The sequence below is a fragment of the Macaca fascicularis genome, chromosome 18 (assembly GCF_037993035.2).
Source record: "Macaca fascicularis isolate 582-1 chromosome 18, T2T-MFA8v1.1".
NCBI lineage: Eukaryota > Metazoa > Chordata > Mammalia > Primates > Cercopithecidae > Macaca > Macaca fascicularis.
Window position 1 is genome coordinate 77,828,816 of NC_088392.1, and position 144,179 is coordinate 77,972,994.

The 144,179-nt window shown below is 41.0% G+C and overlaps 2 protein-coding genes, 1 non-coding gene and 1 pseudogene across 18 annotated transcripts; 1 reads left to right on the forward strand and 3 right to left on the reverse strand.

Moving 5' to 3' along the window:
* Positions 1–280: 280 nt before the first annotated feature.
* Positions 281–62,345, forward strand: RALBP1 (ralA binding protein 1). 10 transcript variants are annotated; one of them, XM_074022926.1, is made up of 12 exons: positions 750–925; positions 2,190–2,779; positions 7,037–7,152; positions 37,863–38,161; positions 41,877–42,335; positions 47,520–47,869; positions 49,900–50,061; positions 50,984–51,115; positions 55,745–55,852; positions 58,314–58,435; positions 58,682–58,805; positions 60,402–62,345. In XM_074022926.1, the coding sequence occupies exons 4-12, from the start codon at positions 37,918–37,920 to the stop codon at positions 60,666–60,668; spliced, it is 1,968 nt and encodes a 655-aa protein (XP_073879027.1). In that variant the 5' UTR covers positions 750–925; positions 2,190–2,779; positions 7,037–7,152; positions 37,863–37,917; the 3' UTR covers positions 60,669–62,345. The 10 variants fall into 10 exon arrangements, with proteins under 10 accessions (XP_073879031.1, XP_045233781.1, XP_073879030.1 ...); XM_074022928.1 differs by lacking the exons at positions 2,190–2,779; positions 41,877–42,335 and adding exons at positions 15,970–16,086; positions 16,373–16,411; XM_065534229.2 differs by lacking the exon at positions 7,037–7,152.
* On the reverse strand, positions 43,154–43,295 carry LOC123570136 (U2 spliceosomal RNA; annotated as a pseudogene).
* A 2,051-nt stretch (positions 62,346–64,396) lies between the features above and the next one.
* On the reverse strand, positions 64,397–138,116 carry PPP4R1 (protein phosphatase 4 regulatory subunit 1). 7 transcript variants are annotated; one of them, XR_012427345.1, is made up of 21 exons: positions 137,550–137,631; positions 137,300–137,344; positions 114,912–114,996; positions 113,359–113,465; positions 107,965–108,107; positions 107,324–107,470; positions 103,384–103,491; positions 103,188–103,253; positions 102,055–102,213; positions 95,747–95,874; positions 88,488–89,014; positions 81,726–81,898; positions 81,275–81,399; positions 80,331–80,426; positions 77,826–78,011; positions 75,461–75,622; positions 70,925–71,025; positions 67,896–68,016; positions 67,673–67,807; positions 66,828–66,969; positions 64,397–65,557 (listed from the first exon to the last, which is right to left on the reverse strand). XR_012427345.1 is itself a non-coding variant. In XM_005587185.5 (20 exons), exons 3-20 carry the CDS (start codon positions 114,968–114,970, stop codon positions 65,394–65,396), a joined length of 2,724 nt encoding a protein of 907 aa, XP_005587242.3. In that variant the 5' UTR covers positions 114,971–114,996; positions 137,300–137,344; positions 138,086–138,116; the 3' UTR covers positions 64,397–65,393. The 7 variants fall into 7 exon arrangements, 5 of the variants coding, with proteins under 5 accessions (XP_005587242.3, XP_065390295.1, XP_045233777.2 ...); XR_012427344.1 differs by having other exon boundaries at positions 114,912–115,047; XM_005587185.5 differs by lacking the exons at positions 81,275–81,399; positions 137,550–137,631 and adding an exon at positions 138,086–138,116.
* A 2,909-nt stretch (positions 138,117–141,025) lies between these two features.
* On the reverse strand, positions 141,026–141,132 carry LOC123570166 (U6 spliceosomal RNA). Its single transcript, XR_006694158.2, has one exon. It is a non-coding gene; the product is annotated as a U6 spliceosomal RNA (small nuclear RNA).
* Between the last annotated feature and the right edge of the window lie 3,047 nt (positions 141,133–144,179).

The following is a 144,179-nucleotide window of genomic DNA, read 5'->3' on the forward strand; positions in this document are numbered from 1 at the left end:
CTCGAAGAAATTCAGTTATCTCTACTGCCAGCCAAACACGGGCTGGGCTGCTCGGTAACTGCTGAGCCGGGGGCGCGCTGGAGCCCCGCAGAAGCCCACACCCGCTTCAGGAATTCCGTGGATGTTCCCGACAGAGGTTTATTCCCGCCTCTCCCTACAGGCCTACGGCGCTCCTTCCTCCAACCCCACACCCAGTCGAAGGCGGGGCAGCAGCCCCACCCAGGGGCAGGCCGGGCGGCCCCCAGGCCGGTTTAACTGGTTGGAACGACGAAAGCACGCTGGCGCAAGGAAAGTTCTCAACTTCGGGAGCTGAGGCGCAGGCTGGCCAGAGCGTGGAGAGGGAAGCTCTCTCCATCCTCTGGGCCGTTGCAGGACATGCCCACGAGACACCTTTGCCAGCACCACACCGGGGTAAGTGTCCGTCCCCGCATCCCGCAAGGCCAGCGACTGCGCAGGCGCCTGCAGAGCACTGGCGCTCGGCGCGTTCTCTCGCCGCCTTCTTTAGTCTCCTCAGCGAGCCTGGGGACGAAGGAGGCGCGGTGCCTCCTGGGTGTTGTAGTTTGCTTCCTTGGCAAAAGGCCTTCTGGCTAGTTGGATGCCGGGGCCTCGGGAACTACGCCTCCCAGCGCGACCCGCGCGAGAGCACAGGGCGCCTGCCCTTGACGGCTTCAGCCGTCTGAGCGGAGAGGAGGATCCGGGAAGCCGGCTGCGGCGGGAGGAGGGAATGCGCGTGCGCGCTAGACCGGCTCGTCCTGTTCCGTCCCAATCATTGTAAACAGGCGGAGGCTGGGCGGGGTGGGAATGGGGCGCCCGAGGCCGGCCTGGGGCGCAGCGCAGGAGGCGGCTCCGGTGGCTGCGGCGGCAGAGTGAGCGCGAGGAGGCGGAGGCTGCGGCGGGGCGGGCGGTCGCGCGGCGGCAGGCACAGGTCAGTCCCAGGGAGCGGTCGCGTGCGAGGGTCGCGGCGATGCCCCTGGAGTGCCCGAGGAGCCCTCTCCCGCGCCGGCCTCGCGCCTGCGTCTGTCAGGCAGCGTGTGGGGCTCGGTGCTCGCAGCCCTCGGGTTTGAAGTTGGGGGCGGGGGGCGTGGCTGCCCCCTCGTCGGTTTCTCCCGGGAAACCTTCGCCCCAGTTTTCACCCCCCTGGCCGTGCGTCCCTCCCACTGGCCGACGGGCCTCCCTTCGTGGCGTCCGCGTTTGTGGTGCTCTCGGGGGCCAGGCGTGGAGAGTTAGGAGTCCCCAGGCCTCGGGGAAGCTCTTGGGGGGCGCCTGGACAGAGGTGAGGGGATCCAGCCCTCACGGTTGGATCGTGCCCGGCATAGTGGCCAGGCTCCGGGGCTTACCCAGGGGACCAGGACAGGCTCCTGGTGTCGCCCGCCGCTGGCACTGAGCAGTGGGCGCCTTTGGTGCTGCGGTCCTTCCTTCAGGTTTCCGTGGGAATGGACGGACAGATCTGGATGGAGTTGAGATTTCTTTTCACAACTCATGTTCAACTATGTGTGTTGCCAAAATGCTCTTAAATGAAGTCAGTTTTCTCCCTCTTTTTAAAAACCTGATCGTTGTGAGAGTGAAACAGGTTTTACGGAATATTTCACACCTGCGTCTTCCCTGAAGTAATTCTGCTGCTTCAACTTTTGGGATTCAGTATTACAAAGCCTTCCTCTTGAGCAAGGCCTAGTACAGTTCTTCAAGGTCCCTAGCATGTTAGTTCGAGGTGTTTTGAACGTGCATGTACAGGAAGTGCAGCCGTTTGGCCGTTGAGTTAGTGCACCATCCAGCCTTGTTAGAAAAGCTTTCGCTGAATTTTTTATTTAGTGGAGTGGTCGTGTCCTAAGGCTGCAGTACTTTGGGGAGTATTGCATCATACTTGGCAGTTATTCACGAAATACTGAATATGTGATAAGGTTTGTTTTGGTGCTCGGCACTTCTAAATGAATAAGTGGGACTGTGAGTAAGAAAGATCACCTCACTTTCTGTTTTTAGAGTTATTTTGGTGATTTGATAACTCCTTTCTGTCTTTGTGAAGGTAATTACTGTTAAGCTGGAGTGGCAGTAGTAGGGGTAGGAAGGTCAGTAGAGTGGTTCCCACTTCTCATTCAAAGTATCTGGTGGATCCAAGTGGAGTAGATTAGTTAACAGTAGCATTGTTTTTTATTTCTTATTTTTTGAGACGGAGTTTCGCTCTTGTTACCCAGGTTGGAGTGCAATGGCATGATCTCAGCTCATCACAACCTCCGCCTCCCAGGTTCAAACGATTCTGCAGCCTCAGCCTCCCGAGGGGATTACAGGCATGCACCATCACGCCTGGCTAATTTTATATTTTTAGTAGAGACAGATTTTCTCCATGTTGGTCAGGCTGGTCTTGAACTCCCGACCTCAGGTGATCTGCCCGCCTAGGCCTCCCAAAGCGCTGGGATTACAGGCGTGCGCCACCGCACCCGCCCAACAGTAGCTTTTGAGAAGTAACTCTTTTTTTTTTTTTTTTTTGAGACGGAGTCTCGCTGTGTCTCCCAGGCTGGAGTGCAGTGGCGTGATCTCACTGCAAGCTCCGCCTCCCGGGTTCACGCCATTCTCCCGCCTCAGCCTCCCAAGTAGCTGAGACTACAGGCGCCCACCACCACGCCCGGCTAGTTTTTTGTATTTTTAGTAGAGACGGGGTTTCACCATGTTAGCCAGGATAGTCTCGATCTCCTGACCTCGTGATCCACCCGCCTCGGCCTCCCAAAGTGCTGGGATTACAGGCTTGAGCCACCGCGCCCGGCGGAGAAGTAACTCTTTAAACAAGGTATCTCGAAACAATGTAATACAATGTAATACAACTTAGTTTGCTATCTCTTCAAAATATTGTTTCTTTTTTTTTTTTTTTTTGAGACGGAGTCTCGCTCTGTCACCCAGGCTGGAGTGCGGTGGCCGGATCTCAGCTCACTGCAAGCTCCGCCTCCCGGGTTCACGCCATTCTCCTGCCTCAGCCTCCCGAGTAGCTGGGACTACCGGCGCCCGCCACCTCGCCCGGCTAGTTTTTTTTTTTGTATTTTTTAGTAGAGACGGGGTTTCACCGTGTTAGCCAGGATGGTCTCGATCTCCTGACCTCGTGATCCGCCCGTCTCGGCCTCCCAAAGTGCTGGGATTACAGGCGTGAGCCACCGCGCCCGGCCCCAAAATATTGTTTCTAATTATAGATCTTATTGGGACTATTTCTCCCCTAATTTAGAATAGGAAAGTGTTATCAGAAAGTGCATAATAACCTTAATTTGCACAGTTATATTTGCATAGTTGTTTGCTTGGCAAGAAGAGATCGGGCCCAGAATTAACCCAAAAGAATATTATTTCTGTTTTGAAAGATCCCTGATAGCAACTTATGTTAGTTTATATAAGAGTATACAAGGAAAAATGCGGATTATTTAGAATACAGGAATTACTATGTAGAAAGTACTGCGACCAGGTGAAGAGGACTTAAAGATACACACGGCAATGTTCCTGCCTTCAGGGGAGTTGAACCTTATCTCTTTCTTTCACTGTCGACTAGTACAAGATTGTTTTGATTGAAGAACGTATGCAGGTACAGTGGATGTACAAAGGAGATAGTGGTCAGTTTCTTAAGGAGATAGTGGCCAGTTTCTTAAAGTGAAGAAAAGGAGAGCTGAAGAAGAGGAAAACTGTAAGGAAGAAAAACTATGTAGAAGGTGATGAAAATAAGAAGTGTACAGGCGTAGAAAGAATGGGCATTTAGGTAGGAGCAGTGTGAGAAAAAGCATGGGAGTCTAAAATTACAGAATAGCATCTGCAAAAATAGCAAGTGTAATACAGGGTGGTGGCAAGACCTGAAACTGGGGAGATAGGCAGAGACCAAATTATGGATCTTGCAGACCATCAAAGTCATTACAATTTTATCTTATAAGCAAATAGGAGTCATTGAGAGGACAAAGAAGAGACCTAAGCTAGCTAAGCCCATTTTTAACCCTCTGCTATATAGGTCAGGCACTGCATTAGGTACTGTATATTTTATGTCCTTAAGCTTAAATAAGGCTTAGTCATGACTGATGCAGAAATTGCGGGGCTGGGGCAGGGGTGGGGAAGGAACTTTTAGAGGGAAAGGTGGACAGAAACGTAGGTGAGAAGGAACATGGAACACTTTTTTTCCAATACAAACACCATCACTCGGTTTTATTGGTTTTGTTATATTAACCTCTGAAGTAGGCGATTATTGGTGTGAACATACATTTTAAAAAACATATGGAGTCAAGAGTACAAGAATGTCAACTCAGTGCAAGTACTGTTGGTGAGCATTATGTCCTGAGGATGAAATCGGAGGACCAACAGGCCCAGGAGGCTTCACAACCAACACCGCCCAAAAGGACAGCAGACCAGGCTTCAGAGCGGAACCGCCTTCTCCATGTAAACTTTTGACGTAAACTTTATGCTTCAGGATGGCCTCTTCTGCTCCGAGAGCCTCTCCTTCCGCGTCCCAAGTTTGGGAATGGCCCGGCGGGGCTCAGGCCCAGGTGGTGGAGGCCCCGGTGTGGCAGCCCCGTGCTGTCCATGATCCCAGGAGTCGAGTTCAGAAGCCCCTGCTGCGGTGGGTTGGCGGCTTCGCCGTAGCCGAGCTAGTCTTCCAATGGAAACTCAGTAAAAAAAGAGTCGGCGCCATCCGCCTGAGCGCGGGTTTCCTCCTGAGCTAGGGGCTCGGCTGCCTCAGGCGCAGAAGGGTGTGCTGCCGGCCTCGGTCAGGGCGAGCAGCTCCCTGGGGGCGCCCGCAGCCGGGGTGTCCTGGGGCGCAGCAGGTGGAAAGGCGCGGGCCAGGGGTGCAGTCAGCACAGAATATGGAAGAGAATGGGAAGTTGTTTTCTGTAACTGTAGCATTAGTTGTGGTGATAAGTAGCAGAAGATGAGGTTGCACAGATCCTCAAAAGTATTGCATGCCGTTCCAAGGACCTTACTATTTCTTCCTGTAGATAATAATAGGGTTTGTGTATTTTAATGAAAAAGGAGACATTATATGATTTTTATTTTATTTTTTTACTTTTTTGAGATAAGGTCTCACTGTGTCACCCAGGCTGAAATGAAGTGGCACTCACCGCCCTCCATCATGGCTCACTGCAGCCTCGACTTCCCGGGCTCCCGCGATCCTCCCACCTCAGCTTCATGAGTAGCTGGGACCACAGGTGAAGGCCACCACACCTGGCTAGTCTTTTTTTTCTTTTTTTTGGTAGAGATGGAGTTTTGCTATGTTGCCCAGGCTGTTCTTAAACTTTGAGCTCAGGCAATCCACCCGCCTTGGCCTCCCAAAGTGCTGGGATTACAAGTGTGAGCCACCGTTCCGGCCAACATTTTTATTTTAGAAAGATCATTCTGGAATTGTAGAGTAAGCATTTGAGAGGGGATGGAGAGAAGGTAAGAATGGATGTAGAAAGACTATTTAGGAGGTTTTTGCAGTAATCGAAGTGAGAAATAAGGGTCCAAACTTAGGCAGTGTTAGAGGGGATATGGAGGAGGAGGGAAATAGAAATATTTAGAAAGTAGAATTCATAGGATTCAGCAACAGTTGGATATGGGGAGTAAGGGGAAAATAGTAGAATAAGATGACTTGGATTTTAACTTGGGTGATTGAATAGACAATGGTAAAATATACTGAGACAGGGAATTCAGGAAGAGAAGCATATTGGAGGAGAAGTAGTATTTTAGCTTCTGAACATATTGAGTGGAAGTTATCTGTGAAACATCCAGGTGGAATCATCTGCTTTGGAATTGTGAATGTGGATTTGGAGTACAATATAACAGGCTATGTTATGAGTGGTATCTGAATTCTTTGATTTAGATAATACCAAATACGAAGAGTTTGTTGACATAAAATAGTTCTGGAAATAGGCCGTGGAGAACATTTAAAGCTAGATAGAAGAAGAGCTGGAAAAGGAATTCCTAAGTGTTTGGAGATGTAGAGAAATAATGAGAAAATGTCATAGAAGCCAAAATGGGATCTGGCACCATCACAACTCACTACAACCTCCACCTCCCGGGCTCAAGCCATCCTCCTACCTCAGCCTCTCAAGCAGCTGGGACTGCAGGCACATACCACCACACCTGGCTAATTTTTGTATTTTTGGTAGGAATGGGGTTTTGCCATGTTGCCCAGGCTGGTCTTGAACTCCTGGGCTCAAGTGATCTGCCTGCCTTGGCCTCCCAAGTGCTAGGATTACAGGTGTGAGCCACTGCATTGGGCTGGGATCATTTTTAAAGGAAGTTATACTTTACAATCAACTCTCAAGAAAAAATATAAATTAATATTTTTTTAAAAAAGGAAAACCTCAGGCACAGTGGCTCACGCCTGTCATCCCAGCACTTTGGGAAGCTGAGATGGGAGGATTGCTTGAGCCAAAGAGTTTGAGACCAGCCTGGACAACATAGGGAGACTAGCGTCTCTGCAAAAAAATTAAAAACAATTAGCTGACTCTGGTGGTGCACACCTGTGGTCCCAGCTACCCAGGAGGCTGAGGTGGGATGATCCCTTGATCGTGGGAGGTTGAGGCTGCCGTGAGCAGTGATTGTGCCACTGCATTGCAGCATGAGTGACAGAGTGGGACCCTGTCCTAAAAAAAAGGAAAACCATACTTTAAATGCTTTGAAAAGTTGAGCGAAACACGTTATTAAGAGTCTATTGATTTGATATTGAGGAGGTTATTCAATTTGATAACTTATGTGAGAACAGTTTTGATAGAATGGTTGGGGGAGGAAGTAGGTTTCATTGAGTTGAGAAGTTGAGGTTAGAGAGTGGAAAAGCATATGTAGATTATTTACATAAATCAATTTTTGCCATGAAGGGGATAATAGAAAGAGGTGGTAGCAGAGGGTGGTAAAGGGTTGAGAGAGATTGTTAACATGGCAAAGACTTGAACCTGCTTTTCTTTTTTAAAACAGCTTTGTTGAAATATAATTAATGTACCCATAAAATTCACCCCTTTTAATTGTACAATTCATTGGTATGTAGGCATGTATTTATTCATTGGTCTGTGTGACTTAATTTTTTTTTTTTTTTTTTTTGAGACAGAGTCATACTCTGTTGCCCATGCCGAGTGCAGTGGTGCAGCCACAGCTCATCGCAGCTTGACTTCCCAGGCTCAGATGATCCTCCCACTTCAGCCTCCTGACTAGCTGGGACTACAGGTGTGTGCCACCATGTCTGGCTAATTTTTTGTATTTTTTTGTAGAGACAGGGTTTTGCCATATTGCCCAGGCTGGTCTCAAACTCCTGGGCTCAAGTGATCCACCTCTCTTGGCTTCCCAAAGTGCTGGGCTTACAGGCATGAGCCACCACGCCCAGCCTCGTTGGTTTTTACTGCAGATGCTTCTCTACTTCTGACACAGTTACATCCTGATAAACCCATAGCAATTTGAAAATATTGTAAGTGGAAAATGCATTTAATGCACCTAACATCATAGCTTAGCCTCGCCTACTGTAAACATTCTCAGAACACTTACATTAACCTACAAAATTCTCTAACACAAAGTTTATTTTATAATAAAGTGTGGAATATCTCATCTAATTTATTGAATACTGAAAGTGAAAAACAGAATGATTATATGGATACTGTTGTAAAGCTGAAAAATCCCAAGGTGAAACATTGTATGTTGGGGACAGTCTGTATATACAGAGTTGTACAGCCATCACCACAGTCAATTTTAGAACATTTTCATTACTTCCCCAAAAAACCTGCTTCCCATTAGCAGTAGTCACTCACTATTTCCCCTGCCCTCATTAATCTCCTTCTGTATCTCTTGATATTTCAGATATTCTGGATATTTCATATAAAGGAAACCATACATGTGATCTTTTGCAACTGCTTTCCCTCACTTAATGTTTTCAAGGTTCATCCATATTGTAGGATATATTAGTACTTCATATTTTTTATTGCAAAACAGTTCTCTCTGTCTGGGTATACCACATTTCATTTATCCATTTATTAGTTGAACATCAAAGTTGTTTCTCCTTTTTGACTATTGTGAATAATGCTGGTGTGAATATTCATGTACAAGTTTTTGTGTGGGCATATGTTTTCATTTCTCTTGTGTATGTGCTGAGGAGCAGAATTACTGGGTGTGATATTATACAATAAGTAATATATATTTGGTCTTTGTCTCTGGTTCCTAGCCCAGAACTTCAAAGATCCTTGGAACTTCCTGAGTAGTAGAGGTAATAGAGCATATTTTGGTATTTGTAATAAGTCTCTTTCAGTCACATCTGAATTTATGCTAATAAAGTGATTCTTGGTAGGCCCCTAGACAAGTTCAGGATGGAAGCTGGTTACCAGAAGAACCAACTATGTGGATTAGAGAGCTGGAACTTGCAGTCCCACCCCTGGATGGGTGAGGTGGTGGTAGTGAGGACTGGGTTTTGAGTTCAGTTACCATGGGACCTCCATAAAATCTTCTAAACAGTGGGTTTCAGAGAGATTCTGGGTTGGTGAATGCATCCTTATGCTGGGAAGGTGTTGCTTCAACTCCATGGGACAGAAACTCTTATACTTGGAACCCATCTCAACCTCACCCTTGTGCCTTTTGATTTGGTTGTTTATTTTTATCCTTTATAATAAACTGATAGGCATAAGTAAAGTGTTCCCCTGAGTTTTAGTGAGCCATTCTTGCAAATTATGGAACATGAGGAGGGGGTTGTGGGAACCCCAGTTTATAGCTGTTTGGTCAGAAGTACAGGTGGCAGTGTGCAGCTTATGGCAGGCGACTGAAGTGAAGGTAGTCTTGTGGAACTGCGCCTGTGGAGTCTGACATAAACTCTGGGCAGTTAGTGTCAGAATTGAATTATAGGGCACTCAGTTGGTGTCTGGGAAGTTGGAAAACTGTATTGGTATGGAAAAACACTTCCACATGTGGTGTCAGAAGTGTTGACAGAAAACAGCTCATGTGGTAACTCTTGTTTAACAGTTTAAGGAACTGCCAAATTATTTCCCAAAGCGACTGCACCATTTTATAATCCAATTCTTCAATTTCTCTACATCTTTGCCAATACTTGCCATTTGCTTTTTAAAATTTTAGCTATCTTGATGTGAAGCGGTGTTATGTTGGGGGTTGGATTTTCATTTTCCTGGTGGCTAAGATGTTGAACATCTTTTCATGTGCTCATTGGCCATTTGTATATTCACTTTGTAGAAATATCTACTGAAGTCCTTTGTCCATTTTTAAATTGTATTGTTTGTTATTGAAATAGTTCTTTGTATGTTTTGTTACTAAATGCTTATCGGATGTATGATTTACAAATACTTCTGTTTTCTGGGTTGTCTTTTCACTTTCTTGATAATATCCTTTTGAAGCATTAAAAGTTTAAATTTTACGGTATAATTTATCTGGTTTTTTTTTTTGTTTGTTACACAGGCTTTTGGTGTCATATCTACATTGCCAAATCCAAGGAATGAAGATTTACTCCATACTTTCTTCTAAGAGTTCTATGGTTTTAGTTCTTATATTCAGTTGTTGGTCCATATTTTTATATGGTGTGAGATAGGGGTCTACCTTTTTTTTTTTTGAGACAAAATCTCTGTCGCTCAGGCTGGAGTGCAGTGGCACAATCTCAGGTTACTGCAACCTCCGCCTCCCAGGTTCAAGCGATTCTCATGCTTCGGCCTGCTGAGTAGCTGGGATTACAGGCGTGTGCTACCACGCCCAGCCAATTTTTGTATTTTTAGTAGAGAGGGGATTTCACCACATTGGCCAGGCTGGTCTCGAACTCCTGGCCTCAAGTGATCCAGCCACCTTGGCCTCCCAAAGTGCTGGGATTACAGGCGTGAGCCTCTGTGCCCTGCCAGAGGGGGTCCACTTTTTTGCATGTGGTAATCTAGTTGTCCCATCCTCATGTGTTGAAGAGATCATTATTTCCTGATTGAGTGGTCCTGACATCCTTGTTGAAAAATCAGTTGACCACAAATGTCTGGGTTTTTCCCCCTGGACTCTTGGTTTGATTCTGTTGGTTGATATAGCTATCCTTATGCCAGGCACCATGTGCTATTTTGATTACTGTAGCTGTGTAGTACATTTTGAAATTGAAATGTGTGAATTCTTCGACTTTGCTGTTTCCAATATTTGTTGGCTATTCAGGGTCCCTTGCAATTCCTTATGAAACTGAGGATCCATTTCTGTAAAAAAAGTCATTGGAATTTTAATAGAGATTGCATTGAATTTGTAAAATACTTTGGGTAGTATTTCTGTTTTAAAAATATTAAGTCTTCCAATCCATTAACATGGGATGTCTTTTCAGTTACTTAGTTTGTCTTTAATTTCTTGTGCAATGTTTGTAGTTATCAGTGTCAAGTCTTTCACTTCCCTGGTTAAATTTATTTCTATTTATTTTTTTTGGATGCTGTTGCAAATGAAATTGTTTTTTAGATTTGTTTTTCACAATGTTTATTGCCTAGTGTTTAGATATACAATTTATTTCCTGTCACCTTATATCGTGTGACTTTGCTGAACTCCTTATTAGTTCCCATAGTTTTCTAGTGTATTTTTTTGAGTTTTGTGTATAAGATCATGCTGTCTGTAAATAGAGATAGTTTTACGTCTTCTTTTCCTATATGGTTATCTTTTATTTATTTATTTTTCCTTCCTAATTGCCCAGGCTAGAACTTCCCATACAATGCTAAATGAAAGTGACAATAACAGACTTCCCTGTCTTGTTCCTTATCTTAGGAGTAAAGCTTCCAGTCTTTTACCATTTAGTATAATGTTAACTGTGGATTTTTCTTTCTTTTTTTTGAGACACGGTCTCATTCTGTCACCCAGGCTGGAGTGCAGTGGTGCAGTTATGGCTCACTGCAGCCTTGACCTCCCAGGCTCTTGTGATACTCCCACTTCAGCCTCCTGAGTAGCTGGGACTACAGGCATGAGCCACTATGCCTGGCTAATTTTTGTATACTTTATAGAGACAGGGTCTCGCTATGTTGCCCAGGCTGGTCTCGAGCTCCTGGGCTCAAGCTTCTGCTTCAGCCTCGCAAAATGCTGGGATTATAGGCATGAGCCACCATGCCCAGCAGCTGTGGGTTTTTCATTGATGCCCTGTATTGGTTTAAGGATGTTCCTTCTGTTCCTAGTTTGTTGAGTACCTTGTTGAGTGTTTGTCAAATGTGTTGCTTAATTATCTACATGTTTTTGAAGTTTTCAATATTTTGTCTGTTACTGATTTTCAGTTTCATTTCGTTGTGATCAGAGAACGTACTTTGTATGATTTTAGTCTTTTACAGTTTATTGAGGCATGTTTTATTCCCTAACATACGGTCTGTCCTGAGACTGTTCCATGTGCACTTGAGATGGATTTGTATTACACTGTCTTTGGGTGGGGTGTTCTATAGTTGTCTGATAGGTCTAGTTGGTTTATAGTGTTGTTCAAGTCTTCTTTTTCATTGTTGATCTTCTCTCTAGTCTATCCATTATTGAAAAGGAAGTATTGGAGTCTCTGTTTATCATTGAACTGCCTCTTTCGCTTCTCAATTCTGTCAGTTTTTGTTTTGTATCTTTTGGAGGCTCTGTTGTTATGTGCAATATATGTTTACAATTGTTGTATCTTGTTGATGGATTTACCTATTTATCATTATATAATATTTAAGAGAGAGTCTATATTGTTTGGTATTAGCATAGACTTTCTTTTATTTTTATCTTTTTTTGAGACGGAGTCTCACTCTGTTGCTTACGCTGGAGTGCAGTGGCACTATCTCGGCTCACCACAACCCTGCCTCCCAGGTTCAAGCGATCCTCCAGCTTCAGCCCCCGTAGTAGCTGGGACTACAGGCATGCGCCACCATGCCTGGCTGATTTTTATATTTTTAGTAGAGACAGAGTTTCGCCATGTTGGCCAGGCTGGTCTCAAACTCCTGACCTCAGGTGATCCACCTGCCTCAGTCTCCCAAAGTGCTGGGATTACCGATGTGAGCCACTGCACCCAGCCTAACAAAGACTTTCTGGCTTCCTTTTGGTTACTGTTTGTGTGGAATATCTTTTTCTTTCTTTTTTCCTTTTTAAACGGAGTCTTGCTCTGTCGCCAGGCTGGAGTGCAGCTGCACGATCTCGGCTCACTATAATCTCCACTTCCCGGGTTCAAGCAATTCTCCTGCCTCAGTCTCCTGAGTAGCTGGGACTACAGGCATGTACCACCATGCCCGGCTAATTTTTGTAGTTTTAGTAGAGACAGGGTTTCACCATGTTGGCCAGGATGGTCTCCATCTCTTGACCTCATAAGCCGCCCGCCTCAGTCCCCCAAAGTGCTGGGATTACAGGTGTGAGCTTCTGTGCCCAGCCTGGAATATCTTTCTATCCTTTTACTTTCAGCTTATTTCTGTCTTCGAATCTAAAGTCTCTATAGACAGTCTACAATTGCATCTTGGTTTTTAAATGTGTCTGCCAATAACTATCTTTTTATTGAGGAGTTTTATTTATTTACATATTACTGATAAGAAAGAATTTCTGCCATATTGCTATTTGTTTTTGATATTTTTTTTTGTTCCTCAGTTCTTCCATTGCTGCCTCCTTTTGTGTTAAATACTTTTCATTGTATCATTTTAATTCCTTTATGTTTCATATGTTATATATGTTCATAGTAGTTGACCTGGGATTACAATTAATATCTTAATTTATAACTATCTAGTTCAGATTAATATCAACGTAATTTTAATAGTGTAGAAAACTTTACTCCTATGTAGTCGTACCCCCTTTATGCTGTTACTGCCACAATTACATCTTTATACATTGTATGCTCATCAACACTGATTTACAATTATTGCTTTATGCAGTTATTTAACTCAGATAGGAGAAAAAAAGAAATACAAACAAAATACATTTATACTCTCTTTAATATTTACCTACATACTTTTTTTTTTTTTTTTTTTTGAGACAAGGTCTTGCTCTGTTGCCTAGGCTGGAGTGCAGTGGCATGATCATGGCTCACTGTAGCCTTGACCTCCTGGGCTCAAGTGATCCACCTTGGCCCCCCAAACTGTTGGGATTATAGGCGTGAGCCATCATGCCTGACTCTAATTACCTTTACTAGTGTTCTTTATTCATGTGGATTTGAGTATCTAGTTAGTGTTATTTCATATCAGCATGATGGACTCCCTTTAGCATATTTTTTTAATAGGGTAGGTCTACTAGCAGTGAGTTCTGTCAGTTTTTCTTAATCTAGGAATGTCTTAATTTTTCTTTTTCTTCTTCTTCTTTTTTTTTTTTTTGAGACAGAGTCTCATCACTCTGTTGCCCAGGCTGGAGTGCAGTGGTGTGTGATCTCAGCTCACTGCAACCTCCACCTCATGGGCCTAAGTGACCCACCTCAGCCTTCTGAGTAGCTGAGACGACACCCAGCTGATTTTTTATTTTTATTTTTTGTAGAGATGGGATTTTGCCATGTTGCTCAGGCTGGTCTTGAACTCCTGGGCTCAAGTGATCTGCCTGCCTCAGCCTCCCATATCTCTCTTAGGTTCTGTTTAAGGGATTCTGTATGTTCACTGATTCTTTGTTCTGCCTGCCCAAATAAGCTATTGAGCCCTTCTAGTGAATTTTCCATCTCAGTTATTGTACTTTTCAATTCCATAATTTCTATTAGATTTTTAAAAACATTCTCTTTATCGATACTCTCTTTTTGGTGAAACCAAATTCTCCTGCTTTCCTTCAGTTTTTAAGACATGGTTTCTTTTAGCTTTAGAACATACTTAAAATAGTTGATTTAAAGTTCTTATGTGGTAAGTCCAGTCAGTGTCTGGGCATCCTTAGGGACAGTTTCTTTTTTTTCCTTTTTTTGTGAGGCAGAGTTTTGCTCTGTAGCCTAGGCTGGAATCCAGTGGCGCAATCTTGGCTCACTGCAACCTCCGCCTCCCAGGTTCAAGCAACTTTGCCGTCTTGGCGTCCCAAAGTTCTGGGATTACAGGCGTGAGCCACGGTGCCTGGCCTGGAACAGTTTCTGTGATTGCCTTTTTTTTTTTTTTTTTTTTTTTTTAAGTGGCTCATTCCTTCTTGTTTTCTTTGCATATGTGTAACTTTTTGATGAAATTGGACATTTTGACTCCATTGCTATATTTCCTAGTTTCTTTACAGATGAATAGGCATCTGGATGAGATATAAATAATATGATTATCTTTTTAGTTAAAAACATTTAAAATTTAGTTTATTTTCAAAAAGATAATACCCATGGTACATAAAGGTTAAACTGTCTCTCCCCCTTTACCCTTTTCTCAGCTGAGATCTCTTTGAAGGGATAAAAACTTAGTACTTCCTTGTATATTCTTCCAGAGATGTTTTATATACATGCAAGTAGTATGTGTGAACATGTAAATATTCTATTCTAAACAGTCATGAGGAAGTAATACGTACAGGAAGGGAATCAGTATTTGCTGACACCTACTGTGTAACAGGCACTGAGCCTGTTTCTTTATATTTGAGGGAAGTTTTTCAAACTGATCGCCTTGAAAGTTTATATAATTATTTTATGAAGCTTTTGCATAAAATGTTATTGAAAACAAAAATACTGGCAGAAGTCATTTGGAATTGCTTCTAGAGTTGGTAGCATGATGTGTTGAACCGTGGCAGTCCATCAACAAGTGAAGGTTAAATTAGTTCAGAAGCACTAAAAATTGAGAACCAGGTATTGTGATAGGTTGAAAATAAAACTGTATACCATTGCCGATGTTTAAAAATGAGGTATACCTGTCAGTTATAAAACTGTTATTGTGTGACTAGAACTCTCCTTATAAGCTTTTTTATATGTATTGACTTTTCATAGTCTGCCAGTATAGGTGCCATCAGAAAAATGTATAATAAGGAACTATTATTGAGAAATAAGGAGAATTGAGGGGGGGATGAAGGAAGAAAGATTTTTAAGGAAAATGCAAAAATTGAAGTAGGACATTAGCAGTTTTCAGTGTTTCCTTCCAAAGTAGAAATACGATATTTTTTTTTAAATTTTTTGGTTTTTTTGAGCTGGAGTCTTGCTCTGTCGTGCAGGCTGGAATGCAGTGGTGTGATCTTGTCTCACTGCAACCTCCACCTTCCGGGTTGAAGCAATTCTCCTGCCTCAGCCTCCCGAGTAGCTGAGACTAGAGCCATGCACTACTACACCTGGCTGATTTTTGTATTTTTAGTAGAGACAGGGTTTCACCATTTAGGCTGGTCTCGAACTCCTGACCTCAGGCAATCTGCCTGCCTCGGCCTCCCAAAGTTCTGGAATTACAGGTGTGAGCCACTGTGCCTGGCTTCAAAATAGGAATATGAATCAAGAACTTAGACTTTCTGCTTGAGAGAATTATGAGAAAAGAAATTGCAGATATAAAGCTGAAGAAAAGCTTACTACGTCCATTTTGTTACCACTACTGAGGTAACAAACAATTGAAAGGCAGTGGGTAAAATTCTAAGTTTTTCAACAAAGTTTAGCATTTTAAGGAAAAACAAACATATTACAACATTAGAGTTTGCTTCTTCAAATATTCCTCAGGTTACTTCTCAAATTAATGTCTTAGAAGCATTATGATTGTATAAAAATTTTTTGTAGTCAACTGAAGCCATAAAAGCATAATTTCCTTCCTTTTGGTCTAAATGATAGAATAGTTTTACATGATGATAACGAGTTATAGAATATAAGTTACAAGACAGGAACAGTCTGCTAATGTGTGTGTGTGGAGAGTGTGTGTGTGTGTGTGTGTGTGTGTGTGTGTATAAACATTTTTTAAACAAATAATGATTGTTACTTTTAACAACTCAATTTTAACTTTTGTTTGTTATCATAGTTTAGTAAATGGTGCTTTTACTTTCTGCTTTTCTTTAATCAAAATAATTCACTATGTAGGTAAAGAGTTTAGTTACTGTGTAACATTTTAATCCCAAATCTTGACTTTTGGCCTATTTTGCCTGCTTAAGATTAGTATTCTACTTCTGTCTCCAGATTTTATTTAATTGCAGGAAATAATGCAGCAGCTGTTGTTAATTCTTTTTTTTCTTTTTTAGGCAGAGTCTCTCTCTGTCACCTGGAGTGCAGCAGCATGATCTTGGCTAACTGCTACCTCAGCCTCCTGGGTTCAAGTGATTCTTATGCCCTAGCCTCTTGAGTCTCTGTGATTACAGGTGTGCACCATCATGCCCAGCAAATTTTTTCTATTTTTAGTAGAGATGGGGTTTCACCATGTTGGCTAGGCTGGTCTCCAACTCCTGGCCTCAAGTGATCCTCCCACCCCGGCCTCCCAAAGTGCTGGGATTACAAATGTGAGCTGCTGTTAATTCTTATGCAGTACCTTTACATCCTAGATAGTAATTTTATTCCTATTTTCCATTTCTTTTCTCTAAAATGTTACCTTGTGATATGGTTTGGCTATGTCTCCATCCAAACCTCATCTTGAATTGTATCTTCCAGAATTCCCACGTGTTTTGAAAAGGAGCGACCCAGAGGGAGGTAATTGAGTCATGGGAGCCCGTCTTTCCCATGCTATTCTCGTGACAGTGAATAAGTCTCATGAGATCTGATGGGTTTATCAGGGATTTCCACTTTGGCTTCTTCCTCATTTTCTCTTGCCACTACCATGTAAAAAGAGCCGTTAGCCTCCCACCATAATTCTGAGGCTTCCCCAGCCATGTGGAACTGTAAGTCCAATTAAACCTCTTTTTGTTCCCAACTTCAGGTATGTCTTTATCAGCAGCATAAAAACGAACCAATACACCTTAACTGAAATCTTCATGGGGTGGTGGTTCTTACTTAACCAAGATAATTGACCACTTTATAACTTTTGAGCAGCTCTCTACATTTAAATGTTTAGAGATCACCTATTAAGGAAACTTCTACTTAGAATTGTCAGCTGAGGATTTTCTCTGACTGTCGTGGGTGATATTGGACCTACTTGTTGTTCTGTATCAGTAGTTAATGTTAATAATTTAAGGTAATTTTTCCCTCAATCTCATTTTTAGGAAATTTTTTTTGAAGAAAATTATAAACATAGACTTTATTAAAATTACAAAAATAGACTTTGTTTTTTTAGAGCTGCGTTTGTGTTATAGTTCACTCCTGGTATGTTTTACATTCCATGTGTTTAGACGAATGAATAATGAACATGTATCCACCACTAAAGTACCAATACAGAGTAGTTTCACTGCCCTGATAATCTTCTGTGTTCCACCTGTTCATTTCTTCCTCCTCCCTAAATCCTGACTGCTATTAATCTTTTTATTATCTCTGTAGTTTTGCTTTTTGCAGAATGTCATATGGCCTTTTTAATTTGAGACAGGGTCTCACTTTGTCGCGCAGGTTGGGGTGAAGTGCTGTGATCTCAGCTCACTGCTGAGCCTCTACCTGCTAGGCTCAGGTGATCCTCCCATCTCAGCCTCCCAAGTAGCTGGGACTAGAGCTGTGCACTGCCACACCCAGTTAATTTTTTCTTTTTTTTTGGGTAGAGATGGGGTTTTGCCATGTTGCCCAGGCTGTTCTCTGACTGCTGTACTTAAGCAATCTGCCCACCTTGACCTCCAAAAGTGCTGGGATTGCAGTTGTCAGCCACTGTGCTCAACTTCTTTTACTTAGTAATATGTGTTTACATTTCTTCTGTATCTTTTCATGACTTGATAGCTCATCTCTTTTTAGCACTAAATAATATTCCATTATCTTGATGTACCACAGTTTATCCATTGCTGCCTTTTTTGGGGGGATTTATAAATATACCTGCTATAAACATCTATGTGCAGGTTTTTGCATGTACATAAGTTCTCAATTCACTTAGGTAAATAATACCAAGGAGTGCTATTGATGGATCATATAGGAAGCGTATGTTTAGTTTTGTAAGAAACTGCCACGCTGTCTTCCAAAGTGACTGTGCCATATTGCATTCCCATCAGCTATGGATAAGAGTTCCTGTTGCTGTATATCCTTGCCAGCATTTGGTGGTAGTAGTGTTTTGGATTTTGCCATAATAATGGTATGTGGTAGTATCACATTGTTTTAATTTGTAGTTCTCCAGTGACATGTCGTGCTGAGCATCGTCTCATGTGCTTATTTGCCGTTTGCATATCTTCGGTGAGGTGTCTGTTCAGGTCTTTTGCCTATTTAAAAAATTGAATTGTTTTCTTACTGTTTAAAGAGGTGTGTGTTTTTTTTTTTTTTTTTTTTTGTGACAAAGTCTCGCTCTTGTCCCCCAGGCTGGAGTGCAATGGCACTATCTCGGCTCACTGCAACCTCTGCCTCCCGGGTTCAAGCGATTCTCCTGCCTCAGCCTCCCGAGTAGCTGGGACTACAGGCGCCTGCCACCACACCCGGCTAATTTTTGTATTTTTAGTAGAGACAGGGGTTTCATGTTGGCCAGGCTGGTGTCGAACTCCTGACCTCAGGTGATCCGCCTGCCTTGGCTTCCCAAAGTGCTGGAATTACAGGCATGAGCCACCGCGCCCAGCCTAAAGAGGTCTGTGTATATTTTTGGGTAATAGTACTTTATTGGATATATTTTCTATAAGTATTTTATTTCAGTGTGGCTTGTCTTTTCATTCTTTCAGTCTTAGGACTCTTAATTTTTATGTTCACTCTCTCTCTTTTTTTTTTTTTTCCAGAGCATTAACTAAAGAAACTAAATTGTATATCCTGTAGATTTTGCAGTTTGATCTGTGTGATATCATGAGATATATAGATCTGTTTATCTATCTGTCCATATATGTTTTCATCCAGAATTCCTGGCTCATTACTCCCCGGAGCCCATGCTATTTCTTAAGTGACTTAAATAATAAGCATATCTTTTGTTAAAGTATTTTGCCTTTTGTCTTTGGTTCCTGAAGAAGCTTTGAAACAACTTCTGAGCAATAAAGGCGAAAGACAGTCTTTTGTTATGATGTTGGAGTACTTTAGATCTCAGAAGTAGGCCTCGGAAGACACCTTTCTCTCTGGCCTTCTCCTGGTCTTTGTTTACTTGCTTGTTTTTCTCCCCAAGGCAGGCCATAGAAACTAAAAACATGTTCTAATCTTCCCCCAGCTTTCTGTCCTGGAGCTGGCCATAAAGAAATTCTCTGACTTACATTGTCTGATTTTAGGTCATAAGGCCCCCATGTCAGAATGGATCTTGTCCCATACCATGGAGGAAGGAATGCGGCACAGAGAGGCCAAGAAGAATCTGAACCAGATAGGCCTTACCGGGTTTCCCCACTTGGTCTATTAGTATTAGATTATTAGATTATACCCTTTTTGTTCAGTCGCATTTCTGCATGGTTGTCCATGCTTCAACATGCCTATCCAATGAAGTTTCCATCAAAAATTTAAGAAGATGGGGTTGCGAGAGCTTTTTGACAGAACAGGTAGAAGTTCCTGGAGGTTAGTGTAGCCAGAGAGGACACGGAAGCTCTACACTCCTTCCTACATGCCTTGCCCTGTGCATCTCTTCATCTATACCCTTTGTGTACCCTTTATAATAAATTGAACATAAGTGTAAACCTAAGTCTTTCCCTAGGTTCTGTGAGCTGCTCTGGCAAATTAATCAAACCCAAGGTAGGGGTGATGGGAACCCTGATTTATAGCTGGTCCTATCAGAAGTGTTACTGGAAAGATGTCCTGATCCAGAACCAAGGATAGGGTTCTTGGACCTCACACAAGAAGGAATTTGAGGAGAGTCCATAAAGTGAAAGCATTAGTTTATTAAGAAAGTAAAGAAACAAACGAATTGCTACTCCATAGGCAGAGCAGCGGCATGGGCTGCTCGACTGAATATACTTATAGTTATTTCCTGATTCTATGCTCAAAAAGGGGTAGATTATTCGTGAATTTTCCGGAAAAGGGGTGGGTAATTCCTGGAACTGAGGGTTCATCCCCCTTTTAGACCATATAGGGTAACTTCCTAATGTTGCCATGGAGTTTGTAAGCTGTCATGGTGCTGGTGGAAGTGTCTTTTAGCATGCTAATGCATTATAATTAGAATATAGTGAGCAGTGAGGACCAGCAGAGGTCATGTTCATCGCCATCTTGCTTTCGGTGGGATTTGGCCGGCTTCTTTACCACATCCTGTTTTATCTGCAAGGTCTTTGTGACCCATATCTTGTGTTGACCTCCTATCTCATCCTGTAAGGATGCCTAATCTCCTGAGAATGCAGCCCAGTCAGTCTCAGCCTTATTTTACCCAGCCCCTATTCGAGATGGAGTTGCTCTGGTTCAAAACCTCTGGCGGAAGCACAGGTAAAACAGCCTAGGACTTGCAATTGGCATCAGAATTTGGAGGCGGGCAGCCTTGGGGACTGAGCCGTCAACCTGTGGAATCTGATGCTATGGATGGTGTCAGAATTGAATTGGAGAACACCCAGCTGGTGTCCACTGCAATGTTGATTGCTTGCTTGGTGTGCGGAGTAAACCCCTACACGTCGTGGTATAAGAGCCAAGAAAAAACTGTTTTTCTACATAATCAGATTGTTTTATTTGTTTATTTTTCAGGGATAGTGTATGCATCCATCAAGGAGCTCTGCTCTTTTATCTCTTGATCTCTTTTTTTGGTGTTACTAGCAACTGTTGATGATCATTGCCAGTATCCATTTTTATTTGTCTATAAAGTGGTGTAAACCAAAAATAAAATTCTAAGTCCCCCAACTGACTGATGGACCCCTGTCTAGGTTAAGGGAGTTCCAATCTAAACCTGAAAAACTAGTTCAGGCCATGAAGGGAATGGGAGGTTGGGCATGCATCATTATACCTTCCTCCCCTTGGAATTCAGACATAACTGACTGGCATTCACGTGAAAACAGAGATCTTAAGACTGACAAAACAGACTTTGTAGCAATAAGATACCAAATTCCAATCTGACTCTAGTATAGCATCACATGACAGATGGCAGGCCCTGAAAGAAATCAAGGTATTTCACCTCAAAATATATTTATTAGACATATTTTGAAATGGCCCTGCAAAGCTGTCTCTTGTGGGGAAAATCTGCATTCTCTAGAGAATCTCCTTTCCTTTGCAGATCTTTTCCCTGATCCAGGAGCAGATTAACTAGAGTCTGGCACCTTTTTAGGTCTGTTAAGAGCTCTGAAACCTGCTTCCTGAGGTTTCATCTGCATGATAAAAATCTTGGTCTCCACAACCCCTTATCTTAACCCAGATGCTCCTTTCTATTGAGTCTAGATCTTTAGGTAATAACAACTCTTTCAACCAATTGCCAATCAGATAATCTTTGAATCCACCTAGGACCTGGAAGCCCTGGCTTCAAGTTGTCCTTTATTTTCAACCGAACCAGCGTACACTTTACATGTATTGATTGATGTCTGCCTTTAACTTCTGTCCCCCTGAAATATATAAAATCAAGCTGTAAAACAGCCACCTTGGGCACATTTCTCAGGACCTCCTGGGGCTGTGTCATGAGTCATAGTGTCAGAGGTGTTTGAACCAGAACATCTCTATCTTGAATAGGGGCTAGGTAAAATGAGGCTGAGACCTACTGGGTTGCATTCCCAGGAGGTCAGGCATTCTAAGTCACGGGATGAGACAGGAGGTCAACACAAGATACAGGTTATAAAACTGGTCGTGGTAAAGAAGCCAGCCATATCCCACCAAAATCAAGATGTCAACGGAAGTAATCCCTGGTCATCCTGGCTACTCATTATATGCTAATTATGATACATTAGCATGCTAAAAGACACTCCCATCCGTGCTATGACAGTTTACAAATGCCATGCCAATGTCAGGAAGTTACCCCATGTGGTCTAAAAGGAGGAGGAATCCTCAAATTCTGGGAAATGCCCACCCCTTTCGTGGAAAACTCATGAATAATCCACCCCTTGTTTAGCATATAATCAAGAAATAAGTACCCTTAGTACAGCAGCCCAGGCTACTACTCTGCCTGTGGAGTAGCCATTCTTTATTCCTTTACTTTCTTAATAAACGTGCTTTCATTTTGCACTATGGACTCACCCTGAATTCATTTTTGTGCGAGATCCAAGAACTTGCTCTTGGGATCTGGTTTGGGACCCCTTTCGAGTAGCAGTGGTCCTTGCATCTGGCTCAGAATAAATCTCTTAAAGTATTTTATAGAGTTTAACTCCTTGTTGATAATTGTAATATTCTTTTTTTTTTGAGATAGGGTCTGTCACCCAGGCTGGAGTACAGTGGTATGATCTCAGTTCACTACATTCTCGACCTTCTGGGCTCAAGTGATCTGCCCACCTCTGCCTCCCGAGTAGCTAGGATCACAGGTGCACACCACCACGTCCAGTTAATTTTTTGCATTTTTGATCGAGACAGGGCTTCGCCATGTTGCCCAGACTGGTCCCAAACTCCTGGGCTCAAGCAGTCTGCCTGCTTCGACCTCCCAAAGTGTTGGGATTACAGGCGTGAGCCACTGTGCTTGGCCTCCGATATTCTTTCATTTCTTCTTTACTGACTAGCCGTAAGATTTTGATAAAGATAAACTTGGCAGCATTAATACGTCACTTAGTAAATTTAGGATAAATGCTCCATTTCTCCCCAACTTTATTAATCAGCTATTCAAAAAATGAGATGTTTCTCTAGATCCTCCAAAGGTGACCAGTGCATTTTTATTTTTTAGTATAATTATGCACTCATGGATTTAAATATAATTGATGCATTTTAGCTCATTGCAGTTGTTAATTTTATCGGTACTCATATTGTCCCATCTTTGGCCAGTGGGAGCTTATTCAAGGACTTCTGAGTCCTTTCAATTCCAAGCATCTTTCGTGATTTACTACTTTCTTTTGTGACTGATGTTTCTGTCTTATCTTGTGCATATTCTGTTCTTAGAGCTCAAATCTACTTAACAGGAACACTTGAAAGTTTCCTTTATTATGTTGTAGGTTCACACAACTTAATATGTATTTACATCTCAACAACTAAAAAGAGAAAAACAGTTTTTCTCTACTCTCTCACAGCACTCTTACACCAGAAGGGTGTAGGGATTTCCCATATCAAACAGTGATCCAATTCTTGGCAGACACTAGGTATTCTACAGCTTAACTTAATGCTGGCGCTGCACTAATCTGAAATTAATGCAGACCCCACAGGTTAAGGGCTCAGTCTTACAAGACTGTCCCCCACTTTAGATATCAATCACAAGTAGTGGGTCCCCAGGTTACCCACAACCATATCCAATTTGGCTCCAAATTGGACATTCCCAAGACCCCCTCTTCAGGTTTGAGAAGTTGCATGAATGGCTCATAGAAGCAGGTAAACACTTTACTTACTATTACTGGTCTATTACAAATGATTTTTTTATTTTTTTATTTTTAAGATTTTTAAAATAGAGACATGGTTTTGCTGTGTTGCCCAGGCTGGCCTCAAACTCCTGGCCTCAAGCAGTCCGCCCGTCTGGTATTACAGGCATGAGCCAGCATGCCCATATTTCTTAGTAGATCACAGTATCACAACAAGTTAACAGCTGTTTGAAAAAATTATACATGTAAGTTGAAAGAGGAAATAATATTTTTATTTCACTCCTACATAAGTAAAATTACTAATGATTTGTGTGTGCCTGTAGGACAGTGTACAACTTGTAATACCTTGCAGTTATATTGGACATCACTACCCTCATTTCTTGTTCCATGATGATTTTTACATGGCACTTTTCGTTTTTCTTTTTTTGTCACATGACCCCAGAAAACTCGGTTTCACAAGATACATTGTCAAGAGGAAAGCAGTGCTATCTAATGTTGAAACTGAACTACTTTTAGCTAGTATTTTGTGCTGTTTCTGAAAGATGTCCAGTATTGCTGTTCCCCTCAAATTTATGATGTCCCAAAACTCCCCTCTGAGTTTGCTTGCGGTGCCCCTGGGTGCTTCATTGCACTCTTTGGGAATCTTGGCTAAATACTGTTATCCAGGTCTTATTGTAACCAATGTGTGAATTTCATTTTTATTAAATAAATGTGTTGGTCCCCCCATCACCCCAGTTAAGTTCTAATTTAAGATTTACTTGAGGCCGGGCACAGTGTCTCACGCCTGTAATCCCCAGGAGTCCTAGGTGGGTGGATCACCTGAGGTCAGGAGTTCGAGACCAGCCTGGCCAACATGGTGAAACCCCATCTCTACTAAAAATACAATTAGCCAGGCGTGGTGGCAGGCACCTGTAATCCCAGCTACTCGGGTGTCTGAGGCAGGAGAATCGCTTGAACCCGGGAGGCGGAGGTTGTAGTGAGCTGAGATCACACCACTGCTCTCCAGCCTGGGTGACAGAGTGAGACTCCGTCTCAAAAAATAATAATAAAGGCAAGAGTCCAAAGTGGGTTTTTCCCTCTGATACTTAATATATGTACAGTTATGTGTCACATAATGTTTCAGTCAAAGGTAGACTGCATATACAGAGGTGGTTGCATAAGATTATAATACCATAACTGTACTTTTTTCTGTGTGGAAGTAGTTTAGATACCAGTGTGTTACAGTTGCTGACAGTATTTATCACAGTTACATGCTGTCCAGGTTTGTAGCCTAGGAGCAGTAGGCCACACCATATAGCCTAGGTGTGCAGTAGGCTCTACCATCCAGGTGGAAATAATTTGTTAATTTTTCTACTTTCTTGTCATTATCCCTTTTAAAAACTTCAGTTTTTTTTTTTTTTGACAGGGTCTTGTGCTGTTGCCCAGGCTGGTGCCATCATAGCTCACTATGGCCCTCGACCTTCTGGGCTCAAGTAATTCTTCTGCTTCAGCCTCCTGAGTAGCTGGGACTATAGACACATGGCACCACACTCAGCTGATTTTTTTTTTTTTGAGATGGAGTCTTGCTCTGTCACCAGGCTGGAATGCAGTGGAGTGATCTCATTTCACTGCAACCTCTGTCTCCCAGGTTCAAGTGATTCTCCTGCCTCAGCCTCACAGGTGGCTGGGACTACAGGCGCCTGCCACCACGCCTGGCTAATTTTTATATTTTTAGTAGAGATGGGGTTTCACCATGTTGGCCAGGATGGTCTCGATCTCTTAACCTCGTGATCTTCCCGTCTCGGCCTTCCGAAGTGCTGGGATTACCACCGTGCCTGGCCCACACTTGGCTAATTTTTTATTTTCTGTAGAGACAGGGTTCCACTGTGTTGCCAAGGCTGATCTTGAATTCCTGGGCTCAAGCAGTTCTTCCGCCTTGGCCTCCCAAAGTGTTAGGATTATAGGCGCTAGCTACTGCACCTGGTCCATTAATCCTTTAAGAGTTGTTATCAGCATGAAAAGGGCATTCATACATTCATATTCATTATAATGAATTTGAGAATTTCACATTTTCTAAACTGATTATACCTGCATATCTTGTCTGAAGCATGTCAGTAGGGCAGAAGCTAAAATAAAGATTAAGTCTCATGGTATAGAAGAAGGGTACAGAAAATAACCCAAATAAAGAATAAAATCTGGATTAAAATACAAGCCTAAACAAAGTTAATAGATATGAAAGGATTAATTATACAGCTACTAAATTGGATAATAATTGCTTTGTGGAATGTGTATGAGAAATTATTTTTGAGCCTGTATATGTGAATAGTTTGCATTTAATGGGTCCTGGTCATAAACCTCAAACATGTTATCATGTGAAGAATTTCACTGTTGATATAAAATCTTTTAAACTTTATCTGCTCAGTCTGAAGGATTATTTCTGTCCCATTTCAGCTTATAAATGTAAAAAAGAGAATGTGCTCCCCATATCTAATGAGCTGCTGGTAGACTACACTTCACACATGTTAACTGTTGCTGGAGAGATTGAACCTGTCCAGCGTTACACACTAGAAGAGGACCCTAGGAAGCTGGAGAGGACCTAGGAAGCTGGTGTCTGATTTCCTCTGGACTTCACCCTATGTGCCTCTTCCTTTGCTCTTGTTTTCTATTCTTTCTCTATGATAGATCTTAGCTGTGAGTGCAAACTATATGCTGAGTTATGTGAATCCTTCTAGCAAATCACCAGTCCTGGGGGTGCAGCCCCAACACAGTAATAAATGACTTAAAAAGAAAAACACTGTTCCCTGCCTCATCCTTGCACCTCTCTCAGTCTTAGTTTTTTTTTTTTTCTTTTAGGTGTTTCTTTTGCTATTTATTTCCTTTTTTCTCATAAAAAAACTGCTATTTCTTGAGATGCCAGTTTTTGACATTATCTATTAACTAGGTATTACGACAGATGAGGGTTTAGGTTTCTTATACCCTTGCCCCAGTTCCCTGCCTTCAGTCCTCCAAAATGACCACTTCACAGTGTTTGATTCAGTCAGTATTAGTGTTATCACGATAACTAGATAAATATTGTATAATACTGAACAGTGGACTACAGATTCTTTTTCTCATCTAACTTTTCTTTCTCTTAGAGTTGATGGTTGTTTCTTATTTTTATCTGCTTTGTTTACTGTTTTATTTGTTTGTTTTCAGATAGGGTCTTGATCTGTTGCCCAGGATGGAACGTAGTGGTGAGGTCATGGCTCACCACAGCCTCGATCTCCTGGATTCAAGCAGTCCTCCCACCTCAGCCTCCCAAGTTGCTGGGACCACAGGCAGGTACCACCATGCCCAGCTAATTAAATCTTTTGTAGAGATAGGGGTCTTGCTACATTGCTCAGGCTGGTCTCAAACTCCTGGGCTCAAGCAATCCTCTCTCTTCGGCCTCCCAAAGTGCTGGGATTAGCAGTGTGAGCCACCATCCCAGCCTATTCTTATGACAGATTTATCCCCAAAGCTCCAGTGACTCTTTAACATGTTTTATTGTTGTTTTCCACGTGGTCAGATGTATCTGATTTCCATCATTCCTTGAACTCTTCTTCGTCATGCTTCACTGTGGATTAGTTGATCACAGATTTGCTTTTATGGGGACTTCCCTTTGCTGCATTCTAGGGTTGAATCTCAATCAAGTCTTCCTACTGTTTATTTACTGCCTTGTTTTTGTAGGAATTATTGAGAAAGTATATTATTGAGATTGTAAATTATTGGGAAAATAAATTTCTTGAGACTGTTAGTCTGAAAATGGCATTATTTGTTGTGGGAAGTAAGGGACCCCGAACAGAGGGAACGACTGGAGTCGTGGTAGAGGAACATAAATTGTGAAGATTTCATGGACATTTATCAGTTCCCAAATAATACTTTTATAATTTCTTATGCCTGTCTTACTTTAATCTCTTAATCCTGTTGTCTTCATAAGCTGAGGATGTACATCACCTCAGGACCACTGTGATAATTGTGTTAACTGTACAAATTGATTGTAAAACATGTGTGTTTGAACCATATGAAATCAGTGCACCTTGAAAAAGAACAGAATAACAGTGATTTTTAGGGAACAAGGCAAGACAACCATAATGTCTGACTACCTGCAGAGTCAGGCAAAAAGAGCCATATTTTTCTTTTTGCAGAGAGCCTATAAACGGACGTGAAAGTGGGGAAGATATCGCTAAATTCTTTTCTTAGCAAGGAATATTGATATTAATATTCTGGGAAAGGAATTCATTCCTGAGGGGAGGTCTATAAATGACTGATCTGGGAATGTCTGTTCTATGTGGTTGAGATAAGGACTGAGATACGCCCTGGTCTCCTGCTGTACCCTCAGGCTTAGTAGGATTGGGAAACTCCATCCTGGTAAATTTTTGGTCAGACCGGTTCTCTGCTCTTGAACCCTGTTTTCTGTTAAGATGTTTGTCAAGACAATATGTGCACCGCTGAACACAGATCCTTATCAGGAGTTCTGATTTTGCCCTTGTCTTGTTTCCTCAGAAGCATGTGATCTTTGTTCTGCCTTTTGCCCTTTGAAGCATGTGATCTTTGTGACCTACTCCCTGTTCGTACACCCCTCCCCTTTTGAAATCCTTAATAAAAACTTGCTGGTTTTGAGGCTCAGGTGGACATCACTGTCCTATTGATATGTGATGTCACCCCCGGCAGCCCAGCTGTAAAATTCCTCTCTTTGTACTCTTTCTCTGTATTTGTCAGCCGGCCAACACTTATGGAAAATAGAACCTACATTGAAATATTGGAGGCAAGTTCTCTTAATATTTATTTTAACTATACACTTGAATGATTGTTGGAACTAATTTTCATTCAGTGTTTGAAGATACTTCTTTAATGTCCTTAAGCTTCCAGTGTTTCTGTTGGCAAATTGGTCCTGATCCTGTGAATATAAGCTGTTTCCCTGGCTCCCTCGCCCACAGGACACTTTTTGGTATCATCTTTTTGGTATCATCTTTTTATCCCCAGTGCTCTGAAATTTCATGAGATGCATTGTCACAGTTCTCTTCATTTATTATGAGGGGTGCTCAGTGGTCCTCTCAGAGGACACTCTTGTCTTTAAATTCTGGGACAATTTATTTCCTTATTGTGGGAAGAACAAGAATGTGTTGTGTCTGCAAACAATGCTTACAAAATATAACATTTCCAAATAATATGTTAATACTGGTTAGTGTTAAGTATATAAGGTACTGATAAGTCAATATTTGAATTCCCTTAATTCTAGATTAGAGAATTTTAATTTACATATTATTTTTTAAAACTATAAATGTGAAGAAAGGTTGCTTTTAGTGAACTTAAGCCTGATACTTATTAATAAAGAACATTTATAAAATACTGAATCTGTTTAACTTGTAAACTAGTTAAGCAAGTTACTGTTTTTCTGGAATAGGCCTTTTTATGTTTAGATAGTACCAAGTTTAATAAACTAGTGGACTTATTCTTGAAAGCTAATTTCAGGAGACATTAGTTTTCTTAATTTCTTTATCTTTATTTATATTGCTTTGTTCTCTTGCATGCGTGACTGATTCTTACTGTGTGTGCTGATTAATATTGGCATATGGGCAGAAAATACTACTTTAAGAACAATGTATAACCTAGTCCTTCAGAGAAGTGAATGTTTGTTTGTTTGTTTGTGTTTTTGAGACGGAGTCTCGCTCTGTTGCCCAGGCTGGAGTGTGGAGCGCAGTGGCGCGATCTTGGCTCACTGCACGCTCTGCCTCCCAGGTTCATGCCATTCTCCTTCCTCAGCCTCCCGAGTAGCTGGGACTACAGGCATGTGCCACCACACCCAGCTAATTTTTTGTGTGTTTTTAGTAGAGACAGGGTTTCACTGTGTTAGCCAGGATGGTCTGGATCTCCTGACCTCGTGATCCGCCTGCCTTGGCCTCCGAAAGTGCTGGGATTACAGGCGTGAGCCACTGCACCCGGCCTGAGAAGTGAATGTTTTTAAACTATTGTTTAGTTAAATTCGAGTCTAGTTTTGTGAACTTTTTTGTTTGTTTTATCTCAGTACTGTCATAACTGTACTTCTTACTTGAAAAGGTACGATTGTTTTTGGTTCTAAAGTAAAATTCTAGATATGTGGTTTTTGCTTTATACTTTGAACACTTTTTGCTATTGCAGAAGTAATTTTTTTTAATCTTCAGTTCTCTCTAGAGAGATACTGTCTTTTACATGGGAACCAGCCACATGCTTTCATTTTGGAATGATTGGAAATAGTGATAACTGGGTGTGAATGTAAGCTGTTTCCCCAGCTCCCTCACCCACACGACACTTGGTATCTTTTTATCCCCTGTGCTCTGAAATTTCATGAGGTCAGGTCCATATTTGAAAAGGAAAGTCCTTTTTCTTTTTTGTTTTTTTTTTGAGACAGGGTCTCTCTCTGTCACCCAGGCTGGAGTACAGTGTCGCCATCTCGGCTCGCTGCAACCTCCGCCTCCTGGGTTCAAGTGATTCTTGTGCCTCAGCCTTCCAAGTAGCTGGGATTACAGGCATGCACCACCATGCCTGGCTAATTTTTGTGTGTTTAGTAGAGATGGGGTTTCACCATGTTGTCCAGGCTGGTCTTGAACTCCTGGCCTCAAGCAGTCCACCTGCCTTTGCTTTCCAAAGCACTAGGATTACAGGCGTGAGCCACTGTGTCTGGCCAACGTCCATGTTTTTTAATGGCTCATGATCACATCTCTGTAAGACATTCACGGCCCTTTATTTTCCTTCTCAGAGTTTTTATTGAAATATAATTTAGGCCAGGTGCGGTGACTCAAGCCTGTAATCCCAGCACTTTGGGAGGCCAAGGCGGGCGGATCATGAGGTCAGAAGTTCGAGACCAGTCTGGCCAACATGGTGAAACCCTGTCTCTACTAAAAATACACAAAAATTAGCCAGATGTGGTGGTGGGCACCTGTAATCCCAGCTACTCAGGAGGCTGAGGCAGGAGAATCGCGTGAACCCGGGAGGCGGACGTTGCAGTGAGCCAAGATCATGCCACTGCACTCCAGCCTGGGTGACAGACTGAGACTCCATCTCAAAAAAAAAAAAAAAAAAAGAAATATAATTTATATTTAGTGAAATGTACACTTTGATAAGTCTTAAATGTATACATACTTATAGCCCACACGTCTGTTACAATGTAGATAGGAACATGGCCATCAACACAGAATATTCTCTCTTGCTGCTTCGTATTCAACCCCTGCCTCATCTCCCCACCCTCATAGCAACAGTTCTAAATTCTTTTGACACCTAGGTGACTACCTGTTCTAGAACTTACTATAAATACAGTCATACATTATGTATTCTATTGTGTTCTTGTGCAGTTTTATGAAATTATCTGTTTTGTTGTACATATGGATTATTTATTTATTACTAAAAATGCTGAATAGTATTCCCTTATATGAATCCAATCTTCTGTTTGTTGGCAATGTGGGTGTTTCTAGTTTTTAGCTGTTACAAATCAAGTTACTCTGATGATAAGCAGGGTTTTTTTTGTGAATATTTGTTTTCATTTCTCTTGGGTAAATAAGGAGTGAAATTGCTAGGTCATATAGAAGGATATGCTTAAGTAAAGATACTGCCAGTTTTCCAAGTCTCAGTGTGTGAGATTTGTGGGTGCCCTATATCCTTACCAGTGTTAGGGATTGTTGTTCTTTTTAAATTTTAGCCGTTCTAGATGATGTCTATTGATGGCTCATTTTGATTTTAATTTGCATTTGATATTTTTTTCTTGGGCTTACTAACCATCCGTATGTCAAAATGAAATAAAATATAGAGATAAATCTCTACATTTAAAACATTTTATTTGGTAAGCAGGAATTGCAATTCAGGGCATACTCACACAGACCTGATGGTCTTTGCTGTGTCCCATGAACAAAGATAAGGTTGGGGGTTTTATTTTTAAAAAGAGAGCTATTTTATATTGCTTTGTGAGAAAGTTCATCAGCACTAGTAAGGTTTGGGGGACTGGCAAGCTCTGAGTGGTGAGTGACGGTGGGTAAAGCCAGTCTTAGAGTGGCAGCTGGTTGCTTAGGTAGTGATTAGATAAAACTGGTTTCAGGTTACAGCAGGCAGTTTCAGCAGCCAGGCTGGCAGAGAATGACATTCTTGGAGCAATGGTGTGTGCCCAGAGTGCTTTTTCCTCTTGGCTTCTTGACTCAGTTTTATTTGGGTATGACCAGTGACCCAGTTCATATGATCAATTTTCATATTGTATTTTCCTTTGTAAACTGTTTTTTCAACTCTGCCCATTTTTGTTATGGGTTTTTAATCTTTTTATTATTCTAAATAAAATCCTTTGTGAAACACACACACACACACACACACACACACACACACACACAAATGTAGTCTTCAAGTCTTTGGCTTGACTGTTCATTTTATCTTTTTTTCTTTCTCTTTCCCTACGAAACAAGGCCTCTCGCTGTCACCCAGGCTGAAGTGCACTGTGGTCACGGCGCACTGCAGCTTACCTCCTGGGCTCAAGTGATCCTCTCGCCTTAGCCTCCCAAATTGCTGGGATTACAGGCATGAGCCACTGTGGTTGGCCTATTTCTTTTCTTAATAGTGTCTTTTGATGAGCAGAAGTCCAATTAGTCAGTTTTTTATTTTATAGTTAGTTCTTTCTGGTAGTGTCTGGGAAGTTTTTACCCTCTCAAAGCCCTCAAAAATATGTTTTTAGAAGTTGTATAGTTTTTAGCCATTAAGTTTTAGATCTGTAATTTATCATGAATTATATTTTGTACATGATATGACATAGAGAGTTGAGCTTCATTTTTTCCCATATGCTTATCCAGCACTATTTGTTGAAAAAGATTGTCCCCTCATTGAATTCCTCTGCAACCTTTGTTGAAAATCAATTAACTATACACATGTGCATTTCTTTTTGGAATTTCTGTTTGTTCCTCTGATCTATTGTCTGTTCTTACTGCAACACCTTACTGTCCTGAATACTGTAGCTGTTTTTGTTCTTGTTTTTGTCTATGCCTGTTGGCATTTCTGGATTTCCCAGCTTCTATCATTCCAAGTCTGTGGTGTGAGATAGAAGAAAACTCTGGGAACCCACCACCATGTTCCTCCTATCCTGAGGTACTGAACCGGTCTGCCTCCTTCTGTCTACCTTTCAGAGTCTTTTTCTTCTTCTTCTTTTTCTTCTTCCTCTTTCTCTTCTTCTTCTTCCTTCTTTTTCTTCCTTCCTTCTTCTCCTTCTCCTCCTCCTCCTCCTCCTCCTCCTCCTCCTTCTTCCTTCTTCTTCTTTCTTCTTTCTTCTTCTTTTTAATCTGATCTGGGAATTTTAGTTGTACTTACCAGGAAGAATAAGGATAACTAATCTTTATTCAAATTTTCAGTAATTTACACCAGGTATCCTCTTGCCTCAGAAATAAGAATTTTGGATTTTTGTTGTTTATTTTCTTACCTTTGAATATTTATACTTAATTAAATTTTATTATGGACCATTTGAAGCCTCTCTCTTCTGCCCTTTTCTTCAGTGAAGTTTGGGCTTGCTATAGCTCCCCAGTGGTCAAACAATATGTCCTATTGCAAACACGTTGTTCTTCCTTTCTTACTAAACCATCCTGCACTCAGACGCTCACTCCTTCATGTCTGCCTTTAGTGGCTCCACTTATCTTCAACTCTAGATGAATTAAGTTGTCGTAGTCTGTTTGGACTTCTATAACAAAATACCATAAAGTGGGTAGCTTATAAACAACAGAAATGTATTGCTTTTAGTTGCAGGCTGGAATGTCCAAGATCAAGATGCTGACAGATTTGGTGTCTGCTGAGGGCCCACTTTCTGGTTCATAGATGGGGCCTTCTTGCTGTGTCCTCGAGTGGTGGATGGAGATGGTGAACTCATAAAAAGGAGGAGAGAGTGTCCTCATAAGAGGACACTAATCCCATTAATGAGGACTCCACCCTCACAACCTAGTCACCTCCCAAAGGCCCTCCCTCCTAATACCATCACCCTGGCGATTAAGTTTCAATATATGAATTTTGAGGGGACACATTCAGTCCGTAGCACAACAAGTCAATAAATATTTCTTTGGAGTAGCTTTTGTGAGATAATCTATTAAATACTTCATGAACAAAACTGTCTTCTTGTCTTTATCAGTCTAGTATGGAAACAAAAATAATTGTGTACCAGGAGAACGTGGAAACATAGGTATAACTTAACCAATATTGTAGGAGTGAATGATCAAAAGCCATCTGGCATTTTGCTGCTGGTATTCCTGCCCTTACTCCTCTCTTAGCGCCAGTTTTGTCACTTTCTGGCTTTGGAATTGGTAATGACTCCCACACCAGGTCTGAACTCCTCAGCATGGCATTCAGTTGTCTGAGCCCACCGTATCTTTTAATGTCTTTTCCATTGCTTCTTAGCAAGAACTGCCCGGGTCAGGCTGGTCTTCTCCCATTCTCGTAAGTCCCAAATGTTCCTGTGTGTCTTTAACCACACTGTTCCTCCTGGCATAAATGTATTTATTCCCTTTTGTGTGTGTATATATGAAGGGGGGTTCAGTGAAAAAAAAAAGTGTTTTGAGTCAAACAGATCCCAGTTTTATCTTTTGCTATGTGATTTAGGGTAAGCTATTTAAGCTCTCTGAGCCTTACTTTCTCTGTTTGTAAACATGGAAAAATACTGCTTTTCTTATGGAGTTAGCTAAATTACTGCATGTGAAACCCAGAAGGCACAGGAACTCAAATAAAATGTCGACTCCCTTTCTTTATTTCCTGAATTAGAACTTAAGGCTCAGGGCAAGATTCATTTCTTCTAATATTTGTCTCATCAACAACAAATATGTTGAGAACAGAAAAGATACCAATTAGTTTATTAAATAAACATTTGACTACTTAGTGTGTGCCATAGGTAGTGTGAAATGTTGGAGCTCACCGTTAGCGAGGTGAACACATGCATATGTAATTGAAATACAGTATGGTAAGCGCTGTGAAGAGGTATGTTCAGGATGTTCTCGGACACAGAAAAGGAGTATTTGTGGCTTATACTAGATGGGGTGGGTCACCAGGAGGATTCTTGGAGAAGTGTTGCTGGTGCTTGATTTTTTTAAACAGCTTTATTGAGGTAGAACTCATGTAAGATCCACCCACTCGAAGTGTATAATTTAATGATTTTTAGCCAGTTTATGGGTTTCTGCAACCATCACCATAATCCAAAATTAGGATGTTTCCATCATCTACAAAATCGTGCTCAATTGCAGGCCTAGTGTTAAAGGATGAATATGAATTAGCCACACAAAAATACTGAGAGGAAGGCTGGATTCCTGGGAGAGAATGAGCAAAGACAGAGAAGTATACAACATGGTATCCGTGTGGGTGATAAATCTATGAGCATTTTTTTTTTCTGGAGTGTAAAGCTGTGCTCCTGCCCCACAAGTTGTGTTTTAGCTTCCATGGACTTGAGCTCAGTTTCCTCATCTCTAATGTGTAATTACTGTTACCTTGTTGAACTCTAGGTCCTTTTAAACTCTCAACTCTTAGATTGTCAAAACTTCAATTAATGGGAAAAGAGAATGCACTTTAAAAAACTATAGTCAAGGCCAGGCGTGGTGGCTCACGCCTGTAATCTCAGCACTTTGGGAGGCCGAGGTGGGCGGATCACAAGGTCAGGAGATCGAGACCATCCTGGTTAACACGGTGAAATCCTGTCTCTCCTAAAAATACAAAAAAAAAATTAGCCTGGCATGGTGGCAGGCACCTATAGTCCCAGCTACTTGGGAGGCTGGGGCAGGAGAATGGCGTGAACCCAGGAGGCGGAGCTTGTAGTGAGCCGAGATCCCGCCATTGTACTCCAGCCTGGGTGACAGAGTGCGTTCTGAAACAAACAAACAAACAAAAAACAACGATAGCCAAGGCCAGGCATGGTGGCTCACACCTGTAAGCCCAGCACTTTGTGAGGCCAAGGCTGGTGGATCACCTGAGGTCAGGAGTTCAAGACCAGCCATGGCCAACATGGTGAAACACCGTCTCTACTAAAAATACAAAAATTAGCCAGGTGTGGTGAGGCACACATGTAATCCCAGTTACTTGGGAGGCTGAGGCAGGAGAATCACATGAACCCAGGAGACAGGTTTAGTGACTCAAGAGTGCGCCACTGCACTCCCGCCTGGGCAACAAGAACGAGACTTGCATCTCAAAAAAACAAAAACAAAAATCATAAAAAGATAGCCAAAAGTCAGGGCCCATTAAGATAACAGAATTATACTGATGCTTATTGATCCTTCAATGAAAACTTTTTTTTGTTTTTAATTTTTTTTTCTGATTCTACAAGCAATAGTGCATATTGGGTAGAAAATTTATAAAAAGCAGAAAGACAAAAAGGGAGTTTAGATCACTCATAATCTTACAATTCAGAGATAATTGTTATTAATATCCTGTTATTTTATGCATATATTTACATATTTGATATGCTGTAAATAAAATTGCTTTTTCCTCACATCATTAAATATTGTCAAAAGCATGATTTTTAATGCTGCATAATTTTTACAGGATCAAAAAATAGCTTGTTCTTTTTTTTTTTTATTTTGAGACAGGGTCTCACTCTGTGACCCAGGCTGGAGTGCAGTGGTGCGATCTCAGCTCACTGTAACCTCCGTCTCCTGAACTCAAGTGATCCTCCCACCTCAGCCTCCCAAGTGGCTAGGCCTATAGGCATCTATCACCACACCCAGCTAATTTTTTGTATTGTGTTTTTAGAGACAAAGTTTTGCCGTGTTGCTCAGGCTAGTCTCAGATTCCTGGGCTCGAGTGGTCCACCCACCTTGGCAGCCCAGAGTGCTGGTATTATAGGCATGAGCTACCGTGCCAGGCCGCTTTTCATTTTTTTAAGTGATAGAAGTAATATATAGACATGGCAAGGTTCAAACTATATAGAAAGGATACAATGGAAAGAATAATGTCTACCCTTATGACGCTTCCAAGAGTTAATAGTAATTAACCGTTTCTGATATGTTTTCAGAAACTCTGTGTGTGTGTGTGTGTGTGTGTGTGTGTGTGTGTGTGTGTGTGTGTGTGTGAGAGAGAGAGACAGAGAGAGACTTTATAGCCTATTATTTGGATAAACCATAATTTAATCAGTATTCTAGTGATAGCATTTTAAATTATTTTGTTTTTTGTTTTTACAGTACTGCAGTGAATATTTTCTTGCATATATCTTTGCATTTTTGTGAAAGTATGTCTGAAGGATAATTTCCTAAAAGCGGAATTCCTGGATCAAAAGAATAGATTTAAAATTGTAATAGCTACGATAAGATTACTTTTCAAAAAGGATCGTGTTACACTTCTACCATTAGTAGGTGTTCTCGTGAGTCTTGTTTCCTCTATCCTTACCATCATAATGGATCTTATATGTGCCATTTTGTTCTTTGCCATTCTCATATTAGAAAAGTGATAGTTCATTGTTTAAAAAATTATAATTGAAGTTGAACATTGTTTCCACTCATTTTTTAGCCACTTTTCTGTGAACTGCCTGTTCACATCCTTTGTCTGGTTCTCTTAATTTGTTGCTATTTTCATTAATTTAAGAATTCTTTGCTTTTTAGAAATTAGCTCTCCCAATTTGCAACTTTCTTTTTCTTTTCTACATTTGCTTGCTTTTGACTTTGTTTATGGTCAGAATTGTCACTTATGGCTTATGGATTTTTTTAATTGTGAAGTTAACCTTTAAGTGAGTGCAAAGAGAGGCCGGGCACAGTGGCTCACACCTGTAATCCCAGCACGTTGAGAGGCCGAGGCAGGTGACTCACCCGAGGCCAGGAGTTCGAGACCAGCCTAACCAATATGGTGAAACCCTGTTTCTACTGAAAATACAAAAAATTAGCTGGGTGTGGTGGCAGGTACCTATAATCCCAGCTACTCAGGAGGCTGAGGCAGGAGAATCACTTGAACCTGGAAGGTGGAGGTTGCAGTGAGCCAAGATCGCGCCATTGCATTCCAGCCTGGGCAACAAGAGCGAAACTTCAAACTCCATCTCAAAAAATAAATAAATAAATAAAGTGAGCGCAAAGAGAAAAAGTGATTCTGATAGTATTTCAAATGAATGTCATAATGACATTAAAGAGGAATAAGAATTAATCCAAGTAACTTTTAAACGCAGTACTTTGACTATGTACCTACCATCTAAAGAAGGGAAAAAGTGCGAACAAATTTTGAACTCCTCTTACATTTGCCCTTTGTAGCATCTGTTGTAGTAAAACTATTTTGCATGTATTTTAGGATTGACTAAATGAGGGTTCCTTCATTTCTTTTAGCATAACTGCAGTACAGAAATATAGTTATTATTGATACATGAGCTGTATATATAATTGCATGCATCATAGAATCATAGTGGTCTGTAATTATGTGAATCATTAAATATATAACTTTAATTATAAAATTTAATTACGATATGAACTGTTCACGTGTAGTTATAAAGATATCTTTGTAACTTATTTATAGTTGTTTAGTCCTAAAGTAAAATACTAAGATTTTATGTTGGGTAGCAGTCAAAATGAAGTACTTTAGAATGATGAGGTTTTTTTTCTTTTCTTTTTTTTTTTTTTTAAGGAATTCCGTATTCCTTTAAAGGACTTTGGGAACTCTACCTCTGATTTTCATTATTTTACAAGGGGGTTGTGAAGAAAATACTTTTGATTTGTAAATGCTGTGCTGTGTATTTGTGGTGTTTTTGTTCCCTGGTGTGAGGTGACTCTGCTCATGTTTTTCTCTTGGTGCAGGTGTAATGGATAGGTAACAGAGAAGACCTCCTCCCTTCCTAGTCAGGGCATCAGCATGACCGAGTGCTTCCTGCCCCCCACCAGCAGCCCCAGTGAACACCGCAGGGTGGAGCATGGCAGCGGGCTTACCCGGACCCCCAGCTCTGAAGAGATCAGCCCTACTAAGTTTCCTGGACTGTACCGCACTGGCGAGCCTTCACCTCCCCACGACATCCTCCATGAGCCTCCTGATATAGTGTCTGATGATGAGAAAGATCATGGGAAGAAAAAAGGGAAATTTAAGAAAAAGGAAAAGAGGAGTAAGTGCCATTTTTTCCTATGCTTTAGATATTTTTATTTTATTTTATTGTACTATTATTTTTTGAGACAGAGTCTTGCTCTGTTGCCCAGGTTGGAGTGCAGCGGCACAATGTCAGCTCACTGCAACCTCCGCCTCCCAGTTCAAGCAATTCGCATGTCTTAGTCTCCGGAGTAGCTGGGACTACAGGCGTGCGCCACCATGCCCAGCTAAGTTTTGTGTTTTTAGTAGAGAGGATTTTGCCATGTTGGCCAGACTGGTCTTGAACTCCTGACCTTAAGTGATCCACCCACCTTGGCCTCCCAAAGTGCTGGGATTACAGGCGTGAGCCACCGTGCCTGGCTTAGATATATTTTAAATAAACTTCCACTCTAATTACATGTACCAGCTGTCTTCTGCAAGCATGTCAAGGCAGAGACTCTTGTTTGATTTTTCTGTTCTTTATTTTTCAGGGTCTCAGTTTTTGTATATTAGAATTGTATTTTGGGGACTTAATCTCACAAATAAAAATACTGAGTTTCCAGAAATGGCAAAGTTTTCTACTGGATATTTCCTGAAGTAATAATTCAAAATAATGTCTAGAAAGTAGATATTGAGCTGGGCACAGTGGCTGACGCCTATAATCCCAGCACTTGGGGAGGCTGAGATGGGAGGATTGCTTGAAGTCAGAAGTTCAAGAGCCTGAGCAACAAAGCCACACCCCTCTCTACCAAAAATTTAAACAATTAGCTGAGCATGGTGGTGTGTGCCTGTAGTCACAGCTACTTAGGAGGCTGGGAGGTCAAGGCTGCAGTGAGCTATGCTTGCACCACTGTAGTCCAGCCTGGGTGACAGAGTGAGACTCTGTCCTCTCCCCCACCGAAGGCCCCCCCCAAAACAGATTGATACTGGAATTTTGCCCTTAAAGCATCTTACTTTTCTTGGGTCAGTCATGTCCGCTATTTGGGGTACACTTTATTGGAACCTTCATTAAAGTAGTTATTTATCTTAAGCAAATACCATGATGCATTCCATTTGAGGGCCTATTCAGTAGGGAGGATGAGTCATTTGAGCGTAACTTTTTAGTATGTTAAAAGCAAATAAAGTGAGTTATTTTAAGTATTCCTTATTTTGGACTTCATGATATTTTAAATTGATTTGTTTTTGAAGGATTACACAGAGCACACAAATTATATACAACTTGATGAGTGGATATGCTTATGTAACCACTGCAAGGATCTGGAAATAAAGCATTATCAATTTTTTTTTGTTGCCTCTTTAAAGGGAATCACCTACCCCTCCCATAAGTAAACTTCTTTTATTGTTGATTGGTGCTCCTGATTTTAAACTTATGTATACTTCTATTTGTATCTAGTTTCTTTTGCCCAATATTACATGTTAAAAGTAAAACTTTAGACAAACTAAATTTAATGGATTTTTTTTTTTTTTTTTGAGACAGTCTTGCTCTGTTGCTCAGGCTGTAGTGTGCAGTGGTGCGATCACGGGTCACTGCAACCTCTGCCTCCCAGGTTCAAGTGATTCTTCTGCCTCAGCCTCCCAAGTAGCTGGGATTACAGGCACCCGCCACCATGCCTGGCTAATTTTTATATTTTTAGTAGAGGCAGGGTTTCACCATGTTAGCGAGGCTGGTCTCAAACTCTTGACCTCAAGTGATCCGCCCACCTCAGCCTCCCAAAGTGCTGGAATTACAGGCATGAGCCACCCCACCTGGCCAGTTTAACAGAGTTTAATTGAGCAAAGAACGATTAGGGAATCCAGTAGCCCCTAAAGCAGAATAGGTTTAGAGTGACTGGTGCTGCCACAGGGTCACATTTATGGACAGAAAATGTAAAGTGACACACAGGAAACAGAAGTGAGGTGCATAAACAGCCGGATTGGTTATAGCATGGCATTGGCCTTATTTGAGCAGTTTGAACAGTTGCCTCCGTGATTGGCCGAAACTCTGTAATTGGTACAAGAGTAGATTACAGTCTGGGGTACACTTTATTGGAACCTTCAATAAAGTAGTTACTTATCTTAAGTAAATACCATCATACATTCTATTTGAGGGCCTATTCAGTAGGGAGAATGAGTCATTTGAGCATAGCTTTTTAGTATGTTAAAAGCAAATAAAGTAAGTTATTTTAAGTATTCCTTATTTTGGACTTCATGATATTTTAAGTTGATTTGTTTTTGAAGGATTACACAGTTAGGTTACAGTTCATAATGTACGGAGAAACCTTTAGGCCAAACTTAAAATACGTGAGGAGGCAGCTTTAACTTAACATGTTTGTTAGATTAATTCATGTTATTCCATGTGTCAGTAACTTGTTCATCTTTGCACTAGACATTGTTCCATTGCATTATGTGTTAGAGTTATTAATCTGTTCTGCTGCTGCTTGCTTGGGTGGTTTTCCGTTTCTGACTGTTATGAATAGTGCTTCTGTGGTGTACATGTTTTTGTATTTCTGTGATGTGTGTGCCTGGGAGTGGAATTGCTCTTTTGTAGGCCATGTGTATTTCAGCTTCAGTAGATCCCTGCAAAACAATTCCCCAGAATGCTTGTACCAGTTTACCTTCTCACCAGCAATGTATGAACATTCCACTTGCGAAAGCATCTTTGTATTTTGTCCTTAAGATTCTTGCCATTCTGGTTGGTGTGGGGTACGTGGTATTTTAGTTAGAGGGCAACTTAGGAAATAGCTGTTATCTTTTATATAATAGCTTGCAAGGTAGCTAGCTAAGGAAAATAATTAGGAGAGTTACAGATATTAAAAAAACAACAAAACCAAACTATGACAACTGTGACATGGTTGGTAAAGCAATTGGGCACATTTGTCAGTGTGTGAAAACCAGAGCTTTCTGATGCAGGGAATTTGGCCACCATCTAAAGATGAGGGAATTTCCCAGTTCAATCCTCTACTTAAATGAGTCTGCAGTTCCTGCTGCAGTCTCCATAAAGAACTTAGCAGCTGGTGACAGGAGAGTGAAATGTGATAGAGGAATAACTGAAGCACATCAACAGGAGTGAAGTTCGTCCTGCTTTGAGATTGCCTAAAGTGACAGGCACCACTTAGTTGGAAAAGCTAGAGTAGGTAGAGTGAACACAGGTTGAGTATCCCTATTCCGAAAATCTAAAATGCTACAAAATCTGAATCTTTTGAGCACTGGCACGACACTCAGAGGAAATGCTCATTGGAGCATTTTGGATTTCAGATTTTTAGGTTAGAGATGCTGAACTGGTATAATGCAAATATCCAGAAAAATCTGAAATTTGTAACACTTCTGGTCTCAAGTATTTCAGATAAGGAATACTCAACCTGTAGGATGTTAGAGGACATGACTCACATGACGAAAGCATTCTCGCTGTATTTTAGAAAAGGATTCATTCCATTAGCCCTTTATGTAGAGCCTTTCAGGTGTATCTCTGATGTTTGGTTTGCCAGAATTCTACTTACACACACATATAAAACCTATTTCCCCTCCTAATACTGTAAGGATAACTTGTATCTCTTTGTCCCCCCTCTTGTGGTCAAGAGATGTCACTGCAACATCATTTTCACTAAGAAGAAACCCATTTCTTTGCTGGGAAGTGCCCAGGAGGAATTGGCCAAGAAGTGAAAAGCTAGATAGCTGGTGCCAGGCGGCACCGTTTTTTGGTTCTGTTTTTAGAAAGTATATGGACAGTTTGACATTAAACAAACATATAACTTACACTGTCTCCGTGTCTTTGGCAGCTGAAGGCTATGCAGCCTTTCAGGAAGATAGCTCTGGAGATGAGGCAGAAAGTCCTTCTAAAATGAAGAGGTCCAAGGGTATCCATGTTTTCAAGAAGCCCAGCTTTTCTAAAAAGAAGGAAAAGGATTTTAAAATAAAAGAGAAACCCAAAGAAGAAAAGCATAAAGAAGAAAAGCACAAAGAAGAAAAACATAAAGAGAAGAAGTCAAAAGACTTGACAGCAGCTGATGTTGTTAAACAGTGGAAGGAAAAGAAGAAAAAGAAAAAGCCAATTCAGGAGCCAGAGGTGCCTCAGATTGATGTTCCAAATCTCAAACCCATTTTTGGAATTCCTTTGGCTGATGCAGTAGAGAGGACCATGATGTATGATGGCATTCGGCTGCCAGCCGTTTTCCGTGAATGTATAGATTACGTAGAGAAGTATGGCATGAAGTGTGAAGGCATCTACAGAGTATCAGGTACTGGGAATGTGCACTTCACTTGGTGGTTTTTAATAATTAACTTCACTTTCATTTTTCAAAGGAAGAAAAAATATTGTGAGGACAATTTGGCCTGGATCCTAAGCTTTATTCATTTCCTCGATCCTCCCAGTTGCACAGAAATCCACCCCTCTCCCCAGCCTTTCTTTGGTGTTCCAGCATTTGGTTTTTTATGTTTCCTTCCATTAGGAGGATTTCACGTTAGTTGTTCGTAGCTCGCAGCAGCCAGGAGTAAAACGAAGTGAAGTAAACTGGTAGCATTGCTTAACAGGGCTGCATGCAGACTCTTTTTTTTTTTTTTTCTTTTGTTTGTTTGTATTTTCGAGACAGAATCTCGCTCTGTCACCCAGGCTGGAGTGCAGTGGCATGATCTCAGCTCACTGCAACCTCCGCCTCCTGGGTTCAAGTGATTCTCCTGCCTCAGCCTCCCGAGTAGCTGGGATTATAGGCATGTACCACCACACCCAGCTAATTTTTGTATTTTTAGTAGAGACAAGGTTTCACCATATTGGTCAGGCTGGTCTTAAATCCCTGACCGCAGATGATCTGCCCTCCTTGGCCTCCCAAAGTGCTGGGATTATAGGTGTGAGCCACCACTCCCAGGCGCCTGCTTTTTTTTTTTTTTTTCTTCTTTCCTCTGTAAGCAGAGGCTCAGTGATACAAGGGTCATCAGCAAGAAAAGGAAAGTTAACACTGTGAAGGAATCTTCTTGGCCAAGAGTCACGTTTATGGACACAGTCATATAATGCATTTCCTTAGCTCAGCTAAGAGGTGTGAAATGGTTTTGGTTTTTGTTTTCTTGGTGCACGGTTCATAGAGGTACTGCAATACCCGGTCAATACATGGAGTGGTCCAAGCGAGCTTCTGCTCCGTCTCCCTGCTCCAGAAATCTTGGAACAGATACTACACCTGACTTTAGCTAAAAGACCAAGACGTGGTCAGTGTTTAGGCCCTATATGTGAATGCTTTGGTCAGCTACATGCCACTATTACATATATTAGCAACACTGATTTTCTATTTATCTTTATTCCACATGTATACAAATTAAATTTCATATTTGGCAAGAGTGTGTTTTGATTGGGTATCTAAATCAAGCAATATGTATAGTTTTAAAAGTAAAAAAGATTTCTTACAAAGCAGTGTGATAGGATGAAAGCCCTGACGTGTAGCAGCATGTGTGTTCCAAATTATTACATTGCCATTATTCAGTTTCTTGGTACATCACCAGTTTCTGTTTAGAGACTTATTTTATAAAATTAATTGTTGACTGAGGCAGGAGGATCACTTGAGCCCAGGAGTTTGAGGCTGCAGTGAGCCATGGTCGTACCACTGCACTCCAGCCAGGGCGAGAGTGAGACCTTGTCTCAAAAATAATAATAATACTTGTTGGTCACATGTATTTTCATGATGAGTTGTTAAGTCATACACATGTAGAATAGATAGATTAAACTTAGTTTTTTCATTTAATTGGTTCGTATGCAATTCTAGAAGGTAGATTTGATATTTAAGTTTTGCTGAGAAAGGGCAGTTTTTTTGTTTTTTTTTTTTGTGTGTGAGACGGAGTCTCTCTCTGTCGCCCAGGCTGGAGTGCAGTGGCTCCATCTCCACTCACTGAAAGCTCCGCCTCCCAGGTTCCAGCCATTCTCCTGCCTCAGTCTCCCGTATAGCTGGGACTACAGGCGCCCACCACCGCGCCCGGCTAATTTTTGTATTTTTTTTTTTTTTAGTAGAGACGGGGTTTCACCGTGTTAGCCAGGATAGTCTCGATCTCCTGACCTCGTGATCCGCCCGTCTCGGCCTCCCAAAGTGCTGGGATTACAGGCGTGAGCCACCGCGCCCGGCCTTGGGCAGATATTTTTGATAATTGGGAAAACCGTTACATAATCCACTAGATTACATGCCATTGTTTAAGAGTATTTTGACTAAAATGTTATTTTTTTATAGAAAATGAAATAAATTAGGCATTGAATTTGAGTTTATAACTCCTTAGTATTATATAAACATATTTAAACTAATTGATTTTTAAGAATAATTGGCTAGGTGCAGTAGCTCATGCCTGTAGTCCCGGCACTTTGGGAAGCTGAGGCAGGCAGATTGTGAGGTCAGGAGATTGAGACCATCCTGGCCAACATGGTGAAACCCTGTCTCTACTAAAATACAAAAAATTAGCCAGGCGTGGGGGCGTGCGCCTGTAGTCCCAGCTACTTGGGAGGCTGAGGCAGGGGAATAGCTTGAACCCAAGAGGTGGAGGTTACAATGAGCCAAGATCATGGCACTGCACTCTAGCCTGGAGACAGAGCAAGACTCCATCTCAAAAAAAAAAAAAGAATAATATACCGAATTGATTCTTTAAACATTTAAACATTAATAATGTAAGTTGCTTCTCTCACATGGTCTTAGTAGCCATGAATTAGTTTTGTTTTAGGTAAAAGTTTCTCTGAAAATTTTCTACAGCTTTGTTCAAAGGATTCTTTTTGTCTCTGACCTACTTTTTAATGTCTGCATTTTTTTGGAAATTCAGTCATAGAACTCCTCTTCTCTGTGTGTAAAGCATTCAGATTGAGCTGCTGCCCATATTGCAACAGCTGGGGGCTGAGCTCCTGCTCTGTTGAGTTCTGGGTTTATTCTCTAACCTGTGGCAGAGTGCTGTAGTCAGCCCAACTTATACTACTGTCATGGACAGTGCTGCTAATAACACTGCTTTTTGCTAGAGATGTTAGTTCTCACTTATTCATTTTAAGACCTTTTGCTGGAAGTTTTAGTTCTTGCTTATCTAATTTTAAACGAATATGAAAGACAATTTAAGTGATTTTATACATTTTAATTTACTCATCTACATTTTCTTGTATTTTTTGCATTAAAGTGTACCCGTATGCTCTGTCTTTCTGTGGAACACTTTATTTGTAGTGTCCAATTTTTAAAAGAAAAACATTTTGATAACAGTTTTGGAATAATGGCAAACCAAACACACATTCTAATTGTCTACTTGTACAGTTTGTTGGGTAGGTACTGCAGGGGGGAGAATTAAATATACATGAGGAAGAGAAAAAATCTTTGCCAAGAATTTCAGTTATTATCACTTATGGTTTACCCATATTGTCATTAAAAGTAAGAAAATGGGAGTTATTTTCTAATTTTCTGTCACAAAATAAAGATTATCTAAAAATAATAGTGTTATTTTTGTATTTTGTTATTGATTTTATTTTGTCAATACTGGGTAAGTTACAGATTTATCATAATGTCATTAAAAGATTTTCACAAAGGATAAAGAATGCCAAAGTCCAGATGTAAGCACCATATTCACCCTCAAGTGCTGTCCAGCTTAGATGGCATTTACCCATAGGAACTGTCAGCGTTAATTTGTAGTTTGTTTCACATAATTGGCTGAAAGTGTTAAGTATTAAAAACAACAAAAAACTACTTTGTGTTCTTCTGAGCAATCACTGTCACTAAATTACGTCCCTTAATACAGATCGTACTAAAGACTTAAAATCTCATGTAATGTTTGAAAATCGTTTGCTTTAGTTTCCTTTTGTTCAATAAGCAAAACAATTTGATCTTAGCAACCTAAACCTTTTTTTGTTCCAGCTCTGTTCAGATTAAGGTTATGCTTAAAGAATCCAAACTTTAAAGTAGAAATTAGTTGGGGATTATTTAATGGAGAATATTTTCAAAGTGGTTTTTTGGGTAGCTCATTCACCCTTTGCAGTTATAGTACAATATTTACACATAAAAAAGTAATTTACCCACAACTTTTTGGAACATATTTAGGTATGCTAAGCTGCAGTTTTTGTTGTCAGGCTTGTGAATTGTTAGAAAAAGCAGTTGGCTGCCTATGTAGAGCAGGACTTACACTTGGAATGTAGTTTAATTTTTGTCTGACTTTTTACCTTTTTAAAATTTTTTTCCCTTGAGACAGAGTCTTGCTTTTCGCCCAGGCTGGAATACAATAGTGTGATCTCAGCTCACTGCAACCTCCACCTCCTGGGTTCAAGCAGTTCTCCTGCCTCAGCCTCCTGAGTAGCTGGGAGTACAGGCACCCGCCACCACGCCTGGTTAATTTTTGTATTTTTAGTAGAGACAGGGTTTCACCATGTTGGCCAGGCTGGTCTTGAACTCCCTACCTCAGGTGATCCACCTGCCTCTGCCTCCCAAAGTGCTGGGATTACAGGTGTGAGCCACCATGTGATGTTTTTACGTTGAAAACAAATTCCTGAATTGATGGGCATATTTGCTTAATATATCCGTGGTTGCTTTGACTTTTGTTCTGACTGTTGAGCTTTTCAATTATCATTTTACTTTTGGTTAAATTCACTTTTGAAGTTAGTTTTTTGTTTTTTTGGGTTTCTTTGTTTTTTTTTTTTTAGGTAGAGTCTTGCTCTGCCACCCAAACTGGAGTGCAGTGGCGTGATCTCGGCTCACTGCAACCTCTGCCTCCCAGGTTCAAGTGATTCTCCTGCCTCAGCCTCCCAAGTAGCTGGGACTACAGGCACCCACCACCACGCCTGGCTAATTTTTATATTTTTAGTAGAGACAGGGTTTCACCATGTTAGCCAGGCTGGTCTTGGACTCCTGACCTCAAGTAATCCTCCTGCCTTGGCCTCCCAAAGTGCTGGGATTACAGGTGTGATCCACAGCACCTGGCCTATTTTTAATTAATTTTTTAATTTTTTGAGACAGTGTCTTACTCTGTTGCCCAGGCTGGAATACAGTGGTGCAATTATGGCTCACTGCAGCCTCAACCTCCCAGGCTCAATTGTTCATCCCAACTCAGCCTCCCAAAGAACTTGGACTACAGGTGCACGCCACCGTGCACGGCTAATTTTTGTATTTTTTGTAGAGACGGGTTTTGACCATGTTGTCCAGCTAGTCTCGAACTCCTGGGCTCAAGTGATCTGCCTGCCTCAGCCTTCCAAAGTGCTGGGATTACATGTGTGACCCACTGTGCCCAGCCAGTGTAGTCTTACATGTTGGTGTTTAGAGAGAAATTGTACGACCTTTGGGCAGATAAATATTTCATAACAAGAGGTTTGTTATTGGTCAGGTTGCTGTTCTCAGATCTGCAGATCTGCCTAGCAAGGGTGGGTGTAATGGTAAAGAAAGCTTGTATGTTTGATTTTCTTTTCTCCGTATCTTCTCTCTTCTGAATTTGAATGTTTTAAGGAATTAAATCAAAGGTGGATGAGCTAAAAGCAGCCTATGACCGGGAGGAGTCTACAAACTTGGAAGAATATGAGCCTAACACTGTAGCCAGTTTGCTGAAGCAGTATTTGCGAGACCTTCCAGAGAATTTGCTTACCAAAGAGCTTATGCCCAGATTTGAAGAGGCTTGTGGGAGGACCACGGAGACTGAGAAAGTGCAGGAATTCCAGCGTTTACTCAAAGAACTGCCAGAATGTAACTATCTTCTGATTTCTTGGCTCATTGTGCACATGGACCATGTCATCGCAAAGGAACTGGAAACAAAAATGAATATACAGAACATTTCTATAGTGCTCAGCCCAACCGTGCAGGTACATGGTCTTCTCTACACGCATACCCTCTGGTCCTGACACTGCGGGACTGGGGTAATTTTCTGTTGCTCAGTCACATGTAAAGCAGTGAACCTGAGAAGACAGGTGATGGATTAGCTTGAATACAGGTCTTTTCCTTTCATAGTTTGGACAGTGTTGGTGTAAAAGATAATGCATATACTTGCCCTTTAGCTTGTAGTGATGTAATTTGAATGTGGTACAGTCTTTGATGTGGGTTTATAAACAAGGTCTGATGACAAGGATCCTTCATTAGTGGAGGAGGAGCCCATGGCATCTACAGTTACAGAGTTCATGTGTAGAATTTGAGAGATGCCAGTTATTTCATCAGTAGCGTTATTGCTTCATTATATCACAGACACACATCAAACTCAGGCACAAAGGGACCTAACGTTAATTCGTTTGGTTGAAGATGTAGCCTGAGGATTTCAGTGTGTTAATTGGTATCTTTTTACGACATATATACTTGACTTTCCTTTATTGCTGCTCAGTTGGTGCTGTCATAGAGTATATGTTTTCTTTTAATTAGAGTTAATGATATTTTACTCAGGCCAATAAAAAGGGAGATGATAAGTTATATTTATTATCTTAAGCCCTGTTTTTGGCCAGTAGTCTGAGTCACCGTAAATCACTGTCACTGTTATTAGAGTGTTTTTTTATTTACTAAAGAGTCTTTCAGTCAGGCAGTGGCTCACACCTTTAATGCGAGCACTTCAGGAGCATGGCAGGAGGATAGCTAGAGGCCAGGAGTGCAGCCTACGCAACATAGCAAGACCCCGTCTCTACAAAAAAATAAAAAATTAGCTGGGTGTGGTAGCATGTATGTATAGTCCTAGTTACTTGGCAGACTGAGGTAGGAGGATTGCTTGAGCCCAGCAGTGAGCTATGATCATCCCACTCTACTCCTCTCTGAGTGACAGAGCAAAATTCTATCTCTAAAAAATACTCTTCTGTTATTCATTGGTTACACTTTGAAAGCAAAATGTTTCTCAGATTTTAGTTTGATCATTCATATTAGGATTTCAGGATCTGGTAAATATTACATTGATACTTAATATTACTATAATATAATAGAGATGGTTGTATCATAGAAGAGTCAAGTGTGTTGTAAGAGTAAGTTTTAGGTAGGAAGTAATTTCTTGTAGTAGCTTTTCAGCCAACCTAATGCCCTGGTCTCCTAGCATGTGAACATCCACACTTAAATGCTGGCTGTGTCCAGGTATTTGTTTCTGGAGTGAGGGCTTTCAACCTCAACCCAGTTTTACTGCTGTGGTGCTCTCACTTCCCTCACGGTCCTCATTCAGCCCATTGTAGCTGTTAAAATATCTCAAAGTAAGTTCAAAATAAAGAACATAAGATGTTTTAGCTGGGCATGGTGGCTCATGCCTGTAATCGCAGCACTTTGGGAAGCTGAGGTGGGTAGATCATTTGAGGTCAGTAGTTCGAGACCAGCCTGGCCAACATGGTGAAACCCCATCTCTACTGAAAATACAAAAAAATCAATCAGGCGTGGTGGCGCACACCTGTAATCCCAGCTTACCAGAGAGGCTGAGGCAGGAAAATCGCTTGAACCCATGAGGTGGAGCTTGCAGTGAGCTGAGATTGTGCCACAGTACTCTAGCCTGGGCTACAGAGCGAGACTCCATCTCAAAACAAAAAAACAAAACAATACTCAAAAAAACATAAGGTGTTTTAATCAGTTAATACTGTAGTGATAGAAAAAAAAAACAAATGAATGGGCATCAGCTTCTCTATCCTTTTCTTGGTTTTTTTTTTTCCTCTTCAATTCTTTCTGGTGCTTGAATACATGATTTAACTCATATTTTATGAGTCTTCTTCTTAAATTGACCATTTTCTTCTTAAATTGACCATTAACTAGCAAAGACTGTGTTGTCAGTACTGGGTAGAATTTTCTTTATGTGTCCAGGATTAAAGGATATATTATGTTAGACACAAATAACTGAAATAGAATGATAATTTTAATGGTTTTCTTGTAAATCTTTTTTTCTTAGATTAGCAATCGAGTCCTGTATGTGTTTTTCACACATGTGCAAGAACTCTTTGGAAATGTGGTACTAAAGCAAGTGACGAAACCTCTGCGATGGTCTAACATGGCCACGATGCCCACACTGCCAGAGACCCAGGCGGGCATCAAGGAGGAGATCAGGAGACAGGTGTGTGCACCCTGCCTGCCACAGCCTGCGTCTGCATTGGCCATTGTGGAGTCCAGTGGTGATGGGCTCTTGTTTCCTGAGCACTTTCTGTGTGTCTGGAGCTATGTGAGGCACACTGAAGTCAGAAATTCCCATCTGGTACTGTTTCATGCTGAATAAGTCGGAATACCATGGTGGAAAGAGCATAGTTTTTGGAATCAAAAGACCTGGCTTTAAATTCTTGCTCTGCTCTCAGTTATAACTGATTTTAGGCGAATTCTTAACCACCTTAAGCGCTGGTGTTCTTGCTTTAAAATGGGCCCTCTTAAAGGATTGGTGTGAAGATTTTGCCACAAATGAGACAATACATGAAACAGGCCAGGCACGCTGTAAATAGTCTAAAAATGTTTGCTTTTTCTGGACAAGGTTGCTGTCATCAGCCATATTTTATAGATAAGAATATTAAAATTTGGGGAAGTTAAGTAACATGATTATTTATTATAGACCCAAGAGTTGAGCCCAAATCCTGGGCGTTTTTACTATGTTATTTTGATGGAAGTAACCATGCCGTGTTTGTGTGGGTGTGTGTAATCAAGACTAAATAAGAAAGTTAATTACATTTGATTATTTATTTGCATGCACTTTATCAAACCCCTGCTTGCTTTTCCTCCCTTGTGTCTGCCGTGAGCTCCCAGTTCTTACTAGTTAATGATGATGACATTGGAGATGGGGATGTTAAGTATTATTGAACCAATACAAATTAGCGAATAATTCATTGGCAAAACAGTAAGAATGATTTTTCAATCATATCAGTGCCATTATTTTACTCTAATGAAATAAAGGATAATTGAAAAATAGTTGATTCTTCATCTTTAGAAATTGCATGTGTTGTTTAAGATAAGAGGATATGGAATGCAACTTAGTGTGTGGCATTGCTTTCTAGGAGTTTCTTTTGAATTGTTTACATCGAGATCTGCAGGGCGGGATAAAGGATTTGTCTAAAGAAGAAAGATTATGGGAAGTACAAAGAATTTTGACAGCCCTCAAAAGAAAACTCAGAGAAGCTAAAAGACAGGTGGGTTACTAGTTTGATACCTAATGTTTATAATAGAACGTGTTGGAGTCTTTTATGTCCTTTATGTGCTCTTTGAAGTATTTTCTTTCTTTCCTTTTTCTTTTGATATTGACCAGGCTGGTCTCAAACTCTTGGCCTCAAGTAATCCTCCCACCTCGGCCTCCCCCAAAGTGCTGGGATTACAGGCATGAGCCACCACGCCCAGCCCAAGTTCTTTCTTTTAAGAATATTATAGATAATGTCACTTGAAGTGAACTTCTCTGGTGGGAAATTTATTCACTAAAATGTTTCTAGTCCTGTATTATTGATATTGCAGCCTGGTGTCAGTCACATGTTTCAATGTAATCTAGAACGTTTTTTTAATTTTTTTTGAGACAGGATCTCGCTCTGTCACCCAGGCTGGAGTGCAATGGCATGATAATGGTTCACTGTAGCCTCGACCTCCTGGGCTCAAGGGATCCTCCTACCTCAGCGTTCTGAGTACTGAGTAGGTGGGCCTACAGGTGTGTGCCACCATGCTCAGCTGATTTTTTATTGCTTGTAGAAATGGGGTCTTGTTATGTTGCCCAGGCTGGTCTCAAACTTCTGGGCTCAAGCAGTCCTCCCACCTCCCAAAGTGCTGGGATTATAGGCATAAGCCACCATGCCTGGCCTAGAAAGTTTTGTTTTAATTAAAAATGAATTTACTAAAAAATGTGTCATTTCCTGCTCGGTTATACCTGTAAACAAGGCTTTCTGCAGATGAGAAGCAGGCTGGATGGTGACACACCTTCGGGGACTGCTGGAATTTGAGGCATTTAGTATCAGCTCTTTGGAAATGTAGTGATGAGGGTTGCCTGGAAGGTCCTGAAGATCAGGAGAGATTCTATTTATGTAATAAGAAGAAGAGGGGCATGCAGTACCTGATGAGTTTAGGGTACACCAGTCAGACTTTTGAGTTCCCTCTTGTTTAGTGTGTGTTGCTTGGTTCTGGGACTGTGAGTGGACCAGCCACAGCAACAGTAAAATCCCAGATCTCTGGATCACCTTAAAATCCACATTGCAGATCCACTGCAGCATCTAAACAGCACATCCAAGGATCATTAGTTAGCCCTTGCCTGAATTGGGGAACATGATAGTAGGTCTCTGTTGTGGTTGTGTTAAAAAGACAAAGGCAACCTGAGTCCTTCTGTTTCTTTGAGGTTAGAGATTTGTATTCATGTGGAGGATAGCTTTGTGAGACGGGCGCATTCGTGGAACTTTTCCACGGCACTCCGGGGTATGGAATCTAGCGGAAGCCCTCTGCGTGTTTTCCTTCTTTCCCTAGCTCACCAGGTTCTCTCTCTCTTGCTTCCTTTACCTGTTTTTTGTTGTTGTTGTTGCTGTTAAAAATTTCCCTTCATGTCTCAGCCTAGAATTAGGTATTAGAGACGGACCACTCAGGCTTCAGGGGCAAATTGTAATTGTTAATCATACGGCATTGCCAGTCAGCCTTTAAATGAAGAGTCCCCTGACTGACCTAGGACAGGGCTGATGGAGGTTTGGCTTTCGTTTATCTTGCTTCTACATCTCGCTCAGATAAAGGAATCATGATATAGCAGCCAGAGCCAATATAAGAAGGGATGGATTAACTTTGCTTTACCGATTTTCCCGATGCTGTGTTTTCACGCCAGCTCATTAATTCACAAAGTGCACAAAAGATTCCACAAAAGTCTAATGTATTTTTATGTATTAGCAATGCACAATTAGATACTGAAACTAAAAAAAAAAAAAGAGACCTAAATAAATGGAGAGATAAATCATGCATGTGGTACAGAAGATTCAATGTCGTTAAGATGTTAGATTTTCCCAAATTTCAACTTTGAGGAACAAATGACTTTTAAAGAAAGAAGTAACTTATATTAACAGACTAAAAACAAGAGAAACCCACAACATCATATCAGTAGATGCAGAAAAAGATTTGGTAGAATTCAGTACTTATTCATGATAAAACTCCCAGCAGATAACTTTCTCATCCTGATGAAGTACATCTACAAAGAATCTACAGTTATCATACTTAATAGTGAAAGACTAAATGCTTACCCTAAGATTGGTGTACACTGCAGGGATTTCTGCTCTTACCACCTCTATTCAGCATCGTACTGGATGTTCTAGCCAGTGCAGTAAAGCAAGAAAAAAGACATGCATATTGGAGAGAAATAAATTTTTATTCTTGGATAACATGATTATCTGCCGAGACCAGCGCAGTCGGGGAGACCCTAACCCAGCGGCAGTAGAGGAATTAAAGACACACACACAGAAATATAGAGGTGTGGAGTGGGAAATCAGGGGTCTCACAGCCTTCAGAGCTGAGAGCCTCGAACAGAGATTTACCCACGTATTTATTGACAGCAAGCCAGTGATAAGCATTGTTTCTATAGATTATAGATTAACTACAAGTATTCCTTATGGGAAATAAAGGGATGGTCCGAAGTAAAGGGATGGGCTCTGGCTAGTTATCTGCAGCAGGAGCATGTTCTTAAGGCACAGATCGCTCATGCTATTGTTTGTGGTTCAGGAACCCCTTTAAGCGATTTTCCGCCCTGGGTGGGCCAGGTGTTCCTTGCCCTCATTCCAGTAAACCCACAACCTTCAGCGAGGGCATCGTGTCCATTACGAACTGTCACAGTGCTGCAGAGATTTTGTTTATGGCCACTTTTGGGGCCAGTTTATGGCCAGATTGTGGGGGCCTATCCCCAACAATTATCTACATATAAAATCCTAAGGAATCTACAGAAAAAGAACTAATCAGTGAGTTTAGCAAGGTTGTAGGTTACAAGATCAGATACACAAATGTCTACTGTATATCTATATATTAGAAATGCACAACTGGATATTAAACCTCAAAAAAAAAAAAACCTAAATAAATGGAGAGAGACATCATGCATGTGGAACAGAAGATTCAATATCGTTAAGATGTTAGGTTTTCCCAAACTGATCCGTGGGTCCAGTCCCAATCAAAATCCAGACAGATGGTATTTGTGAAAATGAATAAGCTCTTCTAAAATGTATGTGGAAATACAAATGACCTAGAATAGGTAAACAGTTTTGAAGAAGAACATAACCGGAAGATTGGAGGACTCATACTACCTGATTTCAAGACTTGCTACAAAGCTGCAGTTAATTGAGACCATAGGTATTGGATACGGATACACATACAGAATAGAAAGTTCAGAAGTCGACCTACACATATATGGGCAATTACTTTTTAATGAAGATACTAAAATAATTCAGTGGGGAAGGGATATTCTTTTCAACAAATAGCACGGGAACAGATGCAAAGAAAAGAAAAACTTTACCCATACAACATATGCAAAAAATAGCTTGAAATGAATCATAAACTAACACTAAAAAAGCTTCCAGAAGAAAAAAAAAACAGGAAAAGATCTTACTGACCTTGGCTTAGGCAGTAATTTCCTAAATAGGACACAAAACCTATTATAAACTATAAAAGAAAAATTTGATAAATTGAATTTCATCAAAAATTTAAAAACATGATCTTCAAAAGGTATTAAGAAAATAAATATCCAAGCCAGAAGCTGTGACAAAATATTTGCAAAAAGCTTGTGTCTGATAAAGGATGTGAATTTTTTTTTAAAAGATGTTTACAGTTTAATAAGAAAGCAACCAATTTTTAAAAGGCAAAAATTTGAACAAATACTTTACCAAAGATCATATATAGATGACAAATAAGCACATGCAAAGACTCTCACCATCATCAGTCATTAAGGAAATACAGATTAAAAGTACTCTGAGATAACAGCATACATCAGCTAGAATAGGTTGCTCTTGGTAATGCAAAATGGTGTAGCCATTTTGAAAAACAGCTTGGCAGTTTCTTATAAAGTTAAACATACTGTTACTTACCATAGCACCCAGCCTTCCCACTCCTAGGTATTTATCTAAGAGAAGAAAGCATTTGCCCTCACAAGGCACGTGCGAAATGTTCCTAACAGCTCCAGTTACAATAGCTTACAACTAGAAGCAACCCCAATGTCCATCAGTTGGTGAATGGATAAACAAATCGGCGTACATTTATTCCATGGCATATTGCTCAGCAACTGCTGATACAGACAACCAAGTAAATGAATCTTAAAAGCATTGTGCTAAGTGAAAGAAGCCAGATAATCACATTACTTACTGATTGATTCCATTATGAAACTCAAGGAAAGGAAAAACTGCAGCGATGGAGACCAGGACAGGGGCTGCCAGATGTCGGCGGATGGTGGAGGAGCCCAAGGGCACTTTGGCGATGGAAATGTTCTAGAGCATGATGGTGGTGCTGGTTCCTTATGTTTGTGAACACTAAATTCTGTGCTCAAGATTTACACTCCTGACCACATGCTCCTAAGTATTACATAGGTAATTTCTGTGGAAGAGTACCAGAAATGGCAAGTACATTCACCAGAATTGAATATTTTTGACAGTGCAGGCACAGACTAAGATTTCCATGTTATATTCCAAGCCCAGTTACCAAATGCCCATCCAGCTAGATGGTTCATCTGACTGTTACTGTTTCCATTCTAGGAAATGAGAAGGAAACGTGTGAATTTGTTGAATCTGTGTTACACATAGGCTGAGCAGTTCTTTTTTATTTGTCCCACTTGACAGGAGTGTGAAACCAAGATTGCACAAGAGATAGCCAGTCTTTCAAAAGAGGATGTTTCCAAAGAAGAGATGAATGAAAATGAAGAAGTTATAAATATTCTCCTGGCTCAGGTAACCTAAAATCTTTTTCTATTTTTCTTTTTTGTTTTTGAGACGAAGTCTCACTGTTGTCCCCCAGGCTGGAGTGCGTCGAAGCGGGTCTCAGCTCACTGCAGCCTCCGCCCCCCGGGTTCAAGCGGTTCTCCTGCCTTGGCCCCCCAAGTAGCTGGGATCACAGGCACCTGCCACCACGCCCAGCTAATTTTTGTGTTTTTAGTGGAGACGGGGTTTCACCATGTTGGCCAGGCTGGTCTAGAACTCCTGACCTCAGGTGACCCACCAGCCTCAGCCTCCCAAAGTGCTGGGATTACAGGCGTGAGCCACTGCGCCCGGCCTGCAAGGCTCTTAATGGTCATTTAAACATAACTTGAGAAGCTCTAGTACAGATGTGAATATTTTAACCAAAATTATAAAGTGATTTTGAGGGCCTGTGTCTGTTTTATTTGTCCCTTCCTTTATGTTGTGTTTGTTAAAATGTTCGGTTATGGCGAAAGAAACGACCTTATATTCACTAATGTCTCCTTGCTGGGCATTGTTCTAGATGCTTAATCTCATTTGGTCTACACACAGGTCTGAATTATCGGCCTTTTCCCTCATTTCCAGATTAGTGGTACTTGTTCCATATTAATGAGATCAGACTTTTAAAAATATTTTAAAAACCGTTGTTCCTAACATTACAAAGTCTGGGATCCTTGAAATGTTAGGTACAGATTTTTTCTAATAGTTGTTGCTAATAACACCTTTTAGATATTTTGATTTTATTCTTTGCAGGTTAAAGTCAATTGTTGGAGGCAAATTGTCTTATCAGTCCTTCACTGATTTAACAGATATCCCCTTTTGTGCCTCCTGTATTCCAGGCATAGAGCTGAAGATGAGCTCATTTCTTTCTGTATTTCTCAAGTCTGCCTCACTTTGTTCTGGAAATTGCCAGAGTTTAACCAGAAAGGAATGAAGTTCTAGGCTCTGACAACATTGTGTCTGGGGTTCCAGAAACTCATGTGGTTTCCCTAAAGCCCAATAGGTTTCAGTCCTTCTCTGTCACCTCTGACACATGTGTTGTTTGCCTCACAGAGCACACAACTGTTTTCCCTGAGGAGAGGATGAAGTCCCAGGTTATGCCTTTGTTTCAGGGTTCTTCGGTCTGGTGTTGGTTGGAATGTTAGCTTTAGTAGGTGTGGAGAGGTACAGGAAGTCCCAGGTTATGCCTTTGTTTCAGGGTTCTTCGGTCTGGTGTGGGTTGGAAGGTTAGCTTTAGTAGGTGTGCAGAGGCACGGGAAAGACATCTGTGTGTTCAGAAGCATTTGGGCAGTGCTGTGCCCTTCGCTTCCAGGGGAGAGGTTCCCAGCGCCGTTGGTGTTTGTGGGTGGTTCATTTTGGCACGTGACCATGGTGAGTAGTTACCTTCTCAGCACCTGCTCGTCTGGAAAGAACGTCTGTCCCCAGCTTCTCATCCCCACAGCCACCTTCCGCTACTCTCCTAAGTTCTGTCTGCCTTGCTGCTTTTCTCTAGGTCGGAGGGGCTCGCTAGATCTTGGGCAGATAGTGATTTTTTCCCCATTCTTTTAATAAGACTGATGATCTTACAATCTTAGAAATGGATATTCTGGTAAAGCAGAATATTATTTAAATACCTTTGGGCCAGGCACGGTGGCTCACGTCTGTAATCCTAGCACTTTGGGAGGCTGAGGCGGGCGGATCACCTGAGGTCAGGAGTTCGAGACCAGCCTGGCCAACATGGCGAAACCTTGTCTGTACTAAAAATACAAAAATTAGCCAAGCGTGATGGCAGGCGCCTGTAGTCCCAGCTACTCAGTGGCTGAGGCGGGAGAATCACTTGAACCCGGGAGGCGAAGGTTGGAGTGAGCCTAGATTGCGCCACTGCACTCCAGCCTGGGTGACAGAGTGAGACTCTGTCTCAAAAAAAAAAAAAAAAAACAAAAAAACCTGAGGACTTTACAGAGGATGGTGGCTTATGGAAAGGTTGAAAACTTTGTGATGGTCTTCCCTTCACACTGATCTGCCTTAAAGGTGACACTGACGCCAGCCAGACATCTCTTGGATCCTTCTTTTCCTAGTGACCCCATCAGAGGTCACCATGGCCCTACATATGTCTGCTTTCCTGAGACATGGGGAGGCATTAAGAGTGGGAAGCCAAAGCCAGTTTCATCCCTCAAGCCCTGGCTCCTCCCTGTGTGGTGGCCTCACAGGGGCCTTCGCAGGAGGAGGATATGGGGTTCCTGTGTGGCATTTTGTTATTGAGAAAAATCTAGTCATTTCCCCAAAATAACTTTACCTTTTCTCCAAGAAGCCGTTTCTTGACCCTAATGAGATAGGATGTCTTTGGTTGTGCAGGACATAACTTGTGTTCAGCACTCAGTGGGGCTCAAGAATTCAGGGCAACATGGGAGACCCCAAACAAGTGACATTTCCTGGGCTGAAACTCTGCGGTGTTCACCAGTGATCATTGTTTCAGGAGAATGAGATCCTGACTGAACAGGAGGAGCTCCTGGCCATGGAGCAGTTTCTGCGCCGGCAGATTGCCTCAGAAAAAGAAGAGATAGAACGCCTCAGAGCTGAGATTGCCGAAATTCAGAGGTAAAGGAAAGCCAAGGTTTTGAAGCTTCTGAGACTGTTTCTTTAAATATAACCATAATTGTTTTAGCTGTCAGACTTTCCTACAAAAGAATAAGGCATGTGAAGTTAATCATCTTTAAGTGTCTTATTTATTAGGTCTTAAGAATGGTGTTATATTGAGTAGAGTCATGAAAACGTCGTAAATATAAAAGGAGGTCACAGACCAGCACGCCCAGTAGCATCTTCCTTTGTCTCTCGCCTTTGCAGTCGCCAGCAGCATGGCCGAAGTGAGACTGAGGAGTACTCCTCCGAGAGCGAGAGCGAGAGTGAGGATGAGGAGGAGCTGCAGATCATTCTGGAAGACTTACAGAGACAGAACGAAGAGCTGGAAGTGAGTTTTGGGGGAAATAGGCAAAACGCGTACTAACTTTTAGAAAGTTGTAGAGACCACATATTTCCCCTCAGAATTGTCCTTCTTTTTCTCGGTCACCAGCTGGAAGGCTGAGTAGAGAAGAATTTAGGGGGACATCTCACCGAGAGTCTGTAGGACATTAGTCTGTAGCTAAGTGCTGGCCAAGCAGATGGCACCTGTGTGTCTTCCTCAGGCTGTGAAGTGGCGTTCTGTGACTTTAGTATGACACGTAGAACCTTCTCCAACCGATGTAAAGGCAGGCCTCACCTGACTGTGCCAACCTGAGCAGCTTTGAATGACCTAGTCTCTGTTCCCAGAGAAGGTGAACAGGAAAATCGGCGCTAGTGATGGAAGGAACAGTCTCCCGAGTCTCCCTGTGGGTGAAGCAAGACAGTTTCTCTTGTCCTTAGCCCGAGAAGCAGCAGGTGAGGGGAATCGGTGCTAAGAAACCAGGAGAGGCTGCACAGTGAAGAGAAGGCGGCAGAGAGAAAGGTCTAGATCACAATTTCCCTTCTTACCCCAAATAAAAGATTGTGTCCAGATATTTTGCCTAAGGATTGAGAGAAGACATCCTTTTCATAGAAAGGAATCTAAGGACAGAGGGACAGCTCTGTGTCCCTCATTTGGGTTGGCTCAGTGGCTGGTGCGAACCAGAACTACCCCCTGCATAGAAAAGCAGAATTCCACACACAGCCACTGACTCTGAGTAGGAAAACAGAATCCAGAAGTATTGTACTTGGAGTGTAGGCTGAATTGCTGTAATAAAGAGAATAACATAGTGGTCTAAACAAGATGGTGTCTCTTGTGTGGCAGGTGGTCCAGCCCATCATCCTCCACACCAGTTTTTTCCACGCGGGGTGGACTAAGTTAGCAGGGAAGGGAGAAGGCATGCCCAGTGGCCAAGGACAGGGTGCACGCGTGGCACTCGGTGCTTGTGCTTATGTCTACGCCCCTTTTGCAGAGCCTAGTCCATGCCACACCCAAGCAAGGGAAGCTGGCACCCGCCACAGAGTGGAGGCCATGGCGGGCAGGGCCGCTGCTATTCCGCGGTACCTAAACTCTGCCGAGTATGTCCAGATGATTTAGAATTGATAGTAATTTTCTATAGTTTGATTGAGTAGGACATTTCAGAATTACAGTAATGCCATTCACAAAAGACAAAGGATATTCACCTTTGAAACAAATCTAGTTTTTTATCTGATCTCTAACTCCCCTTTCTAATTGCTGCTAAAATTACTTTTATTTTCTCAAGGGCTGTTCAGAAGCCAGTTCGAAGTTATGAGTTGTCTATTTTAAACACTAGGACACTGAATTATTAAAATGACGGGTTTCGGTTGGCACATGGATGTGTCTCCCTCCAGTAACCAGGAGCGAGGTTTCCAGCCTCACATTCTGAGGAGTCACGTGGCCCTCACTGTGCACTGTGCATTCTCCCTGTGTGTGTCTTCTGTTTCACAACCCACTGACTTAAAACCAGGTTCCTCTGTAGGACGCCCTTGCTAACTGCGCTCTGCTCCTGAGAAATCGTCCTCTGACTTCCTTAAGTGGTAACTGCCCTTTCTGTCATTCCCCAAGATAAAGAACAATCATTTGAATCAAGCAATTCATGAGGAGCGCGAGGCGATCATCGAGCTGCGAGTGCAGCTGCGGCTGCTCCAGATGCAGCGGGCCAAGGCCGAGCAGCAGGCACAGGAGGACCAGGAGCCTGAGTGGCGCGGGGGTGCCGTCCAGCCGCCCAGAGACGGCGTCCTCGAGCCGAAAGCAGCTAAAGAGCAGCCAAAGGCAGGCAAGGAGCCGGCGAAGCCATCGCCCAGCAGGGACAGGAAGGAGACGTCCATCTGAGCAGCCTGCGCGGCCGTCTGGAGTCCGCGAGACTGAAAGGACCCGTGCATCTTACTGTAACCCGGGGGCCAGGCCGGCTCTCCCGCTGTACATTCTGTAAAGGTGTCTTCTCTTCTCAGACTCTTCCTCTGTCACACGTCTGACTCCTTCGCGTCAGGCTCAGGTTCCATGGGAGGACGAAGCAGTGGACACATTGTGGGCTTTAGGGACAGATGAGTTTTCCAGATAGTGTCAGCTTATTTGAAGATTAATTTTTTTTGTTAACTTAAAATAACTATTTTAACCCTTGAGTGGCTTCTTTTTAAACCAAAAATCGTCTTTCTTTGCTTTTTTATCACAGCAGAATCAGGATCTCTTTCTCATTCAAGGGGGGAACCACACCAGGTCAGCGCTGCGCCTGCTGTGGCCGCCGCGAGCCACGCCCTCCGGGATCTCTGGTACCGTCACTCTTGCTTGTGCCTTCCACACCTTCTCGGTGCAGATCCCTATGGGGGAGCTGCCTCACGTTCTCTGACTGGTCAGAGCAGCGCCTGGTGGGTGTTCCCTGGTCCACCCTCCTAACTGTCTCCTGCAGTTGTAAACCGCAGTCCATAAGCCCGAGTCACCAGGACGGCCTATCTGGCCACAGACGGGCTGCCTGTGGAGCCCGCCCACCTGCCCTGGGCAGCGCAGGCCTGCGGGGAGGAGGCCGCCCGTTCCCGCGGGTTCCTCACTGCGGGGACCAGCAAAGGCCTTCTCACTGGGTTGGTCAAAGGTAGTCACCTTGGCCTGGTGCATCCACAGAGGATGTTGCTCAAACCAGAAATCTTTTAAACGACTGACCTTCCTTAAAAACTGAATGACTCTGATTGCTTGCTTGGGCTAGAATGTACACGTCTCCTTGCCTGAATAAGCCATATATATGCTCTTAAACAAAAGTTTGAAATTATCCATATCGTCTCAGTGAACCTACTGGTGGACTGACTCCCAATTGACAAGATTGAGCAATAGAAAAAAATTCCTTTCCTTTGAATGGTAACTGTGATTCGCCCCACCCTATTTTCTTGTCTCTGGTCCATCCAATGAGACATGAGACGGATGCTCTGATGCTCTGAGGCTTCTGGGAGGCTGGGCCCTGGAGGCACGTGCTGCAGGTGCACTCTGTCAGAGTGAATAGCACCGTGAGACAGGCCAGGCTCGTGGCTCGGAAGACAAACCCCACACACACTCAAGGGGACGAAAACAAACCCCACACGAGGGCTCTCTCCTCCTCCTAGGTAGTATTTATTTTCAGCACCTGTTTGATGCAGTTTTTAATCCTCTACCTATTGCACTGTTGTGACTCGTTGGCCATTATTTGATTTTTGTACGGAAAAAAGCTTTGTTATAGAAATCAGCATACTATTTTTTTAAATCTGGAGAGAAGATATTCTGGTGACTGAAAGTATGGTCGGGTGTCAGATATAAATGTGCAAATGCCTTCTTGCTGTCCTGTCGGTCTCAGTACATTCACTTTGTAGCTGCTGGCAATATCGAAGGTTCCTTTTTTGTTTGTGTAAACTCTAATTTCTATCAAGGTGTCATGGATTTTTAAAATTAGTATTTCATTACAAATGTCTCAGCATTGGTTAACTAATTTTTGCCAGGACCATTATTGATCAAGCAAATAAATGCAACAGCCATTTGGGAAAAAGAAAAGCTTCTAGTGTTTTTGTATCCATTCTTTCTGTGAGGAGATTGAGTACTCTGCCGCTGGTGAGGAGGTGGCTGAGGCACTTCTTCAAGGCCAAGGGGGGACACAGTGTTTTGTTTTCAGCTCACCTCTTTGAGCTGTACCCCTCACCTCTGCAGACACGGGGAGAACCCCGGACCCCTGGCATGCATGCTGGCTGCGGCGCACCTCCCTTCCACGAGCCCACGCTGCTGCAGAGGGAGCCTATGTGTGTTTGCAAAACCCAGCGGACTGGGTTGGGTCTGCGGACTGAGCAGCTCCTGGCCCCGGTGGGAACTGCATACAAGTCCGCTGGCCTGGCTTGGCCCCAGGCATTGCCATTTACAGACATTTGCATTTCACACGGTAAATGAGGACTCAGCACAGCCAACCATAATTAGCATGTCTGGGATAGACTGGTCTAGAATAAAAATGAAGTTTCCATTGCTTTTTTTTGCTTTAAAAATTCCACAATTAAAGTATCTGTCATTGAAAGCTTAGACAAACAGCTGACTTCTCTGTCTTCTGTTTTGTGTAGTTAAATCTATAATGTTACATTCATATAGCTAAATTCTCCTTGATGGAAAGTCTCAGACGCCCGGATGAGGTACATTTAGCATTGGGAATCTGGAGGTACTGAGGCGTGAGGCCTGAGGTCACCTCCCGAGATGGGCTCTAGTGCAGCGTGGTCTTTTTTTTTTCACTGCAGCTGTTTCTGTGAAGAGCACACTGCTTGTTATGTGTTAGGAAATCTTAAGAACAAACACACCTTCTGTGTCCAGCCAGGCGGAGAAAGATGCAGCCTTGGCATTCTGGAGCTCTCCACGGAGACAACGCGCCCAATTCCATGTCTGCAGCCTCAGCCCTGGCCCATGATTCTCACAAGGGATAGAAGGAAAAGCCAGAGTCAGTTAGCAGGCAAAGCCTTCAGTGTAAGATCCTACAGCTTTTAGGGAAGGTGGGCAGTGCCCCTGGAATGTTCTAGACTACAGCCCAGGAGACCCAGGAGATGTGATAGCAAGCCTGGGCAGAGGAGGGGGCAGAAAGGCCCTTAAATGCCACATATAGGGGCTTTTTTGTGGAGCAGGGACAGTGCCAAATTCAAGTTCTTTACCCCCAAATATACCATGTTAGCATAGCCACTGCTTTAAAAAAAATGCTGCTACTAGTGTATGATTCTAATGCAGTTTACAGAACTGAAATACTGGGGGCCAAAAGTATGTAATAGCAGACAATCTGCAGCTCACACATGAGGCTGTATCAAGGGGCCAGGTCCTCCTCCAGTTTCTGCTCTGATGCTTTCAGAGGCCTTCGGAGACCACCCCACACCCTCCACAGCTACTCCCCAGCCCTGCCCCCATGACCCACTTCACATATTACCTATGCATTTATCTATTTATTTGAACATCCTTCCCAGTGAAATCTGTTCACACTTATATCCGCAGTGTGTAAATATCTGGGTTATAATGTGAGAGGCAGCAGCCAAAGGCTTATTTGTAATAGTGTAGACAGGAAGCAGCCCATGTATTCTCAAATCCCACACTGAAGTTCAAAGGAACTTATTTTGACTTACTGAGGAGTCCCCCCGCCCCCCCCGGCTAACTAAATAAAACCAAAACTCACAGAAGCACCAGGGGACTCAGGCCAAGGTTTTCAAACCAGGCTTACAGGAACATCGCACATTTATACACGCAGCACTTTACAAAACCACCTTCACAGAGGACCTCATTTGCCTGCAAAACAACCTTGTGAGAAACAGGGTAGGTTTTACTAATTCCCATTTTACTGATGAAGAAATCGAGGCTCAGAGATGCTTGACTGTGTCTCAGGAGCTTCAAGACAACCCCCCCCACTGCACACCCACTGTCTTCGGGCGGTGGGGGGGGGTGTCCAAGCTGTGCCAGACACTCGGCACCCACCTGCCCTTAGGGCTGTAGGCAGGGGCAGGAGGAGCACCCAAGAGGCACCTGCTGCCGCCAAGAGCAAGACCCAACCCCGGGGACACAGGCAGATTCCAGAGAAACTAATAAACTAGTTAAAAGACAAGTATTTTAATCTAGTTTCCCCACTTTAAACTAAATCATTAATACAGGTCACAAATTGCATTTATTGGTAGACATCTAGAAAACAATCAAAAGTGTATATATCTCTCTCTATAGATCTTATTAATAAATTTTATTTGGACAAGAGAACTTGTGCCACAACAGTTTAAACAGCATGATTAAAGACTGCAGCACTCCCAAGAGTGGTCACAGGTATGTACAGTATGTGAAGAAGTTGCACCTCTGAGCTGATCATGATCAAGTTAAAAACACCAGACATACATTATACGTCTAATAAATTTCCTTCAGGTCATGACCAGCATGAAGAAATCAGACACAGACACTCAGCAACCATTCTGTAAATGTGGCAGCAATATGCTGCGCTTAAGAGTTAAAGTCAATCCTACTTTTGTGTTAGCATCAAGCCCTCAGGGGAAGTAAAAAACCCTCCTTTCCCATTTACACACATCAGAAATGATTCACACACAGGGCTGGGCTGGACAGCTGGTCACACAGCCCAGCAAGTCCTTGTGCCTGGGAGAGAAGAGTCAGGGCTGATACTGAAGGTCTCTTTCACATCTGGGCAAACGTGTGCCTTCAGGCTGTAAGAATTTCATTTGTCGGCTGTTAAATAAAACCAGGAGAAAGCAATGCAGGTCTCTGGGAATCTCATCCCTTCCATAAGGAAAATGCTCTGCCAATTCAAGTTTCATTCAGTCAGGAAGACGGAAGGATTTAAGGCTTCGGTGACAATTATAATCCTCTGAGAAATTATTTCCCCTTAAAGTCAAGATAAGATAATAGTGTTTACTGTACTTTCTCTTGACTCTTAAAATCCCTGGCATTGGGTATAGGCAACTTGCACCTGCAGTGAAGCCTGCAGGAGAGGGAAGTCGCTCCTCCCCCGAAAGCTATCCCAGGTCACATACGTGCGGAACGCCCACTGAACCTCGGCTCCCACGGAAGCAGGAGAGACACCGAGATTCAAGCCTTCTAGTAGGTTGAGGACGCTGTGCTCATGGCATCTTCAGAGATTTTGGTACTGGCAGGGTGGATGCTTGCAAAATACTTGACATCGCTGTCCCGGTCCATCTGAAGAGCCATGATGGTCTGCTCCACAGCCTCCTGGTGGCAGCTGGCAGAGGCCAAGAAATAGTCTGGAAATGACACGTGCACAGGACAGATGAAACCAGTCCAACGGAACATTTCAGAGTTCCGTCAAGTACGAGTATAAACAGTTAAACTGGGTATTTCTACAAGTACAAACAGAAGCCACACTGAAACATAAACAGTAATCCAACCTGATTTGTTATAGGAAGAAAAAGTGCCACAATAAAAAGAGTTATGAGATTTATCTTGTTTTTATAAGACTAAATCTCATGATATTCAATGACAGCTAAGGAATAATTAAATTATTAAATAAATAAATAAATAAATGAAAACATCACACTTCTTAGCTATTAAGTAGCAGTAAAAGAAAAACGCTTCCAAACACCAACTACAAAAAAAAAAAAAAAAGGAGGAAAAAAAGCAGCAATATTCATTTATCCTTATTCTTTGACGTCTACTACAAATTTCTTTCTGTGCTTCATTCATCCATGCAACTATATTGGTGAGGTGTTTGGGTGGCAGGCGGGGTGGGGGTCGATTAAATAAAATAAACCACCTTTAATCTTGAAGAGATTATAATTTCCAACAAAACAAATACTACGGGGCATCTGTCTCTTGCTTAATGAAGAGAAGGAGGGAGAGCAAACACAGGTACCAGCCTCCATACTGAAGACTGCAAGATTGCAAGTGGCATGCTGCCAGCCAATGGTTTGCACATAAAGAGAACGAATACCCAATTTTAAAAACTAAGTTTTAGGTCAGGCACGGTGGGTCATGCCTGTAATCCCAGCACTTTGGGAGGCTGAGGCAGGCAGATCACATGAGGTCAGGAGTTCGAGACCAGCCTGGCCAACATGGCCAACATGGTGAAACCCCGTCTCTACTAAAAAGATAAAAAGTTAGCTGGGTGTGGTGGCAGGCACCTGTAATCCCAGCTACTGGGGAGGCTGAGGCAGAAGAGTTGCTTGAACATGGGAGGCAGAGGGTGCAGTGAGCTGAGATCGCACCACTGCACTCAAGTCTGGGTGACAGAATGAGACTCAGTCTCAAAAAATCAAGCAAACAAAAAAGCTAAGTTTTAAATGATAAAAATGATCCATGCCTACGATAAACTCCAACTTGAACAGTAGAGGGCTAAAAAACTCCTTTCATCTTCCATGCCCTCTTGGGAGAACCACCAGAACAACTAAAATATTTCCTTCCACCAGATTATTTTCTCTGAGCAGACAATACTTCTGCTTTGGTATCTGTTGATCAGCGCAGTCGACAGACCTCCCTCTCTACTCACACGCTTCTCCTAGTAGAGTCACTACCTACCTTTTTCTAGCAGAGTTTGCCTTAAGGTCTTTGCAAGCAGCACTCGCACGTTAGGAACCCTGTCATTTGCTAAGGTCAGCAGATGCGGCATCAGATGCACAGCAAACTGGTCCATGGGAAGGCAGTCATCCTCAATGACAGTCTGGGGAAAAGAAACAGCTGCTCTAGGCTTCTCTGTCAATGCAGCCAAAAACTCGTCTGCTGGCCAACAAAATCTCTGAGTGACCACAGGCACAAATTTTACTTACTGCTTTTTAACCAAAATTCCAGGTACTTGGGAACTCAAAAAAAAAATTACATAATTAACTGCCCACATGGACAGACAGGTTTTAAACTGTTCTACGGAGACCTAGAGCGTTCATTCACACTTTCATTTCACACCTGTGCTCTGGGTCCCAGGCATGAGCACCCTCTAGTGGGAACCGTGGTATGGTATATGTGTGCACAGTATGTGTGTGGTGTGGTACATGTATGTATGCCTGTATAATATGCAGTGAGGAACACGCATGTATGTGCACTGTCAAATGTACACATGCACACGTCTGAATGTGTGTAGAGCAGAACACGCACATTCCAGGCATGTGGTGTGTGGTGTGGAACATGCATGTACAGCAGGCACGTGGGGTGTGTGTGGTGCGTGCCAGTGAAGAAGGGGCTTGGCTGGCTGGGAGGGAGAGGCCAGCAGATGCCCAACAATGGGGACAGGTGATCCTAGAAACAGCCAGGCTACCGTAAGGTTCTGTTTCTTAAGAATAAGGAAGAGGATGAGAGAGAGGTAGGAAGTCAAAGAAGACATTCTTCTAGGAGAAAAACTCACAAACAGGTAAGCCCAGGGCCTCGCTTACCTGGCAGACAAAGACAAAGGCTTGCCGACCAGACCACTTGGGACATCTGCCAAAGTTCTCCACAAGTTCATTGATGAGGTCCACTCCGAACGTTGGTGGTGTTGCCGCGTGCAGCTTCTTCACCATCTCGCTGACCTGGGAGGGTGAGTGTGAAGTGAGGAACAGCTTCCAATCTAGGATCTTAGAGTTTACTGGTCTAAAATTTTAAAAGTTCAATACATACCAACTTGTAGGAAATCCAACGAACAGAAGAAACCTTGTCTGCACACAGATTCAGAGCAATGGGACGTAAATAGTCATAAACATCTCTGGGACTATATAACTCTAGAAGTAAAATCAGCTGTCTACAAAAAGGAATTACAAAAAGATAATGTTTAAAAATCGGCGAGACAAATGAAAACAGGTTCTCATTTAAATAATCTGCAATACTGGATTACGGAGCACCTGTCTCAAACACATGCAAAGAGGAGCGACTAAGCGGACCTCTCCTGTCCAGTTACCTCCAGTCTCTGCATCTGGAAACGCACTTACATGCTATTCAAGTTCCGTAGAGTGTAAGGAAAACAAAAGCCGTAGAGCTCTGCATCCATGGGAACTGAGAGAGCAAAGCACTTCCTAGTATGTTCAACTGGAACATGGCCCACACTGATCCATGGTTACAGTGTGGAACGTGCTGAGAAGCTTCCATCTACAATCAAGTTTCTCAGTAAGAAGTTCCCGCAGGGGCAGGTAGTCTGCTGTGTACCTGTCGGGGCTCTGAGGAGCCTTCCTGGAAGGGACTCGCTAGGGATAACAGAGGGAGGGTGTCCTCCAGCGACCTTCCCATCACATCTGAGGGGCCCTGAGACTTTCATGACATCCACCAAGCTAACCTGAAGGCTTCAATGATGCCCTTGAAGAAATACCTTGGATGTGAGACTTTTGCCTTTCAGATTTTATGTTCGAGATGATTTACATTTCTAATAAGCAGGAAGTCAACTGTAACATGAACGTAGATTATGCAGTCATGACAATGCACCTGTGCATACAAACATACAACCTCAAACAGACACACGTACTTTTTGACAAAGTTCAAAATCAGAATTCCAAATAGGACATCAGTTTCTGCTTAGAATACAGAAAACTGCAAGAATGTCACTGACCCTACAGTAGAAAAAGCTATATAAACTTCAAGATCTTTTCTTGAGCCCATCAGAGAGCTGGGGTTGCAAAGCACCCAAACAGCCTAACTTTCCCCCTCAGCAGAGCCCAGAGGGACAGGGCACCTGCCAGCACATAACAGGGTGGGGAGAAATCAGCTCGAATTGTAGCCAGCTGCCCAGGGCCAGATGGTGGCTGGCACGAGCATGGAGTGGCTCAAGCAAAGCCATATGTGCCCGACACAGGGAGCTCACATCCCCAGGCAACCTTCTGACCTTCTGACTTCCACAGGGTGCCTGCCTCCCATGGGTGCTTCAAGAAAGACAGTCAGGAGAAACAGGAGCGATGTCTCATAGCAGGCAGAAGCGGCTGACGGACAGCCACGAATCACCAAGCACTCTACTGGGCCCTTCACTCACACAAAGCAAAAGGCTTAACCTGCTGGTGGAGGGGCCCAAAGCCTGTCTACCCTGTGGGCCAGCAAAAACGCTGCAACTGGGGGAGAGGAGAACTAACGCTCCTTATTCTAGGAGGAGCTGCAGGAAGTCCTGCCCGAGACCAAGCACAGACAGGAGGCCCCACCCATTACACAGGGGTGCAGGTATAGCTCAAGCCTGGGTGGAATACTCGCACTACAAGACCACTGGTGCCCCAGCTCCCACCCTCAGCAAACGGCAACGGTAGTGGCAGCCCACAGTGAGGAAAACTGAAGCCCCAAATACACTGAAGGTAACCACAGCAATGACAAAACGCAAGCCCAGCTTGATCCTGACTAGCTGGACTCACATCCCGGCACTACATGGCGGAAGAGGAGGCGTGCATTTCGAGTCAGAAGTGGGAAAGCCAGAACTCAATGGAGAGGCATTTTTAATACACTGAAAGACAAACTGTCAGCCCCACATCCCATACTCAGCAAAGACGTCATCTGAAAATACACGTGAGGTGTATGATCCGGAATATATAAATAGCTCTTACAACTCAACAACACAACTTAAGATAAACAACCCAATTTAAAAATGTGCAAGAGACTTGGATAGACATTTCTCCACAAAATATACACAAATGGTTAACAGGCTTATGAAAAAGTGTTCAACATCATTAGTCATTAGGGAAATGTGAATCATACCACAACGAGGTGCTGTTCCACACCCATCAGAACAGCTATCAATGATAAGCGAGTGATGGATATGCTAATTGCCCTTATCTAACCACTATCCAATATGTATTGCAACATCATTACATACCTTATAAATATGCACAATTATTATTTGGCCAATTTAGAAATATTTTTAAAATTTAATAGGAAAATAGGTGTTAGTGAGGACATACAGAAATTGGAACTCCCATACGTTGCTGATGGGAATGTAAAATGGTACAGCTGTTGTAGAAAAGTGTGGCAGTTCCTCAATGAATTAAACACAGAATTACCATATGGCCTTGCAAATCCACCTCAAAATAACTGAAAACAGATTTCAAGGATTAAATCTTGTACATAAACGTTCCTAGCAGCACTATTCACAAAAGACCACACACCCAACCCAAATGTTCCTCAACAGATGAATGCACTAAATGAATGTGGTATATCCATACAATGGAATATTTACTCAACCACAAAAAGGGAGGCAAGTTCAGCTAGAGGATACAATATGGAGGGACAACTGAAAGCATTGTTAGATGAAGAAACCAAGCACAAAAGGCCACATGTGGTATGATTCCACTTGCATGACATGTCCACAATAGGCAAATCCATAGATAGTAAGTAGATGCTTATTGGACATGCATTTTTCTTTTCAGGAGGTTAACATTTTAGAACTAGAGGGAATGGTTCCACAACATTGTGAATGTACTAAATGTCATCAATAGCAAATTTGGCTATGTGTATTTCACCATGATAAAAATAATATAAAAATGAACTAAAGACATTTTCAGGAAAAAAAAAAAAAAAGTTGAGGAAATTCACTGACAGTAAGACATGTATTACAGGAAGCGTTAAAGGGCTAGAACACCACATAGAAACTTGGATCTACACAAAGTAATGAAACTGAGAGAAGGTAAAAATGAAGTAAATATATACCCCTCCAAAATATAATCTAATAAACTGTTAGAACTTACTCAGCCAGTTCAGCTCGAAACCGCCAATTTCTACTATTATCTGTCACCAAAAACTCCTGAAGTTGATAAAGATACTCTCTTCTTTTGTCAATATGAAGAAGCTAAAGTAACAAAATAAAAATATTTACCAGGACAAGGTACAGACATTATTTCTTTTATTAGAGTGTGTAAAAACAGACTGTAAGCAATATGGTTAATTCTTCTGAAAAGGAAATGTAGTAGTTGTATTTAAATGTTTTAAATTTGGTATTAAGTTTATTTTTCCTTGAATAACACCATTTGCCTTCAGGAATCACCATCTTGTCTGGCAATCTTTATTCCTTGTGTCTATCAATGAGCCACACTAAACCCCACAGTACGCCGGGCACAGCTTGATTACAGGACTTGCCCCCCTTTATTCATATGACATCCTTGTTGCCATGGCCCCACTTAAGGCAGTAATTATGCTCTTAACCACGTGTGTAAGCCCTGCATGTGGCACTGTGACAGCACAGAGCAGGCATTCAGTATTTGTTGAGAGAAAAAAAATAAAGAAATGTATCCCAATAGCTGCTCTATAAATATTTAAAGGGGGAAAAACCAACCTAACTGTACATCAGATGGAAACCAATCACAGGGAAAAAAGCCAAAGTGTGAACTGAGTGACCACACATCTTCAAGAGACAGTCTAAGGACAGAATGTGCTACGAAGTCCTGAATATTATGTAGCTGATTTGATGTGGGAATTATTATTGGTGGAGTAACTCTGAAACTATTTCATTTATGTTGTGGAACTGAGCAAACTTTTTTTTTTTTTTGAGACAGTCTCACTCTATCATTCAGGTTGGAGTGCAGTGGTGTGATCTTGGCTCACTGCAACCTTCGCCTCCCAGGTTCAAGCGATTCTCCTGCCTCAGCCTCCCGAGTGGCTGGGACTATGGGCACCCGCCACCACGCCCAGCCTATTTTTTGTATCTTTAGTAGAGACGGGGTTTCACCGTGTTAGCCAGGGTAGTCTCCATCTCCTGACCTCAAGTGATCTGCCTGCCTTGGCCTCCCAAAGTGCTGAGATTACAGGCCACTGCGCCCAGCCACAACTAAGTATTATACATTAATGTTGTTAAGAACAGACTTTTTACCAGGAGTAAAAAGAAAAAAATATATAAAGTGAAGAAAAGAGAGGAAACAGTATTGAAATGGAAGTAGTTCTTAACAATATGAAGTTAGTAATTAAAAAAAAAAAAAAAAAGTACACACCTCCTAGCTACTATCTCCTGAAAAGACCTAAAAGAAATGACAGCCCAGGAGCAATAAGCACTTCCAGTGCCTGGATCTCAGTTTCTAAGGACCATTCTCCACTAAAAAGGACCACCGTTCCTTGGAGAAATAGCTGACTCCAGGCTGGGACAGGGAAAGGGAAAGTTGAAACTGCAAGTGTTGATACGCTTAAAAATAAAAGGACAAATCAAAGGACACAAGAGGCAGCTTTAAGGGGTCCCCACTAGTCAAATTTGATGCTCAAAACAAACGACAGAAATGGATTCCATTACGTTGAATTTTTTAAATCCTAGAGTCCACACCAATACTAAAACAACTTTTGAAACCGGGGAGGGAGAGAAGGCACAGGTTATTTTACACAGGAATGTTACTTAATAAAAACAGAAGGAAGGCCGGGCGCGGTGGCTCAAGCCTGTAATCCCAGCACTTTGGGAGGCCAAGGTGGGTGGATCACGAGGTCAGGAGATCGAGACCATCCTGGCTAACACGTGAAACCCCGTCTCTACTAAAAAAATACAAAAAAAAAAATTAGCCGGGAGCGGTGGCGGGAGCCTGTAGTCCCAGCTACTCGGGAGGCTGAGGCAGGAGAATGGCGTGAACCCGGGAGGTGGAGCTTGCAGTGAGCTGAGATCCGGCCACTGCACTCCAGCCTGGGGGACAGAGCGAGACTCCGTCTCAAAAAAAAAAAAAAAAAAAACCAGAAGGAATGGCCGAGCATAGTGGCTCATACCTGTAATCCCAGAACTTTGGGAGGCTAAGTCGGGGCAGATCACTTGAGCCCAGGAGTTCAAGACCAGCCTGGACAACACAGCGAAACCCCGTCTCTACAAAAGATACAAAACTCAGCTGGGTGTGATAGTGCGCCTGTGGCCTCAGCTACTCAGGAGGCTGAGGTGGGAGGATCATCTGAGCTGGGAGAGGTGGAGGCTGCAGTGAGCCATGATCGCACCATTACACTCCAGCCTCGGCAACAGAGTGAGACCCTGTCTCAAAATAAGTTAATTAATTTAAAAAAAACAGAATTATGAAAATAGAAAATCACTCTTTCACAACCAACACAGTTAACTGATTCAGGTAAGAACCATGTACAGATGCCTGGCTATGAGAGCACTGGTGAAGGACTCTAGAGAAAAAGATACTCAGAGTTCTAAAGTATCACCTCACCAATTCTCTATTAACCACAAAAGGTGAAAGGTCATTTTATAATGGAATTGTCAGCCTTCTCGTCACAAATGATGGGAAGAGCCAACATCACATTAGCCCTGATGTGACACATTCAGAAAAATGCATGAAAACCTACACAGGTTAACATGTCTGCAAAAAAACCCTGCTTACCCAGAATCAAATTGTGTAAATTCAAATTGAGGGTAATTCTGTAAAACAACTGGTTTGGACTCCTCAAAAATGCCAGTGACACCTAGATTTAAGAGGACTAAAGAAACATAACATTTAAATTTAATATGCACTTTATGGGATTCAAAATTGAGCAGAGAAAAACTAAAAAGGACAATACTGGGACAATTAGAAAAATTTCAGGCCAGGCGTGGTGGCTCACGCCTGTAATCCCAGCACTTTGGGAGGCTGAGGCGGGCGGATCATGAGGTCAGATCAAGACCATCCTGGTTAACATGGTGAAACCCCATCGCTACTAAAAAAACAAAACAAAACAAAACAAAACAAAACAAAACAAAACAAAAAAACCAGCCAGGTGTGGTGGCACACACCTGTAGTCCCAGCTACTCGGGAGGCTGAGGCAGGAGAATCACTTGAACCTGGGAGGCGGAGGTTGCAGTGAGCCAAGATCATGCCACTGCACTCCAGCCTGGTGACAGAGCAAGAATCTGTCTCCAAAAAAAAAAAAAAGAAAAAAAGAAAAAGAAAAGAAAGAAAAATTTCAATATGATCTACATAAAATATAGGTCTCAATGTTCTTGTTTTTTACTTTTTTGAGATGGAGTCTTGCTCTGTACCCCAGGCTGCAGTGCCTACGATCTTAGCTCACTGCAACCTCCATCTCCCAGGCTCAAGCGATTCTCCTGCCTCAGCCTCCTGAGTGGCTGAGACTACAGGTGCCTACCACCACGCCCAGCTAATTTTTTGTATTTTAGTAGAGACAGCGCTTCACTATGTTGGCCAGGCTGGTCTCGACCTCCTGACCTCAAGTGATCTGCCTGCCTCGGCCTCCCAAAGTGCTGGGATTACAGGCGTGAGCCACTGTGCCCGGTCTCAATGTTTTTTAAAAGGGAGGACTCCAATTACTTCTATCACTCAAGCCTTAGAATTATCAGAGTCAATTTCAAGGCTAAAGTCTAAGAAAAACAACAGTACTCCAGGATTAAACAATTTGTAAAAAATCAAGGCTATTCACTTTGGAGATAACAGCTCTTAAAGTAGTGAGGGCTAAACGTAAATTCTCGGACTCCTGGAATACCACATAAAGCCTCCAAACTTAATACACAGCTGACCTTCAACAACAGGGGTGTGAACTGCATCAGTCCACTTACACGGAATTGTCTGTCCCAACCAAGTGAGGATTGAAAATACAGTATTCCTGGATGCAAAGCCGGAGTACATGGAGGGCAGACTTTTCCTACACGCAGGTTCCACAGGACTGGAGTACTGCATGGATTTGAGTATGCATGGGGGACCTGGAACCATTCCTCCTGCACATACTGAGGGATGACTGCAGCTAATGGTTTTTTGTTTTTTTTTTTTTAAACATGTATTTCATTCAATAATTTTGAAAAATAAAAAGGTACAAACGCCTGTAAACTATCATCAGGCCAGGCGCGGTGGCTCAAGCCTGTAATCCCAGCACTTTGGGAGGCTGAGACGGGCGGATCACGAGGTCAGGAGATCGAGACCATCCTGGCTAACCCAGTGAAATCCCGTCTCTACTAAAAAATACAAAAAACTAGCCGGGCGAGGTGGCGGGCGCCTGTAGTCCCAGCTACTCGGGAGGCTGAGGCAGGAGAATGGCGTAAACCCGGGAGGCGGAGCTTGCAGTGAGCTGAGATCCTGCCACTGCACTCCAGCCTGGGCAACAGAGTGAGACTCCATCTCAAAAAAAAAACAACACTATCATCTAATACTGTTTTAAAAGTGAAAGTATAATTATGGAACTATTTCTTTTTTAAGTCACATCTTAACATAAACTTATGGCTATACTTTCTTACATAGGAACACACAGAAACCTCTCTTGGTGCTAGCAGAAGATAAAAGATTTAGATTTACAGCAGAATTTTGTTGTGCTTTTCTGCAAAAGAATTTAAAAGTTACCTTCAGAAAATCATGCAAGTGTTTAAGGACACCTATCCTGACTTCATCGAGGTCTTTTAAAAATCCATTAAAAATTGGAACCAGATCTGCAGCTGTCAACTGATCTCCAAGAATAACTGCAAGCTCGTGGATGGAGAATGCTAGAGTTCGTCGAACTTTCCACTGCAGAAATGAAAACACATTAGTAAGCTGACCACAAAGTACTCAGTACTTCAACCTTTAGGCAATATACGAAGGCTAATTTATATATGAATGTCACTAATCTCAAAACACTAAATCAGAATAGTAATAACAGATACTAATTTTAAATGCCTAAATTATGCATTGAAAAGTATAACAGCCGGGCGCGGTGGCTCACGCCTGTAATCCCAGCACTTTGGGAGGCCGAGGCGGGCGGATCACAAGGTCAGGAGATCGAGACCACGGTGAAACCCCGTCTCTACTAAAAATACAAAAAATTAGCCGGGCGCGGTGGCGGGCGCCTGTAGTCCCAGCTACTCAGGAGGCTGAGGCAGGAGAATGGCGTAAACCCAGGAGGCGGAGCTTGCAGTGAGCCGAGATCGCGCCACTGCACTCCAGCCTGGGCGACAGAGCGAGAATCCGTCTCAAAAAAAAAAAAAAAAAAAAGAAAAGTATAACAAAAAAATCTTAAATCCCTGCCTAGTATGTATTATCTTCCTTTCACTCATGAGGAAAAAATGCTCAGAAATCATTAAGTTTTTGTAGTTCTCTGAATGTCGGACCCTGACTCTGACCGTGCGAAAAGAACATGCTCTGTTATTACTCTCACGCTCTTCCATACATAATTTCCTGTAACACTAAATACATGCTAGAACACGCTGATGAGCTGAGGCTGCACATGGACCAAAGGCTCTCTAGCACCCTCCCCAGTTTACTGTCCCCCTTCAGATTCCGGTACAGTCACACCTTGGATTAAGAAAAACAAAACAGAACAATAAAATTTGTTCTTAAGGAATTGGCAATTTAAGAAATATAAGACTAGGGAAATCTGCATACAGCCTTGGAAAAGAAACCCTCAACAGAAATGTGTTGCATTTATAATAATTTTAAGTTAAAAACATCCTTTTCTCCATGTTGCCTTAATTTTTCACACAGTAACTTAAAACTTTACCTAAAGAGAAACAGTTTAGAGCAAACATTTTATTTCCTTTCCCTTCCACCCAGAATCCACTCTTGAAATCAAATTTTACACCTAAGTTCAACAGATGAAGGCAGAGATGTTCTCATGGAAGAGGGGGGCAGCAGAGAGAAAGAACTGCTAGTCCAGACTCTGAGCCGTCAGAGTCACCCAGGTGCCCCTGGAGATTCATCCCACGGGAACCCTACAGTTCTGTGGAATAAAGACTGAAAACACGAATACACAGGACAAAGCACTCTATGGAAATTGGGCCTTTGTGGTTCCATGACCAGATGCAGCACTGAAGAAGTGTATGAACACAGATAAATTCGCTTCTCCTGGGCCCGGCTTTCCTAACCTCATAGGTCAAAGGAGGAACTTGACCTATCAAGATTACTTCCCACTTAGAACTTGCTGAGTCAACACCACTGATTCCCTGAAAAATATAATAATTACTAAGAAGTTTAAGGAAAAGTCATCACATTTCAGTATAAATTAGCCTAATGAGACTGCTTTTTTTTTTTAATAACTGAGAGATCAACTTCACTGAAGGAACGGGTGTGTTCAAAGAGGGGCAAACTTTGTTTATATAGAAATCAGCCTGGCAGGGGAGGTTAGGTCATCAAGCCTGGGAAGAGGTCACACGAAAGTCACAGATGTCCAGACAAAATGACCTGAAGCAAAGGTTTACCTTGTGTGTTCTGTTGAAAGGGGGTGGGGGTGGTGTGTGGGGACGAGGAGAGAGCAAGAACCACAGAACTTCTCCTGTCTGTACTGCAATGCTCAAGGCACGCGGGGCCCAGAACTTCACACTCGCTAGTAATACTACAGTTCTACTACAGTTTAAACAAATATTTTGAGCTCTAGTGTGAAAAATCAAATAAGCATTTATAATACTATTTCTAGGTGAAAAATTAAATCCTATATTCTCAACAATTAATTTACAGATAAACTCTAGATAATAACACATTTTAAGTTAGGAATGTAGGCATGGTGAATGTGCTAACAATTTCTAATGCTTTAGATAAAAATGAAGCCACCAAATTGTGGGACTCTGACAGTGCAAAAAAAACATGCTCTGTTATTACTCTTAAGCTCTTCCATACATAATTTCCTATAACACTAAGAACATGCTAGAACACGAACAGAAATTCTTTAGGTTATGAAAAGGAAAGCACTGTGCCTTCCACGTGCACGTTCTGCTAATTCTTTAACTGCTTTACTCACCTGCATGTCTGAGGCCAGAGTCTCATACGTCTCTCTCAGGCAGTGCCAATTCTGTCTTCCGAGTGTCAAGGCCACACCGGGGAGGCTGTATGCACAGTGCTTAGCAATTTCCGTGTCAACCGTCTGTGCACGAGAAGGGTCAGTCATAGATAAATACTGATCTAACAACGCCTGAGGTACAACATCCTAATGGAGAAAGAGAAACCACAGTGACTGAGCAGTTGAGATGCATTTTGAGCAGTTTAGACATAAATTGGGCAAAATTATTTTTAAATATATAGATTTTAACATAGCATCTCAAATAGTTGAGAAATACCAATGTCAAATTTTCAGGTATCTAATAACTAAGAGATACAAAAAACATGCTAAGGGAAACATATATGAACAAATAAAAGCAAAAGCAACTCTAGGAGAATAATGAGTAACATCTCAGTTCAAAGGAAAATTAGAATTAATTACTAAATTAAAAAGATGTATTAAAATAACACCAGCACCTTTAAATGTAGGCAGAGATGACAATGTTTGTTATAACCCAGCAAATGCAGAATAACAGGTGCTCTGCATGATTTGCAACATGTTCATTAAAAAAGCAAAAATCAGCCAGGCACAGTGGCTCACACCTGTAATTCCGGCACTTTGAGAAGCCAAGGAGGGTGGATCACTTGAGCCCAGCCTGGGCAACATGGTGAAACCCTGTCTCTACAAAAAATTTAAAAAATCAGCCAGGTATGGTGGCTCACACCTGTAGTTCCAGCTACTCGGGAAGCTGAGGTGGGACGATCACTTGAGCCCAGGGAAGTGGAAGCTGCAGTGAGCCGTGAGAGCTCCACTGTACTCCAGCCTGGGCCATAGAGTGAGACTGTCTCAAAACAAAAATAAAAACTTGTCTTCTTTAGATGAAAATTTAAGCAATTATTCACACAAAATTGAAGTGCACATGTCTAATTATTTGCATATATGTGAGGAAAAGAAGAACATATTTGCAATCTTGCTTAGGTGTGTATAATATAGCTGTGGAAGGATATAAAAGAAAGGTAAAAATGGTTGTATCTCAGGAAGCAAAATGGACAAGTGGAGAAGAAAAACTGAGATGGGAATGTCAATAAATGCCTGTTAAGTATCTTGAATTTTGAGCTACATAAACTACCCATATACACAGAATGAAAATGGAAATAAACTCATTAAAATGAGATTTGAAATACTGAAAATGTCTATAAGTGGGGAAAAGCATGTTTCAAAACACTATTGTTTTGAATACTGATTTCATTTTTAATAAATAAAAATTGGCTACATGTGGTGGTGCACATCTGTAGTCCCAGCTAGCAGGGGGGCTGAGGCAGAAGGGTCAATTGCTTGAGCCCAGGAGTTCGAGGCTGCAATGAGCTGTGATCTCGCCACTGCACTCCAGCCTGGGTGACAGAGCTGAGATCCCATCTCTAACAACAACAACAACAAAATAAATACATCATTTGATCTGGGAAATCTACTTCTAACAATAATCATATAGTCCTAAGGCCAGGCGCGGTGGCTCATGCCTGTAATCGCAGCACTTTAGGAGGCCAAGGTGGGTGGATCACTTGAGGTCAGGAGTTCGTGACCAGCCTGGCCAACATGGCGAAACACTGTCTCTACTAAAAATACAAAAAAACTAGCTGGGCCTGGTGGCTCGCAACTGTAGTCCCAGCTGCTTGGGAGGCTGAGGCAGGAGAACTGTTTGAACTCAGGAGGCGGAGGTTGCAGTAAGCTGAGATGGTGCCACTGCACTCTAGCCTGGGTGACAAGAGTGAGACTCCATCTCTAATAATAATAATAATAAAGTCCTAGAAGCAAACAACACATCTAGACAGTCACAGTGAATGTAGCACTTCTTATAGCATCAAAGTGAAACTACAAGTAGCATCTCCCACAGAGCCTTCTTACAATGGAGACCACAGGTGTGGCATGTACACTGGGCTGTGCTGCTGTGAAGGTGAGGGAGTCCTAGTGTGTTTACAGGAGAGATCACCAGGTCAGATTCTTAGAAAAGAGCAAGGCAAGGCATAGCTATCACATTCCAATGATTCCGTGAGCACAGTTTTCCTGCAGCTTGTTACTGACGGCACTTCAAAATTTTCATATTTTTTCATATTTTCATCTCTGAAATCGAGCTGTATTTTATAATTATTGGCAATGTGAACAAGAGGAAATACCTAGGTAGGATGGGATGACCACAGTTGTCTTGAATGATAAAAAGGGGCACATGTGTATGTTTATGTGCCCATGAAAATACATGAAGGAAGATAATGAGGTGTGTGACTGTGGTCACTCTGAATGAAGAATGGGATCACATAGGTAGGAAAGGGAAGATTTGTGCTTACACGTTCCTCTCTCTACTATTTCAATTTCCTTATAGAAAATATGACACACTAGTCATAATTTTTAGAACACTCATCATAAAGAAGGGGCAAATTAGGTCAGAAATGGGCTCTAAAAGAGGAATTAGGAACACATTTTTTGGTCACTTACTTGTACTTTAGTTCTCCTTTCCTCATCAGGGCTAAAACTGCTATTGTTGCTCAAGTCTGAATCGTTGTGAATATAGTGAAGAGTGGAGTCCATATTCTGTCAGGAAAAAATAACTACTTAAAGAACTGTCCCGGCTGCACATCTTCATTTAAGCTATCTTACACTAAGTTACTTACCTACAAGACTGCCAAAAGTAATAAACACATACATGCCTCATGTTTTTAAAAGCTTATAGCCATACCTAAGAACTTTCCCTACTTTAAACCTAACTTGCTGAATAGCTTGTCAAATGTGTGAAAAACAACTCCAGAAAAAATGAGAGTAATTAAAAACAATATTTGAAAGTAATTTTGAAATGGTCCGAACAGCTCAAATTAGCTTATTTATGAAATAGTACTGAGAGGATTCTTTTGATCCATTGTTTTAGAGACCATGGAGTGTCATATGCAGTTTTTCTTCTATTTCTATTCTTGGCTGTTAATATCTATTTTCACAAATTATGTATATGTTAACAGCCAAAAACAGTAACAACAACAACAACATAAACACCTTCTAAGATGCAGATATATTAATACTATTCAAATCTCCAATAAATAGTCAGGGTTTCAATCCAAAGCAGTGGTATCATACAGACTTCTAACTATACCACATGCCATCTAACAGGAATCAAAACAGAAATGCACTAAAGCTCTAAGAACCCTCTTGCCGTCCCCAGTGTGTGCAGGTACTCTTTCCTGAGCTTCTCATTCAAGCCACTATGATCTGTGACCATGCGATTCTGGCAATCGGTGGTGCATTCCTTCTCCCCATTTATATAAATAATGGCTAAGTAGCACTGACACCAAATAATGCTGGCTTGATGGAGATGCAGCAGGAAATTAGGGAAGGATCACAGAGAACAGCTATAAGTACAAAGTGAAGATGATGCTAGGATCAGTACCCACCCTCACACTCCAGAGTCCAGATAATGTCACTGGCCCTCCGCAACATGGCCTCAAGTCCCGATCTTCTGCTCAGAATACTGTGTTGCTCGCTGCAGTGAAATGGTCCGATCAGAAACAAAGCACCTCTCCAAAAAGAAAAGGGAAGAGTTAATTATTCTTGATAAAGAGCTTTGTTTCCAGTAAGACTATTTCACTGCAGTGAGCTACATTAACATTGAGTCTACTAAATGGTCATATAGACAGAAGTGGGATTTACTTTTCCAGGCATTTCATATGACACTGATGTCACGAGGACAGGATGTGATGAAAACAATTACTTTATGCAAAAGGAAGAGCTAAAAAATCAGCAACAAACAGAACATACAAACTAAAAGTGATCAGCTACAACTATTCCCCAACGAAAGACTTCTGATTCAAACTACTCTCACTTGGTAAATACTGAGTTTGTTACCTCAACAGCATCGCTGATTAAAGGCACAGAATCTTCTTGATTTATTTTACAATTTGGTAGCTCATTTATACCCAGTTCATCTTGCAAATCACTTCTCTTTTCTACACTGATGGTCTCTTCATGTACATCCAGGCTGGAAGCTCGCAGTGCAGCGGACAGCACTTCCACTTGTGCTACAGGCAAAATAAGGAAACGGACAAAGTGAGAACCACAATTGCAATATCCTTACAAGGCTGTTCTCCATTTGCATTGTACGTTATCAATAAAATGTATACTTTTTTGACACTGCAATCAAAAAGCTGGAAAAAAATTTCTACTGTGGTAAATCATTAGTCCTTCAAGAGAAAAAGTAGAAAACTAATATGCTTTCATGAGATTAAAAATGTTTATCTGCTACTGTACATTATTCTGCGTTAGTATGAAAAGAGAAATGCTATCTAGTTGCTGGAGCTGCCTCCAGCTTATTAAAAGGAGTCAATTTCAGTAGAAGTTAACTATGTTTTGGTAGTGCATGAATCAAACTGACAAGTCTTACTTACTAAGCTATTTTAGCAGAAGAGCAGTCACACAAACCCTGCCAACATAAAACAATGGTAATTACAAAGATTCTTGTCACAGTTAATTTAAACATCTCATATCTTATTACTGCTTATTTCTCTCTAATTCTTTTTGAAAATGAGAATTGTATCTTCTCCAAAACACAACAATCCCAAATGAGCACTGTCTTGCTTACAGCAAACCAAAAGGACAACTTACCAGGCAGGGGTTCAAAAATCTGGCAACTAGCATTGCCTACGTTTTGGGTTGCACCTTACTTACAAAGGTGATTCGAAATTAAGATAAGGCATTCTTCCTGCTCCCCAGATAAATCAGAAATTTAGCAAAAAATATTGCTTAGCATTTATTCCAAGTAACAATCCACTTCGATGTTCAAAATATGAACATTTTAAACAAAACAATCAGTAACTTTTATTAAGATAATCTATTAAGATGCAGCATTTATAAAATTTCTCATCTAAGTATATTAAGTGTCTGACAATAGACATGCAAGAAACATACAGGATGAGGTTCTAGTCCATTAGGTCATTACTTGCTAACTTAAGAAAACTGAACGTGTTCACTCACAAAAAGTTGCGGTGGAATATTTTCATTATCTTCAGAATTTCGGCTGCAATTTTCACCAACCCTTTTAATCACTTCAGCCACTCCCTTTTGGGATCACTCCCAAGCCAAACCAAAACAGTACTCAAAAACAGATTGTACAAGAAACAAACGTTAAAACGTTTTGTCCCATATAAAGTGCATGGTGTGTCGGTGTGTGCGTGTATCATCCCCCATCCATTCTGTTCACTGGAAAGTGCAGGCACACCCTGTTTTATTGCACTTTGTAGATACTACACTTTTCCTTTTTTTTTTCTTTAAAGAGGTGAGGTCCCACTATTTTGCCCAGGTTGGAGTTACCTGCAGAAAGCTATTCACAAGGCATGATCATAGCTCACTGAAGCACTGAACCCCTGGGCTCAAGCAATCTTTCAGCCTCGGCCTCCTGAGTGGTTGGGACTACAGGCACACTCCACCATGCCGGGCTTGATACTGTACTTTTTATAAACTGAAGGTCTGTGGCAAGCTTACATTTAGCAAGTTTATCAGTGCTATTTTTCCAACAGCATGTGTTTACTCTGTGCCTCTGTACTGCATGTTGTTAATTCTTGTACTATGTCCATCTTTTTCATTATTGTTATATCTGATATAACAGATATATATATGGTGATCTGTGATCCGTGGTCTTTGATATTACTATTGTAATTGTTTCGGGAGGTACAAGACAGACAAGACAGCAAACTTAAATGATAAATGTGTGTGTTCTTACAGCTCTACCGACTTTGTCTACCCATCTCTCTCCCTATCCCTATCCCCTGAGACTCAACAATATTAAAATTGGGCCAATTAATAAATAACCCAACAGTAGCCCCTAAGAGTTCAAGTGAAAGGAAGAGTAACACATCTCTCACTTTAAATCCAAAGCTAGAAATGATTAAGCTTAGTGAGGAAGGCATGTCAAAAGCCAAGAAAGCCCAAAAGCTAGGCCACTTGCATCAGTTAGCCAATTTATAAACGCAGACGGAAAAGTTCTTGAAGGACATTAAAAGTGCTACTCCACACACACGAAGAAGGAACAACAACTTCATTGCTGATATGCAGAAAGTTTGAGTGGTCTGGAAAGAAATCAAATCAGCCACAATGTTCTCTTAAGCCAAAATCTAATTCAGAGCAAGGCCCTAACTGGCTTCAATTCTGTAAAGGCTGAGAGAGTTTAGGAAGCTGAGAAGAAAAGCTGAAAGTTAGCAGAGGTTGCTTCATGAAGTTCAAGGAATGGAGCCATCTCCATAACACAGAAGTGCAAGGTGAAGCAGCCAGTGCTTAGGTAAAGCTGCAGCAAGTTATTCAGAAGATCTAGCTAAAATTTCTTAAGCCACTAAGGTAGCTACACCAAACAACAGATTTTTTTTTTTTTTTTTTTTGAGATGGGAGTCTTGCTCTGTCACCCAGGCTGGAGTACAGTGGTACAATCTTGGCTTACTGCCACCCCTGCCTCCTGGGTTCAAGCAATTCTCCTGCCTCAGCCTCCCTAGTAGCTGGAATTACAGGCATGCACCACCATGCCCAGCTAATTTTTGTATTTTTCGTAGAGACAGGGTTTCACCATATTGGCTAGGCTGGTCTCGAACTCCTAATCTCAGATGATCCACTCACCTCGGCCTCCCAAAGTTTTGGGATTACAGGCATAAGCCACCGCGCCCGGCCCAGATTTTCAACACAGATAAAACAGTCTTCTATTGGAAGAAAATGCCATCTAGAACTTTCCTAGCTAAAGAGAAGTCAATGCCTGGCTTCAAAGCTCCAAAGGCCAAGGTGACTCTTGTTAGGGACTAATGTGGCTGGTGACTTTAAGTTAAAACCAGGCCAGGAGTGGTGGCTCATACCTGTAATCCCAGCACTTTCGGGAGGCTGAGGTGGGTGGATTACCTGAGGTCAAGAGTGCGAGACCAGCCTGGCCAGCTTGGTGAAACCCCATCATACAAAAAAAAAAAAAAAAATTAGCCAGGCATGGTGGTGCGTGCCTGTAGTCCCAGCTACTTGGGAGGCTGAGGGAGGAGAATTGCTTGAACCTGGGGGACAGAGGTTACAGTGAGTTGAGATTGCATCACTGCACTCCAGCCTGGGTGACGGAGTGAGGCGCTGTCAAAAAAAAAAAAAAAAGCTAAAACCAATGCTCATTTACTATTCCAAAAATCCTGGGGCTCTTAAGAATTAAGCTCAATCTACTCTGCCTGTGCCCTGTCACTGGAAAAGTAAAGCCTGGATGAGAGCAGATCTGTTTACAGCAAGGTTTGCCGAGTATTTTAAGCCGACTGTTGAGACCTACAGCTTAGAAAAATATTCCTTTCAAATGATTACAGCTCATTGACAATACACCTGGTCACCCAAGAACTCTGATAGAGGCGTACAAGGAGACAATGTTGTTTTCATGCCTGCTATCACAAAACCCATTCTGCAGCCCAAAGATCAAGAGGTAATTTCAACTTTCAAGTCTTATTATTTCAGGAATACATTCTGTAAAGTTATAGCTGCCATAAATAGTGATTTCTCTGATGGATCTGGACAAAGTAAACTGTAAACCTTCTGGAAAGGATTCACCACCCCAGATGCCATTAGGAACATTCACGATTCATGGGAGGAGGTCAAAATATCAACATAAAAGGAGTATGGAAGAAGGTAATTTCAACCCTTATAAATGACTTTGAAGGGTTCAAGACTTCAGTGGAGGAAGTAACTGTAGATAGGGTAAAAATAGCAAGAGAACTAAAATTAGGAGTGGAGCTTGAAAATGTGACTGAAATGCTACAATCTCATAATCAAACGTTTTTTGTTGTTTTAATTTTTAGAGACAGAGTCTTCTTATGTTGTCCAGGCTGGAGTACAGTGGCTACTTATAGGCACAATCATAACCACTACAACCTTGAACTCCTGGTCTCAAGCAATTCTCCTGTCCTCAGCTGGGATCACAGGCACATGGTCACTATATCCGGCTCTCCTGACCAAACTTGAACAAATGCCTCTTAGGATGAGCAAAGAAAGTGGTTTCTCAAGATGGAATCTCCTCCTAGTGATGATGCTGTGAACATTGTTGAAATGACAACGAAAGATTTAGAGTATTACATAAACCTATTGATAAAAGAGTGGTGGTGTTCGAGAAGACTGAGTCTAATTTTTACAGAAGATGTCTCCTGCAGGTAATATGCCAACAAACACCATTGCTAGCTACGGATAACTCTTTCACGAAAGGAAGAGTCCACTGACATAGTAAGCTTCCATGCTGTTTTATTTTCAGAAATTGCCACAGCCACCCCAGCCTTCAGCAATCACTGCCCTGACCAGTCAGCAGCCATCAACATTGAAGCAAGACTCTCCACCAGCAATGAGACTACAACTTGTGTAAGGCTCAGATGATCATCAGCATTTTTTAGTAATTTTTCAATGAAGGTGTGTACATTTTTTTTTTTTTTTAGACAAAATGCTATCACACGCTTACTACAGTATAGTATAAACACAACTTTTATAAAATTCTGAGACCGGGTCTTACTCTGTCACCCAGGCTGGAATGTAGTAGTGCGATCATAGCTACTGAAATCTTAAAACTCCTAGGCTCAATTCTCCCACCTCAGCCTTTCGAGTGGCTGGGACTACAGGTGTGTGCAACCATGCCCAGCTACTATTCAAAATCTTTTTAGAGATAAGGGTCTTGCTATGTTGCCCAAACTGGTCTCCAACTCTTGGCCTTAAGCTGCCCTTCTGCCTCGGCCTCCCAGATAGCTGGGATTACAGCTATTACAGTGAAAGCCATTGCACTTGACTGTAAACATAACTCTTTATGCACTGAGAAACCACAAAATTTGTATGACTCTACTGCAATATTTGCTTTTTTGCAGTGGTTTGGAACTGAACCAGCAATATCTCCAAGGTATGCCTGTTATTTCTATTGAACTCTCTCAACTGCAGCTAGTAAATTTACAGTACAAAGAGTATTAGGTATCTTCTGAAACACAAAGTCATATCAAGAAACTTATATGCATGTACATGTAAATCTTTTTAAAAAGCAACCTATGCATATTTCTTTTCACTTATTTACTGAAAGAAAAATTTAGAGCAATTCTTTCAATATTTCAATTAATATTTAAGTGACTAGTCTATGTCAGAGAACTAGCAGGTACTATAATACAATGAGAGCTCCCAGAACCGGCTTAAGGACAACTGGTAATATTTTTTTCATATATGGTTTAAGAAAAATAAAATAAGTTGAGTATGGTGGTTCACACCTGTAATCCCAGCATGTTGGGAGGCCAAGGCAGGCGGACTGCCTGAGGTCAGGAGTTCAAGACCAGCCTGGCCAACATGGTGAAACCAGTCTCTACTAAAAATACAAAAATTAGCTGGGCGTGGTGGCACCACCTGTAGTCCCAGCTACTTGGGAGGCTGAGGCCGGAGAATCACTTGCACCCGGGAGGCAGTGGACGCAGTGAGCCGATGGCACTACTACACTACAGCCTGGCGACAGAGTGAGACTGTGTCTCAAAAAAAAAAAAAAAAGAAAAAAAAGTAGCTGGGTGCAGTGGCACGTGCCTGTAATCCCAGCTACTCAGGAAGCTGAGGCAGGAGAACTGCTTGCACCCAGGAGGTGGAGGTTATTGTGAGCCAAGATTGAGTGCCACTGAACTCCAGCCTGGGCGATAGAGCAAGACTCCATAGCAAAAAAAAAAAAAAAAAAAAAATCGGAGTCACTGAAGTTCGATAAACTTTAATAAACTTAAGTTGGTAAATAATAAAATTTAAACAGAAAGGTGAAAGCTGTAAAGACATTAAACACTCATCAAGTGTTGACTATGCCTGCTGTGAACATTCTATAGTCTCTTCCTCCCCCACCCCCGAGACGGAGTCTTGCTGTCGCCCAGGCTGCAGTGCAGTGGCGCAATGAACATTCTACAGTCTTTCCATAAAAGAATGACTGCGTCTACTGCTATCTTATAAAAAGGTAGTGAGTCTCTGTGCAAAATAGTTAAGGCAGAGCCCAAACTTTAAAACTGTAAAGCACTGTTTGAGTGACTGAAAATTTCAAAGAGAGTGATTTATCAACAAATAAAATTACAGTAAGGAATGCAATGATGAGCCTATTATAAATAAAAAATTTCCTGAAAATCAGATTAATTGTATTTATCAAGAGAATTTAGAAATACATGATAATGATGGTCATACTACCTTTTTCTTTTTTTAAATAGACAGGATCTTACTTTGTTGCCCAGGCTGGAGAACTATCAGAGCATGATCCTTTGACACCATTTGAACTCATGAGGTCGAGGCTGCACAATTACAGTTCAGTGCAGCCTCAACCTCCTAAGCTCAAACACTCTCCCACCTCAGTTTCCCAAGTTGCTAGGATTACAGGCATGTGCCACCATGCCTGGCTAATTTTTCATTTTTTGTAGAGATGGGGTCTTACTATGTTGCCCAGTCTGGTCTCGACCTCCTGTTCTCAAGTGATTCTCCTGCCTCAACCTCTCAACGTGCTGGTGTTACAGGTATGAGTCACTTTGCCCCGTCCATAATACATCATTAAATGGCAATTTTTTCTGAAATGAAATGTTTAAGATAGACACTAATATTTTTAATCAATTTCAGAATAAAGAACTTGACTGACTTCCATACCTTTAACATCTGGATCATCAATGTGGGGCTCTAGATTTTCTATCATTTCTTCCAGTTCCTTTCTGGTGGCCATGGTGATGTTTGGAGAACTGGGCACAGGGCCTTCAGATGCTTCCTCTGGTCCCTCTGGGCTGGGTTTTCCCCCAGAGTTCTGTTCAAGCTCTATGTCTAGATCTATTTCAGGAAGAGGAGTCCTCCAGAAATGGAAGGAGTTATACAATTCCTGATCTAAGAGAGCTGAATCTTGTGAACTGGTGTCAACCTCTGGTCGCAACATAGATTTGTAGTTACCAGGTTTTTTATCATTCTCATTACTAGCTGCTTCCTGGTGAGATTCTGAGGACAAAGTACAAAGTAAAGAGCTGTCCAGTGGAACACTAATTTCACCTAGAGGCTTCCCGGATGCCTCAGCAGCATGGTCTTCCAACGTGTTTTCCAGTATGACACTGGAATTACTAACACTGAGATCTGAAGGAGTATCCTCTGGCCTGACTTGTATATCCTCTGGGGCTTCTTGATCTCTGGTCCTTTTATTGTTTTATTTGGTGAAAAAAAAAAACAAGATGAAAGGATAATTACTTTAAAAAAAACTGATGAAAGATATTACATATAGCATTTAGACAAGTTAAACATTAAAAATTATGGATTATCTGCACAAATTGAGTTTATGTATATTATTTATAATGCTTCTTTCTCCATCAGCTGTTCTGTGTTCAAAGATGTAAATACCTGTTAAGTGTAAGTCTAGATAGTCAAGCAATGTGTATTAGTTAGAGAAGGTAACATTTAAGAATCCTGGGATTCTATAATACCATGCTAATTTCAATAATAAATAACTAAAGTAGTGGAAACAGAAATTCGTAAAATCATTTTAAGATACATAACAATATTTAAATTATTTTATTTTTAGGATTACTTGTATTGCCTCTCTACTCCAATGACATATTGAAAAGCTGAGACCTAAAGCCTATTTGCTTACATTACACAAGGAAAATTTAAAAAAAAAATTTAATATAGTAGTAGGAAAGATACTTATTTGCTATCTCACAAAATATATTAAAATCTGCTTGAATGTAAATATTATTTCCGTTTCTTCTAAAATACTCCTCTCTACTCCCCAAGGTTTTCCTAAAATGAGGTCATAACTTAATTGATAAGGACAGAGGGTACAAATTCATTAAAGCCCACTGATTACTGCCATCTATGATCTAAACTACGACTGTAAGTGTTATTACTTGATTCAATTAAATTTAACAAGCATTTACTGAGCACCTACTAAGAGCCAGGAAATGAAATCAGTATTGAGGATTCAAATGTGAATGAGATGTAGCTCTTGCTCTTGAGATTACAATTAGAGGCAAACAGAAAAAGTGAACATATATCAGCAAATTGCTGCTAGACAGGGCGGTAAGCACAGATGCATGCACACTGAACACAGGAGGAGATGGGAGTGAAGATTAAAAGGCCTTCAAGAAAATGACATGAGTTGTGCTCAGAAGAACCAATACATGTTTATGGGGCTAAGGGGAAGAAAAAAGCATCCAAAGGAGAAACAGTACATGCAAAGGCCGGAGTGGCACACAAGGTGCGACGCATTCAGGAATCAGCAATGAGGAAATGATCGATGACAAGGATGAAAGATACCACAGGAAACACTGTATTCCAGACCAGCAGACCTCCGGAGTTCATCCTGGACCACAGGAAATCATGTAGAAGTTAAGGAAACTGTTGATAGATCTGTTGTTTTAGAAAGACCATTCTGGAGGAAGTGTAGAAAATGAGAGGTAAGACAGGTGGCAGGAATTACAGATGCGCAGGTGAAAAGTGATGATGTTCTGATGGAGGTAGTATCTTCAGGACTACAGAACAACACATTCAAACAGCAGCAAAAACCAACAGGACTTTTCCACTTATTGCATGCTGCAGGTAACAAATAACAGTTTCACAAGAAAGCTAACGGGTTCAGGTTGAGATAGGCTGAGTTAGCTATCCATGTTGGGTTCTAGGTGGTGATATCTATGAGAAAGAGGTAAAGACTGAGACAGAGGTGGAGGTCATCAACTCAGATGTGTGGGGCTGACACATGCGGAGGCAGCAAATATTAATAAAGAATAACACAACAATTGCACAGAATAACAAAGAGTGAAGGCATTCTCCCTGTATAAAAGCATAACGAGCGTATTTTTAGGCTGAGGAAAACAGGTTAAAAGAGATGAAGGAACTGGAGACGCAGAGATTGATGGAATAACTGATAAAGCAATGTCTTTCTGAGAAGAGGAAAGAATATGGGCTTCAAAAACACAGAGGAACAGATTAAACAGGTGAGGAGACATTGCTTCCAAAAAAACATGAAAGGGAAATAAGGATGGCTGAATATGTAAGTAAATTCGTAAGATGAATACAGAAAAAAGCATCTGTGTGCCTTTAAATACACATAAAAAAGATGCTTAACGGGAGAATTAAAAGGACTGTGCAAAAGGAGGGTGATGTTAATACCTATGTGGGCTCCCAGTTCAACAGTCACCATCTACATTCTCATGAAATTAGGAAGTTCCCTCTCATCATAATGCTCACTGTTTTAAAAACCATATTTTCACCAACAGGTGATTATTTTTTAAAATACTGATGAACAAAAACATATTTGTTAAGTCATCTGAAAACATAACACATTGTGACTGCATTTTAAATTCTGGTATTTTTATTCTATTCTTGTAACTACAATATATATAGTATGCATATATAATACAATTATTTACAAGTGTGAGGAAACCAGACTTTAAGTTCTTACTCTCACACTGGCACTACATTAATATAAAACTCTGAGCCTTTTAATGACTTCTAGGATTCCTCACTTATTCCTTATTCATAAAAATGAGGAGTTGACCTAGATAACCTGTAAGATGGTTTTCTCTCTCCCAAAGGAGCTCCTGAAACTAGTGCTATTATGTAAAATAAATGTGTCTTCTATATGTCTATGAATTACGTATTTCCCATTTTGTCCATTATTAAAAAAAACATAATTTTCCCTTTTGTTATAAAGAACATTAGTGGGCCAACTGGTAAAATTCAATAAAGGCTACAGATTAGCTAACAGTATTGTATCAATGTTAATTTCCTAATTTTGGTAACTGGACTACAGTTACATATTAACATCTGTGTTTTAAGGAAACACATACTATTTTAAAAAGGTAAAAAGAATATCATGTCTAAAACGTATTCTCATAGAGTTCAGAAAAAAGAATACAGCAAATATGGTAAAACAGTATTTGGAAAATCTAGATGGATATATGAAATTCTTTGTGATATTCTTGCAAAATTTCTGAAATCATTCAAACTAAAATTTTAAATTTATAATAAGATACTGTTCAGAAAGGGGGAAGAGAAGAGCAAATGGATAAAACTTGTAAGACCTCATATGTACTATCTAATAAATATAATGAACTTCTGTTTTTGTTTATTCTTTTTTTAAGAGACAGGGTCTCACTCTGTAGCCCAGGCTGGTGTAAAGTGGTATGATCATAGCTCACTGCAGCCTCAAACTCCTGGGCTAAAGCGATCCTCCTGCCTCAGCCTCCCAAAGTGATGGAATTACAGGGGCTTGAAGTTCCTTGATCACTATCTCACCTTGGTGTTAAAATTAAATTTTAATATTCTCAGCTGCAAAAATGAACGGAGAATGACTGGTCAAATAACTGTTTGTCTGATAAATGTAAACTTGTTAGTTTGTCCAAAGTTAAAACTCTTAGAATGAAACTAGAAGACAAAGTTTTCCCTAGTACAGTATTAAATTCTGGATAGAACTATAGCATGCATGGCTTCAAAAATGTCAAAAGTGTAAATTCTCTAAATTCGAATTTTTCCTGGTAAAGTATAATAGTCAATGCAAAATCAAGCTGTCCAATGCTAAAATTCTGATATTCCTAATTGTCAGACTTTGAAAAGCTATTGTGCAAGACAAATGTTTTTTGAAAACTGAAGCCCTTTGTGACTCTGTATAATGAGAATTACCCTGTCTCCTAAGAGACGTAGGTATCAAGAGCACCAGAGGACAGTCCAGAAACTACCTACTTAAGGAGGAATCTAAGTGTCTTTTTGTGCCTACATAAGTTTGCAATTAATATCCTCAGAGTTCCTTACTAGAGACTATGGGCCTAGAAAATTAATTACAGGTATTTCAAGGAGAAAATGACTTGTAGAACATCCGGCTAAAGAGGCATTGTATCCTGAGATAAAAGCAAACACACTCCAGGATACACCTTCCAAGTACGTGAATTAATTCAACGTATTCAATGCTAATTAATTCAATGCTAATCAATTAGCATTCATGAAATATTTCCAAATTTGTGCTAAGATTTTTTTTCATATAGTTAGCATTAAGCTAAACTGGAAAACCCCAGCAAAAGTGGTTTAGTTACTTCAGATTCTTGAGGTCAAATCCATATTTTCCTAGAATAATTCATTCAGGATTAATATGTGCACCAAAGGGCAAGTCCCAGCAGAGACAATGGGAGGAGCTGGATGCCACAATGCATGGCTGGGAGGCTACTGATGATAGATGCCAATATGTAGCCAAAAGGATAGGATTAAAATAGTGCTCACAGCGCTACTGATGCGAAGACAAAAGCTCTGTACTTGCTGGACAAGTCAGTGAGTCTAAGACAGGACTTTGTTAAACGAGGGTATGGATGGAACAAGAAGCTTCCCAGACAGCAGCAAGTATAAAAACAGGGAGAATTAAGAGAACATGGTGCATTCAGAAAACAATGTGATAAGGAATGCTTATTTTACATACTACATACTTTCAAAATGCAGATTTGAGTATTTCAACTCTGTTTCTGTGAAGCAGGCTTTATCAGCACTTTCTTTTTTTTTTTTTTTTTTTTTTTTTTTGAGACAGAGTCTCGCTCTGTCACCCAGGCTGGAGTGCAGTGGCCGGATCTCAGCTCACTGCAAGCTCCGCCTCCTGGATTTACGCCATTCTCCTGCCTCAGCCTCCCGAGTAGCTGGGACTACAGGCGCCCACCACCTCGCCCGGCTAGTTTTTTGTATTTTTTAGTAGAGACGGGGTTTCACCGGGTTAGCCAGGATGGTCTCGATCTCCTGACCTCGTGATCCGCCCGTCTCGGCCTCCCAAAGTGCTGGGATTACACGCTTGAACCACCGCGCCCGGCCTATCAGCACTTTCAAAGAAGCATTAATAGCCTGATCCAGGGTGAGTGAAAGATCTGATGTGTAAGTCAGATGTTTGGAATCAATACATGCTTCAAACAGTAATGAAGTGATAGTAAACATTTCTAGGGTCAGATGAAACACTATACAATAAACAGTGGTGGAAATATGTTGCCAAAAACTTTCTTACTTTGTAAGACATTTGTTTGAAAAACCTGAATCTAAGAAACTGAGAGAACTTTGAGGACAGGAACTAAGTTCTATCTTTCCACTTAAAGCTTCTGGTTCATAGTAGGTGCTCAGTTAACTTTTGCATAATCAATCAATCAATCTTAACACCACAACAGTTTAAGACAGCTTAAGACAAATACCAGTGTGCTATCTAAGGGAGGGCAAACAAACTAATGGTTCTGAGATTTAATAATATACAGTACTACTTCTTTATAAAGATAGAATGTCAAAATGTGCAAAAGCTTTTACAATGTAAAAGCTTTTACATAACTCCTTCCTTAGCCAGGAATGCTCTCTTCCCCCCACCATATCATTAACGTAATTTAATAAGCTCTAATAATATTACTGAAGATCAGCAATACAAGTAGTATTGCCTGGACATTAAGACATACCTTATTACAATGGAAGAAGAATCAAGAAATTAAACTACCTTTAAATAGCTCTTGCAATAATGCTACACACCAGTAGACAGCAAACATGGCCTTGATAGGCACACTGTTTAGGTCAGTGAAGTTTTACTGGAACACAGCCAAGCTTGTCCATTTATGTAATGTCTATGGCTGCTTATACACTGCAAAGGCCGAGTGAGTAGTTGTGAAAGAGAAGAAAGTTTATCAACTCGTCCTATATAATTCTCTGTAAATTTATAGTTTGACTTACTAGACCCATTTCAGATTTTAAAACAAAAGTTATGTAACAGTCTTCAGTATACACAAGTAATTTGTTTAAGTATGCTGATTTCAAAAATGAAAAATAGATAACATTCCCCACCCACCATCATCACTTTTGTCAAACTCCTTGCAGCACCTGTTTTCAAAAAAAACTGACAGACTTTGCTTGCTAGGAAGACAGGTTTGAGTGATTTTCTTCCTTTACAAAAAACAGTACCTCAGGTTTGTTTGGCTATTCAGCAGGACAGTAGGAGAACGGGCAAAAAGGTAAAACAAGGCAGCAGAGAAGAAAGAAGAACTGCCAAATCAAAACACCAAGAAAGCAAATAGCACAGTATCAAGACCTACAGAAGAAAATGTCCATTAGCATCATGACAAGGGAGGGTAAAGATACTACGGTAACTCAAGCATTATAGCAGGGACTGTTTCAAAAACTTGTACAAGTGCATAACTGTAAAAGTTTGTGTACATTTCCCACATACTAATAAGTTAGGCTTGAATTAATTTTTCCCCTAAATATATATTATAATAAATTCTAAAAATTTAAATTTAATAGAAAATTTTTGATGCAAAAACATTTAAAAATAAAAATCCCAGTTGACTCTTTAAGCTTTATTTAAAACTCTGGTTTCCCTATGAGACTGATATACTTAAAACTGATATACTGGCTAATAAATATACTAAATTGGTGTTAATCATTCCAATGCTTTCTCCTTAAACTGACAGATTACAATCACCATTGACAGAGAATCCAAGATGCACAACTAAATTATTTGACAGAAAAGGACAATAAAACCTATTCCTAAATTAAGTTTTACTCCTTAAAAAACAAAAAACAAAATATTACACAGTGTATAACAATTACCCTGTATATTGTAGATATCAATGAATGACTGACTAGGTAAATAATGTATTAAATAAACGTTTTTTTAGAAAGTCATAATCTATCATTTAGTTTCCTATGTGCCAGGCAACTACCTAATTGTGTTACATGCATCTACTCATTCGATATGTAACCAAAGAGATACTTAACAAACAAATGCAGTTAAAAAAAAGCTCTATAAAAATATTCACCAATTTTTATACTCAAGAGAAACAGCAAACTATCAAAAAATAACATTTGTTGCAGAATAGTGGAAATAATGTTTAAAAGCAGTACAATTAGAAAACAAAGTTTTAAAATTATACCTATTTTTGTTTTCTACTGACATCTCTTCTGAACTTTTGCTTTCTTCTTTAAAATACTGGCCCGAGCTAGATGGATTAGCAAAAGTAGATATGAAAGGCCCCAGAGACTGAAAAGCTGCTTGGCGAACCTAGGAAGAGAAAAAGGACAATTTAATAAAGGAATCGTTTTTAAAAAGAATTATACACACACACACATTATATATATTTAATAATCTACTTTCAAATGCCAACGTATGTTTAGGATAATAATAAAGCTTTTCTAAAGGAAGCCCAAATTCAGAACTTTAGCTAGGATTGAAAAATTCTTACAAGCTAAGCTATTTTCTCTGGCTGGGCGCAGTGGCTCATGCCTGTAATTCCAGCACTTTGGGAGGCCGAGCTGGGCAGATCGCTTGAGTCCAGCAGTTTGAGACCAGCCTGGGCAACATGGCGAAATCCAGTCTCTACAAAAAATACCAAAGTTATCAGGGCATGGTGGCGCATGTCTGTGGTCCCAGCTACTCGGCAGGGCCTGAGGTGGAAGAAGCAGGTGAACCCGTGAGGCTACGTCTGTAGTGGGCCGTGATCACACCACTGCACTCCAGCCTGGGTGACAGAGCAAGACTGTCTTAAAAAAGCCCCCAAACACCACACACATCAAACAAACAAACAAATCCCTATTGGTTCTTTTTTACTTTCAATTATTTTTATCCTCTCTTGAATGTCTGAACCATGATAATCTAAGTATGAGATACTATAAAACATTTGCATAGAACAAAACTAAAGAAAGTCCTGCTGTGTTCTCAAGAACAAAAAGAATAAGGAAAACCAAGAGTGCCACAAAGAACATAAAAATCAATAAAGTCAACAAAATGTGATAAATATATTTAATGTTTTCAGGTAGGAAAGACTTTAATTTGTTCACTACAAGGAAGCAAGACAGATGTACCAGAAATATAATGTTAACTTAAAATATATGTCACAAAGATCTCAAAGCATAAACTATTGTTCTCGATGACTGTCTCATTTGGGGGTGATAAAAAAGTTATAGAATTTCACTTCATGTCATATTTTTGAAAATGAGAGGTTTTATGGAAGGAAGGATGGATGGACACAATCAGACAAAGGCAATAACAATGGGAAAACTGGTATGTTACTAAAACCTTGACTTTGCCACACACCAATTTCCCTGAAGTTTAGCATTCCTTTTCCTTTGAGGCAGGTCTCGCTCTGTTGTGGAGGCTGGAAAACAATGGTGCTGCCATGGCTCACTGCAGCCTCAAAATCCTTGGCTTAAGTGATCCTCCAACCTCAGCCTCATGAATAGTTGGGGCCTATAGGCATGTGCCACTACATCCAGTTAGTTTTTCTTTTTTTTTTCTTGCAGAGACAGGGTCTTGCTATGCTGCCCAGACTGGTCTTGAACTCCTAGCCTCAAGCAATCCTCCCACCTCTGCCTCCCAAAGTGTTAGGATCATAGGTGTGAGTCACTGCTCCTGGCTAGCATTCCTTTTCTTAAAAAAAAAAAAAAAAAGCATAATACCTTTCTCAAGTTTAAGATAATTATATAGTAAGCATGATTTTTACAAAAGCAAATAAATGTAAAGCATATCTATTATTAGTATTTACTTACTCTTGGAGAAGCATATATAAGAAATGACTCAATTGGTTTTTTAAAAAGGCTAGAATTATATACATGAGAGAGAAAAGAATAGCTCATATGTGTGTAAACTAAGGGTTTTTCTCCTCTTCGTAAGTCACCAAATATTACTTCCATAAAAGGATAAAAGGTCACTTCTAACACTGTATGCATGAATTTAATCTTCTTTGAATATTGTTAAATCTCTGAGCTTGTTCCCAATAAAGGACATAGCTTAATTTATCTAAATCATTAGTTTACCTTGTTGTTAGATTAGAATGAAAAAAGTTTAATGTGGAGGACAAATACACCTTAGAGTGTCTAGTAAGAGTTAATTAAATCCTACTATTAATCTACCTTCTTGATTTCACAAAAACAGAAACTGGAATCCAAATAAAATGACTTCTTCAATGTTACCCTATAGTTACAATGAAATCAGGACTAAAGTCCAATTTTAACTCTCCAACACACCCCACTGCATGTAATTGAGTAATTTTCCAACACTATAAAAATATTTCTACTTGGCCGGGCGCGGTGACTCAAGCCTGTAATCCCAGCACTTTGGGAGGCCGAGACGGGCGGATCACGAGGTCAGGAGATCGAGACCATCCTGGCGAACATGGTGAAACCCCGTCTCTACTAAAAAAATACAAAAAACTAGCCGGGCGAGGCGGCAGGCGCCTGTAGTCCCACCTACTCGGGAGGCTGAGGCAGGAGAATGGCGTAAACCCGGGGGGCGGAGCTTGCAGTGAGCTGAGATCCGGCCACTGCACTCCAGCCCGGGCGACAGAGCCAGACTCCGTCTCAAAAAAAAAAAAAAAAAAATTTCTACTTTCAGCTATTCCTCAAAATAAACTGACTTTAAGCTACTGCTTTTACTACTTTCAATGACTTTAATAAACAACTAATGATTTTAAACAAAGGTTCTGGAAACCACTAAAAAACCCATAAGTCACTCAAAGAATAAATATTAAAGAATTTCAGAAATAAAATTAACTTTTAATCCAATTTTAACTTTTGAGAAGAGATAATACAGTAGATTATAACCTTCCCCAAATGGCTTAACATTGTTCAGACAAAAGACTATCTTGTCTTTTTTTTGCAACTAAATAGGCATAGTTTTTACGCGCGCATATGCGTGTGTGTGTGTGTGTGTGTAAAATAGGCATAAGATACATATTTTTCTCAGATAGGTGCAGCATATAGAGTCTGCCCTCTGTATCCACAGGTTCTGTGAGTTCAACTAATTGCACATTGAAAACATAGATCCATGATGGTTGTGTCTGTACGGAACAAGTACAGACTTTTTCCTTGTCATTATTCCCTAAATAATACAGAATAACAATTACTTACATAGCATTTATGCTGTATTAGATATAAGTAATCTAGAGATGATTTAAAGTGTACAGGAGGATGTGCATAGGTTACATGCAAATACTATGCCATTTTATATCAGAGACTTTTGAGTATCCTCAGATTTTGGTATCCACAAGTGGTCCTGGAACCAATCCTCCATGGATACCAAAGAACAGCTGTACATCTCTAAAATGACTGACACATCCATATTCTCAAATTAATAGGAACTACTGCATGTTACCAATCCAAACAATGACCAAATACATAGCTTCACCAAGAAAACTTTAAGTAAGCTATGCTAATCTTTTCTAACAAGCCGATACAGGATATGACAAAAACATTAACATAATATCAAGGCTTAAGAGTCTTGCCCTCTACGTCAATTTTGTTTTGGGAATGAATATGCAAAGGTCCTGAGACTGATCTCTGCCATGACTGTGTGAGGTGCTCAGCTGACCCACTTCCTGGTGAAGTGAAAATTATAAAACAATAATTCAAAGCCCCTGGAAAAGACCCTAGGAGCAAGCAGCAAATGAAGGGATATCAATTCCAGAAAACTGACAAAATGTCGTATACATCCTAAAAAAGCTGAGACTCTTTTTTTTTTTTTCTTTTTTGAGACAGAGTCTCGCTCTGTCGCCCAGGCTGGAGTGCAGGGGCGCGATCTTGGCTCACTGCAAGCTCCGCCTCTCTGGTTTACGCCATTCTCCTGTCTCAGCCTCCAGAGTAGCTGGGACTACAGGTGCCCGCCACCACGCCCGGCTAATTTTTTGTATTTTTAGTAGAGACGGGGTTTCACCGTGTTAGCCAGGATGGTCTCCATCTCCTGACCTCGTGATCCACCCTCCTCAGCCTTCCAAAGTGCTGGGATTACAGGCGTGAGCCACCGCGCCCGGCCGACCATTTCCTCCTTATACTACCTCCAGTGAGGTGAGGTGTGAGACTGCAGTGTGCTGTAGCCAAGCACACTGGGGTCTGCTCTCCCGCAGCTCCTGGGCACAGGCTGCTTTGCTCCAGCTACCTGATGCTGAGGCCCAGTCCTGAGTGACAGCAGCTGAGGGGTGAGGCTCCTTTGGGTGTGGCACACTGAAAAGGCTGGGGCCCCAAAAGCCACTGGTCCAGCTCACAGGGTGGTGAGTCCTCACCAGGAGAAAGAAGCCAATGGAACCTCAGGCTGCTGCCCTTCCATACCCACCAAGCCCCTGTCATACCAGCGTGACTGTGGGCAGACCCAAAGCTGTACCTCCTAGAATGGGGAAACAGTCTTCACCCAAGCATTCCAGCCAGTCACTAAACAAGCAAATAATGGTAACAAGCCCCATGGGGGAGCAAGGACAACCAGTATCAACGTTACTACATATATTATCTAAAACGTTCAACTCTCAACAAAACATTACAAGGCAGGCAAAAAAAAAAAAAAAAAAAAATTCCATACATTAGGGGGATAAAAGAGATAGGCAACAGAAACTGATTGTGACAGCAGATTTCAGACTTAAAAAAAGACTTCAAAGTAGCTATTATAAACATGTTCAGAGAACCAAAGGAAATGATGATTACAGAAGTAATGGGAGGTATGGGGACAGTGCTGCATCAACTAGAGTATAACATCAATAAAGAGAAATTATAAAAAAGAACCAGATGGAAATTCTACAGCTGAAAAGTGCAATGACTAAAATAAAGTCAATACATGAGCTCAACAGTAGATCTGACCTGGCAGAACAAAGAATTGATCTACTGAAGATAGATCAATAGAGATTATGCAAGCCAAAGAATAGAGAGGAGAAAAAATGAGGAAAAATGAAAAGGGCCTCAAAGAAATGTAGGCCACCGTTAAGCACATTAACATATATACAATAGGAATATTACAGGGAGAGAAGAGAAAGAAAAATATTTGAAGAAATATTGGCTCAAAATTTTTCAAATGTATAGAAAAACGTAACTTACATAACTAGGAAGTTCAATCAACTCAACTCCAAGTAGTATAAACTAAAAGAGCTGCACATACGGATACATCACAGTAAAAATTCTGAAAGTCAAAGGCAAGGAGAAAAATCCAGAAAGCAACAAGAGAAAAATGACACATCCCTTACAAGGGAACCCCAATATGATTAACAGCTGACTTCTCGCAGAAACAGAAGAGGTCAGAGGCAGTGGCATAACACACCCAATCTCACGTTAAGCAAAGCTGTCTTTCAAAATCAAAGGTGAAATAAAGACATTCAAAGATAAATGAAAACAGTTGTTTGCAGAACTACATTAACAAGAAATTCTAAAATTAAGTTTTTCAGGTTGAAAGCCATTTACCCCAGATGATAATTCAAAGAAGGAAGGAAGACCTCTAATCCATAACCTAACCTTCCGCCTAAAGAAGCAAACTAAAAGCAAGCAGAAGTGAGAATAAAGATTAAAATGGAAATTAATGAATAATAGAAAAATAGAGAAAACCAATGAAACCAAAAGTTGGTTCTTTAAAAAGCTCAACAAAACGGACAAACCTTTAGCAGACTGGCCAAGAAACAGAGACAAGACTCCAATTACTCAAATAGGAAATGAAAGAAGAGGCATTACTACTGACATTACAGAAATTAAAAGATGATAAAGGAATCCTACGTATAATCATATACCAACAAAATTAAGTAACTGAGATGAAATGTACAAAATTCCTAGAAAGATACAAACTATGAAAACTGACTCAAGAAAAAAACACCCAACAGACCTATAACAAGTGAAGAGATTGAATTAGGAATTTTAAAACTATCGGCAAAGAAAAGCCCAGGCCCAGACGGCTTCACCACTGAACTCAACCAAACATTTAAGGAATAATCAATACCAATTCTCCAAAAACTCTCCTCAAAAATAGTAGAAGAGGGAACATTTCCTAACACATTTTATAAGACCATTATTACTCTGACAAAACCAGACAAAGGCACCATAAGAAAACTACAGACTAATATCTCTCATGATAAGGACACAAAAATCCTCAACCAAATACTGACAAACTGAATCCAGCAACATATAAAAAGAGTTATACACTATGACCAAGTGGGACTTACTCCAAAGACGCAAGTGGTTTACCATCTAAAAATTAATTAACATAATACAACATGCCAATTAAATAAAAATCAACAGGACTTAAAGTTGTAAACAAACTTTTGTCCTGTTACAAAAAAAACATAAAAACTGTTAATATAGGAGTCTTTCTACTGTCTATTCCTAAAAGTATAAAAAATAATGTATCTTAAATTATAAGTTATTTCTTATGAGGTCAACATTATGTTTGCTTTAAAACGGACACAAATGTATTATTTTATAAAAGTGATAATCAAAACCCTACCCAACGTGAAGGATCACTGATCAAATTAATAAAAAGTGCTGATAATTTGGTCCGTCGGATTTCTTGACATGTTGCACATGAAACTGCCATGAAGCATTCAGCACAAGCCTTTCGGACTCCCCATACATTATCAGAACAAAGCTGGAAAAATCTGGGCAGCTATGTGAAAAGGAAAGAGTTTTGTTAGTTGGATAAAGATAGCAGATTTCATTAGTTACTTCGTTTTCATTTTCTGCTTTGTTTTTTTTGTCTGTTTGTTTGTTTTGAGACAGAGTCTCACTCTTTTGCCCAGGCTGGAGTGAGGTGGTGCCATCTCGGCTCACTGCAAACTCCGCCTCCCGGGTTTAAGCGATACTCCTGCCTCAGCCTCCCAAGTAGCTGGGATTACAGGCGTGTGCCACCACGCCCAGCTAATTTTTGTATTTTTAGTAGAAATGAGGTTTCGCCATGTTGGCCAGGCTGTTCGCGAACTCCTGACCTCAGGTGATCCACCCACTTTGGCCTCCCAAAGTGCTAGGATTACAGGTGTGAGCCACCACGCCTGGCCTCAGTATTTTAAATACTGGATTGTCTTAAAAAGTAGGATCTATTCGTATTTATACTCAACAATTTTCAATAAATCACATCTAATTTATAACTCAACTGGCTATGCAAAAGCACTCTCAACAATCATAGCTTAATGTTATACAAGCGCTTGCCCCTGAACTTAATTATTTTGCATAAGAGATGGCTTCAGAAACTTTTTAGGTATGGTGCCTTATACATCAAGTATATGCATCTTGTGTACTACTTGAAACTAACTTGCTATACATTTAATATGCCATCAACATTCTTGAGGGTTGCAATAAAATTAAAGATTCAATTGAACAAGAATTGATTTGCTTAACAGAAATGGAAGAGGTAAAAACAGATCAATGGTTCTGAAACATATCTATATTTTTAATAAATATCAAAAATATAATTCAAACGCCCAGATTACAGATATTTAAACTCCTAAATTCAAAGTTATTATCTTTCTGGTTTATATTCAAGGAACTGTGTTAATAAAACTTTGGAGTAAATGTGTGCATTTCAAACTTTATGTACTACTTTGTAACACACACTGTTTACTCCTTTGTATCTGCAATGCTTACCAACATTTCTTCAGTAGCTTGCTGGCCAACTACACTGCAAATATCTCCAAAATTGGCAGCACAGACCTGACAACAAAAGCATCATTGACATTTCAAAATATTACACATAGGCTTCTTCTAAGATAATCTTTTAAATGTCATGTATCAGTACATTAACCACTAGCACTATGTTTTTAAACAGAAGAAAAAAAAATACCTTTCGAACGTGAAACATTCTGCAATCGCAGCACATCTCACAAAACCTAGGGAGGATAAGACGCTCTGTAATGTCCTTCCCAACCATGGGAGCCATTTTGCACATTATCTAAAATAAGTAAGAACAAACACACAACTGAAAATATCAAGTAAGGCTCTTTCGGTTAAATTTAAAAACTTAATAAAAGTATATAATTTAAGGAAACAAAATATGATATGGCATCATTATACTATATACATCACAGAAAGTATTCATAGCCAATTATTAATTTCATCTTATCTAAGCAGGAAACAAAGACAGATATTAACCACAATCAATAAAAACAACCAATAAATACTTCATGCCCAGTAAACCCACGGAAAATCCTAACAATTTCATTTTTGTCCAGTTTCCATCTTATTACTACTTCATCATTTTGCCTGGTAATTTTAAAAGCAAAACAAACAAAAATCTACATTTTCCCAATTAAAAAAATTAGTGACTGTTCAAGGGGAAAATTATCCCCAGGAAAGATCTAGATTTAGCATATCTGTATTGCTAAGAAAATAATTCAGTCCTTGCCTTGAAAAGCACCCAGTGAACTAAAGGTCATACATATCAGAACCATGTTCTGGTTTTGCAAAGCTTCAGTTCCAGGGAAAGCATGGACACAGTTCTGATATAGGCATGTTTCAGTTAAAAGCAGACAAAGTGAGGATTAACTTTATTTGAAAACTGGCCCTCTATTTAGATACATTGCTCCCGCAGTTAACACAGAAAGAAATGGGATAGCCTGTCGTCATTTAACAATTCTATCAATTGCTAGACTGTACAAACAGGACAAAATAAAGAAGTAAAAGAGATACATAAAGATTGTAAAGAGAGAAAATTCTCTCTATTCAAATATGACATGGTTGTCTATATAGAAAATCAGAAGGAATCTACAAAGAAGCCACCAGAATAAATAAGTATGTTTAGGAAGGTTGTAGGCTATAAATTAGACTACAAAAATCTATTCTATTTCTACAAATTAGCAATGAACTGGAAAATTTAAAAACAGTATCATTCACAGAAGTACTTTTAAAAAAATATGAAATTGAATGAAATATACTCAAGAACTTTCTGCTGAAAACTATAAAAGATTAAAGATACAAATCAAAGACCTAAATAAATAGATCTACTGTGTTCAGAGACTGTAAAACTGGCAATTCTCTCCAAATTGATCTACAGATTCAACACTATCTCCACGAAAATCCCATCATCATCAGAACTGGAGACAAGGCCTACATCTCCTAAATCCCAAAGTCAGTTTTGTTTTTTGAATAAGCATCTCCATGCTCTAGTTAACAATTCAAAGTTATGCTGTATATCACTGATGTAGCATAACTAAATTTATTTAAAAGTGAATTATTTTATTAAAAAATTAGTTTTTATTAAGAAATAATTATAACTTTTCTATCAAGATAGAGAAAATATGGAAGCCAAGGAATATAAAACATGACCAAGGCCAGGCGCGGTGGCTCAAGCCTGTAATCCCAGCACTTTGGGAGGCCGACACGGGCGGATCATGAGGTCAGGAGATCGAGACCATCCTGGCTAACACGGTGAAACCCCGTCTCTGCTAAAAAATACAAAAAACTAGCCGGGCGCGGTGGTGGGCGCCTGTAGTCCCAACTACTTGGGAGGCTGAGGCAGGAGAATGGCGTGAACCCGGGAGGCGGAGCTTGCAGTGAGCTGAGATCCGGCCACTGCACTCCAGCCTGGGCGGCAGAGCCAGACTCTGTCTCAAAAAAAAAAAAAAAAAAAGACCAAAAAACAAACACAACTGTAAGAGAATCATGAGATTCCTACTACCACTGGATATAGTTTTTAAATTTTTTATTATAATGTTTTACTAATTTCACATTGCATCGAGAATGATAATACAGCAAGTTAAACGGCTCAATATAAAACAAAAATTAGGCCAAGACGAAAACTGACTTCCTTCATTGAAAAAATCTTCAAGTAAAAAAAGAAATAGTGATGTTTTGAAACTAGGAAGAAGCGGTGGTTATACAACTTTGTGAACATATTCAATGCCACTAACACTTTAAAATGATTTTATGTCATGTAAGTTTCACTTCAATAAAAACATTACTGAAAAAGTAAATTTATTATTAACTGGTAACTGAGTATCTAAAAATAATAGATTCAAGAAATTCTTCAAGGGAAAGAGACTAGAAAGATCATCTAATTCATCCCACTAATGATAATCCAGAAGCACTACATATAGTGTAATTTTTTAAAAATATCAACAAAGATGTAACCATATTATTTTAGGTTTAAGGAGTGAACTCTTACTATCCAAATAGATTTGAATAAATTTACCATCAGAATTACTACTATCCGAACTCAGGAACCACAGATGTGAATCACAACAGATACTACTCCATTCTAATTCATGCCCTCTCATGGCCTTCAAGTAATCAGAATATTTGCAAACTAAGTAAAAAAAACCCAGAATCTTCCTATTACATTTGACTTTATGATGTGCATAATGGCTTAACAATCTGTATATTCTTCTGATAACCATCAATGATGTCCTATTTCCCGGGAAATGTACTTGCCTGACCATCCTTCCCACAAAGACCGTACCTGTCAGAGCAGGAGCCAAGTATTATTTTATTTCCACTGTGCTGACAGTGCCTAGAAAAGTGCTCAATACCTGCTGAAGGGGTTCAAGTGTTTCTTCGTTCAATACAGGGTTTTTAAAATTTTAACTGCACTGATAAAATAACCATTTCAGTTTTCCATTTTGACATAATAATTTACAATTATTTATTGTTTTCTTATTGTTTGCAGAAGGTACATTTTCCTTTGTAAGCATTTATGTCCCTTTCTAGCCCTGATTATATTTCAAATTTAATGATTTGTGGCAACTTTAACAGAAAAATGTTAAACAAGGTAAAGCAGCCTTTTCTTTTTTTTTTTTTTTTTTTTTTTTTGAGACGCAGTGTTGCTCTGTCGCCCAGGCTGGAGTGCAGTGGCCGGATCTCAGCTCACTGCAAGCTCCGCCTCCCGGGTCTACGCCATTCTCCTGCCTCAGCCTCCCGAGTAGCTGGGACTACAGGCGCCCGCCACCTCACCCGGCTAGTTTTTTTTGTATTTTTTAGTAGAGACGGGGTTTCACCGTATTAGCCAGGCTGGTCTCGATCTCCTGACCTTGTGATCCGCCCGTCTCGGCCTCCCAAAGTGCTGGGATTACAGGCTTGAGCCACCGCGCCCGGCCCTTTTTTTTTTTTTTTTTTTTTTTTAGACAGAGTCTTGTTCTGTCAACCAGGCTGGAATGCAGTGGAATGATCTCCGCTCACTGTAACCTCTGCCTCCCAGGTTCAAATAATTCTCGTGCCTCTGCCTCCAGAGTAGCTGGGATTACAGGCATGTGCCGCTACACCCTGCTAATTTTTTTTGTATTTTTAGTAGAGATGGGGTTTTGCCATGTTGGCCAGGCTGATCTCAAACCCCTGGTCTCAAGTGATCCTCCCACTTTGGCCTCCCAAAGTGCTGGGATTACAGGAGTCAGCCACTGCACCCAGCCCAGCCTAATTTTTTTTTTTCCTTGAGGCAGAGTCTTGCTCTGTCACCCAGGCTGGAGTGCAGTGGCCTGATCTTGGCTTACTACAACCTCCACCTCCTCCCAGGTTCAAATGATTCTCCTGCCTCAGTCTCCCAAGTAACAGGGACTACAAGTGCACACCACCATGCCTGGGTAATTTTTGTATTTTTTTAGTAGAGCCAGGTGTCACCATGTTGCCCAGGCTGGTCTCAAACTCCTGATCTCAAGTGATCCACTCACCTCAGCCTCCCAAAGTGCTGGGATTATTAAAGGCATGAGCCACCGCGCCCGACCCCAGCCTAACTTTTAATAAGCACCTCTTATCAGCCACATTTTGCATAAACGGAAAAATGCCATTTGACTTACAGCCACAGCTTCTGTTTTCACGTCATCATTGCTATCTGGGGCTGTCAGCTCTATGAGGACAGGGCACACTTTGGTCTCCACATCAAATCGTTCAATGAGCTCCTGCTCCAGCAGAGCCAACAAAGCTGCTTGACTTGTTTTCCTCACCTAGGAGAAAAATAACAACACAGACAAAGTACATATGCGACACAACAAAATTCTACCACTTGACTTTTAAAACAAAGATTTCTCACCTCAAAGGGACCCATAACTGGCAAAACTCTGCAAATAAATGTTTGTGTTTATTTTCTTCAACTATTACAAAGACTACAGAACTTGGTAGATTGTGTTGTAACAGAGGAAGTGGACAGAGCCATCCTGGTAAAAGGTGCCTCACAAAGTAACAAACATTTTGAGGGACCCCTAGGAGGTTACCAAGTGACAGTGCAGTTAACTAGGCATTGTCTATAATGGCATTAAAGGGATCTACTAGATTTGTCAGACTCTAAACACACCTTGTCTAAGATAAATGTTCATTTTTGAAAAACAGTAACCGAGTTAAAGAGGAAAAAAACATTCCAAAGAGAACACTTAGGCTAGGCTATTCTCCATATATTACACTACGCAAATTTCTTTTAAGAACATATAAATGGTACTCTTACCTGATTATTCTGATCTGCAAGATATCTAACCACAATAGGTAGTAAGAATTTGGAAAAAGCGTATGGTATTGAAGGCCGGTTTTCTTGACAAAACAGTGCGATGTGAGGCACCTGTTCCATCAGCTCCGCTCTCACAGTTGGTTCTATTGAGATAACAGCAATGTGAGCAAACATGTTCTCCTGCAGCAACAAAACCTTTATCTGGACTTGAGGATACTTAGGAAGGCTTTGGATTTTCATCTTCAAAATATAAAGGACTTGGGACAACATCCTTTAATTCTGCAATCCTTTTCAGAATCATACACAGATCAATCCCATGAGTGAAAGGAGGACCTTATCTTCACCCCAAGCTTCTGTTGTTCACAGTATGCACTGAGTATCTAACCATTTCTTAACAATAAATTTATTCATCACCTACACTGTGCCACACTGTGCGAGGGGTTAAATATCCTATCTGATATTTACATCAATACTGTGATACATACATAGTATTATCGATAAATTCCACTATTTAAGAACCTACTAGGACAAGTCATAAAAACTAGCTCCTAATCTCAACTTAGTCAATAAATGAAAGATACATAATTAGACTTAACTAAGACTAAAAATGGGTAAATGAAAATTAAAGGTGACAAGTATTTTTTAAAAACCTGAAAAGACCCAAGTGCATATGGCAAATTTAAATGTGAGAAATATGGCATTTCAAATCTCTGGGCTTCAAAAAGATGAAATGTCTAAGAAGCAGCAGTAGGAAAATCAGCTAGTTAGCACGGAACGAAAGTACCTACTGCACATCATACATAAAGATCAAAAGTACTAAAAGATAATATTAAATGTTCAATCTTGAGACGGGAAGACAAAACCCAAAAATCAACCATAAGACCAACTAATTTTACTTTATAAAAACTTTATTATAGGCTGGGTGTGCCTATAATCCCAGCACTTTGAGAGGCCGAGGCGGGCAGATCACTTGAGGTCAGGAGTTCGAGACCAGTCTGGCCAACATGGTGAATCCCGTCTCTACTAAAAATACAAAAATTAGCCAGGGGTGGTGGCACATGCCTCTAATCCCAGCTATTCCAGAGGCTGAGACAGTAGAATCACTTGAACCCGGGAGGTGGAGGTTGCAGTGAGCCAAGATAGCGCCACTGCACTCCACTCTGGGCGACAGAGCAAGACTCTGTCTCAAAAACAAACAAATGAAAAAACTTTATTATAGATAACAGATACCATATTCAGTTAAAAGGGAAAACAGCCTGGGAGCATATTCATGTATAACAGAGTATTAGGAAGTCAACTACACAAAGAACACACTGTTCAAATAAATAATAAGAAAGACAATAACGATACAAGTAGGCAATTCATAGAAGACATGCAAGTGACTGAAATACAGACAGACATGATGGATTATCAGTAACAAGTCACTGTATTGGACCTAACTAGAACTTTGGTGCCCATTATCATTATGCATTATTAAAATTACATTAAATACGTATGAATGTGTCTACTAGGATTTCAGATCTCAACAGAGAAACTGACATAGCTTTAAATAGAAAATATGGTATTTTACAAAGTTCAGAATCTTATCAACAAACCAATATCTGGAATTTCTATTATACTGTTGTACCACGTGAAGTTGGCCAGATATGAACAAAATAGAGTGTTTCTGTTTTGAAGAAAAAAAGTAAACATACAGGCCTCTGCTATTCTCACGGATCCTGAATTTTCTAAGTTAACACTGACAATTGCTTATATTTTTGAAGCAAAAGAAGGACATAAGTTATGGTTTCAGTTAAAAATGAAATAAGCAACTTTTCTTTCCTCAAAGCCCTGCTTAGGCAAATAGACTAATGGGGCGGGGGGGGGGGGGGGGGGAAGCCCAGAAACAGACACATGCATGTATAGACAACTGATTTATTACAAGGTGAACTGGGAAAGATGGCCTTCTCAATAAAGGGTATTGTGTCAACTGGCTCCTCATATTAAAAAAAAAAAAAAAAAAAAGAAACTTGTCCTCCACTTCATATCATGCACATGAACAAATTCCAGGTGGAATACAGATCTGAATGTCAAGGCAAAAAACAATAAGGCTTCTCTGTGTTAGAGAATACAGGAAAAGATATTTATTATGACTTTGAGATTGGAGAAAATCTCTAAGAAGACAAAAGCAGCACAACCCATAAAGGAAAAGCACTTCTCTTCTTTAAGAAGCATCACTATGAGCGCAAACACAAGGCACAGAGTGAAAAAGATATCTTCAATACACATCAACAACATAGGGCTCATATGCAGAATGAATTCCTGTAAATCTGTAAGAAAACGACTGCCAATTTTTTAAAGGGGGAAGAGACTTAGACATTTCAAAAAAGAAGCCGGGCATGGTGGCTCATGTCTGTAATCCCGGCACTTTGGGAGGCTGAGTTGGGTGGATCACGTGAGGTCAGAAATTCAAGACCAGCCTGGCCAACATGGAGAAATCCCATCTCTACTAAAAATACAAAAATTAGGTGGGCGTGGTAGTGCATGCCTATAATCCCAGCCACTCGAGAAGCTGAGGCAGAAGAATCACTTGAACCCAGGAGGAGGAGGTTGTAGTGAGTCCAGGTCGTGCCACCGCATTCCAGCCTGGATGACAGAGTGAGACTCCATCTCAAAAAAAAAAAAAAAAAAAGGATACCCAAATAGCCAGTAAGTATATAACCAGGTATGAACTTCACTGGCTATTGAGGAAATGTAAATTACAACCACAATGAGAAACCACTACACATCCATCCATTCCAGGGGAAAATAATAAAAGCAGTTGGTAAATTTTGGGGAATAAAAAAATCAAGATAAAAGCTAATGAAAGGTAAGGCAGAAGACTGAAAGGTTCTCAGCTGCTTATTTGTCTAAACAAAGGATACATATTTCATTCACTTCAGAGCTATATTATTCAATAGTCTTTATCTTACCCAGATATCACAATAAGCCCAGTCCTACAAATTAGAAACCTCAGGGTGAAATCCTCTCTCTTCCTCACTCTATCCGGAGGTTAGCCTTGGAATCCCTCCCAGCACTTCAATTTCTATCCAACAATTCATCCTTATAACAATTAACTGGCTGGTCACGGTGGCTCATGCCTGTAATCTCAGCACTTTGGGAGGTTGAGGCAGGTGGATTACTTGAGGTTAGAGAAGTTCCAGACCATCCTGGCCAACATGGTGAAACCCCTTCTCTACTAAAAATACAAAAATTAACTGGGTGTAGTGGTGCATGCCTGTAATCCCAGTTACTCGGGAGGCTGAGGCAGGAGAATTGCTTGAACCTGGGAGGCAGGGGTGGTTGCAGTGAGTGGAGATCACGCCACTCTGCTCTAGCTTGGGCGACAGAGCAAGACTGTCTCAAAAACAAAAACACCCAATTAATTGGTATAGTCTTCCAATTAGTCTTCTTGTCACCCATCTTTTTCACCATATCAGTTCATACTGCTACACCACACTGTTCTAAATCACAAAACAGGTAAAGTCATCAGCATGGTTTGTTATAAACCTTTACAATCTAGCCCTCACCTACCTTATTTAACAGCCTAATTTTTCTAACCTGGAAACTCAGCAGGTTAGTCTCATTGTCAGGTTGGCCTCATTGTTGACCAAACGGGCCACCTTCTTGAACTCCTCTGTCTTTTCCTCTCCTGGGTGCGCCCTTTCCCCTCTCTATACCTCATGATTCTATCAAATCCAACGTAAACGTCACTCACTTTCTGAAGCCTGCCCCGATCCTTCCCACTGTAATGTACTGTTTATATGTTGGCTGCATTCACTAAACTGTTAATTTGACGACAGAAATCCTTGTTCACCTTAATGACTGCTCTAGCATTTAATCTAGAACCTGGTATAGAGTAGGTACTGTTTGATGTATACTGAATGAATAGAATTATGTCAATAGAGACATTTACTATGAACTTACCAATGTGAGAACATATTTTAAAATACACACACACACCCCCACACACTTACCAAAAAAAACTCTAGAGCTGGTAAACAGATAAAGGAAAACACAAATCCATCCTTAAAATATCTGTCTTTACTAAGGAATAAAACCATAATAGGCTTAACAGTGCCATGAATTTACATTAAATTGTTAGTTAACTTAAATCAAATTTAAAAAATAAGTAAAAATTATACTTGATGAGACCCCTCCTAAAACCATTTTAGAGCAAGCATATACATAAGCAATTATGTACACAAAGGTAGACTATTGCTCAGTTAAGCCTATAAATGTTGTACCCACCCTGTAAGAATATTAGGAACATTTAAGGCTTATGTAAACATTTAACATATTCCCATTAAAATGAACTGTTCATCAAAAGATGAGTTTGTCTAAAAATTAAAAGATGGGGCTTGCTGAGATGCCAAAAAGTCTGTCAGAGATGGAAAATATACTTTAATAAAGATAACAGATTTAAGGAAAAAAGTTTTAGAATTTATTTTTGGATTGTTTCTAAAATCAAGTATAAAAATATGCTTAATATTACCTTAAAATAGTTTCATGTGTTAAGTATATTTTACTACAACAAAAGACATATTTGTAAAAACTCTAACATCACCATTTTCTAAGCTTCACATCAAGTTTACCTCTTTCTTAAGCAGACTTTCTCATTTTCACTTTGGAGATAAACCAGGTGTAGTTTTACAAATGGTTAACCAACATTTTTTGAAAGTGAGAAACCACACAGAAAGCAAGCTTTCTATATTTGCCTAAAACAATTTATAGGCCGGGCGCGGTGGCTCAAGCCTGTAATCCCAGCACTTTGGGAGGCCGAGACGGGCAGATCACGAGGTCAGGAGTTCGAGACCATCCTGGCTAACACGGTGAAACCCCGTCTCTACTAAAAAATACAAAAAACTAGCCGGGCGAGGTGGCGGGCGCCTGTAGTCCCAGCTACTCGGGAGGCTGAGGCAGGAGAATGGCGTAAAAACCCGGGAGGCAGAGCTTGCAGTGAGCTGAGATGCGGCCACTGCACTCCAGCCTGGGCGACACAGCGAGACTCCGTCTCAAAAAAAAAAAAAAAAAAAAAACAATTTATAGCCTTCTCCATCTCTTTTAATGTATTCAAAATTATTCTAGATATTATTAATCCTAAAATATTAATATACATGATGCAAAACAATATTTTTAGACTTGTTTTGATGAGAAATTTCTAAAATTAAACTAAATGAGACTACTGTAAAATGTCCAGGTCTCAGTAACACATTTTACTTTTGTTGTCATGGATGGCTTTGATAATTACTTAGGAAAGATTTTAAAGCCATCTCATATCACATTAATTTTTTCATTAGTTTTTAGAAACACAAATTTGGTCAAAGAAACCTTTCTAGAACAGAGTAAATTCACTTTCTCCACATGAACATATACCTGAATCATCGGCCAATCTGCTAATTCTTTCCAAAACAGCGATACAATCTCTTTCATCATCGCAGACTTCCCTCAAGGTATCCAGCAAACTCCGGGCCACCATTTGTCTACACAGAAAAACAAGATTACGTATGTTCAATGGCATCAACAGCTAATATCCAGAATTTTATTTTTTTGAGACAGGGCCTCATTCCTGTTGCCCAGGCTGGAGTGTAATGGTGCGACCACGGCTAACTGCAGCACTGACTTCCCTGGCTCAGGTAATCCTCCCACCTCAGCCTCCTGAGTAGCTGAGACTACAGGCATGCACCACCACACCTGGCTAATTTTTAAATATCTTTAGTAGAGATGGGGTTTCACCATGTTGCCCAGGCTGCTCTCAAACTCCCGTGCTCAAGCAATCCACCTGCCTTGGCCTCCCAAAGTGCTGGGATTACAGGCATGAGTCACTGCGCCTGGCCGGTATCTAGAATTTTAAAAGACAAAATCTACACATTTTTAAAGAAATTTTTTTCAGGCCGGGCGCGGTGGCTCAAGCCTGTAATCCCAGCACTTTGGGAGGCCGAGACGGGCGGATCACGAGGTCAGGAGATCGAGACCATCCTGGCTAACACGGTGAAACCCCGTCTCTACTAAAAAATACAAAAAACTAGCCGGGCGAGGTGGCGGGCGCCTGTAGTCCCAGCTACTCGGGAGGCTGAGGCAGGAGAATGGCGTAAACCCGGGAGGTGGGGCTTGCGGTGAGCTGAGATCCGGCCACTGTACTCCAGCCTGGGCGACACAGCGAGACTCCGTCTCAAAAAAAAAAAAAAAAAAAAGAAATTTTTTTCTTATTACATTATTAAAACATATATTAGGTCTATAATTTTCTAAGTGGCAAATGGCAGTATTGATTTTATTTTAACAAGATGAGACTGAATATTTACAACATTTTTTTAAATCTTTATCTAACTGATTGGGCAAAAAGTCACCAAAAATTCATTTCAGTTGTCTTTCAATTATTATAATGAAAAAACACATTCATTATACAAAATGCTATCCTTACATATTTTTAACAGTATGAGTTTTGCATAGCTATACCCAAAAAATCTGAACAGACTTTTTGATTTCCCAGAAAAGTGTGATGTAAGTGGTCTGGGATCGTGGCCGGACAAACACAATGCAGCAGGAAGAGTGCTGGCTCTTGGTCACTGCCATGTGACCCAATGACCTTGAGCATCACCTGTCACACAGCAGGTATACAACATCATGTGTTGAAGGAATAACGTACTTTCCAATAAGCAATTTATATGAATACCAAAATTATGTCCAGTGGCAGAAAAGCAATGGTAATTAATGGTAATTTTTTTGCAAAGAAAGCATGTTGTATGCTTACTAGGATCAAAGAATAAACAAGTACAAAACTGCTCATGCTATGATTACGAATAAAACTTGGTGACTCAGATTGTGCCTGTTAATAATACCTCCTTTAAAATGGATACTTTCATTTTCCCTACTGAGGTTAGTAAAACCACCCTTCCACTTCCACTTTAACAAAAAGAATATGCACATACCTGTTAAATACGTTCTCACTTGCAGCATACTTGTCCAATCTCCCCAGGGGCGTCAACATTTCATCTTGTGAGACAAAGTCCAGGGCTGAAGGTATAATAATCACATCAGACTCTGAGCTGTAGTCATCCACACCAACTATCAGAGATATCAGAAATACTCCTTATAACACTTTGAAACTAAAATGTACCCCTTGCCTGTCTGAAGCAGTAAAAATCTGTTTCTGGAATGGTACAAAAAAAAAAATCATAAGAGACTCTCAGAATCAATCCAGAAGCCACAAATAACTAAAAGATACCTCCCTTTCCTTTTTCTACAGATATGTTCTACTTGGCTCTATAATGACAAAGTTCTACTTGGCTCTAAAAGCACAAGGGTCAGAGGCTACAGAAACTCAGTATGCAGGAAACAGTGATCAGAGTCTTGAGAACATGTTCAATCAAGACACTAACAACTTGTGAATAGACACACAAAAAGTCTAGCACCGATATAGTTAATCCTGCAATGTAGAAGATAAAGCTAATGAAACTGGTATCTAACTTCACTTAATAGAGGAAAGCTAAAAACACTAGTATATTTATATTCATTAAACAAATATTTATTAAATACATTTGTGCCAAGTACTAGGGTAGTTGCTGGGGAGACAATAATGAAAATACTAATGTTTCTGCTTTCAAAGAGCTAATATTCTACATAAAACAATCTACTTTAAAATGATCATTGTAATAAAAGTATGTATTAATACAAACTAGAAGGCCAGACACCCATTCAAGCTGCAGGAGAAGGAAGAAAAGACCAAGAAAGAATGGCTAAAAACCAACCAAAAGATAATTATTTCAAAGGAACCAAGCAATGAGTGAAGGTATGATTAAACAGCATCTACTACCAAAGGAGTCAAGGAAGAACTGAAAGGTGCCCACTGAATTGGGTACTTTTGTGCCATGCTGTATGACAAGGGCGATTTTCCATTGTATGAAAGCTGAGAGGCCAAACCTGACTGAAGAGGTAGAGGAAAATATAAGAAAGTGAAGACAAGGAATACAAAATATACTTTCCAGAATTGTGGTTGTGAAATAGTAAACTGGATTAGATTACTAGCCAGGGCATTCAAGCAAAATAAAGATTATTTATTTTGTTTTGTTCCTAATGTTTAAAAGAAGACAAAGATTTGCACATGGTTATATAATGAATAGTAAATAGTCAACAAATAAACATAAATTGAAGTTTTAGCAATAAGAAAATATTACTGATGGAAACACCATGAGGTTGGAAAGGATGGGATCCAGAGCTAAATAAGAACTCTTCAACTGCTACAGTTCAGGGCCTTTCTCAAGGCCCTAAGAGTTTTCCAAGAAATTTTCTTATTATTTCCTGGCACTTCCTATTCTATCCCCTGCATTACTTGATTTACTTTCTCAACAGTGCCTGTCAACATCTGGTAATATTAGTTGTTTTACTTATTGTCTGTCTCTCTAGAGTAAGTTATTGGCTCCATGAGGACAGGAATTTTTATCCCATACACTGCTTCATCTCCAGGATATTTCCAGGCACAAAGTAAGCATTTAAGTATTTTTGAAACCAAAAAATCTGTTCATCACTCACAATGAGATTCTGTCTTTGCTCCTTTAGCTCTTTTCTTAGGAGAGAAAAAGAAAACCACCTAAGAAACTCCTCCCAAATGTTGCTATACGAGTGACCGAAAAGATTCATCATTTCCTAATGAAATGTTATTGCTATTAGGGCATTTTAAAATGCTGGTTTTTAAATTAAATGTGTATATACCATGGGACCATCTTACAGAACTGACTACTTTAAACAGATAACATCGTTTTTACTCCCAATAGAACATTATCAAAAAGGGACCACAAAACACAGCACAGTCCCTTTTGTTAAAAACAAAACAACTTCTGTATTTAAAGAACACTTAAACATGGTCTTCCACTTTTGAAAAGGATGGATTAACAAGAACCAACTTAATCCTCACACCTTAAATGGTAAATAAATAAATAAATAAAATGACAGAGCCAGGTATGCCGACAGTGTCTGTAGTCCCAGCTACTTAGGAGGCTGAAGCAGGAGGATTGCTTGAGCACAGGAGGTCGACACTGTAGTGTTCTATAACTGCATCTGTGAATAGCCACTGCACTCTAACCCCTGAGAAACACAGTGAGACCCCCATCTCTTAAAAAAAAAGATAAAACATATGAAGTCATGGTATCAGACACTGACAAAAGACAGTACTGGACAGTGATCTCTGAGAAAGAGAGGACAAATGAAATGAGCCCTATATTCTTCCAGTTAACTTCCTGGAAATAATTTCCAGAGCACTAGGAGGGTCCAAATATAATCTCAGCAGACTCCTCGAATTGAGGAGACAGAGTTGAGAATTCAGGGAGGCCAAGGGAGCTAGAATTGGCAGAGGAGGAGTATCAGAGAGGAGGGACCTTCACAGAGAAAGAACCTCAGAAAGCTACAGGTCCCTTTGAGTCTTTGAGTGAGTATTCAAACAGTTTATGTGTGTGAGGAAACTACTCCGTATTCTGGGAAAAATAAATAACTACCTGAAATGATCAAGTGAACAAATCCTCGATTATCACAAAGGACAAGGACTAGTTTATGTCTCCACCAATAAAAATTTTAAAAATTCTATAATAAATGAGGCAAAACGCCTAAGAAGTGGCAAACAATTCTCCTGGTTTTGCCTAACAAAGTTTAACAGGCTTCAAAAGAAACAAACTATATCCAAAAAACTGTGTCACAGAACAAAACTCAAGTATGTAAATGAATATAAAAATAGCTGGCACTCAACAAGGTAAACTCCACAACGTCTAGCATCCAATAAAAAATTACTAGGCACACAAAAGGCAGGAAAATACAAACCATGAGGCAAAAAATTCTACAACAGAAACAGACCCAGAACAAAGAATATAGAATTAGTAGATAAGGATATTGAAAGTTATTTTAATTATATTCCATACATTTAAGAAGGCAGAAAAAAAGAGCATGTTAAGAAGAGACACGGGGCCGGGCGCAGTGGCTCAAGCCTGTAATCCCAGCACTTTGGGAGGCCGACACCGGTGGATCACGAAGTCAGGAGATCGAGACCATCCTGGCTAACACCGTGAAACCCCGTCTCTACTAAAAAATACAAAAAACTAGCCGGGCGAGGTGGCGGGCGCCTGTAGTCCCAGCTACTTGGGAGGCTGAGGCAGGAGAATGGCGTAAACCCGGAAGGCGGAGCTTGCAGTGAGCCGAGATCCGGCCACTGCACTCCAGCCCGGGCGACAGAGCGACACTCCGTCTCAAAAAAAAAAAAAAAGAAGAGACACGGAAGATGATATGAAAGACCTAAATTGATCTTTTAGAGATGAAAAAAAGATATGAAAAATACACGGGATGGGATCAAGAGCAGATTAAACACTACAAAGGAAAAAATGTGTTACCTTGAAGAAAAAGCGTAAGAAAAATATCCCAAATGAAACAAAAAATATGGGGGAGGAAGAAAATTAAGCATCAATCAATTGTAGGAAAACTCCCAGCATCCAAATATATGTGCAAATGGAGTCCCCAAAGAAGAATGGGAGATATAAAATATATCTGAAGAAGTAACGGACAAAATTTTCCCAAATTTGGTAAAAACTATCAATCTACAGATAGATTCAAGGGGTTCAATGAAACTCATGAGCAAGAAACATGAAGAAAAGTATACCAAGGCACAATATAATCAAATTGCTTAAAGCTAGTGATAGAAACTTTTGGGCAGCCAGAGAAAAACTCAAGTTATATACAGAAAAACAAAAATAAGAATGATAGCAGACTTTTCCATCTAAAATACAAGTCAGAAGACAGTAACATCTTTAAAGTACATAAAGAAAAATATCTACAACTCCACACCTAAGAAGTAGAAATCTTCCAAATATGAAGCTGAAATAAAGATTCTTTCAGCCATACAAAGACTGCTATCATCAACAGCAGACACGCACTATAGGAAATACTAAAGCAAATCATTCAAGCAAAAGTAAAATTACACCAAATGAGAATCTGGATCTATACAAAAGAATAAAGGGCATCAGAAACAATTAATATAGGGCCGGGCACAGTGGCTCACGCCTGTGATCCTATCACTTTGAGAGGCCGAGGCGGATGGATCACCTGAGCTCAGGAGTTCAAAATCAGCCTGGGCACTATGGTAAAACTGTGCCTCTAAAAAAAATACAAAAATTAGCTGGGCATGGTGGCATGCACCTGTAGTCCCAGCTACTTAGGGGGCTGAGGCAAGAGGACTGCTTGAACCTGGGAGGTCAAAGCTGCAGTGACCTGAGATGGCGCCACTGCACTCCAGTCTGGAGGACAAAGCAAGACCCTGTCTCCAGAAAAAAAAGAAAGAACAAAAAGTTAATATGGGATAAATAAAAAATTTCTTATTTTTCAAGTATCTAAAAAATAACTGCTTAAATAAAACTATGTACTAAAAAATAAATGGATAAATATATATTGTGGGGTTCACAACACATGCAGAAGTATAATATATGACTACAATAGCACACAGGCAAGAAAAGGGTATACTGTTACAAAGCTCTTACGCTGTGTGTGAAGAGATACATATTACTTGAAGTTGACTGTGGAAAAGTAAAAATGCATATTAATTACAAACTCTAAAGCAATCATTATTTAAAAAGAAACACACATACACCAAAGACATACAACTACTAATCCAGTACACCCCATAAGTAATCTAAAAGAACACACAAAAAGAGAATAAAGGGAACAAGAAGAGATGAGACAAACAAATGAGAAACAGCAAGATAAAGAGATTTGAACACAACCATATCAGCAACTACATTAAGTGCAAATGGTCTAAATAGCCCAACTAAGGCAGAGACTGTCAAATTGGATTACAAACAATACCTAACCATGAACATAACTATACAGAGCAGAAATATTTTATACAGCTTATTCTAGTCTACAATTCATAGCAAAATACCTTATTAATTATAAATCAGAGCTGTAAAAGCCACTCAGCCACTCTCATCTGGCCAGTTTTCTCCTTTATAAGACTGTTAAGCTAGCATAACCTTGAAACACCTTTATAAAGGCTCTAGAATTCTATGACTATGACCAAACTGTTTCATCAGTCTCACACTTGTTAATCTTAAAGATAAACAATAAAATTGATTCTGGCCCATAAAAAGCAGAGGGCAGTAGGAAAAAAAACTCCTACAGCTGTGACTGCCAAACATAATTATGTTCAAGACAAGCTTGGAGCACTTACCTAAAATGCAGATACCTAGATCCCACACTCAGATACTTATTTAGTTTGGAGTAAGGCTCAGGAGCATTTATTTTTAGATAAATAACTCCACTAATTTAAATGCAGACTGTTAAACAACCATACTTAAGAAGCATACTCCTAGAAGGTAACAAAATCATATTCTGCTTCAAATGTTTTGCTACCACTCTATCATGATTAGACTTCCATACAAAGTCTAATCACTTCCATACAAAGGGAGCGTTCCACTCTGGTACAGACACTAGTGACAAATGTTCACTTATATTTGGCACCCCCCCCCCCAAAAAATAACAATCCTAGGAGCAATCTCTGAAACATATTAGAAGGTATAGGTATAAAGATAATGGAGAAACTAAAATGGAGTACTAAAAAATACTCAGTTAACCCAAAATAAAGTCTGGAAAGGAGTAACAGAGGAAAAAACCATGAGTCAAACAGAAAATAAATAGCAGAATCACAGACCTAAATGCAACTAGATCAATAATTACATTAAATATAAATGGACTAAAATATCTCATTTAAAAGGCAAAGATTGTCAGACCATCAGAAATATAGTCTGTCTACCAGAGATACATTTCTAAAGACAAAATTTCAACCATCAGGTTGAAAATAATTTTTTTAAAAGATATAACACAAAATAGTGAGCATAAGAAAGCAGGAGGCCAGGTGTGGTGGCTCATGCCGATAATCCCAGCACTTTGGAAGGCTGAAGCAGGTGGACTGCTTGAGCTCAGGAGTTTGAGACGAGAACAGCCTGGGCAACATGGTGAAACCCCATCTCTATAAAAGATACAAAAATATTAGCTGGGGGTGGTGGTGCACACCTGTGGTCCCTGCTACTTGGGTGCTTGAAGTGGGGGGATCACTTAAGTATGGGAGGCAGACGTTTCAGTAAGCTGAGATAGCTCCACTGCATTCCAGCCTGGGTGACAGAGTGAGACTGTCTCAAAAAAAGAAAAAAGAAAAAAAGCTGGAGTAGCTATATTATTATGAGACAAAATAGATCAAAGACAAGAAGTATTACTAGAAATGGAGATATTAGTACTTTAAGACTCTTGAATTCTTTTTTTTTTTTTTTTTTTTTGAGACGGAGTCTCGCTCTGTCGCCCAGGCTGGAGTGCAGTGGCGCAATCTCGGCTCACTGCAAGCTCCGCCTCCCGGGTTCACGCCATTCTCCTGCCTCAGCCTCCCGAGTAGCTGGGACTACAGGTGCCCACAACCACGCCCGGCTAATTTTTTGTATTTTTAGTAGAGACGGGGTTTCACCGTGGTCTCGATCTCCTGACCTTGTGATCCGCCCGCCTCGGCCTCCCAAAGTGCTGGGATTACAGGCGTGAGCCACCGCGCCCGGCCTGACTCTTGAATTCTTAAGTAGCTCTGCATAACTAAACTCTATGGATTCTTGAACACTATAATGGCAGCAATAGCCCTATACTGCTCCACGGCTTTTAAAATTCAGCCTCTTTCACTGATGAAGTAAAAAAACCATTAAAAAACCATCATCTTTTAATGCTATTTGAATTTTTTAAATGACCAAAAAGCATATAATACAGTGTGTTCAAATCAGGTTGTTGTTGTTACTGTTGTCTTTTTTGGAGGAAAAAAAAAAAAAGCATATACTGGCCGGGCACAGTGGCTCATGCCTGTAATCCCAGCACTGTGGGAGGCTGAGGCAGGTGGATCGCTTAGAGGTTAGGAGTTCAAGACCAGCCAGGCCAACCTGGTGAAACCCCGTCTCTACTAAAAATACAAAAAAATTAGTTGGGCATGGTGGTGCATGCCTGAAATTCCAGCTACTTGGGAGGCTGAATCACAAGAATCACTTGAACCTGGGAGGTAGAGGTTGCAGTGAGCCAAGATGGCACCGCTGCACTCTAACCTGGGTGACAGAATGACACTCTGTCTCCAAAATAAAAAAAATAATAAACTTTTTAAAAAGCATATATTAACAATGACTACTCTGAAATGCTTTTTCTAATTATATCTGTTCTCCCAAAATTCCAATACTCCTTCTTTCCCTATAAACTTACTGTCTTAATAGCTATCATTGCTAGCTGAAGGGGAGCCAGGATAAAAAGTTAAAGGGAAGATCCCTTGTAAGCTCAAGACAGATTGCCAATAAATAATTAAATAGGTATTTTTCATTTTGCAAAACCTAATATTTAATTATAAAGTAAAAGATTCCATGAAAAAGTTATGTGGCACATCTTTTAATTGAAAATTGGGTTTTTGGTTAATCTTAACAGAATAGAATTCTAAAAGAATAGAATTCTTTTTTATTTTTTTTGACACAGAGTCTTGCTCTGTTGCCCAGGCTGGAGTGCAGTGGTGCTATCTCGGCTCACCGCAACCTCCGCCTCCCAGGTATAAGCAATTCTCATGCCTCAGCCTCTTGAGCAGCTGGAATTACAGGCAGGCGCCACAACACCTGGCTAATTCTTGTATTTTTAGAAGAGACAGGGTTTCACCATGTTGCCCAGGTTGGTCTTGAACTCCTGGCCTCAAGTGATCCACCCGCCTTGGCCTCCCGAAGTGCTGGGATTATCGGCGTGAGCCACTGCGCCTGGCCAAAAGAATAGAATTCTTAATAGGAATAGAAAATCTAGGATATAAACTAAGGCCCTATACTTAAAGCTTTGGTTCATCTTATCTCCAAGACCCTTTGAAAACTGCTGCTACACATAAACTAGGCTCAATAGAACCTTCTAGTTCCAAATCACGAAAGGAATCAAATATGTTACGATACAAATAAAGAGAACATCAGGAATGAAGATGACAAGGGAAAGAAACAATAAAACAACGACAATCCTTGTTACCTATAGAACTGAATATCTTTTTGTATAGACATGAGATTATGTAACAGGACAAAACAACTGTCATAGTTCCAGAAGTATCCTCTCTCTATACTACCTGCAGTTCCCTGAATCTAACATAAAAATCCAAAGTAGCAGAAGAGAAATTCCAATTTTTCGCTTTTTTAAATTTAAGAAAAAGTGCCTAAAATATAATAGTTTAAAAGTTGCGCCTTTCCTTTGGCCATGCACAGTGGCTCACGCCTGTAATCCCAGCACTTTGGGAGGCCAAGGTGGGCTGATAATTTGAGGTCAGAAGTTTCACACCAGCCTGGCCGACATGGTGAAATCCCATCTCTACTAAAAATACAAAAATCAGCTGGGCTGAAGCAGGAGAAGCGCTTCAAACCAGGATGAGGAGGTTGCAGTGAGCCAAAATCACGCCACTGCACTCCAACCTGGGTGACGTACCGAGACACTGTCTCAAAAAAAAAAAAAAAAAGGTTGGGCCCACCATAAAATTGTACATAGTCATAGCCAAATTGTGTGAAAAGAACAGAAGATTTTTATCATAAGAGAGATCTGGATTCAAATCCCGTTTTGTCACTTATTATATTTATCTATAAAATAACGGTTAAGACTTTTAAGACACAGTGATAACTGCAACAGTGTCAGGCAAATAAGCAAATGTTCCCTCCCACTTTGCATTTCAGTTTGTTTCTAGAAACAGAAAATCTGCCCGTAGTTTCCAAGTATTTTTGTTTTCATTGATTTCATTCAACCAGTAAGTAGGAAAACCATGTGTTTTTAATTGTTTTCATTCAACCAGTTAGTAGTCTTAATATAAACAGGACAGCACATACACTATCTAATGTCAGGCACTGAACAAGGAATATACTATAAAAACTAGACAAAAAATTGTGCATGTATGTACATATATGGGTATACATTGTATGTATGTGTGTGCATATATAAACATACTCTACTAAGAAAAAATACATAGTATAAGACTGTATACAAACAAAATATGTTGTTAACTATTATACTTCTAAGTCTGCCCTGATAAGTAAGAGAAGGCTTCGAAGTCAAGCCAATTCTTGGAAAATACACTGGAATTTGCCAAGCAGGACAAAGGGCAGGAGGAGGGCATTCTAAGCAGAAAATTCCAAAGATAGGGAGTCAAAGAAAACTATTTCATGTCTCCAGAATTACAAGTAATTTGGTGTAGCTGGGGCATAAGGTTGATACAGAAGCAAGGCAGGAGTAGGGAAACACGACCTACCCAAATCGACTCTGCCTTCTAATTTTTAAAGAGTTAACATTAATACATTTTGCAAAATCCTCTTACTTGGCTAGAGAAATCACATTACTACTTTATAATTCAGAATGACATCTGAGATTTTTCCAAGCAACAACTTGACTCATTTCAACAGTTATCGCAGAACAACAGACAACTCCAGGCAACGTATATACTCACTCAACTATGCTACAATAAAATCTGACTAAACTTATCAATTATTAAGATCTGTTTTTTAAATTAAGAAGCAAAGATCATGTTATCACTTCCAAGCGAAATGACCTGTTTTTACACAGCATTCTAACAGAACTTCAGGCCTCATTTCCTAGCACTCTTCTTTCAATGATCCTACCACTCTTAGTTGTCAAAGAGCAAGAGGGGGAAGGAAGGAATACACAGAAGCCCTAACCTTCTCAAGAGTACCATACAGTCATCTCTTGGTATTTGCAGGGAATTGGTTCCAGGACCAACCCCCAAATGAATACCAAAATCCAAGGATGTTCAAGCCCTGACATAGGATGTTGTAGAATTTGCATATAATCTATATACAGGTTCCTTTGTATCTTAAACCATCTCTAGATTACTTAACAACGTAAATGCTATGTAAATAGTTGGTTATACGGCATTTTTTATTTGTATTTTTAAAATTGTTCTCCTGTTTTCTATTTTTAAAAATATTTCAATTCACAGTTGGTTGAATCCTCAGATGTGGAATCTTGAATGTGGAAGACCAACTGTATTCTCCACCTGCATCAATACTGTAAGTATGCCTCTTTTCTATTCCTTGTTAAATATGCTCAAATATACTACAAATTCAAGCTAATTTCATGGTCACTCAATAAGAATTTTGAATCTACAATTCTTATCAAACCTTACAATCCTCGGAAGATGTCTCAAATCTCTATTTATTAAAAGTTCCTGAAACCATCTTCAAAAAACCCAACTTCCATTCCTACCTTATTATCACCACACATGCATTTACTCTGTTCTGCCAAGTCGGGACAGGGGTGGGAAGTGTCAGCAACCAAGAGAATAAAAGCAAGAAACAGTCTCGATAGTGCACTTGACCACCATACATCCAATTCAGTGAGCATACACACGCTTCAGAGTGTGAGAGAGAGATGGAGAAGTGCTATTCCCTCAGCTGGTCTCAGTCCCCAGAGGATTCTCAAAAAGTCATGCTGCTATGGTCTGAAGACACAGATTTTTCCAACGACATGGCTCTTAAAGTCCAACCACCTCACCCAGGACTCAACCACAGCAACAATAATGTTACAATGGTGAAGGTGAATGTCTCCATGGAAACTGTACTTTACGATCCATAGAAAGGTACTGAAGAACCAGTCTCACTACATGGGGCTTTTCCTTTCATGGTGAATCTAGAACCTAAGCTTGCTATCCCTAAAATGGCTTTTTTCCATCAAACTTCTTAAAGGTACAGTTCCCCCTTGATAGCCTTCACCAAGACAAATAAAATGTCTTCTCTTTCACTCTGTGACTCTCTTCTCAAAGATCAGCAATCCTTCTCAGACCAACTGCTCTTACTTCTCTACAGCTTTTCATAATGTTGACACCTGCCACCCCAACATCCTCTTCTTAAAATTCTCGTAAGTTCTCTGGAAGTGCACAATCCTGAGTAATTTTCTACTCTTCTGAACTATTCTTGCTTACTTCTCTTTTATGTAGTAGTTTCCCCTATACTTTTGTCCTCATACATATACATTACACATATGCCCTCTTCCCCTCCTTGGTAAACCCAGCCATTTGCAGCTATCACATATTGTGCAGATGACCCATGAAGTCATCTTGTCCTGATCCCCAGAGCCATATTTGCAAGTACACTGTAAAATCTCCACCTCCATGTCATATTTGTTCTGAAAACTAAACTGTCCAAACTATTCTTATAAAATCAGCTCATCCTCATGACTTTCCAATCACCATCATTTTCCCCACTCAACTCGAGATACCGAACACGAGGTCTTCATTTATTGTTTAAAATACTATCTTTCTTGCCCCCATATCTAATCAGTTCCTAAGAGCCATAAATTCTACTTTTATAAAGTATTCTGTATCTATTCCCTCCTTTTAAGTTCCCAACACTCTAACTCAGAGGCTCTGATAATTCCGCCTAGAGCAAACTGGGGTATTCAAACCCCATGAAGGTACATGAAGATTTATAACTTAGTAACTACAACTTTATCAGATTGGATAACTCTAAGGAATTTTCCAGACCCCAGCTTCCAGGGATTTCTATCCCAAAAATGTGCCTGAGAGTTATGGATCCAAGGCTTTCCCTTCATGTTCTCGAATCTGAGAAAAGCATTATCTCTAAGCTAACTATCTCAAAGCTACTAGGATGCACTTCTCCAAGACAGAAAAAAACCTTCCATGCTAAACAATGGAACCTTTTGAAATATTGATGAAAATGTTAAGTGATCAACCCCCTAAATACTGTAATGAATACTTTTACAAGTCAGATGGTTTTCAACCCTTTGTTGAAATATTTCAACAAATTTCAACAAAGTTTCAAAATTATGGAAAGACTGAAAGCGTATTAAAAATAATTTTTGTAATTTTTTTGCACATAAGTTGGAAGCAGTTCAAGAAAATGAGTGGCACTGCCAACAAAACCATTTCCAGGCCGGGCGTGGTGGCTCAAGCCTGTAATCCCAGCACTTTGGGAGGCCGAGACGGGCGGATCACGAGGTCAGGAGATCGAGACTATCCTGGCGAACACGGTGAAACCCCGTCTCTACTAAAAAATACAAAAAACTAGCCGGGCGAGGTGGCGGCGCCTGTAGTCCCAGCTACTCGGGAGGCTGAGGCAGGAGAATGGCGGGAACCCGGCAGGCGGAGCTTGCAGTGAGCTGAGATCCGGCCACTGCACTCCAGCCTGGGCGGCAGAGCGAGACTCCGTCTCAAAAAAAAAAAAAAAAAAAACAACCATTTCCATTCCCATTGACTTATTTACAAACATTTCTCAGCGCTTATAGCTCTTAAAATGTAAAGTAGAAATGATGTTAAGTATTATCTCATTCTAAGCAATAAATTCTATCCATGAATACACAATTATTTTGTAAAATTCCCATCCATTTCATTAAGAGATGCCTTTTTGATAAAACGTTGTTCACTAGGTTTTTTCAATTTGTAATATATTCTGGTTGATCAACTGAGTATTAATAATGGGAACTCAATAAAACTTTAAGTTTTATATTAACAGGAAATTCAAATTTTTTATTTCTTTTTATTTTTTAATTTTTGAGAGAAAGTCTCGTGTGATCATGGATCACTGCAGCCTCGACCTCCCAGGATCACGCAGTCCTCCCAATTCAGTCTCCCTAGTTAGGACTACAAGTGCATGTGCCACCATGCCCAGGTAATTTTTTTTTATTTTTTGTAGAGCTGGTGGTCTCACTACGTTGCCAGGGCTGGTCTCAAACTCCTGGGCTCAAGTGATCCTCCTGCCTCAACCTTTCAAAGTACTGGGATTACAGGTGTGAGCCATCTTGCCTGACACAAAATTTAAATTTCTCTTTACCCATTTTTGGTGCAGAGAAATGTGACTGAGAAATCAACTCTCAAGCATGAAAATATGAAAATATATCAAGGTAAATTTCTGTGTGGAAAATGAAAAGAGATAAAGAAAAAACTGCAAGAGTCTCAATTTAAATAATTTATTCACAATTTTTTTGTCTTATTTGTCTCTTACAGTCTTGCCTATTTGTGAGTTTTAAAAAATGAATAGTGGGTATACAAGTGCTATAGTATTTAGAGTCCATTTTAAAAAGTGATACAACTCTATGTTTAAAATACTGATATTTATAATACATTAGAAATTATATCCTTTGCAAATATGGTAAAATTTTATGGAGAAAATTTTGGATGTCAACTTTAAAATACATGATACAGTTTTCAAAATTATTTTAGTAGGTATGCAGTAACAAAGTTTAAAGAGCATGGTCCTAGACTATTATTAATATAATTGCCTGCCCTCATTCAAATCCAGTTTATATATCAGCACCATTTCAATCTTCCCACTCTGTTCAATGCACGCCCTTGCATGCCCTCCCTCCCAACCCCCACCATTCCACCCCCTATAAGCCTCCCAGGCAGTCTGAATTAAGGTACAACTTTCTTTCTCATGCTGTAATTCAAGGGTCTCCAGGATCTGGCCCCAACCTAGTTTCCCCCCCTGCACACAGCCCATGTGGAGTCAATTTGCTGCAACATGCCCCACTACTTTTCTGTCTTACGTGGTTTCATCCGTTCCATTTCTGTACTCTCTAACCTCATCTCAGCTTAAATTTACCTATTACAAACACCATCCAGGAAGCATTTTCCATTTTCTAATTAAGAGTTCTTCTTCCTTTTAATTCCCTGCTGTCTTGGGTGCCCTTACTTTTACTCCACCAATAATTGCAAAGTTTTTTTTTTTTTCATATTCTCCTACCTCTCCTTCCCCTCTCCCTCCCCAACATATATAAATTCCCTAAAGATAAAGATTGTCTTGCAAATCTTTTTATTATCTAAAAAACAGAATCCAATGCTTCTCATGGAGGCACATTCATTAATATTTGTTAATGAAAATGTAGTCCATAGGGATACTTGATGAGTCAAGAGTTTCTTTAATATATTTTATCCTTCTATAAGATATTCACAAGCACATTAGCATATTAATACCTTGAGAAGTATCACACCAAAGAGAACTCTTTAATTTGTATAACCTTTTATCAAATTTGATCTAAACACCCTTCTATTCCCTACATAACCTCTAATAATCCTACATAAAACAGAAAAAAGCTCATAGTCTATCCTTCCCTTCAGTTTTTCCCTTGATACTGCTCAGGCCACAATAAATCTGCCAAATTTTGTTTCCCATCTTTACATTTTAGAAAATGAAAGACAATGAGATACACCACAGAATGAGAGTTACCTTATAATGATGTGGGGCTTTAAAATGATATTAACAAATAAATATACCAACAAATGAATATAAAGCAGAATGTCAGTTAGTAAACGCAATTAATTCAGGCAAGAATCATCAGCACCGTCTAATACTAATGGGTAAATGTTTGGAAACAGGGTGTTTCCCTATTGTCAAATTATTTCCTTACTATTTACAATAGCAAAAATAGAATCTTTACAGTGGAGCAATTTGATAGACATCACCTCCACATTACCAGTAATGGACACTGCTATCAGGTGCTCCTTAATGTGAACCACTGAGAAGCATAACCGGAATCAAATCATGAGGAAACAGAAAAAACCAAATGGACTCTTTAAAAATGTCAATATCATCAACGCTAAAGGCTGAGAAACTGTTCCAAACTAGTAAGTTTGTAAGTAATGTCCTTACAGCAAAAGACAGTTGCCATAAGGCCATTACTGGGGATATTTCAATATATACTGCATATTATATAACAGAATTGTAGCAATGTTAAATTTCCTAAATTTCACTACTATGATTGTAAAAGTGCCCTCGTTCTTAGGAGACACAGGTTAAAGGTCCCAATGACCACAACCTATTTTCAAAAGGTGCACCAAAAAATTAAGATTAAGAATAATGTATAAATGTATAGAGAAATAACAAGCAAACTGGCAAAATGTTAACAGCTTAATTCAGGTGAAGAATTGGGAATTCATTACAATATCTGTGCAGCTTTTGTATAGGTCTGGAAAGTATTCAAAATAACAAGTTTAATTAAAAATAATTTCATTATTTGACCCCAAATTAGGTTTATGGTCTCATTTAGCTTGGCCTGAAACATCAAGATTCATTCAATACTTATTTAGCAAATAAGTATTGATGAGATGTATTGCTGAGCACTCTGTGATGAGTCAAGAATAAAAATGTTACAGATCTTGGATTTTATAGCACAGTGAAAGGGCTGACCAACTACAGCCACCGAGCCAAACTGGCCCACCTTCTGTTTTCATAAATAAAATTTTATTGGATGACACTTCCTTTCGTTCATTTCTGTATTGTCATGGCTGCTTTTACCTTACAATAGCAGATCTGAGTAGCTGCAACAAAGATCACATGGTCCACAAAACCTAAACTATTTAATATTTGGCCTTCTACAGAAACTTTTCAACCCCTCATCTAGTGAGGTAGCAGAAACCCAATTAATTCATTTGGAGAAAGAAAATTAATAGAAATAGATAAATAACATAAATTTGAAGGACTACACAACTTAGTCTAATAGTCTCAAGCAAGAGGTATGGCAAGCTTTAATTTTGTACTTTGCAATAATACAAATAATGTTTATCAGAAATCCTTCCTTCAAATATCAATACTAAAACCTTACTAAATCCTTAGAAATGCAAAATTGTCCTACAACACAACTGAATTTAAGGCAAGAATAATTTGCTGAAGTATACTATATGTATATTCATACATGTATTTATATATACACCATATGTATAATGTATTTCTATTTATATAATACAGTAGCAGCATGTTTATCTAGTTTCAAGTTAGTTACCAAGATTATGTATACAAACAGTATTTAATAGAAAGGTAGTATAACAAAGCACTTGCTCTGATATACACTTGTGGATTTCCCAAATATTACAGATGTGTTATATGTTCCCTTCAGTGAATAAAAATTTCCTTTGCAATCATAATGCAATTACTTTGGTAGTAATCTTTTATTCCACAGGTAATCCAAATATAAAATTTGAACTAACCCAGGTCCAAATTGCCACCAATCTTAAATAAATGAAGTCTTGAATAAATGAGTTATTTCTACTAAAAGTGAATTTCATAGATTGAAATATAAAAATGATCTACATCAGGCTGGGTGCAGTGGCTCACGCCTGTTAATTCCAGCACTTTGGGAGGCCAAGGCAGGTGGATTGCTTGAGCTCAGGAGTTCAAGGCCAGCCTAGACAACAAAGCAAAACCTCATCTCTACCAAAAATACAAAAAAATTAGCTAGGCATGGTGGTGCAGGCCTATGGTCCCAGCTACAGGCATAAGCCACCGTGCTGGGCCGGCAGTTTCTTAAAAAGTTAAACAGCCATTCTACTTCTAGATGTATACCCAAGAGAAAAAACGTATATATTCACACAGACTTGTGTATGAATGTTCACAGCAGATTTGTAATAGCAAAAAACTGGATCCAAAAATCCATCAATATTTTAAAGATAGAAAGCTGAGAAAAAGTTAACTTGCTCAGATTTTAAAGAGAATAAATGGCAGGGCCAGAATATTAACTCAGGTCTAAAGGCTTACCAAGCCTAGTGTTCTTTCCCCTCCACAAAACTATACGGAGGTATCTTCCAGAACGACTTCATGATAGATGTTCAAATACCAACCAAATTCATATCAATAAAGCCAGAAAGTAAGTTAAGTTTGCTTCTTAGTCTAGAGAGATAAGAAGCTGACTTAAAAGTTAGGAGAGTTAAGAAATGAATTTGTGGAGGAAAAAGCATTGGTGATTCACCAGCTCAAACATCTGTGCTAAAAGCAGAGCAGGTTCCAGACCCTCTTACAGAAATTAGAGGGAAAACCTCCTCAGCCAAAATTCCGTAGTTGTGCCATCTAGACTTCTGCCCAAAACACTAAGTTAGGTTTATTCTCAGATCCAATTTAAAAACAACAACAAAACTCTAATTCAAATTTAGGAACTTTCAAATACTTTTACTCCAAAGTATAAAAAAGGAGATATAATACAAACATGGAAGCAAAGTAACAGTAGTTTAATAAACATACATTCATTGTTTTGAGGGGACTGAGGGAAAAGGACCAGAAATAATAAACCAGAGATCAAACAAATGTGGCGGCAGACTTCTGAACTTTACCTCCTGAGGTCTATTTATCTTTCACAGGCAGGAACTAACAAAAAGTATGCATTTAGGTGTTTTTTTTTTTTTTTTCTGGAGGGGGAAGGGCAGTGCATCTTGACGCTACAGGCCCATGCATATTTACAAAGGGGTTTCTCTCTCTCTCAATTTTATGTGGGGAGTTGTTAGCCTAAGTATCATTAATTGATCCTACACACATGTGGGTACCACCGGAACCATTTTAAAAGCACTCTTTTCTAGTTTATCAATGATATTATCTCTAAATAAAGACTTCTCCATCCAGGCTTGTTGGCAGCAGTCAACACAGGCTACCAGGTCTCATGACTCACCCTCCCAAATCCCTATTTAACAATACTCCTAAATATCATTCATGTTCAAGGGCACCTTCCTAAGGTTTCTGAATGATTCCCTGGCTGCTACCGGATACAGCACCAATATTTTGCTCCTCACCTCCCCCAGCAACAAGGACTCTAAGCTTATCAGAACTGGTTTTGAAAAGTGGTAGGAGGGCCTGGGATTCTGCACAGAGTGCGGTCTAGGCGGTTACCCTCAGTTAGTTCTGGACCCATTCTTCACTCTACTTCAACACTGCCCTTAAACCCAAAAAACAGCATAATGTAAAAGGATTCCAAAACTTCAATATGAAAAAAATTTGTTGTATGGCATACTCAGTAACATAGCTTCAAAAACTTTTCAACGTTATACTTAGTTACAGCTGAAATAAAAATTAACGACTAAATAAGCTGCATTATACCCAAGCTCCATCCTCTCTATCATTCTCCAGGTGTAAACTAAACCACATGCAGCATCCCAGATTAATTTGCAAGGGTACTTTAAGAATGAGTTCAAAGAAATTGCCTCTACAAGTTTGGGTTGATCAATATTTTAAACTGGGCCATTTAAGAAAATATAATATTCAAAGTATGATATTTAGAATCAGAAGGTCTAGTTTAAATTCCATCTAAACTTAGGAGTTTTGTTTCTTTAGTCCCTTTGGGCATTAGTCAACTTACTTATTAGTATTAGAATACCATAGGCTACATCACAGGACTGCTGTGAAGAATAACCTGTGTATGAAAGGCACTGTCAACTAAGCGTTACATAGCCATTCTTTAAAAATGATATTCAACATACTGCTTTGATAAAAGTTTAAGTTCTAATGAAACTCCTTAAGTGAAATTATTTTTACAAGCATTAGCTCATCAAATCTTAACTGTATCTTAGTCTCATTTCATTTTAGGAATCTACCAACTTAAATGTGAATCAAAATTGAATCTTTGGAAACTAAAATAGAAATCTGAAATAACTTTTTTCTAAACATCTACAATTTTGTATTGTCTCCTATTACTTAACGTACATAATTAAATATAAAAAATTAAAAAGGGTTTATCCAACTCTGAAATCCGCTGAGATAACCATATTCAAATGGAGTCACTGGTTTGCTTTCAATCTGAAATTCAAAGTATTTCATGATACAGTATTGAAAGTATCACTTTTAAACTTAAATACATATAGTTTTACTGCATTATTCTCCTAAACTTTTCTTTGAGATGGAGGCTTGCTCTGTCGCCAGGCTGGAGTGCAGTGGCACAATTTTGGCTCACTGCAACCTCCACCTCCCGGGTTCAAGCAGCTTCCCTGTCTCAGCCTCCTGAGTAGCTGTGACTACAGGTGCACGCCACCACGCCCAAGTTAATATTTTTTTGTATTTTAGTAGACATTTCACCAGGTTGGCCAGGATGGTCTCGATCTCCTGACATCGTGATCTGCCCACCTCGGCCTCCCAAACTGCTGGGATCACAGGCATGAGTCACCACGCCCAGCCTATTCTCCTAAATTTAACAGTACCTGATAATGATTTCATTTACTTACCTTTATGACCTTTTGAGATATATATACAAATACAATACCATCCATTTTTTCCTCATTAGATTTTTTTTTCTCCTCCAAAGGTTATCAGTCAAGTCAGTCTTTGACCAACCTTCTCCCCAATTCTATGCCTCTATACAGAGATGGGCTTAAAACAAATCAAATCGAAAGACGTGAGACTCTTACCAATGTCTGGCAATGACCCTCTTTCCAGTCCTAGACTCCAGCTAGGTCCTTTCCTAGATCATCTGCACAACAGAACTTACTCTCTCTTCCCTCATAGCCCAGGTTCTGCACTTAGGAAGGGCAACCAAGATTCTAGAGCTTGACCAGAAAATAATTTCTTCCCATATCAAGGGCCAACTTACACCTAGCTTGGCTGATGATTGGCCTCCATACTCTGGAGTTTTGCCATAGACAGAGAAACTCAGGCTCATGAGATAACAACCGTGTTGTAAGGGCAGCCCAAGCTCCATTCCTCTACCTTTGGGTCCTCTACCTTCTCCAGCTTCTCCAGGATGTGACAGCTTTCTCACTCCCTTACCAACCATCTTGCTCTCTAAGCAGGCACCATGGCCCAGTGCTCCTCCTCATTCTTTCTCCCTTCACAAGAGAAGGGAAGTGGTCCTTCAACTGGCCATATGTCCAAAGGTCCTCTGTTCCTGAATGTTCTGGGTAAAGGTATCACCTGCAAACACTTTAGTAACTGAGAAATACAAGCAATTACTCTAACAAAGCCTTCAACCAAATTATGAATATGCAAATAACTATTGTGTCTTCAATGTCTGTTTTACCCTAAATTGAAATGCATAGGAAACAGAATCTTTAAAAAGTTAGTTGCAGCCGGGCGCAGTGGCTCACGCCTGTAATCCCAGCACTTTGGGAGGCCAAGGCAGGTGGATCACCTGAGGTCGGGAGTTTGAGACCAGCCTGATCAACATGGAGAAACCCTGTCTCTACTAAAAGTACAAAATTAGCTGGGCGTGGTGGCGCACGCCTGTAATCCCGTTACTCAGGAGGCTGAGGCAGGAGAATCACTTGAACCCAGGAGGCAGAGGTTGCGGTGAGCCGAGATCGCGCCATTGCACTCCAGCGTGGGCAACAAGGGTGAAGCTCCATCTCAAAAAAAAAAAAAAAGTTAGTTGCAAGCGTTGGCAGCATCTGTAAGTACCTTCATTCTGGAAGGTTCAACATCAGTGTTTCCTACTCTGCTCTTCTTTCAAGCTTCCCTTGCTCTTTTCTCATAACAGCAAACATAATCATAATCATCGCCGTTTACCAGGAATTGTTCCAAGTGCTTCACAGGCACTAACTCACGTATAGTCCTGAACAACTCTATGAAGCAGGTAATATTTCTTATGTCTACTTACAAATGACAAAACTGAGGCATAGGGAGGTTAAGTGAGTTGCCCGAGTCTGCCCAAAAAGACACTGCTAAGACGAACAGAGCAGCCTGGCTCCAAGTCTGTAACTGTAATAGTTCTATACACCTAGATTCAAAACTGCTTGTAAACCACTAGAGGGCATGGGTTGTACCCACCCTTCTCAGAGCTCCATCCCTAGTACCGGGCAGAGTCTTCAAACTCATGGCTGAATTTTTCACAGGTATGCCTTCCCCTCTACACTGTGCTTGTTGGGGGCTAGGGAAGAAACTGACACCGCATTTCATCCTTCAGGAGTGAGAAGTTTTTGCTCCAGACAGTCATAAATACTTGCTGAATGAATGAATCTTTTATTTACGAAGTCGAACATAAATCTAAAAAGCCCTCCTCGAGGTAACATAATCAGGGCCACTTCTCCAATCCTAACCTGGCAAGAGATCTGAAATCAATAGCTGCCTTAAACAATATCTCAAACTTACTATTAGGCAGAGAAGTGGCTTACGGTAAACATTAAATAAAATGTTAAAGCCGCCCTTCACTACATGAGTACTGCTCCCTTTAAGAGAGCTGTTTTGAGCCACCCCACTAAAAACACAGACTTAACCAAAGTCTGGACGTGGTTCATTTAAAGATAAATCACTTGTTTCAAATAATCCATCTAAATAGTAAATGCCCTTTACTTTACTCAAAACAACCAGGAATCTAAAAATTCAGTTTACTCTGAGTAAGGGAAGCACATTAGACAATGTTAAGGATTAACTACAGAGTATTTAAAAGAGTAATTTCAAACTGCAACCATCTCTGAAATTACTTACACAGGTATTAGACAGTCAATCTCAGCATCCAGTAGGCTTTCCACTAAACAGACCACAATTCTACTATGCTTAGCATCTCAACTCAGAACAATTTCTTGGTCCCTTATGCATCCCATGATCTACGCTTATACATTTTGCACACTCTTCATTTTTAAAATGCATCTCAAAACCTATTGATTTTTCTGATGGGTCACTATTTTGGAAGATTAGCATGAATAGAAACTATTTTAAGTTAACTGCAATCTGTCACTTCTTTCAATACAAACCTGCTTAACTCTGTCTTTTCTATCGTGACCCAAATTATCTTCTAAGACTTAGAAAAGTACATATAAGACGAAAAATTCCTTTCTAAGTATCAATTCCGTCGCCATGAGGAAACGTCAAAAACTTTGTCTTTTTAAAAATAAAAACGTCAACTCTCTAAAAACTTCAGTACCTCAAAGGAAGGCTGCACTGTTAACACTGAAGGAGGGCTGGGTGATTTCTGAGTATCTGCATTAAAGAAATATGCTCTTCAAACCTAGTAATTCCTGACGAGGCCACACCTTCTAACCTTCCCGTAATCCACGAATCACATCGGGAGCAATCTAGAAACTGCTCCCAGCCCAAGTAAAATGACAGGTATGTCATCCTCAGACGACCCAAAACCGGGTCGGGGAGCCCAGACGGCTACCGGGGCCCAGGCTGCCCCCCCGGCGCTCCTGGAAGAGCCACTCTAAGGAAACACACCTCCCGCGCGAGCCTCTTCCTTCCTAGAGGGACGGGGGAAGGGGACACCCGGGGCCGAAACACACCCAAACCCCACTTCAAATCCTGCCCCACCGGCTTCTCCTTCCGAAACAGCCGCGCCACTGCCGAGCCCGCGGGCGATTCGGGGGCGCCGGGAGAGGAGAGCGAAGGGCGGAAAGCGAACTTGGGCGTTACTCCGGGCGTCTCCCTCCCCCAGCGGAACCTGGGCGCGCCGTTTCCTCACGGACGCGAGATTTTCCCCCAAAATCGCCACCCCAGCCCGCCCGGGGCCGCCCTCGCCCACCGTCCCCTCAGCCAGCCAGGGCCCGGCCCAGGCCGCGCCGCAGCCCGCCCTCCCCGGCCGCTCCCCGCGGGCTGCCGGGCCACCGCGAGGTCGGGCCACTCACATCCGTCGGCGTCCTCCTGCAGGTCCTCCTGGAGCAGCGAGAGGTCTGCGCCGAGGAGAGAGAAGAAAGGCCCGGTCAGCGCCCCGGGGCCCGGCGCGACGCCCCCACCGCCCGCCCTCCCGCCCCGGCGGCGCCTCCCCGCGCCGGGACCCCACGCCGGCCCCGGCCCGGCCGCCACTCAGGGCGGCGGCGGAGGGCGGGTGGGCGCGAGGAGCCGCCGCCGCCGCCCGGAGAACAGGGGGCCACGTACCCGCCATCTTGTGGTCGCCCCCTCCTCCGCGGCCGCCCGGGGATCCGGGGCTACATGGAGCGGCGCGAGCCGGGGAGCCGGTGGACGCGCGCGGGAGGGGCGGCGGGGAGGAGGCGGGCCGGGCTGGCGGGGGCGCGCGCGCGGGGCGGGCCGAGGGCCCGGGCCTGCCGCGGGCGGCGCGGCTCCCGGACGCCTGGGCCCCCGGCCGCGTCCCGCCCCGCCTGCTCCTCTGCGCGGCTCCCGGGCGACCGGCGCTCCCGCCTCCCGCCTTCCCCGCTCCCGGCCGGGCCCCGGCCCGGCGGCGCGCGCTCACACCCTCGGCCCAAGCCGCCCTCAAGCCGAGCGCTGCGGACGGGGGCGCGCAAACTGCCGCCGGCCGGGACCCTGCGGCGAGTGCCGGAACCCGGCCGGGCGGGGCCTCCCGCGGACCGGCCGCTTTATTGGGTCACCGGCCTCGCCCACCGCCCTGCAGGCCGCAGCCATCTCGGCGGGCGCGCCGCTCGTGGCCCGCGCCCCATCCCCAGGCCTGCACGTACGTCGTCGGCGATCCGGGGCCGGGGCGGCTCCGAGGTCGGCGGAGCCGGGGTCCCACCTCCTCTTGGAGGAAGCGCCGCCTCCCCACCCGCCCGGGGCCCTCGCCAAGTGGCTGCTAACAAAGCCCAGGGCCCGGCTGCGGGGTGGTTGACTGACAAAGTCATGCCTGCCTAGCCAGCTTCCTCGTGCAGCACGGTGAAGGCTGGGGAGCCGGGTTTTTACTCCCACGTCCTGCTAACTCGAGCTGACAAGGCGGGCAATCCGCCAGCGGGAGCGTTGGCAGGCCTGGGGTCAGATCCTGAATCAGCCAGTTAGTTGGTAGGAGTGGGGCCCATTTGTAGAATGAAGGTGATACCTGCCTCGTGGGGTTATTGGCATTAAATGAAGAATGTAGGGAACCTAGCACGGTTCTTGATGTCTAGGAGGTGCTCGGTGAAGGGTGCCTGTGATTCGCTTTTGTCTTGTAAATACTTTTGGCAGCACTTGAGGTGTTAAAGTCTGTGTCCCAGACTTTATTAGTCTTGTTGTTTTACGTGACTTAAGCGATTAGCTCAAACACCCAAGTACAAAGTGGGGCTAAACCCAGGTTTTCCGACACGGTTCTGCCTCCATGGCTTTATCCCCAGCTCCACCCAAAGCCTCCAAAATGGTGGTGGTATCCTAAAGTGATCAACAAAACACCAAACTGTGTTATGGTGCCACTTTGTCGATGTGGTCTCTTAGGAGAGGGAATTCTAAATAGTTAATTAGCTTGTTCCTTTCTGCGTTGTAATCGACCAAGGACAATGTATTGGCATTTAATGCCATTGAAGATTTAGAGACGAAGGAATCAGATCCTCTGAGATTCCTAAATCTGTGTAATAAAATAGTTTCTACACATAGCTATTCCAAAAAATTCCCTATCAGATATTACTAACAAGATAGATTATAGTCTGTATGAAATTTCTAGGAGTAATAAAAATCAGAATAGACCCCGTAACTCGGAGTATGTGTCTAATTTTCTCAGCTATAAAATAGTTAAAACTAAAGGCTGTTTCTCTTCCTTCCTTGATGAATGCCCTTACGTGAATTCAGCTGACACACTCAGAATGACAAAGGAGTTAGAAATTCACATCAACATAAATTGGTCCCGACTGACTCAAACCATGAGAATTCTGCTCTGCTGAGATACCTTGTCAGTATCTACCACTTAAGCAATTATGGGTAAATGGGGGAAGAAAGAGCCAAATCAGCTCTTTTTTTCATTAAAAAACAATTTTTTTTTTAGAGCCGAAGTCTTGCCTTGTAGCCCAGGCTGGAGTACAGTGGCACAATCATGACTCACTGTAACCTCGAGCCCCTGGCCTCGAGAGATCCTCCCATCTCAGCCTCCCAGGTAACTAGAACTACAGGTGCGGGCCACTCCACCTGGCTAATTTATTTTTAAAATTTTTGTAGGGATGTGGTTCTACTATGTTGCCCAGGCAGGTCTTGAACTCCTGGCCTCAAGCAATCCTCTGGCCTTGGTCTCCCAAAGTGCCAGGATTACAGGTGTGAGCCACCAAACCCAGCCCAAATCAGCTCTTTATAGTAACTGGTGATCTCACTGCAACAACACAAAATCTACAGGGTGCCAACTGTGCTTCAGCCACTGGATGCACTAAGATAAAACTGTCTTGATCTACACAGTCGAGTTAGACTTAACAGTTCTCAGTAATCATGATAAAATAGGGGCTATGTACCAAATGCTAGCCTAGGATATGGAACAACTAATTCTGCCTTTGGTAGCTGGGCCTCAATAAGTTTTATCTCAGTATTCTGTGGGAAGGGCAGCAAAGGAGGAGGATTTGTATCATTTTTCTGTATTCAAGAGCTATGCATTTGATTATCATCTTAGCTGAATTACACATTGCAACAAGTGCCTTTAAGCAGTATGGTTTTTAGATATTTCTGTGATGGTGTCATTCATGGTTCAGCACAAGTATGTGTTTTTTATATTTCGCTTTCTCTCATTCTCCTTTCTAAAAGAAAGGAGTTTTTAAACCGGTATTTACAAACTGCACTCTGTTGCCTTCTTATAAGAAATAATATTTAAACAAATAATACCAATCATTGTTCTACATACCGTTACCCCAGCTTCACTTACAGTGCAGCTTGAGGATGACAGAGCTGTGTGTTGTCCATGGTCAGAGCACACAGGAGGTCTGAATTGTTATCCTGTTCTGCCACTGAAATATGTAAAATATAGGAGGAGTGTCCCCCAAGTCATTTTTCTAAAAGCATCATCCAACTATGTAAGTACTAAGGCCTGCATTTTTAAGAATAAGTCCTCTTCCAAATGATAATTAAAGGGTTTTTGTTTGTTTTTGAGACAGGGTCTTGCTCTGTCACCCAGGCTGGAGTGCAGTGGTGCAGTCTTAGCTCACTGCACCCTCCACCTCCCGGGCTCTAGCAATCCTCCCACCTCAGCCCCCTGAGTAGCTGGGACTACAGGTGGGCGCCACCACACCCAGCTAATTTTGGTATTTTTTTGTAGAGACATGGTTTTGCCATGTTGTCCAGGCTGGTCTCAAACTCCTGGGCTCAGGTAATCTGCCCACCTCAGCCTCCCAAAGTGCTGGGGTTATAGGCAGGAGCCACTGCACCTGGCCACAGTGACAATTTTTCTTAGCAGCCAATGAGCCTTAGAAATTAATGTGTTTGGCTTTTCAACCACAAACAAACATAAAAAAAAAATCGTGGGGAAAACATTGCTAATAAATAAAACCTACCTGACGTTGCTAGCCACTATCATGTTTGTTAATTTTTGCATCCGTGATGAACCATTCACTTTTTTCTTCAGAATTATCATTCCTGAAACTGAAAGTATATAAAGACAGACCTATTATTTATTATACAATCTGAAAAATGGAGAAATACTTATGTAATTAAAAATGATTTTTGAACAAATATTTCTTTACTTTTTTTTAATGAACTGCTTCATGAATTTGTGTGTCATCTTTGCGCAGGGGCCATGCTAATCTTCTCTGTATCAGTCTAATTTTAGTACATGTGCTGCTGAAATGAGCACATTAAACAAATTCTTACCATTCATTTCATTCATCTCTTTTTTTGAAACCAGGTTGACAAAATGTCCCTCATAGACTCATTTTCTTTTTTTTTTTTTTTTGAGACGGAGTCTTGCTCTGTAGCCCGGGCTGGAGTGCAGTGGCCGCATCTCAGCTCACTGCAAGCTCCGCCTCCCGGGTTTACGCCATTCTCCTGCCTCAGCCTCCCGAGTAGCTGGGACTACAGGCGCCGCCACCTCGCCCGGCTAGTTTTTTGTATTTTTAGTAGAGACGGGGTTTCACGGTGTTAGCCAGGATGGTCTCGATCTCCTGACCTCGTGATCCGCCCGTCTCGGCCTCCCAAAGTGCTGGGATTACAGGCTTGAGCCACCGCGCCCGGCCTCATTTTCAAATAAGAACAATTTTTAGGCTGTGTGTGGTGGCTCACGCCTGTAATCCCAGCACTTTGGGAGGCTGAGGTGGGTGGATCACCTGGGGTTGGGAGTTTGAGACCAGCCTGGCTAACACGACGAAACCCCATCTCTACTAAAAATACAAAAAATTAGCTGGGCGTAGTGGCATATGCCTGTAATCCCAGCTACTAGGGAAGCTGAGGCAGGAGCATCACTTGAACCCAGGAGGTAGAGGTTGCAGTGAGCCGAGATCACGCCATTGCACTCCAGTCTGGGACACAGAGTGACACTCTGTCTCACAAAAAAAAAAAAAAGAGAAAAAGAACAATTAAAAAAATTAATTGCCAGTCTCTTACTTAAAGCCTCTTATACATTTCTATAAATTGTACAAAGGTAAGGCCGGGCACAGTGGCTCACACCTGTAATCCCAGCACTTTGATAGGCTGAGGCGGGCAGATCACGAGGTCAGGAGATTGAGACCATCCTGGCTAACACAGTGAAACCCCGTCTCTACTAAAAATACAAAAAAATTAGCTGGGAAGGCACCTGTAGTCCCAGTTACTCGGGAGGCTGAGGCAGGAGAATGGCGTGAACCCAGGAAGTGGAGCTTGCAGTGAGCCGAGATCGCGCCACTGCACTCCAGCCTGGGCGACAGAGTGAGACTCCATCTCAAAAAAAAAAAAAAATTGTATAAAGGTAAATATTTGTGAAATTTTACATGTTCTCCGCTCTATGCTGCTTCCATCTCCCTTTAAAGCTCCCTGTAAAGGTGACATTCTGAATGTGAAGCCTTAGCCTTTCCTAGAACTTTCATAGTTTTTCAAAGATATTTGATCTCTTTATTCACGTCAGCTAAAGAGACATATTCTCACACTGACCTAAGAGAGGGAGGGAGGGAGGGAGGGAAAGGGAAAAATACCTACAGAACTGAGCTCTATCCAGAGTTACCCTGATTCAGGGCTGTTATTTCTGCATTTACAGGAGCTGAACACTGCCCCAAGAATGCAACAGAACCTCAACTCTGTCCCAAGGTCATCAGCCACAGCTCCAAGTTTCTTCGCATCAGCTTTTTCTGAACAAAATAGTGCATCCTGCTGGAATCACTACTGTAAACTGAGTATAAAGGAAAATAAACCCTCTTTTTCTTATCCACTGTGTTCCCTAGTCCCGTGCTTTTCCCAACGCTCCAGGTTAGTAGAGGCAAAAGAATTCCCCACTGAGGAGGTACTACATCCTATACAATTTGTTCCACACATTTTAATTTCATTAAGAGAAAACAAAGATGTTTAAACAGTGAGCACTAAATGGATTAGAGTGGCAGTAGTAAATTTCCTTTGTGCCTTTCTCTTAGAATTCAGAAACCTTTAGTTGCGATCGCATTCAAAGCAATATGGGAGGGGCTTCCACAATGCCTAGCACAGAGTACATGGGGAGGAAATGCTTATCATTTTAGATGCTTATTATTTTAAACATTTAAATATTTATTATTCTGAATCTGAATGAATGAGTCAAGTTGAACCAGGAAATAAACCATAGCAAACCACATATTCAAACCCAGATAAGTTCAGTGGTTAACTGCCCTAATTCTAAGCTCCCTTCACAGTAAGGCTGCTCTATGGTAATATGATTCAGAAGAAATTACTTCCATTCTCATTTCACTTCTCTGTAACTCTTTGTAACAAATTGCTTGTGTCTCTGGTCCTTGGTTCCTTCCTTTGGTGAGAAAAATATTAGCACAATGACACAACACAATTCCCAGACTAGATAGCTAATACATTTTCTAACTTTTTATTTAGAAACAATTATAGATTTACATGAAGTTTCAAATGATGTGCCAGGATATCCTATGTCCCCTTCACACCAGTTCCCCCAATGGTAATATTACCATATATATAAAATATTTTTCAGAGCATGTGCCAGGCATTATATTAAGCGCTTTTTCTTTTCTTTTCTTTTTTATTTTTTCTGAGATGGAGTCTTGCTCCATCACCCAGGCTAGAGTGCAGTTGCACAATCTCAGCTTGCTGCAACCCCCACCTCCCAGATACAAGCGATTCTCGTGTCTCAGCCTCCTGAGTAGCTGGGACTACAGGCGCCCACCACCACACTCAGCTAATTTTTGTTTGTTTGTTTTTGTTTTGTTTTGTTTCTTTGTACAGATGGGGTTTCACCGCGTTGGCCAGGCTGGTCTCAAACTCCTGACCTCAAGTGATCCACCTGCCTCGGCTCCCCAAAATGGTGGGATTACAAGTGTGAGCCACCGTGCCCAGCCTGTTAAGTGCTTTTATGTGCTTTCTGATTTATTTAAAACAGGCTATGAAGTAGAAATTGATATTACTATTTTAAAAATATAGGAAATCGAAGCTCAAAAAGGTTGGGTATTTTGACAGAGATCAAAAAGCAAATAGGGGTTTTGTCATGGTGGCTTACATCTGCAATCCCAGCACTTTGGGAGGCCGAGGCGGGCGGATCACTTGAGGCCAGGAGTTCGAGACCAGCCTGGCCAACATGGTGAAACCCTGTCTCTACTAAGAATACAAAAGTTAGCTGGGCGTGGTGGCACATGCCTGTAATCCCAGCTACTTGGGAGGCTGAGGCACTAGAATCGCTTGAACCCAGGAGGTGGAGTTTGCAGTGAGCCGAGATGGTGCCACTGC

Excerpts from the sequence above, each read along its gene's own strand:
- RALBP1 (XM_045377846.3), top strand. The coding sequence starts at position 37,918 with ATGACCGAGTGCTTCCTGCCCCCCACCAGCAGCCCCAGTGAACACCGC. Across the intron at positions 50,062-50,983 it reads AGGAGGAGATCAGGAGACAG|GAGTTTCTTTTGAATTGTTT; the intron begins GTGTGTGCACCC and ends ATTGCTTTCTAG. Across the intron at positions 58,436-58,681 it reads GAGATTGCCGAAATTCAGAG|TCGCCAGCAGCATGGCCGAA; the intron begins GTAAAGGAAAGC and ends TCGCCTTTGCAG.
- PPP4R1 (XM_045377840.3), bottom strand. Across the intron at positions 103,492-107,323 it reads TGAAAACAGAAGCTGTGGCT|ATAATGTGCAAAATGGCTCC; the intron begins GTAAGTCAAATG and ends TACTTATTTTAG. Across the intron at positions 78,012-80,330 it reads AAAGGAGAACTAAAGTACAA|GATGTTGTACCTCAGGCGTT; the intron begins GTAAGTGACCAA and ends TTTCTCCATTAG.